We start from the raw sequence: 104,500 nt of genomic DNA on the forward strand, positions 1-104,500 counted from the left end.
TATAATTTGTGGCTCATTTTTATTTTATTTTTTCCTTACAACAACTTAGTATGTAGTTCTAACATAGGTCATTTTCTATCCTACCAGGAAGAGATTTGTTTTGTTTTACACTGCATGGATCCCAGTTTTTATTTTTATTTTTTAAGATTTTATTTATTATATGACAGACAGAGATCACAAGTAGGCAGAGAGGCAGGCAGAGAGAGAGAGATGGGGAAGCAGGCTCCGTGATGAGCAGAAAGCCTGATGCGGGACTCGATCCTAGCACCCTGGGATCATGACCTGAGCTGAAGGCAAAGGCTTTAACCCACTGAGCCACCCAGGCGCCCCGGATCCCAGTTTTTAAATACCTATTCCCCAATTAAGAGACAGCTGGGTTGTTTCCAGGTTTTGGTGATTACAAATACAGATGCTATAAATATCTGCAGAGAAGTGATTTTAGGTTTCATTTCACTTTTCATGAGAAAATCATGTAATAGTCTTTGGGGATATGCAAATTAAAACCATAATGAAATGCCATTACATATCCCATATAATGGCTAAATCTAAACCAAACAAATACAATTACTGGTGCCAATTGCTGGCAAGGAAGAGAAGCTAATGGAGCTCTCTTTGCGTAAATGTCAACAGAGGAGTGGGATTACTAAGTCACATATAAAAGGTATGCTTAATTTTATAAAAAGAACTGTGAAACTGTTTCCAAATGGCTGTGGTATTTGCATTCCCATCAGCAAGATTTGAATCCTGTTGCTTCGCATCCTGGCCAGTCCTTGCTATTTTTTTCTTCTTTCCTTCCTTTTTTCCTTGGAGGATGAGGGGGCATTCTAAGAGGTTGCATAATAGTATCTCATTTCATTTCCTCAATTGCTATTCTATATTTTTTCTCACTTAACACAAAATGGTGACCTTTTTCCATTGTCATTAAATAGCCTCTATTCACTAAACAGCTTTTGGAAATATTCCTTTTTAACAGGCTGAAATATATCTATCACGATGGATGTATAATAATTTATAAAAACCATTCTTCTACAATTGGTTATTTTTTTAATCTCCAATTACTTCCAAGTAAAAAATCATACTGTGATCATAAAGGTTTGACTCCATCTCCATTGCCATAGAAGTTTCCTTACGAAGGGTCAGAGATTATGCAGTTTTGTCTTGATGCATTCTGACAAACTGCTTATTTAAATGTTTATTTTTTTAACTACATGTTAAATATTTTCCATGTTAATCATTTGTGTTTGTTCTTTTGTGATCATGAGCTCATGTCCTTTGCTCATATTCTGTCAGGGTACTGACGCTCTTATTTTTTTTTTTTTTAAGAGATGAATACACTCTCCAAAGGTATAGATACTGCTTTACATGTAAAGCAAGCTAGGCCTCCCCATCCTATTCTTTATCCTATTTGAAATATGAAATATATTTCAAATGAGCAAACATATGTCCAATACCAACTGCATGCAAACTTGTTCATGACTCAGGAAAGAGTCTTGCCTCCATGGAATTATTTTATTTGCCACAGCCAGCGAGAAACAAAGTAATATAAGATATGCTTAAATGAAGAATCTGAGTATATGGCAAGAAGAGGTTGTGATTAAATTAAACCTATCTATACTCCGAAGAGAAGGTAAGCTAGGCATTAATTACGTTCAAAGATAACTGTGGGCAGTGAGAACCATTAGAAAGAGAAAAGGAAAGTACAAAACAGTCCCTAGATCTGCAAATGATGTAAGCCACAATAGAAGCATTTGAGGGTCACAAGCTACACACCCTACTCCTCCAAAATCTAACTGTAGGAACCTAACAGAGTCATCAAAAGTTCACAATAATCTCATAGAAGTGAAATTGTTACTTAATTTTGGGGGATAATATAATTTAAAAAAAATTAAGGTAGAGAATAAGATCCTACTCCTACCACCCCTTGCCAAGATTCTGTGCTTCCTACCTTGATGCGTTTTAGCCTTTAACTTAAGCACAAGCATAAAATGGCAGGAAGTGAAGCAGCCATCTTGGTCCACAACATGAAGCTGCATGATGAGGTGGGAGAGTAACAAATTAGGAGCTTGGGGGGCCTCTGACAACTTTTTGCAGCAAAGCTACGTGATCAGCTCAAATTTTTACTTAGTTTAGACATTTTTTATTTTATTAAACAATTGGCGGGGGGCATGGAGCACCTGGTTGGCACAGTCGGTTAAGAGTCCAACTCTTGGTTTCAGCTTGGGTCATGATCTTGGGGTCTTGAGATCAAGCCCTGCATCTGGCTCCACGCTCTGCATGGATTCTGCTTCGGATTTTTTCTTATTCTCCCTCTGACCCTCCCGCTTGTGTTCTCTCGCTCTAAAAATAAATAAATCTAAAAAAAGATGGGGGGGGCGGCACAATTATTTTTTAGCTTGTCACAGTAGCCAAACCTGTACCTTAACTAGTACAAATTCCAAGTTGAGAAGTAGGGGATTTGTCAATAATACATAAAATATTAAGAAAAGGGGGCCTAAATTAGGCAGCAGCAATGACTGTAGAAAAATGAGAAGCAAAGCCATTTTGGAGGTTGAAGCTACAGATTATACAGTTAGGTCACAGGGAGAGGTAAAAATTTGAAGTTTTAAATCAGAGCCATTCAGAAGATACCTATACCATCAATCACGATAGGAACCTTAAATAGAGTTGCATACAAATTGAGTAGATCTAACTGCCCCAAAGGCTGTGAGAAATGAGTGTTAAGTGCTTAAAAGAGCATAACTTGACATAGAATCAGGACTTATTTGCACAAAAATTATAGTTTAAGTGGCAAGAGCAAATGAGCTATTACAAAGGGAGAAGTCATCATAAGGGGAAAATTGTAGTGTTTCAATTCTGTCATTTAAAAACAGCTACATATATAATACTTCAAACATTTTCTCTTTAAGGGAAATAATCTGAATGTCCCACGTGTTTATCTCACAAGCATTTTCTGTAGATAAGAGACATTCTCATGACTCAGGCAATCAATTTCATCGATTAACGAAACACCACAAACTGCAATGGTAATTTTCACCTCCATGGTTTTAAATCATTTATTTTTAGTTGCATTATTTAATTTATCCCCTAAAATCTTCACTAATAAAATCATTTATATCTTTAAAATATCAAATACAAGAACTGCAAACAGGTTGAGAGCATTTTTTATTGATTTTTTTTATGAAAGTAAGTAATTTTAATCTATATTCAGCCACAAAAATTCATTTCAAAGGTGTTATCAAATGTTTTCTAATTAAACAGCATGCATCAATTGATAATGGGGAAAAAAAATCTAAACTTGTATACATTATGAGACTGCAATGAAAAATAATCCTTACCACACCAATATAAGTTAAATCATTTTTACTTAAAGTCATTTAACACTGTTCATACGAAAGTATTATTTTAAAAAACCTCTAAGGATCCTCAGCTTATATATTATAAAATTCAGAGATTTGTATTCTTCAAAGAAAAATATCATACTTACCTAACTTATTATTTAAAAATTACTTACTTAAAATTACAGAACATATTTATGCAATATAAACTTAAAGTTGGCAGTATTTTGACTTTAAGCAGTGTTAAAAATAAACTAGAAAAACAATACATCTTTTTCTTCAGAAGAGAGCTAAGGAAGGCACTGACAAGTTTGATACTCATTTATAGAAACTTTCAAGAAAAAATGGCAAACAGAGCATTATTACTTTAGGGCTCACCTTCATTATCTAAATTTCAGTGTATTACGATTTCATAAAAAGACCTCACAAAAAAGGATTATGAACTTAGCCATAATAGTATTTGTATGTATAAATTGGAAGCAATAAATTTAGTTCAAGAAAATGAAAGTCAAGTTTTCTAGAAAGCAGGTTATATTCGTTTTCAGTTGGGCAAAAAAGAAACGTATATCCACACTTTCCAATTATCATATTGTTTTATTTATTCATTCAACAATTATACTTCTGAACACATGCCAGGCATTATTACATGAGAATGCTATGCAGAAGTTTCAGCGAACATTTACTGAGCTGCTCTTATAGCCACTGATCCCTTACTTTATGATAGCCACATGCACCTTACCATCCACTAAATTACTAACACTTGAACTCTTGCAACTTAGGCCTTACAAAACTCGTGATTTAAGAAGCAAATTTTTAAAAGAAAATTAAATTTTAATCATTCAATTACTGCTGTTTCTTTGATATTTCTGCCACAAAACACACGGTACTCTTGACGAGGCTGAGCCACCATTGGGTAACCAACTGAAAACTTAAGTATTTTTGTTTTCGTCTAATGCGTGTCAAAACAGCTAACCACAAAATACTAGTTTTTTTTATCAGCTAGGTTTCCATATCCGATCATTTTTCCTTCCAAATGAAAGAATGTGTGCAGTCTACTTCGATTCAAAACAAAAGCCGAAATGGAGGAAAAGGAAGTAATTCCTTTCTTCCTCCTACCTCAGAAAGAGCTCAGAAAATACCTTCCCTTACACACGCCTCCCCGTGCCCCTGACGAAGCAACAGAGCAAGTCAAGGCAGACCTAGAAAATTCCGAAATCTTCCAACAGATCCTAACCAGAGAAACAAAGATTTGCCAAAAGTCTTCCTTCACTTACAGCTTCTAAAAAGACCACCAAGTAGTAGATTTTTTTAAAACCACTGCAGGAATGCTCGCTGCATATTAATAAACCTGCCCAAGCGCAGAACCAGATGCCCACAATTATCAAAGGATGACCTTAGTCAGAGGGTTAACTGTCGAGAAGAGCCAACACTTGAGCAACTCCCTCGCAAACGACACAAAATGAAGACGTCTCTTTCTAACCTGAGGATAGTGGTGAGGCATCGCCCTCTCTCCCCTTCCATTAATGACCAGCCTTGTTCCTTTCTGAATGATGCAGTCCATCAGACAACCTCTTTAGGAGGGGTGATGGTCAATCTTCCGACACAAAGATTATGGGAGTAACTCTCTGGAACCAAAGGAATCAGCGTTAAGGCATCAGAGCCCCCAACAAGCCCTCCACAATGACCAACTAACCAAAGCCTGGGATCCCCACCACCACCATTCATCATCACTCTCTCGAGACAGGGCTGATTCACACCAAGAAGACCGGTCCCTTTCAGGTAAGTGAGAAGGCACCAGGTGTCGGCCCTCAGATCCCCCTTCTCCTCCACTGCTCTCTCAGGACCCCTCCACACCTGGAGCCACTAAGCAAGCTTTCAACCGCCGAGAAGCCCAGTCCTAGCCACACACAAGATGGCAGCGGAACACCTACCAGAGGAAACAGCTGCGCCACCACTCCTGCAATGCCGGCCTCTCGACTGCGAGTATCCCCATTGGCCCCGCCAGAGAGCGCGAGACAAGCCGAGAGCTCTGACAGCCAATCGGAAGGCGGCGCAATTGGGCGCCGCCGCGCTGCCGGGGATACGCGCGCAGAGCCTCTTGAGGCGTGGACCCAGTCGGGTGTCCAACCAATGGGCTCTTGGCCAAGTAGTGGGAGCTCTGGGTGTCCGGCTCCTCCCATTTAGGATTAGCGTTAGGTAGGCCTGGGCGTTGGGGATTGGGCGGCCCTCCTTCCCCGCCTGAGGCGAGGCGGGACAGTTGTTGCTGAGGTGAGGTCTGGTAAATGGTGAAGTACTTCCTGGCCTGGGGGGCATCTGGGACCTTGGGGTCTCGGTGGCGTGGAGTCGGAAAGGAACCCGACCCGCGGGGAAACCCAGCCTTACCAACGGAACGGGCCTGGCGCAGCCCTCAGGTGTGGCGGGCGGCGTGGAAAAAGCAGTGGTTAGTGGAGCGGAGGCACGGCCTTGGGTGGCCCCCTGACAGCTCCTTCGGTCCAGGAGCTGGGGCCGCGGCGGAGCCCTCGGCTGCGTGGACCCCAGCCCTTGCAACCTCCCTTTTCCTTTTAGCCACCTGCAGTCCCAGGCTGTAGCAGGGACCGTGGGCGTTCTGATTTCTCAACCCCCGTTTCATTTTCTGTCTCCGGGTGCATACCTTAATGTGAGGTGATTCCTAAGCAGCTGGGAACCTGAGGCTGTAAAAGGGGCTGCAGGAAATGGACTGCAGTGTAAAATCCAGAAGCAGAATTGGAAGGTTTAACCACTGACCCATTTCACAGGTAAGACTTGACACGAGTCCTAGATAAGTAGAATCATTTGTCCAAGATCACGGAATTGAGATTAGATCCGAAAGGCACCTGACTCTGATTAACCACAACCGCATAAGTAATTAGAATAAGGAACAGTGTGTAATGAACTGAGCATTTCAACATGTGGAAACCTGCAATGAGTTCTGCATGAGGGAAACAGAAAGGGAACTTCGAGAATAACCAAAAAACGGACTCTGAAATCATCCTGCCTGGTTCCTTATTTTTTGTCACTGCCACTTACAGTGTGACACGCCTTAGCTTCCTCTTCAGAAAAAACAGACATGCTAATTTTCTCATGATCGTTATGCAGTTCAGTAAGAGTAAGTGAAGTACTTAGAAGTGTGCCTGACACATGGTTTATACTCAATAAATGTTCATTACTCTCATCGTAGTTAGAACCTGAGAAATAGAGAAGAAATGTTCAGTTTCATAAAAAGCTGTTCTTTAAAACAAAGCAACCAGAAATTGAGGTGAAACAAACCTTCCGCTTTTCTCCAAAATGAAAAAGTGAGAAGGGGGAAAATATGACCAAATTAAAAAACCCCTGTTTATGAGTGATTTAGCCCCTCTTCTTTTTGCTTTACTATATTTTGCAAATTTTCTTTAGTACACGTTTTACTGTTAAGTTATTTTTAAAATTTCAGAAGATATGAACAACATTGGTGAGATTTTTCTTCAAAAAGCTATTAGTAGGGGCGCCTGGGTGGCTCAGTGGGTTAAAGCCTCTGCCTTCGGCTCAGGTCATGATCCCAGAGTCCTGGGATTGAGCCCCTCATTGAGCTCTCTGCTCGGCGGGGAGCCTGCTTCCCCCTCTCTCTCTCTCTGCCTGCCTCTCTGCCTACTTGTGATCTCTCTGTCAAATAAATAAATAAAATAAAATAAAATAAAAGCTATTAGTATGCATGTGTGCTGTAGGTGAAATTGGTAGAACCATTCTAGAAAGGAGTTTGGCAGTCTGCTTCAAAAGCCTTTAAAATGGACAATCCTTTTTTGAAAATTATATACTTAAATTTTAAATTAAGTGCACTATTACATTCTTTTTACAAAATTAGATCCTTACAGGTAGCACAGTTCACAACCCCTGAATTACCCCTTGCTTCCCCAGCCCCCTGTTAAGGAGTTTGGTGCAAAACCTTTAAGTCTTTTTTTATGCTTCTGTATTCTCAAGGGGTTCCTATATGCATTTGTAACTTTAAAACATGTTGATACTATCATACTATATCATGTTCTAACTTTATTCATTTGATAGTGTTTTGAAGTGTATACCTGTTATAGCTTATTTTGTATTTATGGCTCATTTTTTATACCTGCTGGATAGTGTTCCAGTGTATGGCTGAATTGTTAATGTAAAATATTTATTTTTGTCTCTTTTATTGGTTTTTATATTTAAATTCTATCTTGTTTGATAGGTACTATATAGCACATTTTATTTGCCATTCTCTTTTTGATGGACATTCGTTGTTCCCAGTTTTTCAACTTATAGACAATGCTGCAGGTAAATTCTGGTATGTATTTTCTTGTGCACGTGTTTTTCTCAAGGATATATATATATGCCTAAAAATGGGATTGCTTGGTTTTAAGTTACGAACACTATTTTTTTTTTTTTTAAGATTTACTCATTTCTCTTGAGATAGAGAGAGCACTAGTGGGAGAGGGAGAGGGAGAAAGAGACTCTCAAGTGGACACCCTGTTGAGCAGGGAGCCTGACAAGGGGCTTGAACTCACAACCCTAAGATCATGACCTGAGCTGAAATCAAGAGTCAGTTTCCTTAACTAACTGACTGAGCCACCCAGGTGCCCCAAAGTTACGAACATTTGTGATTTTAATTGGTCTTGCCAAATTTGCCTCCAAAATACTACACTAATTTAAACATCCCCAAAATAATTTTGAGACTTCCAGTTTTCCTACACTGTAGACCAACACAAGATATTGGCTGCTTTTTGTCCATCTGATAGATCAAATCATTTGTCATTTTTAAAAAAATTTTTCATTCTCTGATTACTAGTAGGGATGCAGTATCTAGTCATATGTTTATTAATTTATAATTTATGTAAATTTCTATAGTTTCTTTTAAAAATTACCGATTTTTCTGTTGGATCATCTTTTTCTTAATGGTTTAAAGTTTTATGTACACTGGATACTGCATATCCTGTATAATTTTTAAAAATTTTTTCAGTGTCAGGGTGCCTGGGTAGCTCAGTCAGTTAAGCGTATGACTCTTGATTTCAGCTCAGGTCATAATCTCAGGGTCATGAGATTGAGCCCCACTTCTGACTCTGCACCAAGTGATGAACCTGCTGCACCATCCCACTAACCCAATGTTCACAAGCTCTATTTCTCTTAGCTCTTTGCTTGGCTTTTAACTTTATCATGTTTTTGTTTATTCTACAGATGGATACTGCTTTTTTTATTTTTTTTAAGTCTTTAGATGTTTCTTTTATTTTACTGCATTTCTCTTAAGACTTCCAGTATAATACTGAATAAGAGCAGTGGTGGCAAGTGTCCTCATCTCTGTGCCTGACTTTAATGAAAATGCGTCTGATGTGTTATTATATATGAGTTTTAGTAGAGAGTTTATTAGGTTAAAGAGGTGATCTTTTCTTCCTAGTTTGTTAAGGTTCTCTTATCTCCCAGCCTCCAGAATAGTTGCTGACTTTTATTGAATTGTTTTATTTACTGCATCTGAAATTATGGTTTTCCATTTATATGTTAATGTAGGAATTTACATTGATAAACTTTCCAATATTAAATTTTGGGGATATTCCCAGGATAAATTGTGTTTTAGTAATATACTTTTACTCTACAGCATATTTTACTTAGTATTTTTGTACAGAAGTGCTTTTGGCCTTGAGTTTCTTCTCTTACATGTCATGGTTATACTAATCTAAAAAAAATGTTGAGTGGCTCCCATTATTTTTCCTGACCTGGAACAGTTCATGTATGATAGAATTTATCTGTTCCTTGAAAGTTTTGTAGAATTCATCTATAAAACTGTTATAATAGGAGTGAGGTGGGGATATGTGGCATGTAGCTTTCCTAAGATCTTGTTTAAACTTTTTTTTTTTTTATACTTTTGCCTCTAATTGGGATTTCTACTTCTTGAGCCTATTTGATATTAAGTCAGAAATTTCAATTAGATATTCATGTGAATTGTTCTATCATTGTAAAATATTTCTCTGTCTCTTTTATTGGTTTTCATATAAAATTCTATTTGATATGAACATTTCTTATATTTGCTGGTATGTCTTTTTCCACATACTGTTATTTCAACCTTTTGTTGACATTTTGTGTGATTTAAGTAGGTCTCTTATTTTAAAATATAGCTAGGTTTTGCTTGCAATCCATTTTGAGAGTCCTTTAATAAGTTAGATTAACACATCACCTTTTTTGTGATTATTAACAGTTTGGTTTTTTTCTTATCTTATTTACCATGCTTTTCTTTGTATCTTTTATTTATTCATTTATTTTTAGAAAGATTTTATTTATTTATTTATTTGACAGAGAGAATGACCACATGTAGGCAGAGAGGCAGGCAGAGAGAGAGAGAGGGAGGGAAGCAAGCTCCCTGCTGAGCAGAGAGCCTGATTTGGGGCTGGATCCCAGGACCCTGAGATCATGACCTGAGCTGAAAGCAGAGACTTAACCCACTGAGCCACCCAGGTGCCCCTCTTTGTATCTTTTATATCTTATTTTTCCATTCCTTTTTTAAATTGAGGTTGGCCCCAAATTTTCTTTGTTCTACTTGTTTTTTTTTTAAATACATTACCAGTGCATTTTCAACATAATTCTTAAATTTATGTTTCCTAACAAGATGTAAATTTGATTAGTATTGATATCCTCCATATGAAGGACTTGACAGTGCTTCTACTTTACTTTCTTTAATCTTGCAGTAATCCCCTTCTGTACCCATTCTATAAAAGAACATAATTTTCCATGATTCTATCATTTTGTTTCATTTGGTATTAAAACCCATTTTTAATCTGTCTTTAGCATTAATGTGTTTTAGCCATTTGCTCATTATTGCTTCTTATACCTCAGAACTTCCATGTATGTTAGTTTTTTTCATGAAGTTTGGGTACTACTTTATTTCTTTCAGAGAGTCCCTAAATGGCTTTTTTTTTTTAAGATTTTTATTTATTTATTTGATAGAGATCACAAGTAGGCAGAGAGGCAGGCAGAGAGAGAGGGAGAAGCAGGCTCCCCGCTGAGCAGAGAGCCCGATGTGGGGCTCGATTCCAGGACCCTGAGATCATGACCTGAGCTGAAGGCAGAAGCTTAAACCACTGAGCCACCCAGGTGCCCCCCTAAATGGCTTTTTGAATGTGTCTAAAATTCTCTTTTTTTTAACCTTCACTTTTCAAAGATAGCTTGGCTGGAAGGCATTCTGGGGTCTGACTTACTTTGCCTTAACTTACTACATCTGGGATTGGGAGGGAGACAAACCATAAATGACTTTTAATCTCACAAAACAAACTGAGGGTTGCTGGGGGGAGGGGGGTTGAGAGAAGGGCGGTGGGATTATGGACATTGGGGAGGGTATGTGCTTTGGTGAGTGCTGTGAAGTGTGTAAACCTGGCGATTCACAGACCTGTACCCCTGGGGATAAAAATATATGTTTATAAAAAATTAAAAATTTAAAATAAAAAAAAAAAACTTACTACATCTGGCATTTCTTTTTTTTTTTTTTAAGATTTATTTATTTGACAGAGAGAGATCATGAGTAGACAGAGAGGCAGGCAGAGAGAGAGAGAGAGAGAGAGAAGCAGGCTCCCTGCTGAGCAGAGAGCCCGATGCGGGACTCGATCCCAGGACCCCGAGATCATGACCCGAGCCGAAGGCAGCGGCTTAACCCACTGAGCCACCCAGGCGCCCCTACATCTGGCATTTCTGATAAGAAGTCTGATTACCAGTCTGATAAGAGTGTCTTTTAGATAGTCTAGATTTTCTGGAAACTTCTAAGACTTTCTCTTTGTTTTTGATATTCTAAAGTTGTATTTTATCTTGCTTGGTACCCAGTGAATCCTTAGTTGGCTTATGTGTTTTTCAGTTTTGAGAAATTCTTGGTCATTATTGCCTTTTCTTCATTCATTTGAGGTAGTTAGTGTTACTATCCCCATTTTAAAATTTTTATCAAGTATTTATAAGAAATAAGAAAACTTTTAAAATATTTATAAAATGGGGATAGTTTATGTTAATTAACAATATTTTAAATATGGGTGATTCTTAATTTCTCTGTAATTTCCTAATTTTGATATTTTACATATTTTTTCATTTAATAATTATTCTTGTTTCTGTAATAGTTTATACTATTTTAAAAGAGCTATTGTTAGAACAGTCTTTTTTACTTATATGTTTTATTATTTGCATATATATGCCAATCTTTATTATTTTCTTTACAGAATGTCTCATGCATCCATGGACCAAAAGATGGAGTTGGTTTTTATTTTTAAAAATAGATTATCAGTGATATGATATGACTGTAAATACTCGATGAAGTTGCATGGACTCATCATCAGGTTGGACTAGTGGTTACTTCTAAAAGTTTCTTCAACTACAGTTACTATTTGAAAATTCAGGCATGCAAGAACATTAGGTTTGGAGTGGCATAATGATGTATTTTCTCTAAGGACTGCAAATTTCATAGAGACCATAGTTGGATTCCAGTTATATTCTTCAATCAAAGTGATTCAATCCTTTGATAAAGTTAATTTTGAAGAGTTTTATGTTTATGAACGACGCCAAAAGATGGGAGAAAAAAATGGTAGGTTTGGAAACCATTGTTAAATATTATATTTAAAAGTGTATAGACTGCGTAATGAAGCTGCAGTATGATTTTCAAGGTTTTTTACTGCAAATGACTTTTCTACATTTGAAGGAATTTAGGATATATATTTTATGTAGCCAGCAATTTTGACAGTCTGTATAATTGACTGTGTCTGTAAAACTAAGTCATTTCTTTAATATATGTTTTTAAAAATACACTTTATTCTTTAGAAAACTTTTATATTTACTTTTTAAAGAAAAATTGAGAGGATAGTACAAGTTCCCATATCTTATACATCCAGTTTTGCTTATGATTAACATCTTATATTTGGCTTGTACATTTGTTAAAATTAGCCATTATTATTAACTAAAGTCCATAGTTTTTTCATATTTCTGTAGGTCTTACTTGATGTCTTTTTCTGTTCCAGGATCCCACATTATATGTATTTGTCATGTCTCCATAGGGTCCTCTTGGATGGAACAGTTTCTTAGACTTGGGTTTTATTTTGTAGTATGTTGTATCCCAAGTATTTTGTAGGTTGTTCCTCTATTGGAATTATTGATTGATTTTTTTTTTTATGATTCAGTCAGGGTTTTGGGTTTTAGGGAAGAAGACCATGGGGTACAGTGCCATTTTTACCACATTATATCAAAGGTACATGATTTCTCTCTTACTGATATTGAGCTGGATCATCTGGCTGACATAGTATTATGTGGTTTCTACACTGTAAATTACCTTTTTTTCCTCCCTATATGCTCCTCAGATTTTCAACAACCAAACACTGAGAGTTGGACATGCAGATCATGGGGGCCACCTGAGGGGATCAGGGCTTTTAATCATCAAAGTCCGGAGGTGGGCTGACAGAACTGTGAGAAATTCCACAGAGACGCTCCAGTATTAGGGATACCAGAGCCTGAAGGCATCTAAGTAGAACTGAGAGAAATTCTGAGACATTCTGGGTCACCCCAGAGAGTAGGGAGGCCCCTTCGGAAGACTGAAGAACAGACAACAGGATTACAGAGTTCTCTTGAAGGCACAGAAATTAAGGGGAAGCACTGGCAAGGAGAGAGAGGTCCCTGGAGACCCAGAAACTTACCAGCCAGGCTGTGAAGTAGGAGGAGATGTCTCTGAGGGTTCAGCTCAGAAGCACAGGCAGATTGCCAAATCCGGCCAGTGCTTAGCGCCACATCCTGCTGGTAGGACCATGTCTTCCAACTCTCGAAATATCTAAAATCAATGGAGAACTGGATCAAATTCCATGTATAACGGAGCCCAGACCCAGATAACTCATATTCAAGGAGTGGGGATTATGCTCCCCCTCTCTGAGAATGGAATATTTACATTAATTATTCAGAATTCTTTTACAAGGGAGATTAATCTCCTTTCTCCCATTTGTGTATATAGTCAACCATTTGTTTATTTCAATATGAAGTCATGGGTACTTATTTTACCCTATCCAGTACTGTTTTGTTTTGTTAATCAAGCTGTCCCAGGATTGGCTTTTGGGAACTCTTTCAGTTCCGTCTGTGTCCCTTTGACATATCTGTATCTATGTAGGTGAATTTTTGTTTTGTTTTGGTTTTTTAGCACTTCCTTATTTTCTGGTAATGTAAGATGCTGCAGGTTTATCTTGTATATTTCCTGCCCTAGTCCTAGAGTCAGTCATTTCTTGAATGAGCCCTGGTTCCTTTTAATGAAAGATAGTGTCAGAAACCAATATCTGGCCATAGTTGTTAGTGGACTGTCTTTGCTTATAGGCCCTTTCAGCTGACAGAGCAAGGAATATATGTGTATGCTAAGTTTGTATATATGCATATAAATATCTCTATATGTAGCCATCTGTATCTATATTAAGCCAAACATGAATTTATTCTGATGTTCTCAACTCTAATCCATTACCACATCACTCCCAACAGTGAGAAACATGGCTCCCACCATCTGTTATCTATTTTTTTAGTCAGTTCCTGTGTGTGTGTGTGTGTGTGTGTGTGTGTGTGTGTGTAGTGTAGTGTAGCTGTATCAGAAATTTAAACTTATTCCCAGGTAGGAAACTACTGTGCTTGTGCACAGTTCCTTTTGCCTTTAGTCTTGCAGACTCTTACTTCTTTCCAGTTATTTAGGTTAGCACGTTTCTACCTAGCCCTTCAGTGAGGTTGTATATACAACTGTAATACAGTTAGATGTTCTTGTCATGGTCAGCTTTCTTATCTGGAATCCCTGACCTCTTAAATGGTATTTTAAAATTTCACTACCCTTTAACATACTTGTAATATATGAATTGTTAGACAAATCATACTATTGATCAGTGGTCACTGGACTGTTTATGTAGGCCAGTAGTTCTCAAACTTTCTTTTGGTCTCAGGACTCCTTTATACTCTTAGAAGTACTTAAAATCCCTAACAGTTTTAGTTTATGTGGATATTATCTCTTTATATTTGCTGTGTTAGAAATTGAAACTGAGAGGCTTCAAAAAATAATAAACCCACTATGTTAACACATTTACATTTTTGTGAACAATAACTATTCTCTAAAACAAAAAAATTAGAATAATATTGTTTTACATCTTTACAAATCCTTTATAGTTGGTTTAATAGAAGAGGGAGTCTCATATCTGCTTTTGCATTCAATCTGGCATGAAATGTTGCTTTGGTTGAAATGTATAAAGAAAATGAAGCTTCACGCAGACAAAAAGTTGGAAAAAGAATATTTTAATAGCCTTTTGGATAATTGTGGACTTTTTTTGATACAACTGCAAAACTCAACAAATAGTTATTCCTTCAAGGTCAGTTGTACCATGCAATCTGAACATGTATCTGAGTTTTTTTTTTAATGTTCTGTTACATTAAAACCCATTGGTCTGTCTTGCACATTGAATAGATCTTTTATGATTTTATAACATCATGCATTGGCCACTTGGAAGATATTGACTCAATGAATTATGCAGATTCTCCTGATGTTGACACATTTCATCATACAGTATTAAAATCACATTTGTTAATATTGCTACCAATCTCATCAAAAAATGATTAATTATTGAGAAGCTATCAGGCTTACTATGACACATAAAAGGTTTACAGATTTCCAATTTTAACTTTGTAGTGTGAATTTTCTCATTAAACAAATGCTGTCAATATTGAACTTCCAGGGGTAGGCTTACTTTGTTCTTTTTTTTTTTTTTTCCCAAGGAAATGTGTGCCAAACACCCAAGTCTAAGAAACTATAGTTTCTATTAATGGTTGTTTTAAGTAAAAATAGTTTTCTGTGGAAAAAAAGCTAGTTTAACCTACAACTCAATCTTACTAGTGCTTTTGCTTGAGACAGCCATTATGCTGTAGTAATCATTTATATCCTTTATCAAAGACATTTAGTGAAATTGATGGCAAAGAACATGCTGGTAGTGTACTGGAAGACTTTAAACTGGTAGTGTCTTGCCACTCCCTTGATTCATGCTAAGACATCAGTACTTTTATTCACCAGTGCTTTTATCATCAGTCGATGCCATTATAAAAAAATGAAGGGTGCAAATAATGTCTTAGTATTACTATTAAAATAGTTTGACCTAGCATATTGTCTAAAGGGATGTGAGGACCCCAGGGGTTCATAGACCACACTTTGCTGATCATCAACTCAAAGATATAGAGATATTCTAGACTAATACAATGAAGCTCTTTAAGGGATACGTGTGTGTGTCTGAGTGTCTTATTATCAGCGTATTTGGTAAGTACCCTAAAAATAGTTGGCTAAGAACTCCTATAGCTGTGATTCTTGATTATTGCCTATTTACAAAGACAGTGTATATCAAGGGAGATTGGTAGACATACAGTGTAACTATATAATTTGTCTTTCTTTCTTTACAAAGCTGCTATACTTCCCACTTTGTGATTATGTTCCTGCAATAAATAGTCATATCTAGCTAAGTGAAGAGCAGGTTGGGACAAACAGTAGAGTTATAAGATGGTATTCTTTATTTCTAGAGGCAAGTAGCAATGTTAGTATACTGATTTGGTTTCCAATTCGAGGACCTACTATTGTACTTACCAATGTTTTCTAGTGAATATACTGAAATGTTTACAGTTTCAGATTATAACCCTGAACATACATACAGTACAAAAAAAAAGGAGCAAGAAACTGAAATTGTTTACCTTGTAATAACCATCTGGATGGTCTACAGTTGAAAATGACTCAATTGTTTCTCTTTGTGATACTCATTTAGCCTCTTTGTTCAAGAAAGTTATTAACTGGATCTCTTAATCTCATTTTTCAGATAAATTGGTTACCTTTTTTCTTGACATTACTGTGGTTTAAAATTTCCATAACATTGGGCGCCTGGGTGGCTCAGTGGGTTAAGCCTCTGCCTTCGGCTCAGGTCATGATCCCAGGGGCCTGGGATCGAGTCCCGCATTGGGCTCTCTGCTTGGCAGGGAGCCTGCTTCTCCTCATCTCTCTCTCTGTCTGTCTCTCTGCCTATTTGTGATCTTTCTCTCTGTCAAATAAATTTAAAAAATCTTAAAAAAATAAAAAATAAAAAATAAAAAAATAAAAAAATAAAATTTCCATAACAAAAAGTGAAAAATGATCAAGAGGAAGACATGAGGAATAAGAACCGTTTAAATGAAAATTAAACCTAGCGGTATGAAATAATAAGGATGCCATAAAAACAATATTAAAAACCCAGAGCAAATAAATATGAATTGCTTAAATCCATTCATTTATTGTACAAGCAGACAATTTCAGTATTTTCCGATGGGCTTTATTTTCTCAAATTATATTGCCAATGTCCTTTTCATTAATCCATTCCAAAACTAATAATTTAGTTTTGTTCAGTTCTGTTCAGTTATCCAATCAGTTGTTTTAAGTATTTCCTAGCAGAATAATTTGGTATCATGTGTTGACATTTCAAACACAGTTTTCTTATTTTTTTTCTCATTTTTTATTTTTTATTTTTTATTTATTTTTTTTTTAAGATTTTATTTATTTATTTGACAGAGAGAAATCACAAGTAGATGGAGAGGCAGGCAGAGAGAGAGAGAGGGAAGCAGGCTCCCCGCTGAGCAGAGAGCCCGATGCGGGCCTCGATCCCAGGACCCTGAGATCATTTATTTATTTGAGACAGATACAGGGTGAGAGCATTACCAGGGGGAGAGGCAGAGGGAGAGGCAGGCTTTCTGCTGAGCCAGGAGCCCGATGTGGGGCTCGATCCCAGGACACCAGGATCATGACCTGAACTGAAGGCAGACACTTAACCACCTGAGCCACCCAGGAGCCCCTCAAACACAGTTTTAAATGATAACCACTGAGAAATAAAAATTCACTTAAACCCTAATTGTGGTTTTTCAGCATCACTGCTTGTTTTCTCTGATCCCAGGTTATAATGCTGTCAGAAGCTATTTCTAAGTACCTTTCAAAATCCTTCCTGTCTAGATATCCACCTCAAATAAAGATAAATGCCTACAGTCGAGTATTGATTCATATCCATGAAAAGAAACATGATAACTAATTAAGTGCTTTCACAAATAGTTTTGTCTAAAAGCAGTGATTTTTTTTTGGTTATCTGTCAGTGAAAAACTTAATGATTTTAAGGATTTGGGATTTTAAGGATACTTGCCTACTCAGCTTAATAATATCTAAAATTCCAGAGTTATTAATATCTAAAATCCCAGAGATTTATTTTGCTTAAGACTGTATTCCCTATTAAATTTATAGTAATTTCTTTAAAAAGTATTATTTACTATAAACATACTGTATATTTATATAGTGTATATGTGTGTATGTGTGTGTATGTATATTTACTCTTTATATATAGTAATTTCTTGCTAAAGGCCGCATGCTTATCTACACATCAGTTCCATGTGTAGATGCTGTTATTCCCATTTCATCCATATGGTCATACAGCTTAAACTGGCAGTGTGGAATTCAAACAGAAGGGCATCTGAATTCCAAAGCCCAGATTGTTAATCACCACTTCTGTTTTTCCATTGACCCCTGATAATCTATTCTCCTGGATTTTCCTTCTACCTATTTGCTCTTTCCCCGTCTCCATGATTCTCTTTTCTTATCCTTATCCCTTATATACAGAAAACCCTCTTCTCCATGAACACGTTCTCCCTACTCACATCTTTGTGACTTCAGAAAGCATTTGTATGCCATTGACTCCAAAATTCACGTAATTGGACTGGATCTTACTTTGGAGCCTGTGTACCCAATGTACTTGCCCTACTTAAATTTTCTCACTTGTTCCCTATCTTTATTTCTTATCTCAGTGAATACCATTACTATGCATATGGTCGCCCAAGTCAGAAAATTAGAAATCATTCTTTTTTTTTTAATTTTTTTTTTAAGATTTTATTTGTTTACTTGACAGTGAGAGAGAGAGCACAGGCAGAGGGAAAAGAAGGCTCCTACTGGGCAGGGAGCCCAATGCAGGACTTGATCCCAGGACCCTGGGATCAGGACCTGAGCTGAAGGCAGATGCTTAACTACTGTGCCACCCAGGCACCCTTAGAAATCTTTCTTGATTCCTCCCGCTTCCCACTGCCACCTGAGTGACTTTTCTAAGAAACTAATCACATCATAAGAATGCTTAAATTTTTTGAGTGGCTCCCATAGTCTTTCATATAAAAATGGAGTTGCTTAGCATGGCATGAAGGGCTCGCCATGTCATCGTCCCTCCACCTCTAAAGCATCATTTCTCATCATTATTGTCCTCTCACATTGCATTTATTTCAAATCTTGAAACCTTGTCTTAGCTGTGCTATGGGGAGTTAAAAGTAGACTTTGTCTTATGTTGTAGGCATCCATCCAGAGTGTCAACAGGGAAGCAACACCTCTTCTGAGGCTGCAGTGGTGGCAGCATCCCTAATTAGCCAGAGAGTCCCTTTGGGTAAGATGACTTTGCCAGGGAGATTTGGGACTATGAGACCTAAGCCTTTTATGAAGGTTCTCACCCCACTGTCAAACTTAGAGGTTCTGGGTTTAATTTTTATTAAGGAAAATCTATTTTTTGTAAACTTCGTAGGCTTTCTGATTGTTAATCCTCCCAATGGCTTCTCAAATGATCTTTCTAAAGTACAATAATTATTGTGTCTCTCTTTTGTTTAAGGCCCTATTAATTAATTTTGAACATTTTATATATTTTAACATTTTAACATACATAAATTTTAACATTTTGGGTATTTTTATTACTTTTAAACATGGTTCATGTATGCAATTTGCTTTTGCCAGTGTAATTGTCTTTCTCGTATTTCTGTTTTTAGCTGTGAAAGAATTATTTCCTCTAGGAAATTTTTTTTAAGTAAACTCTACCCCCAGTATGTGACTCAAACTCATGACCCCAAGATCAGGAGTTGCTGGGCACCTATCTTTAGGAATTTTTGATTAAGGTGTTCACTTGCTGGACATCTGAAATACTGGCCCATCTATATAGCTATATATAAAAAGTTTAAACATTATTTGCTTCATATAATTATTTTTAAAATATTAAAGACATTTTAAAAAATAATGTTGGACATTTAGTTATTTTAGCAGTTGTTGAGATGTTTCATTCTAAAACCATCCACTTCCATATTCAGTGGAGGTTTTTTCCCTGAAACTTCTAAATGCTTATGTGTCTATACATGTATCTACCACCATCCTAAAATGAAGCCATTCCTTCTGTTTGACTGGGACACCAGAAATAGCATCAATCAAGTTTTCAAGGTATTTTTATGTTAGCAGAAATAAGTGAAATACTTATGTCATATTCTTTGTCTCTGATTCTCTATAAAGAAACAATGACCAAAATCTTTTTCTCAAGGTAAATGATAGACCAATTAAATCTTGATGTTATTTAGAAACCAGGTGGATTCTTTGTAACATGTGCCTTGGGGAGCTGACAGTCTGTTTCTATTGAGCTCTTAAGCTATGCACTTATTTTTATTTTAGGTGATGCAAAAACTTTCTGGATGGAGCTGGAAGATGATGGAAAAGTGGATTTCATATTTGAACAAGTGCAAAATGTGCTGCAATCACTGAAACAAAAGATCAAAGATGGGTCTGCCACAAATAAAGGTATGAAGCACAAAAAACTTTCAGTACATTTAATGCTGAATATTAACCACTGGCAGTGGAGTACAGTTCTATTTCCAGTATTCGTTTTTAAAGTCAAATAGTTTCTTTTGTTTTCTAAGAGCCTACCATGCATCCTGTTTCCTTCATGTTTGTGCTCTGCTTCCATAAAAACTTGCTTTTACCATATCCATAGATACTTTATAAAAGTGGGTGAAGATGATCACTTTGAATAATAGCTCCTGAATTTATCTCTTTTTCTCTCAGGCTACTTTATTCACCCCCAATTTATCTTTTCTTTCTCTTTGTAACCCTCTTGAAGGGTGATTGGTATTGCAAAAGTAGTATCTGCTCATTGTACAACATTTAGTACATATAGAAAAATAGAACAAAAATTATCCATCACCCTATTACTCAGAGACACCTAATGTCTTTTAAAATATGAAAGTACATATAATTATTCTGCCCGCTTTAAAGAGAACTTGACCTACTAGTCTTCTGAAACAATTTGTATTCTACATCGGCAGTCAGTTCTGTCAGCCAAGTTTTAACTTTTTCTATTTCTTTGTTTTCAATCCTGGTTGGTTGTACAACATAAGATTTTTATGTAGAAACCTCCCTCTTTCCTCTAGGACATAAGATTTTCAAGCAGATTTTCTTTTGGACCTTTTTTTTTTTTTTTTTTTTTTTTTTTTTTTAAAGATTCCATTTATTCATTTGACAGAGATCACAAGTAGGCAGAGAGGCAGGCAGAGAGAGAGAAAGGAGGAAGCAGGCTCTACACCGAGCAGAGAGCCCGATGCGGGATTTGATCCCAGGACCCCAATATCATGACCTGAGCTGAAGGCAGAGGCTTAACCCACTGAGCCACCCAGGAGCCCTTTTTGGGGCATTCTTAATACGTTTTCTTGGATGTTCATATGACATTAATCTTTTGTTTGCTTGTCCAAAAAATAATACTCTTTTTCATTTTAATGTTCCTTCTCATTTGTTTGTATGTCTAGTTTTGAATCCAGGTTTACCACCTCCTTGCTGAATGACCTGGAATAAATAGTGGTTTTTGAGTTTTGTGTGTGTGTGTGTGTGTGTGTGTGTGTGTGTTTTGTTTTGAGAGGGAGAGAGGGGCAGGGAGGGATAGAAGGAGAGGAAGGAAGAGAATCTTAACCAGGCTCCATGCCCAATGCAGAGCCCAACACAGGGCTTGATCTTACAGCCCTGAGATCATGACCTGAACTGAAACTGAGTTGGATACTTAACTAACTTAAATACCCAGGCGCTCTTGAAATAGTCTAACTTCTAAACATCAATTTCTGTTTCTAATGCTGGTAATCATTCGAACCTGTCAGAGGAGTTAATGAAGACTAAATTAAATACAGTCTGTAAATTGTTTAGCACAGTAGCTGGCAGCATAAATGAAAGTGATGCCGCTAATGATTGTTTTCATACTTTTTTCCTTTCCTTAACAGAATATGTCCAAGCGATGATTCTCGTGAATGAAGCAACCATAAATAACAGTTCAACATTGATAAAGGGTATGTGCATTTCTAATCCCAATCTTGAATGTTCTGTTATTTTCTTGACTTGAAGCAGGCGTAATTGACTTAAGTCTGTCCGATTACCTAAAGATAATTTAACATGTAAGATCTATATTGGTAAATTACATAAATGAGTTTCCTTATTAAATAAAAAGTTCTACCTATCCAGAGAAAGGAAATGCACATTCTTCTGAATCTCTACAGAAAGAATGAACAAATATATCTCTTCTTTAAAAAATTCTGAGACTCCGGGACGCCTGGGTGGCTCAGTTGGTTGGACGACTGCCTTTGGTTCAGGTCATGATCCTGGAGTCCCGGGATCGAGTCCCGCATTGGGCTCCCAGCTCCATGGGGAGTCTGCTTCTCCCTCTGACCTTCTCCTTGCTCATGCTCTCTCTCACTGTCTCTGTCTCTCAAATAAATAAATAAAATCTTTAAAAAAAAAAAAATTCTGAGACTCCAAACTACTACAAACCCACTTTGTGAAAAACAGTATTAGATATATTGTGGCATAGATAAGTTGTTGTAAAAATTTTATATTTCTGTATTGTTGTTATACCATTAGTCTTGCAAACTGTAAACTAATTCATTTTAGAAGGAATTGATCAAAGATAATGTACCAGAACTAAGAAGAGGAAAATTAAAGTTATTTTATCAGAGTCACTCTCCAATAAATCTTAGTCTGTCTCCAATTTCCTAAAATGTTGAGGAAGTACTTTACTGGATTTTATTTAATACTGCTAAATATTGTTAACAAATTATAATAATTTTAAGTGTCATAATTTGGAGCCTTAAGGTTTTAAGTCTCTGAAAATATAGCCCACCATCATCAGGCTATTTTAAAGAAATCTTTTGTTATTCAAAAGTATCCTCAATTTCAGTAGCTAATTTTACTTCTAGTTTTAAAAGAGTAGATTCTTTAAGAAAATAGGCCATCTCAGTATCTTTCAGGAGCACTTTAATCAAAACACTCAAGAGATTATACTAGTTTTGTGAGAAAGAGACTTTCAAATTCAGGAGGTGGTAAGATGAACTAATTCTAAATTTTTTTTTCTATCTGAAACAATTTCTCAGTAATAGAAAGTAAATTGGGTTTTGGGGTTTTTTTGGTAATAATTTCATCAATAGAAATATTGCCTATTATAATTTGATACTTTTATATAGTTCATTTGAGATATAATGAATTTATCAAAGTAAAAATATGTGTTTGCCAGGGTAGAACAATATTTGTTATTAAATAATTGGGGAGTTCTAGAATTGACATTTTTGGCAAATGTAAAGGATTAAAAGCTTCGTAGTATTAAGTTTCATTTTAGTATTTATTTTATTTTATTTTATTTTATTTATTTATTTTTTTTTTAAAAGATTTTATTTATTTATTTGACAGAGAGATCACAAGTCGGCGGAGAGTCAGGCAGAGAGAGAGAGAGAGAAGCAGGCTCCCGCTGAGCAAAGAGCCCGATGCGGGGCTCGATCCCAGGACCCTGAGATCATGACCTGAGCCGAAGGCAGTGGCTTAATCCACTGAGCCACCCAGGCGCCCCTATTTTAAAAAGAATAGTGAGACTGGGGAAAACAAAAGGACTTGGTGTTGAAATCAAAATAAGCTATCCCAGATCCAAACTGGACTGCCCAGACCACTAATTACTTTCATTTTCCTTGCTTGTGTATAACTGTAAATATGTGCTATATCCTCAAACAAAGGATTGGATACTCTTTTCTTGAGAGGAGTTATTTTAGCTTTCCTCCTTATCTAATGATTAATTTTAAAATCTCCATGTTTTTTCAGTAAGACATTTCTAATTGTGCTTATATACCTTTATTTTATTTATATTTGTTAGTATGGATTTATATGGCTCATACAAAAGAAATTAGCTAGGGGGACGCCTGGGTGGCTCAGTGGGTTAAAGCCTCTGCCTTTGGCTCAGGTCATGATCCCAGGGTCCTGGGATCGAGTCCCGCATCGGGCTCTCTGCTCGGTAGGGAGCCTGCTTCCTCCTCTCTCTCTGCCTGCCTCTCTGCCTACTTGTGATCTCTGTCTGTCAAATAAATAAATACAAATCTTAAAAAAAAAAAAAAAGAAATTAGCTAGGAAAAAATCAGAAATTCTTAATTTGTGAAACTTATTTTTTTTTTAATTTATTTATTTGACAGTAGATGGAGAGGCAGGCAGAGAGAGAGAGAGAGAGAGAGGGAAGCAGGCTCCTTGCTGAGCAGAGAGCCCGATGCGGGACTCGATCCCAGGACCCTGAGATCATGACCTGAGCCGAAGGCAGCGGCTTAAACCACTGAGAGCCACCCAGGCGCCCCTGTGAAACTTAATTTTTAATCTGGAATTATAGCTCTTACCAACTACCAGATTTTAAACCTTTCTTGATAATTGAAGAGGGTAATTATTTTCCAATTAGCGAGGTAGTGACCTTGTATTATAACTTAAACTATTCTTTTATTAAACTTTTTTTTATACACTTTTTTTTTTCTGCACTAGAGGACCAATGCAATTTAATAATCTAAGGCAGGATGAGAATCACTTTTTTTCTTAAAGTCCATCAGTGCATTAAAAAAAACACATTTAAAAAATATCTTTAGGGATGCCTGGGTGGCTCAGTCAGTTAAGTATCTGACACTTGATTTCAGCTCAGGTCATGATCTCAAGGTGGTAAAATTGACCCTCATGTCACACTACACTGGGTGTTGAGCCTGCTTAGAATTCTCTCTCCCTCTCTCCCCTCCCCATCCCTCCCACCTCACACTCATGCTGTGTATAAAAAAAGGGGGAAAAAATGTACGTGTGTGTATGTATATATGTATATCTTTAAACCAAACATATCCATTTTTCTCTTTTTTTTTAAGATTTTATTTATGTATTTGACAGTAAGAGAGAGCATAGGCAGAGGGAGAGGGAGAAGCAGGCTCCTGCTGAGCAGGGAGTCCAATGCAGGACTCAATCCCAGGACCCTGGGATCATGACCTGAGCCACCCAGGCACCCTCACATATCTATTTTTCAAAATAAGATCAGGAAATCCATAATTTTTCTCATTAAATACACAGCTTATTTCTATATTGTTGTCATGATAGAGAGTAAGAATAGATGAAGTAGAAAAGACGAGACAAGACATGGGATGAAATTAAGCACAGAAAGATAGACTAAGTAATATGAAAAGTCAAATGGAAATATAAAAAGAGGTACCCAAATACCCCACCCTCCAAAAATGAAGGTAGCATTTGAACAATGAGAAAGCAAAAGATACATAAACTTTCCATTCTGTGACTTTTAGTAATGATTTTTTTTCTATAAAATACAAGCAGAGGTAAGGATACCCAGAGTTCAGGCCGAACTAGATTTTTCTCCAGGAGGTCTCTTCTATCCTAGGTCCTTTACTTTATCCTATCTTACTTTCTTAATGTTTTTGAAGATATTGACACCTTAATTTTTGGCTTAATTTTGAAATTTTACTGTGTTTGCAGATTTTTTTTTTTTTTTTTTTTTTTTTTAAAGATTTTTATTTATTTATTTGACAGAGAGAAATCACAAGTAGATGGAGAGGCAGGCAGAGAAGAGAGAGAGGGAAGCAGGCTCTCCGCTGAGCAGAGAGCCCGATGCGGGACTCGATCCCAGGACTCTGAGATCATGACCTGAGCCAAAGGCAGCGGCTTAACCCACTGAGCCACCCAGGCGCCCCTGTGTTTGCAGATTTAAGAGCTCCATATATCTCTAGTAAAGATACTATTTAGATATTACAGTAAGTGATTTTTAACTTGGTGTACCTGTTACTCATGTTTTTATTTTCTTCATGTAGATCATACATCTGTGACCCAGAATGAACAGGAAAACAAATCAGGTTCATTGCCCTCTACATCATATGAAGACTCCTTTCCAGAAGCCTGTACATTTCTGTATGTATTCAAGTTAAATTTATTTATGTTGTTAATACTTCTTCTCCCAGAAGATTTGCTCTTTCTGATTATTTGATGTAAGAGTAGATAGAATCTATTAAACAGATTTTTCCCCATCAATAGCTTTTTTTTTTTTTTTTTAAAGATTTTATTTATTTATTCGACAGAGAGAGAGATCACCAGTAGGCAGAGAGAGAGAGGAGGAAGCAGGCTCCCTGCTGAGCAGAGAGCCCGATGTGGGACTCGATCCCAGGACCCTGAGATCATGACCTGAGCTGAAGGCAGCGGCTTAACCCACTGAGCCACCCAGGCGCCCCATCAATAGCTTTAAAAGTTGTAAATTTTAGTATTTTATGTAGGATAAAGGCTCATGCGTCCCTTAAGTTGTTTATTTGCTAATATCTCTAGGTAATAAAGTCTTAACAGTAAAATTTAGTTTAAGATTTCTTTGTGTAGGGGGTGCCTGGGTGGCTTAGTCAGTTAAATGTCCAACTCTTGATTTCACCTCAGATCATGATATCATGCTCAGCAAGGAGTCTGCTTGAGATTCTCTCCCTCCTCTCTCTCTGCCCCTCCCTCCACTTGCATGCTCTCTCTCTCAATAAATAAATAAAAAGATTTCTTTGTGTAAATTATTAATATACTGAAATCTACCAAGTTGGCAATTTTTTAACTAAAAAATTACTTTTCCTGGATTTTTTATTTTTTTAAATTTTATTTTATTATTATTGTTTTTTAAGATTTTATTTATTTATTTATTTGACAGAGATCACAAGTAGGCAGAGAGGCAGGCAGAGAGAGAGGGGGAAGCAGGCTCCCTGCCGAGCAGAGAGCCGATGCAGGGCTTGATCCTAGGACCCTGAGATCATGACCTGAGCCAAAGGCAGAGGCTTAACCCATTGTGCCACCCAGGCACCCCTTACATTTTATTTTTAAGGAATCTCTACACCCCATATAGGGTTTGAACTCACAACCCTGAGATTAAGAGGTGCATGTTCTTCCAACGGAGCCAGCTGGGTATCCCTGGATTATTTCTTTTAAAGAAGTGTTGGAAAAGGGTAAACAGTATTTCTTTCAGTATCAGTTCAGCTTCTCAAATACTTTAACAGCTCTAAATTAGTATCAGAAAGCTTATGAGAATAGGCTAAATTTTTCTGACCCTTTCTTTCACCTTTTACCATTTCAATAAAGATTCCTTAGCATAAAATTGTATAAGAGGAAACCTGACACTCTCTCAAATAGTCTTCATTTTTAGTATGTAATGCCAGTACTAAAACTTTCAAGAACTAGTTTAAGGTAAGTTTCTGAAAGTGTTTTGTGCTAGCCCTAAGGAATAGAATTTCAAAAAACAAAAAGTGTCTTTATAGAGAAAGTTCTTAAGTTAACTGCCTTATTTTGTTTATCCTTTCAGCTACATATTAAATTGACAAAAATATTGTCAATGTAGAACTTTTTTTGTTGTTATTCCTCTAGGGTTTATGAGAATTGTAGATTGACTCTATTTTACATATGATTTGCACTTGCAAATATTAGAGATTTCAGTATAGTTTGAGTCTAAAAGACTCATAAAACTTATTTTACAATACTTTCAGAGAAACCTAGAAATTCTGATCTTTATAGCTTAGTTTCATTACTTTTTTTTTATTCATTACCTTTTAAAAACAAGTTCAATCACTTTAAATCACTGAAGAATGAGATTTTTTTCATACAAATTACCACCAGTCTCCCTTCTTCTATTTATTTTATTTTACTAAAATTTTTATTTTAAACTTAAATGCAGGAGTTGGTTTTTTTCTTAAATGTCTCTTCTTGGTTTTAAGTTCATTTTCCTGGCTTGTCAGAATCCTCTTGAATTTTGAATCTCCTTTTATATTTTCTTTCTCTTTTAGCTTTTCTTCTTCTACAAATATACTAAACGAGTTTTCTAGTCTTTATTATAGTCACTAAAAACAGTATTAGATAGTACAGGACCAAAGATAAAACCTTTCTGGTTCACTGCTCTTTCATTACTCTTTAGAAAGAACTGTTGGACCAACTCTGTATTTACTTACCTCTACCACTCTCCCACCTACATTTGTCTATCTTACTGGCAAGGCTATTAGAGGAAATCAAGATTTACTGCAGTAGCATTCAATATCATGCCAGACATTATCAAACCTTGCAAAAAAGGAAAATGAGTTTAATCTGTACTTTTCTTACCTAGTCCATGTTGGCTTTTCAAATTCTGAGTACTTAAAAAATCACATCCTTGATTCTCTCCTCTAGAAATTGTTTAGAGATCAATATTAAACTAGTCATTCTTTGCTTTCTGGAAAGTTCCCTCTTTACCTGTTTTTAAAAATCAGGCAACGTTTTCTCATTTTTCATTTATATTTGAAGTTTTTTCAAGAACTTGAGATGATTTGCTTGGGCCTAGATTTATAAATATGTTTAAATTAGCTGTGTAGGACTCCTTTTAAATTATCACACTTTAATTTCTTCATTTAATTTTTGTTTGGTCTTTCCAACTTGAGGACAGTACTTACGGATGGAAAAGATGAAGACACAATTGATTTTGAGCTCTTCTTTCTGTTATCAGTCTTATTCTTTCTTTCCCCTAACAAATTGTCTACTTGAGTTTCATTGCTGTCTTATTAGAATTTTGGGGAACCTCAGTTCTTAGTAGGCTTGAACTTTTCTGAGACTTTTCTTACAGGTTCACATCAAGACGTAGTATTCTTAAGTGGTCATTTTTTCTTTTGTACATGTTGTTTAAAAAATCTGAGCTTCCCAAATAGTTTCTCTAACTGCTTTTTCATCTCATTAGGATTATTTGTCACTACATAATCAGAACTTGATTTCCTTAGAACCTGAAGCTCTTCTTGTGCTTGTATTACCCTCAGAGGTTTTGTCTGTGAGATCATACCTAACTTTGAGTTGAACTTGCTGAGATCTCTTCAAATAAAGGGATATTTCTATTTAGGCTCAGTGTTTTCTTCCTTTCCCATTAAGAATTCCAAGGCCATGTGTCATTCTTGATCAAAATTAGATTTAAATAATTCCTTTTAGGAGCACCTGGGTGGCTCAGTTCGTTAACTGTCTGCCTTTGGCTCAGGTCATGATCCGTAGGTCCTGGCATCAAGTCCCACTTTGGACTCCCTGCTAAGTGGGGAGTCTGCTTCTCCCTCTCCCTCTGCTGCTGTCTCGCTCTCTGTCAAATAAAATCTAAATAATTCCTTTTTTATTTCCTCTGTAGAGTATGAGCTTATTACTTACTCTACTTTCAGTAATTAAACATCCAGAAAGCCATTAATGACATACGCAGACTAGCAAACTAAATGGGGAGTAGTTTAAGCCAAGGGTTTTCAATCCCAGCTGAGTTGCTCAAGGTCATACAAAACTTGTCAATGACAAAACCAGAGTGAAAATCTTGGGTTGATAAAAAACTTGCCTTCTGTGTTTTGTTCTATAGTTGATTTAAATGTCTTCTCCTTTTAATTAAGCTATGACATAGGTAAATGTAGAAACAAAAATTTTATTCCAGTAATAATTCAAAGGTGTCTGCTTTTGTGATGTTAAGAAACCTGGCTTAAGGGCGCCTGGGTGGCTCAGTGGGTTAAGCCGCTGCCTTCAGCTCAGGTCATGATCTCAGGGTCCTGGGATCGAGTCCCGCATCGGGCTCTCTGCTCAGCAGGGAGCCTGCTTCCCTCTCTCTCTCTCTGCCTGCCTCTCCGTCTACTTGTGATTTCTCTCTGTCAAATAAATAAATAAAATCTTAAAAAAAAAAAAGAAACCTGGCTTAATTCTTTCTTAGGTACTTTGTCAGGAACACATACTTACTTAAGCCAGTTTAAGTAGTGGGACTTACTAGAGATATACCAGACATGGAGCTTTGGTTAACATACATGGTGGAAATAGGCTTGCCCCACTGTGAAAAGACAGAGATGTGAATTTAAGCCATTTGCTTTTCACATGACATGCATACAAACACCCAAAAGAGATTTTTTAAATGGGTGCATACACACACATGCATCCCTAACCTAAATATAAACACACGTAAATAAAGCAAGGTGTAAGAACTGAAGATGTAATATAACAGGTTATATAGGGACTAGAATTGGAACTGGGGAGTCAGTACCTGAGATCATGGTCAGCATTTTTTAGCTCTGCTTCTCTCCATCTGTTACCTATTGGTTCTTCTTTTCCCACATAGTCTAACATAGCTGTCCCAGCTAAGCACTGTGTGACTTCTAGTGCTAGTGTCACCTCATGGTTTGAGTACACTGAAATTAAAAAGGCTGCCTTTCAGAAGAGGATGAGCAAAGAAAGGATTGAGCAGAAAACAAATGTATCTACGACAGTTAAGATAACTATAGTTTATACAGGCTTAAAAAAAAAATTGGCCCTTCAGTGGACATCAAGGATAGAAAGACTTTTTATCTCAGTCAAAAGCTAGGACCTTTGCCAAAAGCTAGGACCTTTGTTGGTAAGTCTCTGAAGCCTTGCAGTTCAAGGTATCTAATAACCAAACAGTTCTCAGGCCTCATCCAAACTGAGCAGCCCCTATCCACAAACTAGCCAACAGGTGCAGACAATACCATACTTACCTACTTATCCTTTGTTTACCTCGAGCATTTTTATATTTTTGGGGGGTCAGGAACTAGGTTTACAGCACTGCATAGGATTTTTTTTTAAATTTTTTGTTTTTTTCTAGTAATGTATCTTCATCTGTATAAGAAAGTTAGCCTTTCTTACCATAAAATGGGATTGAAACTAGGTTACTTTACTTATAGAGCTTGTAGTAAGTTGGTTTTCTTTGACTTTATGAAATAAGGCACAGATAAGAAAAGAATCATTTCTAAGCATATTAGTGTTTCATTTCCATGTTTTTCTACTTCTTGTTTTCTAACTCTGCTGCAGTATAAGAGGTACTTCTCCCTTTGCTAACTGCCAAATAAGTCAAGCCTTTTTACCTCTTAATTTTAATTAATTCAGTCACTGGAAGAGTACACTTAAACCAGCCTAGCTAACTTTTTTGAATTCCAAATTACCAGTTTTACCATCATATTTACTATTACAAATTTTGGTCCTGAGTAGGTCTAACTGTGTATTGTTCCAGTAATGACTAACTTGGAGCTGTACTTATTGTCACATGAGGAGATTATGTAAAAATACATTGTAAACTATAAACTGCTTTACAAACATTAGTTATTCTTTAAGAACTAAGGATAACCGGGGCGCCTGGGTGACTCAGTCGGTTAAACATCTGTCTTTGGCTCAGGTCATGATCCCAGGTCCTGGGATCGAGCCCCACGTCAGGCTCTCTGCTCAGCAGGGAGCCTGCTTCTCCCTCTACCTAATGCTCCACCTGCTTGTGCTCTCTCTCTGTCAAATAAATAAAATCTTTAAAAAAAAAAAAAAAGAGCGAACGAACAAATGAATAAACAAAGGATAACCCAGATACTTTCTCCCTCACATATACCCTAAGTTAATCTTTTCATATTCAGAGAATAACTTTTTAGGTCAGCAAATTAGTGTTACATATTTCCCTTTCCCACAAAAAGCAAAGCGGGAACAGAAGAGCATAGTTGAAATAGGGAAAATCAAATAAAAAGATTTGGAGAAAAGGGTGCCACAAAAGCCTGTCTGAAACATAACTTATTTGGTTAAGGCAAGTTAGAAAGGAAAATGAAACATTTGGTTTACTGGTTATACAACCCTGTAGGTGTAAAAATCACTTGAGAGTGAGTAACCTATATCAAAACAAAGAACAAAGCTGCGAGAGCCTAAAAGAATTTATTACAGTGAACGTTGAAGGGAGGTTATTTCTCAAGTAGACAAATAAATAGAAGTGCTCAGGATTTGGAGTATACTATGCTTTATAAAAAAAAAAGTGGTAGGAAAGAAGGTAGCTCTTAATAATAAGAGAAAAACAATTCCAGGGACATGCTATAAAAAACAAGGAAATATTGGATACCAAAATAAACAATAAAAATAATACTAATGTGGACTGGGCTAAAGTAGATACAAGTTAAATGGAAGAGTAAAGCAAAAGGTGCATTATAGAATATATTTCTTACTATGGAATATGCCCCCAACATTATCCAAAAATACTAAAACAGATTAAAATTATTTAAGGGGAAGTAAAACCTTTTGTCATTTTTCCCCCGCCATTGGATTTGCCTTAATCTTTTAGCTACATTCTCATCTAGTATTTTTTCAACTGTCTTTTCAAGAAATTTAAAAGATCAGAAGCACAAAAAAAAAATACAGCAAAACCTAAATACAATCGAGAATTAACAGCTATTAACATTTCATTGTACTTGTTTCCAGTTTCTTTAAAAATATGTAGAGAGAGACTGTCTCTTTGATTCATATCTAACTTCTTGCCATGACAAGTTCCATTCGCCTATCTGCCTTCCTAAGAGCATCACTATCATCAGTTATTTCTCTAGTTAATTTTTTAATATTTATATTAATAAATATATATTTATATATAAATATTAATATTTATATAGCCACAAACAATATGGTACTATCATAGTTTTAAAATGTCATGGAAATATTCATACATGTGTCATCTTGTTTTTCTTAGTGTTATCTTGAGATCTAGTCATATTGCTGTGTATCGATCTTTGTAACTCTTGTGTGGTTTTTCATAATGTGAAATACTACATTTTTTTAATCCATTTCTTTAAGGGTGGGTAATTAGATTGGTTTTAAATATTTCCTATTAATAAATAATAGTGCAGTGATCAGTTTTATCCTAGTCTTTCCTCTTTTTTTTTTTATATATTTTATTTACTCATTAGAGAGAGAGAATGCTCAAGTGGGGGTAGTGGCAGTCAGAGGGAGAGGGAGGCCCCCTGCAGAGCATCGGGAGCCTGACGTGGGACTTGATCCCAGGACTCCAGGATCATGACATGAGCCAAAGGCAGTTGCTTAACCAACTGAGCCACCCAGGTGCCCCATCCTGGTTTTTCTTTTAAGAAAAGTGTTTGTTGCGAAAGTCACCTATTAAGGAGATTAAAGATGTAATCTGGAATCTATAAGATTATCCAAAATGTAGAAGAAAAGGACAAATGGATGAGAAAAAAAAGAGAATGATGAATAATTACTGTCCTAAAAAAGAAGCTACTATCAGAAAACCAGTAACTACAGTGAATGCTATAAAAATGCTTTCAGGATCATCCCTATGTTACAGTATTCTTTAGAAAATGTAAGCATTTCAAGCAAAAGTGGTAGGATTAGGGTCAGTATGCTGCTGTTCGTGGTGGAGGAAATCACAACATCTAAACTAGGATTCAAAATTGGCTCTGACAACTCTGAAAATAAAAATACGTATCTTTTCCATTTATAAATTTGGTACTTATAAAAATATGAAATGTAGCTACTTTCAATATATTAAAAATATAATGTAAAACTGCATTATAAAACCATTACTTTTGGAAAAAACTGCCATATTTTATTCTGAACTAAAACAAAAACACTAGAAGCTGGAATAAATGAGACAGAAACAACAAAAAAGATAACTTCTGAGTGTGAGAAAATATCGAGTGTGGAAGTAAAAGCCTTCATCAAGTACCATAGTAATGAAAATTACTATTAGAGAAACACTCATTAAAAAAGAAGTTTTAGGGGCACCTGGGTGGCTCAGTGGGTTAAAGCCTCTGCCTTCGGCTCGGGTCATGATCCCAGGGTCCTGGGATGGAGCCCCACATCTCTGCTGGGCAGAGAGCCTGCTTCCTTTCCTCTCTCTCTGTCTGCCTCTCTGCCTGCTTGTGATCTCTGTCAAATAAATAAATAAAATCTTTAAAAAAAAAAAAAAAGTTTTAGTATCTATTAAAGTATAAGTACGTTAGAAATATTGAGACAAAAGCAAAAAAAAAAAAAAAAAAAATAGATCAGCACCAGACTTAACCCCTGCAGATGATCAGAAAGCATACCATCCACATCCCTTCTGGAAAACACTCTCATACATCCTCTTGCTGACCAAAAGATGAATCAGAATGTCTTCTCATGACATTGTTATCATGACTTTATTCATAACATTATTTACACTTTATTATAGATACTTAGTTGTTTGCCTAAAATGTAAGCTCCTTGAGATCATAGAGCTCTCATCATTGTTTCCATAGCACCCAGTGTATAGCAGGCACTCAAGAAATCTGGTGGAAGAATGAATGAGTGAGTGAACAAATAAACCCCTAATAGGAAATTGGACAAAGCATATGAATAGTTAACCAAAGGGGGGAAAAAAGAGACCCGTAAACATAAAATTATGGTCAAATTCTCTGTTACTTAGAGAAAAACATTGAAGAGGTAATAAAGTACTGTTTTTCATTAATCAAATTGGTTAAAAATTTTAAAATAATTATATCAACATTCATATGGTATTAATTGGTCCAGCCTTTTTGAAAAGCAGTTTGGTAGTCTGTATGGGTTAAAATGTGTGTACCTCCTGGCACCATGATTGTGATCTCTAAATGTTATTTCTCATTAAGCAGGAATGGCTTTGGAGGAATGGCTGATTCTAGACCTGAGACTTCTTAGGACAGAAAGCAAAGAAAGCTATCAAAGACTACCAAGTGTGTTAGAAAGATGTAGGAGCAAACTTGGAGGAGCTCCCACTGGCCAAAAATCACACAATTTGAACGTCTAAAGGAATAATCACTGTGATTGATTTAAACACATTAAAACATGGATTAAAAATCCATTGGTTCCTGATGACATTTTAAAAATCAGTCACTTTAGTAGTTGCTAGGATACAACTCACCATTTCTGAATTCTAGTAAATAAAGATAAAGAATCAAGCATTTATCCTGCTTCTCCTGTGTTCACTGTATTTCAGATAACCCAAGAGTTGATGAGGAAAATCTCTTCTTTATCAAAGAATTCCAGCCAGAAAATGCAGTAGAAATGGTAGAATTAGAAAATTGTTATTTTTTACAACGTCCCCCATCCCCAAAGAAATTAGGCCAGTGCTGTCAAATTAATGGTGATAAGCACAGGTTTTTTGTTTTGTTTGAAACTTCAAATTTTTTGAGAAATACATGCAATGAGATGTTCCAGCAATGTTAAATTGCTGTAAAAGTTTCTAAACTTTTGCATCTTTATATTTTTGTATTTGTGAATTGGTAGCAAACCACTGGGGACTGACACCACCACACCTTGAGTAGCATTGGCCTAGACAATGATCATGAGTGAATAACAAAACTATTAAGTGAAAGAAAAATCTAGAACAACCCCTCCAAGCCTAAGAACTTAAATCTAATCAAGCTTCTAGAACTGACTACTGATTTACCAAATAGAGGAACAGAGGAATGAGTTAAATGACACCACCACAAGGAAAGCATCAACCAAATTCTGGAATGGGGGAAATGCTATAGGACAAGTAACACAATTTATTAAACTTAAACAAATAAATGTCATAAAATGAAGAGGGAGGGGATATTGCCATAAGATTAGAGGCAAAAAGACATCTGAATCAAAGTGTGTGGGACTTTTTGAATTCTATTTCAAACAACCAAAACCAAAATGTAAAGATGAGTCATTGAGATTCTATGTTTTTTAAAAGCCTTGTTAGTTACACATACTAAATTATTTCAGGTAATGTTTAGGATTTGCTTTAAAATACTTCATTCAGCATACTCTAGTGTGGGGCAAGAGGAGGAAGAATAGAAGTAAAACAGGCAACATGTTGATAGTTGAAGTTTGGTAACAAATGTCAAAGATAAACAAAACCAGACATTAAAGTGATGAACTGGTTTCATTCAGTCACTGCTGACAGTAGGGGAAAAGCTGAGCTTCATTCAGATTTGTGCTGGGGTGACTGGAGTTTTAAAGGTGAATGAGGAAGTAGAGATAGAGGAAGAGGGGAGCTCAAGTGAAAAATTACAAAGAGTCAGTGTGAATGCCTCTGAGGCCAGCTGTATGTGCTAGCTGAAAACCATCAAAGTTAATATTTATCCTCCCAGAGAGACTGGCAGACAGAGGCCCTATGCTTCCGGACGATTAACTTTCAAGGGAAGGGCCTTCAGGACCTGGAGAAACGTACTCCTGAGTTGTAGAAATTAAATGCACATCTTTGAGGAATGGAGGAAAGATTCACAATTGTAAGCCCTTTTTAGTAAATGCTCTAAGAAAGGTGGAGGGGCTTATCTTCAGGTGTTGGCTAGAAGAAACCTTAAACTCTCCTGACAGCGTTGAGCTTTCTTAGGCAGCACTTCCCTTCGGAGACTTGGGTCCTCCTAGAGACATGGCCTTATGCTGCTAGAAGCCTTGCTAGAGTTTGGTTGACTTAGCGCACCGGTTTGGATAGAGATATTGTGTGCTGAGAGTTCTACAGTGCTTACAAGTACGTGGGGGTCCAATATAGCAGGGTTTTTTTTTTAAATGAGAAAAATACACAGCTATAAAATGTTTGCATGTTTTATTAATAAGAGGTTATTTTATTTATGTACTTATTTATTTCTTAAAGATTTTATTTATTTGACAGACAGAGATCACAAGTAGGCAGAGAGGCAGGCAGAGAGAGGAGGAAGCAGGCTCCCTGCTGAGCAGGGAGCCTGATGCGGACTCAAGCCTGGGACCCTGGGATCATGACCTGAGCCAAAGGCAGAGGCTTTAACCCACCCACCCAGGTGCCCCAATAAGAGGTTATTTTAAAATATGTATTCTTGTTACCCAGTAATTCATCTTAAAGAATGTATCGTACAGTAATAATCAGGAATTTGGTCAAGGATATGTATGAGGATGTTCATCAAAGTAGTGACCTATAGGAAAATTGGAAACAAATATTTTTATCATTAAAAGATTTATAAATATAGTACATACTTTCATGTATTACATTGTAGGACATTCCAGAGCATCAGGAGCCATTGATTGATGAGGCTCTACAAAAGCAAGCACTCATAAATCGCTATAAGGACTGACCCCATGGGGAACAGTTTGGCAATCTTTTTTTTTTTTTTAACAGATTTTATTTATTTATTTGACAGAGAGAAAGATCACAAGTAGGCAGGGAGAGAGGGAGAAGCAGGCTCCCCGCCGAGCAGAGAGTCTGACATGGGGCTTGATCCCAGGACCCCGAGACCATGACCTGAGCTGAAAGGCAGAGGCCTAACTGGCTGAACCACCCAGGCACTCCCAGTTTGGCAATCTTAACAAAATTACTAATTTATTTACCCTTGACCTAGTACTCCCACTTCTGGAAACATATTCTGAAGTGTTATCTTTACATGTTTGAAATTGTTATGTACAAGGTTATTCATTACTTCATGATTTGTGATAGCAAACGATTGGAAACAATAGAAGACTAGTTAAATAAATTGTGGAATTTATGCAGAGGAGTGCTATATAGCTGGAAAAGGGATGGAGAACCTCATATCGGTGCATTCAGTATAGTAGCCACTAGCTACATGTGACTATTTAAATTTGAATTATTTGAATAAAATTAAATTTGAATTGATCAAAATTAAAAAAGAACCAGTTTTCTGGGGACACCTGGGTGGCTCAGTTGGTTAAGCAGCTGCCTTCGGCTCAGGTCATGATCCCAGCGTTCTGGGATCGAGTCCCGCATCGGGCTCCTTCCTCAGCGGGGAGCCTGCTTCTCTCCCTCTGTCTCTGCCTGCCACTCTGTCTGCCTGTGCTCGCTCTCTCTCCCTCTCTCTCTCTGACAAATAAATAAAAAATCTTTTAAAAAAAAAAAAACCAGTTTGCTGGTTACTTTATCCACATTTAAAGTTCTCAATAGCCACATGTGGCTAGCAGGGCTATGAAATTGAACAGCCCAGGTACGGACCATTTCTATCAATGTAGAAAGTTATTGATGGTGCTGCTTAATATAGTGAGCATAAAAATATCTCTAAAATACCTATATAACTTTTATAATAAATAACAGATACCTAAAAATAGAAAATATTAGGTAAAACAAAACTTAGGTACTTTAGGGGCGCATGGGTGGCTCAGTGGGTTAAAGCCTCTGCCTTTGGCTCAGGTCATGATCCCAGGGTCCTGGGATCAAGCCCCGCATCGGGCTCTCTGCTCCGCAGGGAGTCTGCTTCCTCCTCTCTCTTTGCCTGCTTTCTGCCTACTTGTGATCTCTCTCTGTCAAATAAATAAATCTTAAAAAAAAAAAAAAACTTAGGTACTTTATGAAAGATTAAATCTCAAGTTCTATACACATGGAATCTTCTCACAGATTTTTTTTTTCTTAAAATCGGTAACCTCTCCGTTTTCTTGTGTCAACTGATCATTTTCGTGTATGTCAGTATGAGGCCAGGTGGAATACACATTACAGAAGAAATCCAGTTGGCATAATTATTGCAGGATTCTTGATGAATAAGTTTTGTTTTGTTTTTTAGCTAGCCCTTCCTGGTTTTTACAAGCAAGAATTTCTAACCCAGCATGCCTAAAGAAGTAACATTCCTCAAAGTGCATGCTCTAAATGATAGGTGCTGTAGCACAGAGTTACAGCTATAATCACAACTTTCTGGGGATATTCTGAAATTAGGGGAAATTCTTCCTATAATAGGAAGAATATTTGGTCTTTGTCCTGGTCGCTCATTTAGCTTCTAATACTTTTGGAATTTCCTGAAGAATGAGTGTCTTTGGTATGCTAATGAAATGACTTGGTAATGCGCTCCCAGTTAGCTTCAGGGTGGAGGCTGGTCACGGAAAAATTAAACCTCCACTAGATGCTTGAAACTTGGGCACCTGGGTGGCTCAGTTGCTTACGCGACTGCCTTTGGCTCAGGTGTCTTGGGATCAAGTCCCGCATCAGGCTCCGTGCTCAGCAGGGAGTCTGCTTCTCCCTCTTATCCTCTCCCCTCTCATGCTTTCTCTCTTTCTCTCTCTCTCTCTCTCTCTCAAGTAAATAAATAAAATCTTTTTAAAAAAAGAAAGAAGAAGAAGAATGAAACTTTCAGTCCTACCTACCAGCCTCCAGTGAGGGAAGAAGGGCTGGAGATTCAGATAATCTCCAATAGCAAATGATTTAATCAGTGGTGCTTACATAGTGAAGTCTCCATAAAAACTTCTAAGTGGACAGGGTTCTATAAGCTTCCTAGTTGAAGGTTTTGAGGTGTTGGAAGGGTAGCACACATGGAGAGGGTAGGCCAGCTACATTCCCCTTCCCACTTCCCTTGCTCTATGTACGTCTTAACATGTGGCTATCCCTGAGCTGTATCTTTTATTGTAAACTGGTAATAGTAATTAAAACATAGTAATATTACTGTAATAGTAATTAAAGTGAATCTTTCTAGCAAATTATCAAACCTGAAGAGGGCATGTGGAAACCTCTGAGTAGGTCAGAGGTTTAGGTGGCCTGGAACTTACGTTTGGCATCTGAAGTGGGGACAATCTTGTTGGGACTGAGGCCTTTAACTTCTGGTATCTGAGGCTGGCTCTAGGCACATAGTGTCAGAACTGAACTGAATTATTGCACACTTAGTTGAAGAGGTGGACCTGGAAAAAGATACCATGTATTTGGTGTCCAGAGGGGGGAAAACCCTTGAGGTGTAACTTTTATATGGTTACAGAACATGATAAGTAAAATGTTCATATCAGAGTCTGGCTTGTTTTAGTGATATCTAAAAAAAATAGGAATTAATTTATACCTTAGTGTGAATTGTTTTTTAAAAATGGGGAATTACATATAATTGAGATACTAATGAGTAATTAATTTTAAACAGGTCCACAAAAAATAAGGAAATTCCTCCTTGGGCAAATAAGGTTCCATACATCAGAGAAAAGAAATCATCTTTGAATCTATCTTACCGAAGTCATGATTGCTCTCGAACTTGTCTAATGAAAGTACCACTAACCTTCAAGGGAGAAAACCCTCTGCAGCTACCAATCAAATGCCATTTCCAAAGACGACATGCAAAGACAAACTCTCATTCTTCAGCACTGCATGTGAGTTATAAAACCCCTTGTGGAAGGAGTCTACGAAACGTCGAAGAAGTTTTCCGTTACCTGCTTGAGACAGAGTGTAACTTTTTGTTTACAGATAACTTTTCTTTCAATACCTATGTTCAGTTGACTCGGAATTACCCAAAACAAGAAGAAATTGTTTCTGATATGGATATTAGCAATGGAGTGGAATCGGTACCCATTTCCTTCTGTAATGAGATTGACAATAGAAAGCTTCCACAGTTTAAGTACAGAAGGACTATGTGGCCACGTGCATATTACCTAAACAGCTTTACCAACATGCTTACTGATTCGTGTGACTGTTCTGAGGGCTGCATAGACATGTGAGTAGAAAAACATGGCATTTCAAAAAGTCTTCTGAATGTAGGGGTACTTGTCAGGAAGTCCTATTATGTATCAGTTTGTCTGTTTGTCAGTCTAAACTCTGTTCACTAGGAATCTAAAATGGAAAATATAGTCTATCACTAGCAATAGAAAAGAAAACTCTTTTCCAAATATTATAGTAATTTGAAAGTTATTTCTTCCAAAGATGAGTATTTCCTTTAATCTAGTACCATAATCATAATAGCAACAAGTCTAGCTAATGCCATGTAGCAGGGCCAGATACTTATAGTGTTACACATACACTTGTTACACAGGTGCTTTACATATAGTTTTTTCCGTAATCCTCACAAAACCCTGTGAAGTAGGTAATATTACTTCTGTGTTATAAGTGAGAAAGTTGAGAAGCCAATTTTAAGGTTATAGGGCAAACAAACTCAAGAGTCGGTGTTTGAACCCATGCTCTTTACCATTTTGTTATATGTCTTATTTTAATTTTACAAATAATTTCCTTGTTACTTCTTTATAAAGTCAGAGGTGCTTATAATTCATATTCTCATAAAATAGGCATTCCACTAAAAAAAAATGTTCTAATATAGTAAGAATTTGAAAATTTTATTTTAAGGGTATGTGAGATATATGTAGGTAGGCATATATGGAGTGGAGTTCTATTAAATACATTTAATTTAATGCAAATTTAGCTACCTGTACTAGGCAAAAGGAAAAGAAAGAGAAAAAGAAGTAATTTAAATAATATAGACAATAGTTTCACCATCTCAGTTAATTGAAGTATGAGAGAAGATATATAAATCTGTTACCTCAATTTGGCTCAGTTCCTTTAGGCCTGTCATAGAGCAAGTCTCTCACAGTGCCAGGTTTTATTCTGTTTTAAAATAAGGGTTTGTTTTGTTTTGTTTTAATATTTTGTCTAAATATAATTGACGTGTGGCCAAGCCCAGTCTCTCAGTGCTGGAGGAAAAAGCTGTTGCACAATGTTTACTTAATGGTCAGTTTATAAGATTTTTTTTAAAGAAACTTGACTTTATATGATTTTTTATAAAAATTTATCTGAGAGAAAAATTTTATTTGAGAGGGAGAGAAGAAGAGAGGAAGAGAGAGAATCTCATGCCCTGTGTGGACCCTAATGTGGGATGCCTAATGTGGGGCTCGATCTCATGACCCTAAGATCATAACCTGAGCCGAAATTGAGAGTCAGATGTTTAAACCACCCAGGCACCCCAACTCTATATGGTTTTTGCTTTAACACTGTAGACACTAACCTTGATATAACATGTATCACCATTATACATATTTTCATCTATATGTCAGAAACTAAAACAGAAATCACAAAAGCAAAGGCTGAAACCTGCTGGGATCTAGAAATGACACAAGCACTGTGGCTAGGGATTTTAACTCTTACTGGAGTGGGAATTAAACATGTCCCATGCATGGCAGATAGTGGGCACTGAGTTCTCCAGGGCATAGAAACAGGCAGGGGCCTCTACAGGACTGGAAAGTAAGCTAATTATCTCACATAGCCTAGAATGGGATTAACAACAACTGGTTTTAGAGCAGTGGAACCCATAGTCACAGCCAGAGCAATGAGGAAAGGAGTCAACATAAAGGAGCACCCAGGAGTAAACCGCATAGAAAGGTAGGATTTTAGTAGCACACAAAGATGTATAGGACCATGAAGGCAGCATGAGTCCCAACAAATGGGAGCATTCACACATGAAGAATCCAAAATAAATATGATTAAAAGAGACTTTATTTTTTTTAAAGATTTCATTTATTTGAGAGAGAGAGGAAGAAAGAGCATAGGAGAGCAGAGAGGGAAGGACAAGCAGACTCTAGTGAGTGCAGGCCTAACATGGGCCTGAATCTCACAACCCTGAGATCATGACCCAAGCTGAATTTAAGAGTCAGTTGCTCAACTGACTGAACCACCCAGGTGCCCCAAAAAGAGACTTTAAAATAGATATGTTTAAAATGTTCAGAGAGATTAAAATGTTAACATCCATGAAATAAGTGAAGGCTATTAGGGGGCCAGGGAAAGGTGTATATATATATATAAAAAAAAAATTGGAAATGTGGGAAATAAAACGTGTGGTCACAGAAATAAAAAAAACTAAATAGATGGACTCAATGGTAGAGCTCATATAGCTGGAGAATAATTAGAAAGCACTAGTGAGTTGCAAGACAAAAGAGATCTTTCAGAATGAAAAAAGATGAAGACTTGAGGAAGACAATTTACAGATTAAAAACTGTAAAGGATAAAATGAGAAACCCTAGAATATATCTGAGAAGAAGAAAAGAGCAACATTCAAAGAGCTAATAGCTGAAAATTTAAAAAGTATCTATGGTAAAGAATATATTCAAACACTGTCAGAAAAAAATTGACTAACAACACAGTTCTCATCAGAAATAAAGACAAAAACAGAGGCAGATTAGCTTAAAATGCCAAAGGCAAATAAATGTAAAACTGGAATTCTATACCAAGCCAGACCAGTCATTTGACAGGGTGATGTTCAAACAATTACATAGCCATTGAGGACATGCATACATATTTCCCAGCAATAGTACTTTTAAGTATATCTAGAGCATTGTTTTCCAAGCTACAGATTTAATGGGAGGTAAAATCATTAAAGCAATTGTAACTAGCATTTTTAAAATTTAAATAGTAAAGAAAATACCGAAGGGGGACTTGGCTGGCTTAGTCAGGAGATTGGGCTAATCTTGATTTCAGGGTTACATTTGAGCCCACGTTGGGTGTAGAAATTGCTTAAAAATAAAATCTTGGGGCACCTGAGTGATTCAGTTGTTTAAGCATCTGCCTTCGGCTTAGGTCATGATCCCAGGGCCCTGGGTTGGAGCCCAACATTGGGCTCCCTGCTCAGTGGAGAGCCTCCTTCTCCCTCTCCCTCTGCTGCTCCCCATGCTTGTGCGTGCACTTACTCTCTCTCTTTCTCTCTCTCTCTCTCAGTCTGTCAAATAACTAAACAAAATCTTTAAAAAAAAATCTTTAGGGGGGCCCGGGTGGCTCAGTCAGTTAAGTGTGTCTGACTCTTGGTTTCAGTCTCAGGTCTTGATCTTGGTGTTCTGGGATTGAGCCCTGCTTTGGGCCCCATGCTTGGCACTGGGTCTGCTTCAGATTCCTCTCCTACTCCCTCTCCCACTCATACTCACGTGCTCTCTCTCTCTCTCTCTCAAATAAATAAATCTTTAAAAAATAAATAAGTAAAAACAATAAAATATTTTTTAAAAAGAAACTACCCAAATATATCATACACAAAGGTAAAATTTCATGCCACTGTTTCAGTTTATACATACACATAGAGAAATATATTTGTATGCCTATATAGGATCATGAAGAAAATGTATTTCTTACTGTTGGTCCTTAGTCAGAAATCAGAGAGATCCTACTCTAGATATGCTTACACATATGCATAACAAAAAGCTATTAATTGCAGTATTGTTTGTAATATTTGAAAACTAGAAACAACTTAATTGTATACCAAGCAACTTCATTAAGCAACTTAATCGCTTATCCAAATGCTATCAAAAAGTTAAAAGGAATTGAATAGATTTGTATATAGCACATATGAGCCTCAAAAACATTTTGAATGAAAATGGCAAATTGTAGGATAATAACTATAGTGAATTTTTAAAAACAGTACAATATTTTGTTTGTAGGTACATACGCATGTAAAAGTATAAAGGATGCAGCACCAAACCTCTTGAGAGTTTAGTTTTATCTGTAATGTTTTATTTTTTAGAGATGATATATACAGTGTATATATAGTGTTTTTCTCCACATCTTTACCAACACTTGTTATTTCTTTGGGGTACTAAATATCCTGATAGGTGTGAGGTGATATCTCATTGTAGTCTTGATCTGCATTTCCCTGATGATGAGTGATGTTGAGCATCATTTCATGTGTTTGTTGGCCATCTGGGTGTCTTCTTTGGAAAAATGTCTGTTCATGTCTTCTGCCCGTTGGATTATTTGCTTTTTAGGTGTTGTATAAATTTTTAATATATTTTGGATAGTAACCCTTTACTACATATGTCATTTGCAAATATCTTCTCTCCTTTAGTAGGTTGTCTTTTAGTTTTGTTGATGGTTTCCTTTGCTGTATAGAAGCTTTTTATTATGGTGTAGTCCCAAAAGTTTATTTTTTGCTTTTATTTCCCTTGCCTCAGGAGACATATCTAGAAAAATACCACTTCAGCCAATGTCAGAGAAATTGCTGCCTGTGCTAAAACTCTCTTTTAGGAGTTTTTTGGTTTCAGGTCCCACGTTTAGGTCCTTAATCCATTTTAAGTTTATTTTTTATATATGGTGTGAGAAAGTGGTCCAATTTCATTCTTTTGCATGTAGCTGTCATGTTTTCCTGGCACCATTTGTTGAAGAGACTTTTTTTCCATTGCATATTCTTGCCTCTTTTTTCAAAATGTTGGTTGACCATATAATCATGGGTTTGTTACTGGACTTTTTATCCTATTCTGTTGATCTGTGTGTCTGTTTTTGTGCCAGTACCATTCTGTTTTGATTCCTATAGCTTTGTAGTATAACTTGAAATCCAGAATTGTGATCTTTTTCAAGCTTGTTTGGCTATTTTGTGTGTGTGTGTGTGTGTGATTCCATACAAATTTTAGGATTATTTGCTCTGTGAAGAATGCTGTTGGTGATTTTTAATATGAATTGTATTAAATCTGTAGATTGCTTTGGGTAATATAGACATTTTAACAATATTTGTTCTTCCAAGCCATGAGCATGGAATATCTTTCCATTTATTTGTGTCTTCTTCAATTTAATCAGTAATTTTCAGGGTACAGGTCTTTCATCTTGGTTTAGTTTGTTCTTAGGTATTTTACTATCTTGGTGCAATTGTAAATGAGATTGCTTTCTTATTTTCCCTTCCTATTGCTTCATGTAGAAAAATGCAATGGATTTTGTATCCTGTAACCTTACTAAATTCATTTATTAATTCTAGTAGTTTTTTGGTGGAATCTTTAGGGTTTTCTGTATATAGTATCATGTCATCTGCAAATAACGACAATTCTACTTCTTTCTTACCAATTTGAATGCCTCTTCTTTCTTTTTCTTGTCTGATTGCTGTGGGTAGGACTTCCAGTATTATGTTGCATAAAAGTGGTGAGAATGGACATCCTTGTCTTGTGCCTGATCTTAGAGGAAAAACTCTCAGTTTTACACCATTGAGTATGATGTTAGCTGTGGGTTTGTCAGTTATTCACTCATGGCCTTTATTATATTGAAGCATGACCCCTCTAATCCCACTGTGTTGAGAGTGGGGTTTTTTTTGTTTTTTCAATCACGAATGATGTTGAATTTTGTCAAATGCCTTTTGTGAATCTATTGAGATGATCCAATGATTTTTATCCTTCCTTTTGTTAATATAGAGTATCATGCTGATTAATTGCATATATTGAGCCATCTTTGCATCCAGGAATAAATCCCACTTGACCATGGTGAATGATCTTTGTAGTATATTGTTGAATTTGGTTTGCTAATCTTTTGTTGAGGATTTTTGCATATATGTTCATTAGCTACATTGCTCTTTTGTTTTCTTTTTTCCTAATATCCTTATCTGGTTTTGATACCTAGATAATGCTGGCCTCGTAGAATGTATTTGGATGTTTTCCTTCCTCTTCTATTTTTTGGAATAGTTTGAGAATAGGTGTTAACTCTTCTTTAAATGTTTAATATTAACTCTTCTTTAAATGGAGTTTTTGATTGACAATTCAGTTTTGTTACTAGTAATCATTTTTTCTATTTTTTCTTGATACTTATGGAAAATTATTTTTGTGAATTTATCGATTTCTTCTACATTGTCTAATTTGTTGGCTTGTAATTTTTCATAGTAATCTCATCTCTTATAATCCTTTGTATTTCTATGGTGTCAGTTATTAACCGCTTTCATTTCTTTCATTTTATTTATTTGAATCCTCTCTCCCTTTTTTTGATGAATCTGACTAAAGGTTTATTAATTTTTTTTTTCTTATCAAAAACCGGGCTCTTGGTTTCATTAATATTTTCTATTTTTTTCCTTGTTCTCTATTACATTTATTTCTGCTCTGATCTTTTTTATTTCCTTTCCTCTACTAATTTTGAGTCTTGTTCTTTTTCTACTTCCTTTAGGTGTAAGTTTAGATTGCTTGAGATTTTTCTTTTTTTTTTAAGATTTTATTTATTTATCAGAGAGAGAGAGGGGGAGAGAGCGAGCACAGGCAGACAGAATGGCAGGCAGAGGCAGAGGGAGAAGCAGGCTCCCTGCTGAGCAAGGAGCCCGATGTGGGACTCGATCCCAGGACGCTGGGATCATGACCTGAGCCGAAGGCAGCATTTCCCTCTTAAATCTGCTTTTGCTGCATGCCAAAGATTTTAGACCATTTGTGTTTCATTTGCTTAGAGGTATTTTTTAATTTTCTCTTTGATTTTTTCATTGGCCCATTGGTTGTTGTCTAGTAGCATGTTGTTTAACCTCCACATGTTTATGATTTTTCCACTTTTTTTCTTTTAATTGATTTCTGATTTCATTCCATTTTGTCAGAAAAGATGCTTGATATGATTTCAGTCTTAAGTTTATTGAGACTCATTTGTTGGGATATATGACCTGTCATGTGGAATGTTCCATGTGCTCTTCAAAACAATGTGTATTCTCTTGTTTTTGGCTGGAGTGTTCTGTATGTATATTTCAAGTCCATCCAGTCTGCTGTTCAAAGACACTGTTTCATTACTGATTTTCTGCCTGGATGACCTATCCATTAGTGTAAAGAAAATGTTAAAGTCCTCTACTATTATTGTATTACTGTTAGTTTCTCCCCTGGTGTCTGTTAAAATTTGCTTTATACATTTAGTTGCTCCAGTGTTGGGTGCTTAGATACTGAACAGTGCTATATCCTGTTGTTAGATTCATCCGTTTGTCATTATATAATGCACTTCTTTGTCTCTTAATACAGTCTTTGTTTTGAAGTCTATTCTGTCTGATACAAGTATTGCTACTGCAGGTTTGTTTGTTTGTTTTTCACTTCCATTTGCTTGGAATATCTTTTTCCATCTCTTCACTTTCAGTCTGTATGTATCTTTAGGTCTGTAGTAAGTCTCTTGTAGGCTGCATATAGATGGGTCTTGGTTTTTTTGATTTTTCTCTGTTTTTGTGGTTTTGTTTTGTTTTTGTTTTTGTTTTTTAGAGAGGGAGGGGAGGGGCAGAGGCAGAAGCAGAAGGAGAGAGAGTATCTTAAGCAGGCTCCATACCCAGCAAAGAGCCTTACATTGGGCTCGGTCTTACAATCCTGAGACCATCATGAACTGAGCCAAAATCAAGAATCGATCCTTAACTGACTAGGCCACCTAGGCCCCTGTCTTACCTTTTGATTGAAGCATTTAGTCTATTTGTATTTAACATAATTATTAATAGGCATGTACTTATTGCCATTTTGTTAATTGTTTTTGTAGTTCTTTTCCATTCCTTTTTTCTTCTCTTATTCTCTTTCCTTACGGTTGATTACTTTCTTTAGAGTTAGGCTTGGCTTTCTTTCTCTTTCTCTTTCTTGTCTCTGTTCTAGGTTTTTGGTTTGTGGTTACCACGAGGTTTATATATAACTTCCTTAGGGGTACCTGGGTGGCTTAGTCAGTTAAGCAACTGCCTTCAGCTCAGGTCCTGTTCTCAGGGTCCTGGGAATGAGCCCGCGTCAGTCTCCCTACTCAATGGGGAATCTATTTTTCCCAGTTCCTTTGCCTCTCCCCCCACACTCATTAGCTCATGTGCAAATTGTCTCACTCCCTCTAAAATAAATAAAATCGTGACATATAACATCCTAAGTGTGTAACAGTCTATATTAAGCTCATGGTCTCAAGTTTGAACACACTATAAATGAGCTTCATTTTAACTTCCCTCTCCCTCATTTTATATCTATGTTGTCATATTTTATATCTTTTAATTTTGTGAGTCCCCTTTCATAATTTTCCTCTAATGACCTTTTCTTTTCCACTTCAAGAAGTCACTTTAACATTTCTTGAAAGGTCAGTTTGATAGTGATAAACCCTTTAACTTGTTTGTCTGGAAAAATCTTTCTCTCTCCCTCAGTTCTGAATGATAATCTTGCCAGATAGAGTATTCTTGTTTGTGGATTTTATTCTTTAAACACTTTTTTTATTCTTAAGTTTTTGCTAAAAACCAGCTGATTGTGTTATTAGGTTTCCTTTGTATGTTATTTTTTTTTTTTAATTTATTTATTTGACACAGAGAGATCACAAGTAGGCAGAGAGGCAGGCAGAGAGAGAGAGAGGAGGAAGCAGACTCCCCGCCAAGCAGAGAGCCCGATGTGGGACTCGATCCCAGACCCTGAGATCATGACCTGAGCCGAAGGCAGCGGCTTAACCCACTGAGCCACCCAGGCGCCCACCTTTGTATGTTATTAATTGCTTCTCTCTTGTTGCTTTTTAAAATTCTATCTTTAATCTTTGACATTTTAATTATTATATGTCATGGTGTGTATCTCTACAGATTCATCTTGTTTGGAACTTTCTGTACTTTCTCAACCCGGATGTCTGTTCCTTCTCTAGATTAGGGAAATATTCAGTTGTTACTTCTTCAAATAAGTTTTCTACCTCTTTCTCTCTTCTGATTGCAGGACGTTTATAATTCAGATGTTTGTTCACTTGATACTGTCCAAAAGGCCCCTTAACCTATCCTCCTTTTTAAAAATTCTGTTATCTTGTCATTAATCAGCTTGGGTAGTTTCCATTACCCTGTCCTCCAGATTGCTAATATGTTCTTCTGCATCCCCTAATCTATTGATTCCCTCTAGTGTAGTTTTCAATTCAGTTATATTCTTCAACTCTGACTGATTCTTTTTCATATTTTCTATCTCTTGGATGAAGTTTTCACTGAGTTCACCCAGTCTTCTCTGCAATCTGGTAAACATCTTCATGATCGTTACTTTGAACTCTGTCAGGATATTGCTCATATCCATTTCATTTAGTTTACTTTCTGAGGTTTTGTGTAGTTCTTTGTTTGGAGCATGTTCCTGTTTCCTCATTTTGCTTGACTTTCTGTCTTTATTTCTATGAATTAGGCAGCATGTTTGCTTCTCCTAAACTAGAAGAAATGATCTTTGCATGGTTATGTCTATGGAGACTATGTACCTGGTGACTGGCTGGCTCATAGGAGCTGTGGCTGGCTATTGTGGGCTAGAGGCTGCAGGGGACCCTGTGCTGGGGCTGTTTTAGTGGGATGTCTGAAGCTGAAGTTGGTGCGGGATGAGCTGTCCTCGGGCTCTCAGTGCATGTAGCACATTGGCCAGATAGCTGAAGCTGAAGTGGGTATGGGCTGTAATGGTCCCAGGGCTCTTTACAGAGGGGGCACCCTGTGAGTACAGCTGAAAGTTAAGTGGATATGAGGCCAGGGGTCCCCATAGTTCTTTATTCAGGAGAGCTCTGGTAGGGTGGCAATGGCTGAGGCAGGGCATGAGTCAGGATGTTCTAGGATACTATGCACCAGGGATGCGCAGACATCATCTGGAGTCAAGGTGTTATGAGCCTGGGCTGTTCTAGGATACTTTGCACCTGTGTCATCTTGACACACCTTGAGAGATGGCTGGAGCTGTATTGAGTGTGTGCTTTGTGTGCTGTACTGGGGCTGCTTTGATGGGATGGCTAGGGCTGGTATGGGTTAGGGGCCCAGAGTTCACTGCAGTGATAGACCCACGAGGGTACCTGGACCTTTTCCCTGTCTGCAGTATCAAGGGAGAGGGGGAATATCAACCGTGGTGTTCACCAGCCCCTCTGACTTGGAGTGAGTTTCAGCAGCTCTCCTCCCATTTTGCATAGTTCTAGGGTTGAGTCCTTTGTATTCTAGTAGCTCTTTTAAACAGGCTTTTTTCTGTGCCCTTGCTGAGGTCGCAGGCGGACTAAGACATCCAGACCGTACTCTGATCTGTGCTATCAAGGTGGAGAGGAAACGTAAACTGTGGCGCTTGCCAGCCTCATAACCCAGACAGGATTCCAGCAGCTGCTCCCCTGCCAAATGGCAGGGGTCTAGGGCTAGTTCCTTTATATTTTAGTTGTCATTTTAAGCCACAGCTTTTTTTCTGTGCTCCAGGGCAGACAGATCTGCTCAACAGTCGCTCCTCATTGCAGTTCAAAGTGTCAGAGGTGGTGGGGGTTCCCTTCGTTACTGTGTCTCTGTCTCTCTCTCTCTCTCTGTGGTCTGTCTTTTGTGTGTGTGTGTGCAGAAGCTTTTCAGTCAGCCCTTAGTTCTTCAGGAGGCATTGCTCTATAATTAGGTAGATATAGTATGTTCACGGAGGGGGTGAGTTCAGGGTCTTCCTACATTGCCATCTTTTTTTTTTTTTCTTAAGATTTTATTTATTTGAGAGAGAGAAAGAGAGAGCATGAGAAGGAAGAGGGTCAGAGGGAGAAGCAGACTTGATCCCAGGACCCTGGGATCATGACCTGAGCCGAAGGCAGACACTTACACCAACCAGGCGCCCCAGTTTTTGTCCTTTAAAGAGATCTCTTCTTTAGGGAAGAAGTCCAACTGTCCATGAGCTAAGTGACTATTCTAAATACAATTACATTCTTTACTATATTATTTACATTTTTATCAAGACTCTCTTTACTTAAGTTGGTGCTTTTTTATTCTAACTTCTTGATCCATTGCTTTCCTTTTAGAACAAAATGTGCATGTCTTCAACTGACCGCAAGGAATGCCAGGACTTGCCCCTTGTCAAGTAATAAAATAACCACTGGATATAAATATAAAAGACTACAGAGACAAATACCTACTGGGTAAGATACCTTGAGGATTTATTGCAGGGTGTTTGTATTTTTGAAGGTGGGTACTTTATTGTTGTGGTCTGTAGTCTTACAGATATCATTAAATATTAATTTTTTATACCAAAAATATATATTAAGGAATAAAAAACCAAATTTATATATTGTTCTTGGAAATACAAGTCAGAAAAGAAAAAGAAAGAAAGAAATGGAAGTCAGAGAGCACACACAGCATGCATAGTGTACTTAAACACCCATCTGCTTTGAGTCTAGCTCTTACCCTCTAGGGTTAGACTACTTTGGGCAGCTCTTTCCCCACTGAGAAATAGAATTTGCAAAGCTAATCTAAGAATTGGGAATTTTCAAACTTTCAAAATTGTTGTTATTAAAAAATACAGAGAAATGGAAAAGCTTTCTTTTTAGATATTCCTTTCCCAGACATTACTAGACATTTTAAAAAAGCTAACATTTATTATGTGCCAGGCATTGCCGTAAGCACCTTGTAAATACTGACTCATTTAATCGTGAAACAACCCTACAACATAGGTACTATTATATATCCCGATTTTAGAAAATGGGAAATTGATAACTCATCCAAAGCTATGATGAGAATCCAGGCAGCGTAGCTTGGGGAGGCTTCACACTTAGTCTGCCTCCTGTCCTAAGTATTAGTGAGGTAGCAGTATAAACTGCTTTTGCTTTTAATTTAGGATATCTGATTGATTTTTTTCTTGCATATTTTATTGACAGCATTTATGAATGCAGCCTGTTATGCAAGTGTAATCGGCGAATGTGTCAAAACCGAGTTGTCCAGCATGGACCTCAAGTGAGGCTACAGGTGTTCAAAACTGAGAAGAAGGGATGGGGAGTACGCTGCCTAGATGACATTGACAGAGGGACATTTGTTTGCATTTATTCAGGTAAAGCAAAGGTTAATTATTCAAATTACTATAGTAAGATCTGCATTTCTGAATCTCCATTTTACTAAATCTTATAGCAAGGACAGGAGCAACAATATAGAGGAGGAGCATCAGAGGAGGGCAGGTGACTGGGAAATCGAGCACTCGCAGATGAGGAGACACTGGGTATTCCAGAAAAAACAAAATGCTCAGAGATAAAACTTGGGTTATTATGTGAGGCATTTTTTTTCTCTCCATCGCTATAGATGCTTTGGGATAAGTTAAGACTTTTTGAATAAGAAAGCTAAATGACTGACTTCCTAACGTAAAGATTATCAACCAAAGATGATCTTGTTCAATAATTTGAACTGTTAGAATTTAACAACTTAAGTCTGTAATAAATACCTGCACAAGATGATTCAGGCAGTGACTTTAAGCGGCTCCCTCCATTTCAGGGACTCAAGTTGCCCATCTCTAAGCAAAGCTTCCCAACCAGTGTTTTATGGTTGTGCCATTACTGATTTTTTCTGGTCACAACCCCTCGGCCAGAAACATCAGTTGCAGTAGTCTCAGCCATTTACCCTGGAGTATCAGGCAAAAAAGCCTCACTCCCTGTGTGTACCATGAAATGAGAAAGGTTGAGGATACATGGCTCTGGAACCAGTCTGAAGGAATTATGCTGGACCAAGTCTTGGCAGGAAGGCAGCAGAGACCAGAGCAACCACAACCATCCTCATCTGAAATTCCAGATTCATTTCAGTGAAAGCAAGAATTAGTATAATTCATAACAGCCACATTTGGATCCACATACTACACAATTTGCCTACACATTAATCTCTCATATTTCTAAAAATCACTCTTTGATGAGAGTCAGCTGCCTTATAAGGAGCCACATGGTGTCCAGGAAGTATCATTAGTTTTGTCCTCATTACTAGAAAATGTACTTAAGGTACCTCTCTAATTTAGCTGCTGATTTTGACTTGGTAACTATAGTTTTGAGTCCCTTAAAAGAAAATGCATAAACTTTAAGTTTTAATATTACACTAGAACTTAATATGAGAGCAATAGGCACAATTGCCTTACATTTACATAGGTCACTTTATTAAAAAATACAGGTTTTTTAAAAAGATTTTATTTGAGAGAAAGCAGGAGTGGGGATGGTGGGGGAATGGAAAGCGGCAGAGGAAGAGGGAGAAGCAGACTCCTTACTGAGCAGGGAGCCCAACATGGGGCTTGATGCCAGGACCCCGGAATCAGGACCTGAGCTGAAGGCAGATATTTAATTGACTGAGCCATCCAGGAGCCTTAAAAAAATACAAGTTTTAACTGATAAAGCATTTTAACTAGACTTTTTTTTTTTTTTAAGATTTTATTTATTTATTTGACAGAGATCATAAGTAGGCAGAGAGGCAGGCAGAGAGGAGGAGAGCAGGCTTCCTGCTGAATAAAGAGCCCGATGCAGGGCTCAATCCCAGGACCCTGGGATCATGACCTGAGCCAAAGGCAGAGGCTTTAACCCACTGAGCCACCCAGGCGCCCCTCAACTAGATATTTTAACTAGACACAAAAGCTGCTATGTTAAGAGTGGAGCTCCCTATGGGCTGCCCTTCATTTTATATCAGAACAGACAAATGCCTTTTTTCAATTTCTTATTTATTTATTTATTTTAATATTTTATTTATTTATTTGACAGAGAGACGGAGAGATCACAAGTAGGCAGAGGTAGGCAGAGAGAAAGGTGGAAGCAGGCTCCCTGCCGAGCAGAGAGTCCGATGTGGGGCTCGATCCCAGGACTCTGGGATCTTGACCTGAGCGGAAGGCAGAGGCTTTAACCCACTGAGCCACCCAGGCACCCCAAATGCCTTTTTTTTATATGGCCAGTGTTCTTTTGTATACTGGAAGATAGGAAGTCACTTAGTGGTCTTTTATTTATTGTTTCTTACAAGAGTTTCCTAGGGTGAGTTAATGTATTTATTTTCATTATAGAAATATGGTACATTTCACAGAGATCTTTAGTAATGGAGCAGAATGGAGATGTTCTTTTATTGTTTAGCAATTTTATTATTTTTTTTCTTAATAAACTCTTACTTTTTTTCTTTTAGGAAGATTACTAAGCAGATCTAACACTGAGAAACCTAATGCTATTGGTGAAAATGGAAAAGAAGAGAATATTATGAAAAATATGTTTTCAAAAAAGAGGAAAATAGAAGCTGCAGATTGTGAGGTTGAAGTTATCCCATTAGAACTGGAAACACACAAAAGTGCTGAGACTGAGGAGTATCTGCCTACGTTCAGTAATAATTTAAAAGAGCCTGTTATGTAAGTAAGATACTATGAACCCAGTCAAGATTGATCTGTATTATTGAACAAGAATGGTTCCTTTTGTTTCTGACTTCCCCTGCCCCCACTACTCCTATGTATCTCCTATATATCAACTTGCTTCACAGTTGTTAAGTTTAACTCTGAGAAATCTAGAATGCTTATATTTTAAAAACTAGCCAACATATTTATCTCCTCAGTGTCCTATTTGTGTCTTACTTTTAAAAGACTTATCCCTTTAATCAGAGTCTTTATGGATGTCACAACTTTTGCTGTCCTTTTTATTTTCTGTCATCTTATTCACAATCCTTTTCACAGATTCATTTTTAAAAATACTTCAAAATGATTGGCTCTAAAATATATTTCCTTCTTTAGTGGGAGATAAGCATAGGTGTTACTAGATTAATTTCTAAATGGATACTTATGTAACAGTGATACCTATATTTCAAGGTCCAGTAAAGAGAATTTTTAGTGATATATAGAATAACTTTTTTTCCTTTTCAGAGAAATGAAATGTAACAATATTTCAAGAATTCAATATCATTCAGTCATTAGAAGTCCTAAAGTGAAGACAGTCATTATTCAACGCAATGGGAAAAGGATGGTAAAAACTGCAAAATGTAGATGGGCCCCTTATGAGAACATTAACTGTGATTTCAACTTTGTCTTTTATTTAATTCCAGTTGTTTGTATAATTTAGTAATATGTGGGAATTCTTTTATTACTTTGGAAGGGACATACTGTTGAAGTATTAGGATCATGTTTTATTTACTTAGTGTCCTCCAGGGTCATTGGCCTGTTCCCAACTTAGATACATAAGGAGACTGTTGATCATGATCTGACAATGTGTTCCACTGAGACTGAGAGCTGTCTAGTTCTGAGAATTTATAGAAAAGCTAGAATGTTCCAGAGTTGGTAGTGATACATAATAAGAAAAAGATGGAGTAATTTAGGTTAAGAAGATAAAGTTGAGAGGCATAAGAGAAAGTCTAATGAAAGAATCATCCAGAACACACCATTCTACATAACTTCTGAAATGCCAATAGAGTATTACCCCCACCTTAAAAGACCACCAGAGACGTGAGTCAAAGCCAATCAGCAAGGGTCGTTTATTGCAGGTTCGAACCTGGACCTCTGCGCCGCTTGTTGCCCATAACGCCGGGAGGTCCGGAGCTGGGTCGGTGCAGGATTTTTATAGACAGATACAAACAAGTTTTGGGTGGGGCTGAGCTGATTGATTGATAGTTTGAACAGGCATACTTGGCGTCAGTGGATTGGGTCAGGGGACCCGCGTACGAAAGCAGACAAAGCAATCTTACAGAAGCAGAACTGGCCGGTTAGCCCACGCATGCGAAAAAAGCACTATCAGGATATTGAAGGCCTGGTTACTATCAAGTAAAGACAATTGGGAGTCTCCTGGTGGAATGTTACATTCCTGCTATCAAGCATCCTTGTTAATGAGATTTAGGTTTAGAAGAAATTTAACTTTATTTACTTTTCCTTCTACCTCCACCTCCTTCGGTTTTTTATGGAGGGGAGGGTGACATTAGGGCTTGAGGAACTGAGTCCTGTGTCCCTGGAAATTGGGCTATTGATAAGGTAACTTTTTTGTTTGTAAATCTCAAGGACATTTGCAAACCAAGGGAGACTCCTGTCTTGCAGGATTGTGATCTCAGCAAGTTAACCATTTATCATTTTATGGCAGTCAGGGGTGCCTGAGGAACGCCACACATATGGAGGGGAGTGGGTGAAGTGGGGGTGCAAGGCGCCAGCCTTTGCTTTGTCCTCAGCCAGCCTCCTGCTCCTTCACTTCTGAAGGTATAGTTTTCAGTCTCTACTGAGAAAAATTAGCCAGAGACTATAACTTGGAAGCAGTGAAAGATACAGGAAAAAGAACAAAGGAAGACATAAAGGTAGTTCACAGTAGGGCTTGTTGATAAAAAATAAAAATTCTGCCCTACGTGATGTGCCAATATTTGCCCTCTGCCAGCGATGTACATACAGTAAGTACCTCTTCAAGATCACATAATTATGAAAAGGTTAGTCCATTAGACCACATAGAACTCCAGCTCTGCTGCTTTCTACCTGGGTCACATGTCCATGTCTACATTTCTTTATCTGTAAAATGCGGAGAATATTATCTGTCTCAGAGTTAAGAGGATTAAATGAGAGAAGCTTCAGAAATTTGGTGTAGCATAGTGTTTGACACCCAAGTGCTCAATAAATGTTGACTATTTAAGTAAATTGAATAATAATAATAATAATGGTCAACACTTACTAAACACATAGTTGAGTGCCAAGTGTGGTATTAAACTTATGACCTTTTTAAAAGTTATCATTAACATATAAAGTGATTGCTGTATCTACAACTTGTAAACACTGGCAACTCCTTTGACCTCCTTGAAGTAAAAACTGGCCAAAGTGTGCTTTTATCTTTGTATATCTTATAGTTGAAGCCGAATTTATAATCTGGTATCAGAATTGAGGGATACAGACAGATGTCTTTGAAGTTTATTTTAAATTTTAATGCCTAAAGACTGTCTTCACAGTTTTGATAAATAAAGTCTGTAATTTGTGGCTTACTGGAGTGCCCAGAAGTAGAACACAGCCAAAAGGGCTCCATCACTCCAGAGATTTCTTATATCAGTGTTGAGTCTTCCAAAACTAATATGGTAGCTACAGCTTATGAAGACTGACACTTGACGAAAAGAGGTCTAACTGCTACATTAAATTGTTTATCCTGATCTAAAAGTAAAGACATCATACCTGTTCTCTTTTAAGGGATTTGCTTCCTCAGAGTCTGTCATCTCAGAAGATAATGATGGATTTAAACCAACCCAAGTACCTCTGAACTCCAAAGCCGAGGAAATGAAAAGTAGGCTTTGTTTCACTCTGTGATAGCCTGCCTCTTGTGCCTTTTTGTCTGTCTTGCTCAATACCTGTGGCTTATTTTCTTGAACTTAGAACAAACAAGCTGCATTCGTCATAAAAGTTATTACTTGGGTGGATCAGAGGGTGGCACACTATAATTTGTGGACCAAATCTGGCCTACCATCTGTTTATGTATGGCCTGTGAGCTAAGATAATTTTTACATTTTTAAATAACTTTAAAAAAAATAAGATGAATAATGTTTTGTGACAAGAATTATATGAAATTGTGTTTTCGTGTCCATAAACAAAGTTTTATTGGAGCATAGCCACTTTCATTAATTTACATATTATCTCTGATGACTTTCACATTACATCAGCAGAACTGAATAGTCACAACAGAGACTGGATGGCCCACAAAGCCTAAAATACTATTTGGCCCCTTGCAGAAGTTTGCCAGCCCTTGATCTGTTTTTGCCAACAGTGATTCTGAGGCATGGCAGGAAGAAGTGGAGTAGACAACTCTGAGTCTGCATAGTTCTCGGTGTTATCTGTGGCTTTGGAAGCATTGTACAAAGCAGCCATTTCCTCACTCTTTTAGGGGCTCCTTTAAAATTAAGATACATCATTCTGTAGTACTCCACAGCCAACAGTGCTGTAGGGATGCTCAGTGAAAAGTGAAAATATTGCTATTCTGAGTGCCTGTCTTTCAGTGTTACCAGTCTTGTAGTGGTTTATGTTACAGTTTGACAAACCTGGATTTTCCTACTTTTGCTTTTCATAATATCCCTTTTCATAATATCCCCCACTGGGGAAGATACTGCTGATATAACTGAGCCATTGCCTCTTCTCCTTTAGAGTATTTTTGCCTCTGTATACCCAACTCCTCACCTGGTTTTAAAAGATAAAGATTGGGGCTGGGGAGCAGGGCAGCTATTTGACAGAAAAGGTCTATCAGGGCATTTATGTATTTTAATTATTTTATCACCAAAGGGGAGGAAAATCTCCTCTTCTACCCATTTTAGTTATCCAGCTGGGGCCTTGTAAATTAGACTGACAGACTGACAAGTGAAAAATAAGCAGAAACTTATTAGCATGTGTATCACATATAACACATGGGAGTACTCAGAGATAAGTAACATAAAGAAGTAGCTTAGAGGGGTGCCTGACTAGCTTAATCAGTGGAACATGTGACTTTGGATCCTCAGGGTTGTGAGTTCAAGGCCAATTGGATGTGAAGATTACTCAAAAGTAAAATCTTTAAAAAAAAAAAAAAAGGACTCTGGCTTATCTAGCATCTTTGCCAAAGAACAATAAATTTTTAGAGGAATGACAAGACAAAGGAAAAGGACCTTGAGTGGATAAATGCTCATTAGTGAGGTTCATTATGTAGATTCCTCTCCTTTGGTTTCCAGCCTGATAAAGGTCTAAAGCTGTCTCTGGTTGACTAACTTTTGTCCTTCCTGGTAGGAGGAGGGAGGACATGTTTGTAAATTTAGGTACTAATTTAAACAGGTGGGGGAAGGCAAAGAAATTTTTTTTGCATAGGCTCTTAGCTTAAAATAATTCTTATGTCAAGGAAGCATATTTTGGCATGACATACTCTGATTTCCTTCACCATTTAATGCATATGAGTCATAATGAGTACTCTTGCTTTTGGTTCTTTTGTTGTTTTCATTAATTGCTACAATGTGTATATATATTTATATATAGTAGGCACTACAGAAATCAGTTATGTACTACTATGATTCATGAGTAACCCAAAATTAAAATATGAGAACATGTAGAAACAGCAGGCAGTAAGAATAATGATTAGATCAAGAACATTTAGAGAATTCCAATTTCTTTGTGCCAGTAAGTTAGGTGGCACAAGTGGCTTTTTAAAAATAAATGATTTTACTTACTCCATTTGACAAGGATTCACACTTTTGAATATTTTAAAAAATTATTTCCGTTATTGGATAAGAAAAATGATTAAGGCAGTTCATCTTGTTCTAAAGTATTATTGTTTGTAAAGGTATAAATATTGAATGGTCATCTTGCAAAAACCTTTATTCACTAATGTGTGCAAAACCCATAGCAGTACAGTTATTATTACTCTTGGGACTTGCTGAAGTTGATGCCAAGAGGGTCTTCTCAGGCCTTTCATTGGTGTCCTAAAGGCCTAGAGTACTTCCCTAAACACCTGCTCTGTTTCAGGTGTTTAGAATATACTCAAATGCAGATTCCAGGGTTGAAGAAAGGTAAGTCAGTTAATGAGGAGTAGAGATTAAATATAGTAGTGACAGGAGGCAATAGGTACATTAGTAAAAAGGTAGTAGGAAGAAGGCAGACCTGGAACCAGACATTTCTCAAACATTTGAGACTCTTCTGGGTTTCTTACCCCACTTATATTACAGTTCAGGTGAATCTCTTACCCTCTCAAAGGCTCAAAGTTTTCATTTGTAAAATTGGAGTAATGTCTACCCTCATATTGTAAGAATTAGTAATAATTAAAGCAACTAGCTTTTAATTAGTATGTTAATCACAGGACTATTGATCAGCCAAATATATTTGCTGACACTTCCTTCCAAAATATTTATTAGAGGATTCAAGCTCCTACCAAGTTAAAGACTTTGAAGACAATCTGCTGATTGAATCAGATGTGATAGATATAACTAAATGTAGAGAAGAGACTCCATCAGGGGGCAGATGTAACCAAGCAACCACATTGGATAAACTGAATATTACAAAGGAGCTCAAGGCTCAAATGCAAAAGCCCCAAGAAGAAACTCCAGCATATCAAAATCATCAAGTCTTTTGTGAAAAAGAGTTCCCAAGTGAAACCAAAAATATTTCACCTGATTCTCTAAAGAAGTTCAATAAAGGGAACATGTTTTTATTGGATGCCACAAAAGAAGGGAACGTGGGCCGCTTCCTTAACGTGAGTATATGGGCTGAGATTCACATTTCTAAACATTTTTTCTGTGCTACTTTGAATGGTTTGAAATTTATGTGCAATCATATGTAGTTCACCTGCCATCAGAAGAGAAAAAGATTCTGAAGTTGGAAAATCTTTTTTTCTTTTTCAAATTTTTATTTAAATTCCAGTTAGTTAACATACAGTGCAGTATTATTCTCAACTTAGTCATTTGTCACTTACATACAAAACCTTGTGCTCATCACAGGTGCTCTCCTTAATACCCATCATTCCCCTCCCACCCCCCACCCTGCCCACCTGAGGTCAGAAAATCTTTAAAAACAAAGAGCTTTTCCTTGCTAGGTGGTCTGTTTATTTGGTTTGTTTCTTTTCCCCCTAGTTAGGAGGATACTTGGTTAACAAGAAATAGAATCCTTTACTTTCTTCTTCTGTCCCCCAACTGCTGTTCTTTCTTCCACTTTGACTGCTTTTGTACTATTGCCAAACATGTCTGGAGAGCCATTAAAGAAGAATCCCCAGCAAAAGACTGTCATGGCTTTATTTCCAAAAGTCAGTTATGTTGAAAGTGGCTGCACCATAACTGTGTTTGATTTTATCCCCCCAGTCAGCATACCACCTGAGCTAGTCTCTTGTTTAGAGGAGGAAAAAATAGGACTTTTCTTTCTTTCTCTATTCCTTCCTGCCTTTCCTCCTTCTTACTTTTTTCTTTCTTTCCTTCCTTTTATTTTTTTTACATGGAAAATACATTCATGATTTAAAAATAGAAATAAAATGAATACATGAAACAAAAAGCCATTCAGAATACATACATACAGCTGAACAAAATTCTGTTTCAAGGTAGCTCCAAGCCTGCCTCCATTCATGGTAGGCACCATGAGTAAAGGTTACCACCCAATTGAAAAAAATGCATGGACAGGAAGTTGTCATTGAAATTGAATGGTGGCAGACATGTTCAAGGAGTATTGCAAGGATTTGGTCTCCTATGAATCTGGCATAGATGAATGTGTAGAGGCGGGTGCTAGTGGGCAGTAGGCAACAATATTGGAGTGGTGGTAATTGGATAAAATAATATCATGTCAGGAGCCTTGAGCAAAGGTAACTAATGGTTGTGTTCAGCAGAGACATCAATTCCTTACATATGTCCCCTTTCTGGAGGGTCTGTTTGACAATGACATAAAACTCAGTTACATATATTCTTCGTATTAACCTCTTTTCTTCTGGTTTAAAAAAAAAAAACCCTAAAATTTAACTATGCCTCTTTACACCTTATCCCCACACTATATGTGAATATATATATACACATGTATATATATATATATTCTTATTCCCCCCCTTTTTTACATAAAAGCATGTTATATTCACTGTTCTGTGCCTTGCTTTTTAAATTAACAATATACTCTGGAGATCTTTCCATATCAGTACACAGAGAGAGCCCCTCATTTTGTGTGTGTTTGTTTTTGTTTATAGCTACATAGAATTCCATAGCTTGGATATACCGAAGTTCATTTAACCATTGTTCTTTGGACAGACATTTGGGTTGTTTCTAAATGGCTTAGAATAATAATGTTTTATTATTAAAAACAGTGCTTAATAAATAAACACATAGATATATGTACAGATAATGTACATGTACAGATATATCTGTGGAATATATTCTCAGAGATAGGATTGCTGAATCAAAGGATAGATGCATTCATAATAATGATAAAATTGACACATTATGTTCTATATAAGTTAGTACCATTTTGCATTTCTACCAGTAAGGTAAGAATGTCAGAAGAGGGCTTTTCTGATTGAGTTCCTACTATTAAAAAATCACAGTCTGTGATATTTTACAGTGTAGGTCAGCAAAAGGAAAGAAACAAAAATAAGTAAGATGTGTTAGAATGGTATTTTAATGTTTCAAAAACAAGGTATCAAACTCTTTGCTATATCTAACCTCTGTGTTTATTTATGTATTTATTTCAACAGCATAGTTGTTGCCCAAATCTTTTGGTACAGAATGTTTTTGTAGAAACACGTGACAGAAACTTTCCATTGGTGGCATTCTTCACCAACAGGTTTGAAATTTTTTATGTTAAATCACAAAATTAAATCATTTTGAAATTGTGAAAAATAACAATAGAAAAATATTTTTAGAAATATGCGGGATAGCCCCTAATACCTGCTACCCTAAAATACTCATTTATCCCAAACTTCCTAGCCAATAAAATTTCAGTCCTTATTTCTCAGAGAATTAATGCCCAAAAAGACAAAGATATCAGTTCTGACCCGGTTCAGTTCAGGGAATAAATGATGGAAAATGCTACATCTCCTATAAGTCAGAACTGCCTCCAGCTGTCACACCACAGGCCTCATACCACAGACATCATCACATCACTGGGTTCCACTGTTTGCTAAACACTTCTTTTCCTGTGGATGTTGACAGGTTTCTTACTTAGGATTTTGGTAGATTTGAAATAAAACTCAAATGATTATTCTTAATAAAAGAGCATGCCTAACTTGGGGGGGGGGTGTTAGAAGAAACCAGATTTTTGAAGGTTTGTAATGTTAATAAATTGATATATTCAAGTTTGATTCATTTGATAGTTACTCAGAGTAATTTATGTTTGCTTTTTAATTTCTGCTTTCTAGGTATGTGAAAGCAAGAACAGAACTAACATGGGATTATGGGTATGAAGCTGGGACTATGCCTGAGAAAGAAATCCTCTGCCAATGTGGGGTTAATAAGTGTAGAAAGAAAATATTATAAATCTGTAGCTAATGCCTGTTGATGAGATTAGCTTTTCGTGCTGCAATTAGAGCCATGTAAGAGAACCTTCAGTCATCAGTGGAATTAACTTAGATTGTGATCCATCAAGAGAATTCTTTTCAGTTTACACTTGTCAGGGAATTCATTTGTATGACTTAGAATGCTAGGAACAAAATAAGGACATTTTCATACACGTAGGCTCTCTATCCTTTCTGCTGTTCAACTTTACACGAGTGGGATGGAAGTGTATATTTTATATAAAATACCATTATACAGTTTGTAACTTATTTGTAAATTATGTATTAAGAGAAACAAGTGTTACAATAGAATTCAGTTCTTATTTACTTTTGTGATTATTATCTTTGAGCTTATGCCCTCAAAGGGCCAAATTTCACATCTTCACCTACAAAAATCTATGTTTAATTCTTGGCAAGTAATTTACCATTATGAGCCATAAGGTGGGCAACATAACCTGAGGAATAGGTAAGAACTAACTTTACACATTTTATTTCCAAGTATTTTAACAGTAGTTGGAGAATCTCTGGCTGCATGCAACTCTGTCTCATCAAACCATTTGAGTGCTAAGAGGGAGGGTTTTGGCACTCTTTGAGATGGAACTTCTGTTCTTACTATTCCAGTTTCAACACAGACAAGAAAAGAGGGAATAAAAACCTGGAGGAATTGGAATATTTTTGTTCTAGGTAAAGGAGAGCCATAAGAGAAGAATACTTAGAAACTAGTCAGACTTGGCTTACTTAGGCCCTCTAGAAGGGATTGTGCTGGACAAGAGTTTTCACTTACCAAAACAAAACAAAGCAATTTCACTGAGTTTGTAAAGTCTGGAACAGGTTCTCGGATTCTCCTTGATGTGTACGTTGCTTTTGTAGAGAAAAAAGGAGTTACACTCAGCTATAGGTTACCCAGCCCTGATTATGGAGTGGAAAAGGGACTGGGAATCTCCAAGCATCAAAACTAATTTTATCCATAACAAAGTTGTACATTTGGCTGCCAGGAACTTCCCCCTTGGAACCCGAAGAGGAATACTGGCTCAAAAAGAAATAATTGAAAGTAGTTCTGGCTTTTGAGAGGTTTTAGATTTTTTTTTTTCTATACTCGTTTCTGGGTTTAGTTTGGTTACTGTTCAAATAAAACCCTATTCTAAGTTTGGACTCAATTTAATTGCTTAAAAATATTGAACTAGATGAAAATTTAACTTGAAATTGTTTTAGAGAGTGGGAAACCCAGGAACTAGAAAAAGGAGCAAAAGGTATAACCTAAAAGCTTGTTCAGATGAGAGAAGTTAAGTCCATTTATTCACATTAAAGATGTAGGAATTTTAGGCTGTACACTGAAAGTGAAGATACTTGGTAAGTATGGGAAATATTTTTGTACATAAATCCTGACATCTTGATCTACTTCACAGCTGTCACCGTCCATCAGTGTGCTAGAGATTCCCTTTGTCTCTCTTATCTCAGATCTGTCCAGTTAAATTCCATTATTTCCCTTTTCCTTGGTTTTCTCCCACTTACTGGTAAAGGACATCTTCCAGTTTTTGAAAAGGAAAATTGAGGGGTAACTATTTTAAGACCTTGCATGTTTGAACATTTTATTTTACCCTTACACTTGATAGCTATTTTTTCAGGATATAGAATTCTTGAGTAACCTCCATAATACAATTTTGAAGGCTTCTGCTAGCTTCTGATGCTGCTGCTGTGAAATCTGAAAATGGTCTGATTTATGGCATCCATGGTGACTACTGAAGTCAGATGTCATTCTCTTCTTTATCTTTTAGTTTTTATATCTCTTGAAGCTGACCGAATTGTCTTTGTCCCAGTGTTCTGTTTCTGGTAAGGTCCATCTTCCTCCTTCATCCCGGGTGCTTGGTGGGATCTTTCAATCTGAAATCTTTGTCCTTCAATTCAGGGAAATTATCTTGAACCATTTCTTTAACTGTTCCTCATGTGTTCATTCTTTCTTTCTTTATAGAATTCTTCTTATTCAGCTGTTAGACTTCCAGGATTGGCTCTCTAATCATCTCTCTCTCTCTCTCTCTCTCTCTCTCTTTTTTAAAAGAGTTATGATTTTTTTTTCTAGTTATTTAAGTAATCTCTACACCCAGTATGGGGCTCAAACTTACAACCCTGAGATCAGAAGTTGCATGCTCTCCCAATTAAGCCAGCCATGTGCTCCAAATTTTCTCTTTATTTTCAGCTTTCGTTTTGCTGTGCTTTCTGGGAGATTTTCTCAATTTAAATCTTCCAGTATGGGGGCACCTGGGTGGCTCAGTCGGTTAAGCATCTGCCTTTGGCTCAGGTCATGATCCCAGAGTTCTGGGATCGAACCCCGCTTCGGGGTTCTTGCTTGTTGGGAAGACTGCTTCTCCCTCTCCCCTGCTTGTGTTCCCTCTCTTGCTGTGTCTTTCTCTATCAAATAAATAAAATCTTAAGAAAAGAAAAACTTCCAGTATGTCAGTTATGCTTTATTTTTCTGGTCTCATATTCTTAATTGCTAGAGTTCTCTTTTCTTCTCTGGATTTCTTTAACAGCATCCTATTTTGGGTTTATGGTTTCAGTATCTTATCTCTTTGAAAATACCATGATGTGTATTGTATAGGTTTATGTGTATTTATACACATGCATTCATATCTATATTCTTCCTGCATGTTTTACAACCTCGAAGGTTTATTTCTTGTTTGTTTTCCATGTATGTTTACTTTGGTCTTTGTCTTTGATGTTATAGGCTGAGATTAAAATCTGAGAGTGGGAGATGGGTCTCTTCAAGTGCCACATCATAACTGAGCTGAGCTATCAATCTCTAATTGTCTCTTTTAGTGCTTTGTTTTGGCTGATTTAAGGGCAGAAACTTGGCTGCTGAAGTCTGCTTTTATTTCCCCTTTGGACTCGGTTCTTTAATCCATTTCTATATTTGTCGAGACTAGCCAAGTTATCTTTTTATATATTATTTTTCTTTAATGCTGTCCCCAATTTTCCTTTCGTCCCTTTAAAAAAAAAAAAAAAAAAAAAAGCCTCAGGGTGCCTGGGTGGCTCAGTGGGTAAAGCCTCTGCCTTTGGCTCAGGTCAAGATCCCAGGACCTGGGATTGAGCCCCACATGGGGCTCTCTGCTCAGCAGGGAGCCTGCTTCCTCCCCTCTCTCTCTCTCTCTCTGCCTGCCTCTCTGTCTACTTGTGATCTGTATCTGTCAAATAAATAAAATCTTTTTAAAAAGTAAAAATTTTAAAAAGCCTCAAAATACAAAAATAATAAGATTTCAAAATGCAAGTTTCCTTTAATTCCTCAGCAAACCACCAACTATTATATGCTTCTTTTCCAAAACAGCTTTTTTTATCTGTAATTATATGCACCTGTGTTCTCTACATGTATATTTTGTTACATGCACTGAAAACCTCGTCTTGTATGGTGCTGTGTACCCCATGGGTGCTAAATAAAGATTTGCGACTCACAACTGGAATTCTAGTTAATTCTGCCTACGTTTATGACATACCTATTTAGGCCAAATTTGATGTATACAATTTAGAAGAAACGGGTAATCCTTCAGAAAAGCAATCACTCCTCCAGCTGATCCCAGGGGTTTGGGCTACCTTTCATCCCCATCTGAAGAGGAAAAGTCTGGGCAGGGTGGCGATCGCCTGCATATTAAAAAACAGATCAGATTCAGACTCGAATCTGTAGAAGAGGCGAGCTCCATTTTGAATGAGAACTCAGTCTGCAAACCGTCGGTGTCTTTTGCCCTGAACTTCCCCTGGTTAGGGGAAATGGGTCATCGTAGCTTTTACGAAAACGAAACTCTCAGCCGCCTGCGAACTTCCGGAAGTGCAGGCGCAGCGCGCCTCCGTCGGGCAGCAGCTGAGGTCGCAGCCATGGACCAAGTGTCGTCTTCCTCGGCCAAGTCAGCCCACGGAGCCTTCTTGTCCGAAGCCCACGACACCCGGGACCAGCTCCCGCACCCCACCGGTGAGTTCCGCCCCAGTGCATCTCGTGCGCGTGCGCTGAGGTGGGGGTGCTGTGTCCCCGCAACCACAGGGCGGGTCCCCGGCCTGCTCGCTGGCTGCTCTCCCCCCCACCAATCCGACTCCCGAGCCCCTGCGGCACTGCTGTGAGGGGGGTTAGTCTGCGTTCATCTCCCGCGGTCCTGGGTGCAATTCCGCAGGGGGCTGTGCGCCCAGATTACTGCCCAGGGCTTCACTTGCAAAAGGTGTGTTTTCCGTTACTTCTTCCACTGCTGATGGACCACCCATTGCTCTTGTCCTACTCCACTGGGGACAGAGACATCAAGGGAAATAGCCATAAACTCGGGTGGGGGTTTACTCTGGTCGTGCAGTCCACCCACTCATAAGACCGTTGCCAGAGAAGTGGCATGGGAGAAGTAGGAAAGAAGTAAAGAAGTGGTCTTCACTTGAAAAAAAAAAAAAAAAAAAAGTGGTCAGGTGGGTCTCAGGAAGCAGTTGGGAAAGTTCTTGCAGAGAATGTGACTCCTTGGAATCATCCACTCCTTTCCATTTAGTAGTTCAGATCCTCAGCAGCCCTCTTTGTGCATAAGGCACAAAGAGCCTGCACCATCCCTTCATTCATATAGGTGTAGAGCTCCTACTGTGTGGCAGGGCTCAGAGCTAAGGATAGAGAGAAGAGTTAGGCAGACCCCATCTTCGAGGATCGAAAAGGCAGCTTGCAGATGACCTGGTAAGAACCACAAAGTCTCAGATGAGGGGTTTCTAACTCAGCCTGGTGTTTTGGGAAAGCTTTATGGAGGCACTGATGCCCTTAGTTTTAAAGGAGAAGAGTCTCTAGCCACAGGTAGAGAGGTTGAAAGGGTGTTGAATACAGAGGTGATGACACAAAAAGGCACCAGCCCCAAAATGTCACATGGCAACCACAAGTCAGGCAGTTGCATATTTTCATTCAGCTAGTGTTATCTCAGGATATTATTGGAGATGAGGTTCTATCTTTTTCCCAAACTCCAGACTGGTATAACCAACTTCATCAATGCCTAGAATAATCTCAAACTGTCCCAAAGAAGTGTCCCAAAGAAAATTCTCATTTTCCTGCATGTACCCACATGTTCCAAACCTGTTCATCCACCACCCTTACTCCTTGCATTCATCCTGTTGCTCAGGCCAGTACCTTTAGCACAGCCCTCAGTGCCTTTCTTCCTCACTTCCCATCTAATGTATGAATCAAACCGGTCAGTTCAGTTTTCAGAATGTATCTTGAGCCTGACCACTTCTCACCTGTGCTGCCATCCAAGCCCCAAAGCACCATCTCACATTTCCTGCCTAGAGTATTGATCTGGCTCCTACTCTAATGTCTCATACAGACAAGCCTGCACAGGAGCCAAAATGATCTTTAAAAAACAAAAAGCAAATGTGATTCTCCTACTCAGAGCCCTTCAGTAGTCTCTCATTACCTTCAGAACGATCTCTGTGACCTACAGTGTACCCCATGTCCTGATCTGATCCTTTCCCTGACTGTCTTGATGACTCTGCCACACCTCACTGAGTTATGGGTCCACCAAGCCCCCAAACCTATCCCTTTCTGGGCTCTCTTTGCCTCCCATTTCTCAGTTCCCCACCATAATTCAAGTCTCTCTCAAATGTATCCTCCACAGCTTTGCACGCCATCCTATTTAAAAGAGCACCCTACCACCGTCCTGACACTCTACCTCCTTTCCCTGCTCTAATTTTTTTCATAGCACTTATTGCTCGCAGGAGAAATACTTGTCTGTCTCTATTACTAGAATGTAAGTTCCTTGAGAGTTGAAACTCTCATCTCATTCTCTATTTTATTTGTAGTGCCTAAAATAGTGCATAATAGGTTCTTACTAAGAATTTGTTGAAGGAATGAATGGGCTTGTATGTACCACTAAGGAGTTTGGCTTCTTTTCTCCTGGTGATGGAGAAGGTCTTTCCCAGGAGGGAAACCAGCCCAATCTGAACTAAAATCTTCTATTCTGAATTCTGTATATCTGAGAGTTGGGCAGGTAGGTCCTATGGGACTAGCAGCTGTGCCTAGGGAAATGAAGTCCTATAGTACAAGCATGTCTGCTGAGAATCATCCCTGTTTGTGACTAAGTTAGGTGATTCTAAAGAAGTCCACTGAACACCCTATTCCTCAGCTGTCCACTCCTCTCCTGCAACACACACACACTAATTCCTGTTTATACATTCTAAAGCTGTCCCTAGTAATGTTCTCTGGCTCTCCCAAATAAGTACACACTTCTTCCAAAGATATATACAGTCACATCATCCAGGGACATCTGATGAAGCCATTTATTTTCTAAGTTCATTACCAAGCGTCTAGGTTATGTCTACTCCTCCTGTTTTGGTCTTTATCCATTTCAGGTGTACAGTCAGTGGACTCAGTGATAAAATTGACTTCTCCCACTTATCTGATATCTAATGGATATCTAATGGAAGTACTAAAATAGTAAGCTGCAATAAAAATTGAGTTGATCAAAGAAGAAAAGAGGAAGAAATTTCCAAGCCAGCACCATAAATTGATTGCCAGTCCAGAACATAAATCATACCCTATCAGAAAGGGATTGTAAATGGAATTACAGGATTAGTGACTCTCCTTCCATCATCCACTCATTTAATGGTGAGGTGTGTTCCTTGGCTGTCCTATCTGGCTACTCCAGATTCTGTGCTCTGACTGGATTGCCCTTGTCTGGTGGGCTTTAGGACCATATCTGGGAAGAGGAATATTTGGAAGATATCTCTGATAACTCTGCAGAGGCTGTGGCCTTAGCAATCCCTTCCCGGGTGGAGGTAGACCTGGAGAGACCTCAGATTCATTCACTGTGTGGGTTTGAGTTAGTCATAGTTCATGTGTTCCCAGCCTATCATTTTTCTGCAGCTTCATTCGGTAGAACTTTTCTTGGCTACCAGTTTCATTTTTTTGAGAATTCTTGTTAGATCAGTCTCTGTGTGTCCTTAGGTCTGCTAGACACAGCAGAAGCACCATGGGGAGCCCTGCTGTTCTTCATTATTCTTGGTGTCAGCTGCTGATAGAGACCAATGGACTCTTCCCTAAAATGCCCCAGCCCCCATAAGACAGGTGTATTATTTAGACAGAATTCACTGTCTAAATCTGTATAGTCCCTGAATTCTGAAGGTGAGGAGTATCAGTTATCCAAGTGTATGTGGTCCAGGAGTTTCAGATAACGCATAGCAAGCATTCAGGTAAGTGGGGGATGTCTGTCTGTGTAAAAGGCTTTAATGTGATTCCCCCAACTGTAGCGAGTTCTGTGCATCCTCCCGTCTGGAAGATGAACAAGGTAGAAGAGCTAAGATCTCTTAGGGAGTGATGATGAGAAGATGTTTTACCAAGGAAAGGCCATTAGGGGGAGCCTGTGTGTCCCACTTTGGGTTTCTGTCCATCAGCAGGAGAAAAAATACTCAAGGTCAGAAGGCAGCAGTGTTGCTACTCACACCTTTACTTCCAGGTGCCAAAACCCTAGAAGCCTGTGGACTTGGGAGTGCAACTCAGATGGGCAGCACCCCCAGAGCAAACACAGGGGGCCATGTGTACGTATCTGCAGCCTCCCAGCTAGGCCAGATACTGGTCTGAAAGCCCTGCTTTGCACAAGGAAAGGATAACACTGCAAAATTGTCTAGCTCTTATACAACAGGAAGCATTGCATGCCTATCAAATGTTATCGTATTATTTTATTAGGGATTTTTATTCCATCCTTCTAATTGTCTGATGCTTTTTTTTTCTTTTTAAGCCTGTGCTTTACAAATTTTCATGTCCAGTTTGTGTGTCCTTTAAAATAAGAATATAATATTTTTTCAAAATAGATTTTGGGACTGAAGTGAATAAAATATTGGGATTTTTTCTTATTTTCATCTAGGATGGTGTATTATGTTGTCAAATATTAATATATATGCTAAAACATTGGAAACTGTAAAGTGTGGTATTGGAGGAGGAAGTGACCAATGGAACAAATAGAAATATAGGAACAAACCTAAACATACATAATAATTAAATATATGAAAAGGAGATTAAAATCTGTGGCTAACCACTATGAAAATAAGTTAAATCCTCATCTCATATTTTATAATAAAATAACTTACACATTAACATTTAATATAAGAATAATATTTTAGAAGGAAATAGAGGTTTTTTCTATTATATCTCCTTCACCCAAGAGTAGAAACCATAAAATAAAAGATTGATATAATTTCATCAAATAATACATTTAAACATTCTGTATGTCGTAGAACACTATAACAAAATTAAAAGACCACTATATAACTAACAAATGGTCATCCTGAATACATAACAAGCTCAAAAAATAGTGAATAACCTAGTAGAAAATGGGCTGAGGACATCAATGCCAGAGAAGAAATGCAAATGCCACCTTATGGTATGTTAAATTCATAATTGTAGATTATGTTCTACTTCTCTCTGCACTTTGTTGTCCTGTCTTTTGATGTGGTCATCTACTCTTCTGTTCTAGTTGTATCTTTAATAATATGGTTCTAAGTCGAGTAGGCAGATACCCTTGTATTTTTTTTCAAAGTTTTCTTCATGTTTTTCATGCCCTTTTATTCTTCCAAATAATCTTTTCTTTTTTTCAATTTCTTTAACCTTCTTGGGATTTAAATTGAAATGACATTAAACCTAAAACTTGTTTGGGGAAGAACTGACAGCATTATAATGTGTAGTCTTCCTACTCAGGAACTTAGTATTTCTCTTCATGAATTGAGACTGAGCTTAAAACAACTCTTTTCTTTACCCCACAATTTGATTTATTTAGACCAAGAAAAGCATACACATTGATTGTCTCTGTCTGACAGCTTTGTAATATCCTTTTTTACTCCACGCTGTGTTTTTGTTTTTCCTTTTTTACTGAAGTTTAGTTGTTTAAAACAACTCTTTCATCATGTTACTCCCCTGCTCCAAAATCCTTCCTGGCAGTCTTTCACCATCTGTTTCTCAAATTCTTTTCCAGCTTCCTCTGCACAGACTCTCCTTCTCAGCCTGACTGGTTTTCTGCCTCCAGGTCAAACCTCTTGGCCAGTTCCCACATCACTACTTATGTTTCCAGTTCCTCCCAAACCCTCTCCAGTTATAGCGGCTCAAGGCCCATGTCCTTGACAACACTCTTTCCCACGGGAGAACTTCCTCCCCTGGATCCATAGCATGTATGGCATTTTCCACCCAGCAATTATATTACTTTGTGGCATTTGTTCTGTTATTTTATTTTGTTAGCCCCTTGCAGGCAACAATTCTGTCTCCTATTTCTTTAGATCCTCTGCTGTGCTGTTCCCTACAGTAGCCAGTCCCTACACATGGCTGTGGAGCTCTTAAAAATGTGGTTTATCAACTCTAAGTACAAAGTACACTGGGTTTCACAGACTCCATACTGAAGAATGAATTAATTTTTATACTGATTAAATGTTAAAAGGATCATATTTTGGAGATATTTGGTTGAATAAAACATGTTATTAACATTAATTTCTCCCCCAACCCCAACGAGGCCCCTAGAAATTTTTCAGCTGTGGCTCACATTTTTGGCTCACATTACAGTTTCTGTTGGATAGCACTGGTCTAGAGTGCCCAGCGAAATGACTCTTCTACAAGAGGTGCTCCCAAATTGGTGGAGATTCAGAATGAATGAAAAGAAGCAGCTAGCTAGTTTCATTTCATTTGAGGGTTTTTCTCTCAGTCTCTCCCCTTTTTTATGGTTGGTGGGGAGCAGAGGAACTACAAATTTGTTTTCCTACTAGTTAGGACCCAAATCCAGGAAACAGAAATTAATTAAAGAAGAAACTCATCTGAATGTGAGACAAATGCTGCTCCAAAGTGCAGTCTTGTGATTTCGTGCAATGCACGATCTAATTTCAGAGAGACACCGGAGATCTTATACTTTGGATAACAAAAAGAACTTCTAGGAACACTGTAAGTGATTAGCCTCATCTAAATTTAAAACTCTCACCAATAAATGGTAAAATAAATCTTTGTTTTAAAACAAAAAGTTTATGATTAAAAGCAGAATTGTGTTCTACAGAAAACCAAATCAATAAGAAGATAAGCATTGGAAAGGGCAAACAAGTTGTTAAATGGATGCTTATAAGCCAAATTAATAACAAACTAATAGGTAAGAGAAAGTTACCCTACATTGATATCCCCAGTGGGATTGTGGAAATAAGTGACTTCTTTTTCATCTCTTTCCTTTTCTTCCTAACTCTTCTTCTCTTAGGTTCCTCTCTTTTCTTCTATTCATTTCTTCAAAAAAAAAAAAATTATTTTCTGCCTTTATATATTTTTCTGTCATTATCATGCTAGATTACAGTACATTTAAATTAAAGTACCTTGCTCATTTACTTCTTAAATTCACTCAAAATTTATTTTTGAATATACTATGATACAGGGATCTGAAACTTTTTTTATAGGCACTTAACCAGAGCACTATTTCTTAAGCACATCATTGTTTTCTTATTGATTTGTATTGACAATAATAATAATTATTGAAAGTTTAGTATTGCCAAGGCAGTGTTTTGAGAGCTTTGTATTTAAATTCTTGGTTGTGTTTCTTTCTTTTTTTAAGTTTAAATAATCTCTACACCCAACATGCGGTTTAAACTCAGAACCCCAGATCAAGAGTCACATGCTCTTCTGACTGAGCCAGCCAGGCACCCCCTGGTTGTGTTTCTTGAATAAAATTCTCTTCATGTTTAGACATTTTAAATGAATTCATTGTTGTCCTTCCTTGTATTAAACCATTTAAGAAGTACACAATAAGTTGCTTTTCCACATGGGTACATTTTTTTTTTTTCCTCTTTGGGAGTTGAGAATCTCTCATAAAAACAAGTGCCCTGCCTTCTACTTCAAGATGGTGGAGGAGGGGGTGCCTGGGTGGCTCAGTGGGTTAAAGCCTCTGCCTTTGGCTCGGGTCATGATCCCAGGGTCCTGGGATCGAGCCCCGCATCAGGCTCTCTGCTCAGCGGGGAGCCTGTTTCCTCCTCTCTCTCTCTCTTTCTCTGCCTGCATCTCTGCCTACTTGTGATCTCTGTCTGTCAAATAAATAAATAAAATCTTAAAAAAAAAAAAAGACTGGTGGAGGAGTTACGGAGACCAAGAAATTCCACTTTTCCATTTCTCATCAGGGATGTTACTTATAGGTGTCTTTCAGGTTGCAGAAAAGATGGAAAAAAGGACATGTGCACTTTGCCCCAAAGACATCGAGTACAGTGTCCTATACTTTGCACAATCAGAGAATATAGCTGCTCACGAAAATTGTTTGGTAAGTTACTTGAAAACACATGAGTCATTTTAGGGAAGGACATACTAAAATAGATAAATGTACTTTGGAGACAGAATGACAAGTTGGCCATGAATTGGGCTTTTAAGTGGGGATTTGGAGAGCATCTTTTTCTAACTTTTTATACTGTTTCAGATCTTATCATCTTATGATTACATTTTAGCTTTATTTATAACAGATCAAACACAATTATGAAGAAGTTTCTTCAAAGATATTTTAATGAGATATTTCAAATATAATCAATACCCATAGACATTGATAGACATTGTACCCAGATTTGTCAAATCATACTGTATTTGCCTTACCTTGATTTTTTTTTTAAAGGAAATAAAACACAGACAGTTAAGGGATCTCCAGTTCTGTTCCCCTCCCACCATCCCTCAAGATATAATTGCCATCACAGATTTGGTGCTTCTTATTGTTTTGTATTTTTTATTTTATGTTCCCACCGTGTATATTTAAGTGCTTATAACTAGAAATATTGTTTTACATGTTCTTTGACTTTGTAGAACTTCATCCAAATTCATGGCTATTGAGATTTATCCATGTGATAAATTTGACTTTTAAGTCTTTAATTTTAAATGTTACAGAATTCCATTTTGTCACTGTCGATACTAAACTCTTCTCATGTGAATGAACATTTAGGTTTTTCCACTTTTTTTCATATAATTAACCAGCTGTCATGAACATCTTAGCATAGGTTCCTAATTCCTGGGACAGTTTCTCTGGTATAGGGCACGTAGCTAAAACCAGGGAGTGTTTTGCACCTCACTGTACGCGCCACATTGCTCTCCAGAAGGATTGCACCAAGTTTGACTTCCACATTATTTCAGAATTCCTTCCTCTTCTTCCTTGCGATTCATGATATTATGAAATTTTAATTTTTTCCTCTCCAATAAATATGAAACAGTCTCTTGTTTGCATTCCTAGATTATTAGTGTGATTGTGCCTCATTTGGCTGTGCTTATGCTTCTGTGACTTGTGTTCATAGACTGCATTTTGTCTTTAAGATATTGACTTTGCTTACATATATTTATATATGTATATAAATAGATTCTGATGCTTTATTATATACGTTGGCTTTTAATTTGTGGTTTTCCTGTCAGAGGCTTATAATGTAGTTAAATTCATCATTTTCCTATATAATTTGTAGGATTTTTCCCCTAAGAAATTCTTTCATTTACTAAGGTTCTACCTTTTTTCCTCCAAATTTTAAAATTTGGCTTTTCTCATTTAGATTCTTAATCCAACTGGAATTTATTTGGACTACTCTGTAGAGTAGGCATCTCCCTTTTTGTTTTTCATATGATTAACCACTTTCCCAGCATTATTTATTGACTAATCTGCTCTTTTCTCGTTGATTTGTAGTGGATAATAATGATAGTTATCATTATTACTCAGTATTCACGAGGCATAAGGTAATGTTCTGGGAGCTTAAGACGTATTAAATTATTAATCCTTACAACAACCCTAAAAGGTAGGTATCATTATTATGCCCAAAGTAAAGATGAAAGAACTGAGGCACAGAGGTTAAGTCACTTGCCCAAGGTCACACAGCTGTAAGTACCTGAGCCAGAATTCTTACCCAAGTTGCCTACTTCTAGAACCCTCACTCTTAATCCAGTGTGCTAACAATATAATATTTGTGCACAGATCTGTTTCTGGGTCTATTCAGTTCCAGCAGTCACTTTGTCTCTCCCTAAGCTGGTACAACATTGTCTTAATTACTATGATTTTATGATAAGCCGTGGCTATTTTTCAGTGTTACAAAGTTTCACACAAATTTTAACTGGGATTCCATTGAATTTATAGATGAATTTGAGAAAAAAATGATATGAGTATTTCTATCCATTAATAGGCTGTCTCCAGTGATTCATTCTTCTTTTATGAATTTCAGAAATGTTCAATAATTTTTTTCTGTAGAGGTCTAGAACTTTGGGTTAAGCTTTTCCCTGGGTTTGTTGTTGTTATTGTTTCATTACCTTTTTCTACTACTCTTTAAAAAAAACTGAAGTATAAAAAAATGAAATATGGTTGACACCCAATGTTACATGTTTCAGGCGTAAACGTATTGAGTAATTCTACTGCTCTGCGCATCATGCCGTGCTTACCACAGGCACAGCCGTCTGTCTCCGTACAGCGATGCTACACACTCCCTTTGCTGTGCCTGTCATCCCTGTGACTTACTTATTCCCTCACTGGAAGCCTATACCTCCCACACCCCTTTACCCTTTTTGCCCGTGCCTTCCCACCTTCCTCTCTGGCAACAACCAGTTTATTTTCTGTTTATGGGTCTGTTTCTGGTTTTTTGTTCATTTATTTTTAGTTTCCACATATAAGTGAAATCATATGGTATATGTCATTCTCTGTTTGACATTTCACTTAGCATGTTACCTTCCAGGTCCGTCCATGTTATTGCAAATGGCAAGATATTATTCCTTTTTTATGATTGAGTAATATTCCTGTGTGTGTGTGTGTGTGTGTGTGTGTGTGTGTACACACATACACCACACCTTCTTTATCCATTCTTCTAGCAATGGATGCTTAGGTTGCTTTCATATCTTGGCTCTTATAAATAATACAACAGTAAATATAGGTATGAATCTATCTTTTTAAGTCAGGGTTTTCATTTTCTTTGGGTAAATACCCGGTAGTGGAATTACTGGATCATGTGGTATTCTATTTTTAGTTGTTTGAGGACCCTTCATACTGTTTTCCATGGTGGCTCTATAATTTACTTTTCCACCAGCAGTGCATGAGAGTTCTTTTTCCACATCCTCACTAACACTTGTTATTTCTTGTCTTTTGGACGCTAGCCATTCTCACAGGTGTGAGGTGATATCTCATTGTGGTTTTGATTTCCTTTTCCCTAATGTTGAGTGATGTTGAGGATCTTTCATATGTCTGTTGGCCATCTGTACATCTTTGGAAAAAATTTTTTTGGGTCTTCTGCCCATTTTTAATCAGATTATTTGGTTTTTTATTGTTGAGTCAAAGGAGTTCTTTATCTATTGGGGATATTAACTCCTTATCAGATACGTCAATTGCAAATATCTTTTCCCATTTAGTAGGTTGCCTTTTCATTTTGTTGATGGTTTTCTTTGCCGTGGAAAAACTTTTTATTTTGGTATGGTCTCAATAGTTTATTTTTGCTTGTATTTCCCTCCCCTGAGGAGCCAGATCTAGAAGAATGTTGTTATGGCTGTGTTTATTTTTTTTAATTTACTTATTTGACAGAGAGAGACACAGCAAGAGAGGGAACTTCTTGTGAAGGGGGAGTGGGGAGAGGGAGAAGGGAAGCCCAATGCAGGGCTCGATCCCAGGACCCCGGGATCATGACTTGAGCCAAAGGCAGATGCTTAACAACTGAGCCACCCAGGCGCCACATGGCTATATTTAAGAGATTACTCCCTGTGTTTTCTTCTGGAAGTTTTATGGCTTTAGGTCTCACACTTAGGTCTTTAATCCATTTTGAGTTCATTTTTGTATGTGGTGTAAGAAGGCGGTCCAGTTTTATCCTTTTTTTTTTTTTTTTTAAGATTTTATTTATTAGAGAAATGGAGAGGGAGCACAAGCAGGCAGGGGGAAAGGGAGAGGGAGAAGCAGCCTCTCCACTGAGCAGGGAGCCCAAGGCAGGGCTTGATCCCAGGAGCCCGGAATCGTGACCCGAGCTGAAGGCAGCTGCTTACCCGATGGAGCCACCCAGGCGCCCCAGTTTCATCCTTTTGCATGTGGGTATCCAGTTTTCCCAGCACCATTTATTGAAGAGACTGTCTTTCCCTGGTTGTGTATTCTTGTCTCCTTAGTTAACAAGTAGTTGGCTATAAAATCATGCATTTATTTCTAGGGTTTCTATTCTGTTCCATTGATCTATATATCTATCCTTATGCCATACCGGACTGTTTCAATTATTATAGCATTGTAGTGTATCTTTAAATCTGAGATTGTGGGCGCCTGGGTGGCTCAGTGGGTTAAGCTGCTGCCTTCGGCTCAAGTCATGATCTCAGGGTCCTGGGATCGAGTCCCGCATCGGGTTCTCTGCTCCGCGGGGAGCCTGCTTCCTCCTCTCTCTCTCTCTGCCTGCCTCTCTGCCTACTTGTGATCTCTCTGTGTCAAATGAATAAATAAAATCTTTTAAAAAAATAAATAAATAAATAAATAAATAAATCTGAGATTGTGCTATTTCCAGTTTTGTTCTTTCTCAAAGACTGCTTTGGCTATTTGGGGTCTTTGTGGTTCCATACAAATTTCAGTATTTTTTGCTCTAGTTCTGTGAAGAATGCTATTGGTATTTTGGTAGAAATTGCATTGAATCTGTAGATTGCTTTGTGATTTCATTATGTAATGTTGATCTTCAATTCAGAGATAGGTTGGATTCAGGTAGCCCATGGAAACTTGAGGCAACCTAAACATAAAAGTGGGTTTTTAATCAGACTGCAGGGGCATTTCATGGCTCCTGAAGGCCGGCATGCAGGCAGGTCCAAGAACAGTGACTAGGAAGCCATCAGGAACCCATTCTGTCCTCTCTTGACCTCATTTCTGTATTCCTCTTTGCAGACTGTCTTGCTCTCTACCATGTGGCTCAGAGTCTACTCCACTCTCTCAGGATAGGGAGTCCAGTTGGCCCAGCTTCAGGTCAGGGCTCCAACCACATTCACTTAACCACTGGGGGTCAGGGTTAGGCAGTATAAAACATGCCCAGGGATTGGGGCCACTTCCAGAGAAAAACAGGGTGGCTTGTGATCTGCTTACATATCCCGAAAGGTGGTCACTGTTATACCCCAATCCATCTTCCACTCCTGGTAAGTATTATTTTGTGATATCATTTTCTGACTTGCAGCTTTCAGTGGTACTTTGTGCATATTGTGAATTTTTGTTTTCTCAATTTGTAGCTGTACTCTTCAGCACTTGTGGAATGTGAGGATACTGATCCATGTAATAAAGACAGAAATTTTGATGTGGAATCAGTAAAGAAAGAAATCCATAGAGGAAGGAAGTTGGTAAGTATAAATGATTTTATTAGTCATATGAGATAAACAGATCTTGAAGGGGATATTTCCAAAAGAAAGTCTATTTGATTGATAAACCAGGGATAGAGACACATCTTGGAGAGCTGAAAGACATAGGACCTGTATTGGAAACTTAAATTCAACTGAACAATTAATATTTTAAAATGAGCTACAACATACTTCATCAGCAGAGTTGATATGCATTAGAATGCTTTTGGGCTGTAAGTAGAAGGACCCTCAACTCAAACTGGCTTTAACAAAAAGGATGCTTATTTTCTTACTTAGCCAGAGGGAAAACTGGCTTCAGAGTTGGTCGATTTAGTGGCTTAGTGGTGTCATCAAGAGCCCATCCTCCTTTCTGTCATCCTGTCCACAACAACAGTTGGTCCTGTTGTGGTCATAGGGTGGTCACAGACAACTCCTGAAGTGTCCGTCTTTCTTATTCCTATCTGGTAAAAGAAAATGTTCATCCCAGGCACCTGGGTAGCTCAGTTGGTTAAGTGTCTGCCTTTCGGCTCAGGTCATGATCCCCAGGTCCTGGGATTGAGCTCTGAATTGGGCTCCCTGCCCAGTGGGGAGTCTGCTTCTCCTTCTGCCCCTCACCCCACTCTTGTACTCTCTTGCGCTCTCTCTTTTTCTCTCTCAAATAAATAAATAAAATCTTAAAAAAAAAAAAAGTAAAAGTTCATCCCCAAGCATTGAATAAGAGCCCTTCTGAAAATTAAATGAGGCCACACCTGCTCTAGTTGCTAGAAGTGGCCATAATTAATCAGGATCAACCCCCTTGGACCTGGGTCAGCTCCCCTTGGGAAGACAGAGTGTGGAGTAGTTACCCTGTTGGTTCTGTGATAGTAGGCTTCCTCTACGAAAATCCCTTCATGGCTTAGCAAGTGGTATAGCAGGTGTGAGCACATAATGCCCACCACCACAGTACAGTTTATGATCTGGAACAAACATTTCCTTAGTCTTTACAAGGCATACACCTATATGAAGGCAGTTTCCGCACAACCTGATGTACTTTGAGAAGGGTCAGCACAGTTCACTCAAGCAATCAAGCACCTTAGAGCAGGTGGGGCCCAGGAAGCCTTCCTAGTTGGGAAGGAGTGAGGGTAATGAAGATGGGAAAGGAGGAATTCCAGGGAAAGGAAACAGGATGTGCAAAAGTTGGGAAGGCAAGAAAGACATGGCATGTGCCTAAAACTGTAAGCATATGACTGTGGCACCCTCTTTACTGACTCCATGGGATTCCACGGGATAGACCAGTATGCATGAAACCATTCCCTTGTTGCTGGATAATGAGTCGACTCTGGTTTTTCACTATAATCAACTAATGCTGCAGTAAACATCTTTCTACACATATCCTGTGTACTTGTTTGAACAATGCTGTACACCGTATTCCTAGAAGTGAAATGGCTGAGTCAGAGAGAATTCCCTTTAATAATTTTGAAACATGCAGGGCACCTGGGTGGCTTAGTCGGTTATGCATCTGCCTTCAGCTCAGATCATTATCCCAGTGTCCTGGGATTGAGCCCTGCACAGGCTTCCTACTCAGCAGGGAGCCTGCTTCCCCCTCTCCTGCTCCCCCTGCTTGTGCACGCTCTCACCCTCTCTCTCTCTGTCAAATAAATAAATAAAATCTTTTAAAAACAATAATAATTTTGAAACATACTAATAAACTGTCACCCAGAAAGGTTGTATCATTTTTTACTTATGTGGATGAAAGAACACTTTCCTAGCCCTTAACAAAAATGAGTATCACGAATCTTGTTACTTCTTGCATCTGACAGGAAGTGTTGCCTTGCATTTCCCTCATCACTAGAGAGAGGCTGAATGGTAGTTCTCCTTAGGCATCTGCCTCCCTCCTAGCACCCCCAGACCCAGCAGTTCTTTCATGATCCCTCTACAGTCAGTGACCCCACCTCACAGCCACTGTCCTGCAAACAGCCTGGACTCCCTCTCCCCACCACCCCAACACACATTTCCTTACTCACCTAGCAAACCACCCCCCGCCCCCGCCACCTGCCTTTTGTCTGCATATGCTGAGTAGTACTAGCACTTGAACAGTTGAACAACTGGACAAAAACCCACAAATGTGTTGATTAATCTCAGATTCATAGCCACAAACCTCAAAAGGAACCTTAACATGTCACCCTCCACCCTCTACCTTTACTGTTTCATATCCTCTCATTTCTTTTAAAACCTCTCCCCACCCCAACTGCTCATCCCCAAATTGATGACTATGCCTTATTTTTTTTATAGACTTTATTTTTTTAGAGCAGTTTTATGTACACAGAACACTTGAGGGGAAAGTACAAAGACTTCCCCTATACTTCCCACCCCGACACATACACAGCTTTCTTTTTATCAACATCCCCCTCTAGTGTGGTGCATTGTTACAACTGACGAACCTACATGGACACAACATCACAACACCCAAAGTCCATAGTTTACATTAGGGTTCACCTTGGTGGTATACATATCTTTGTCTGATTTTTATTGAGAAAAGGGAGCCATTAGCCAGGAGCTCCTACTATCCAAACCGCTGCCCATTCACCTTTGTCCCCAGACTCTGGGACCTCCGGCTTGTCAAAGTAACCCGCCACTTACACTTTGGAGTCATCACCTGCCCCTCCTTAAGGATTAGCCTCTTGCATTTCCCTTCATCCCATTCACATTAGTATCCCCCTTTGCACTAGATTATTTCCTTCAGCATGTGTCCATGATCAACTGATAATGTCATCTTAAATCCTCCTCTGTATACAAAAAACCTGTTCAACTACAATGTCACTTCTGTCTTTAGCTGACCTTTTAGCAGGATTCATCACATTGTTGTGATGTGCATCTTGAAGCACTTTCTTCCTCTGACTTCCTGCACACACTCTGCTACTATGCCTCTCACCTTTCTGGCTGCTTCGTCCCAGACACCTTAGCTGTTTTTCCTTCTCTTCTGAACCTCTAAAGTGTGCAGTCCCCATAGCTCTCCTGGGCTCCTGCCTCCATCTCAGTATCTTTCCTGTGTGACCTCTTCCAGTTCCCTTGGCTTCGAGTCCGTACTTACGCCAGGGACTCTATACCTCCAGTCATGATAACCAACCTAAAATATCTACACGAACATCTAATAGGAGCTCATATTAAACTGGCCAGTGAACACAGTCCCAGCCCCTGCACACACACATACACACTCCATCCAAACCTGTTCACTCCTCACCTCAGTGAACTGTCCACCATTCATCCATCATCATCTTCTCATAAACGTCCCAGCCCAGCATCCAGCCTGCAGACTCTCTATCCTCCCCTTCTCTCTGTCACTAACCCCCTGTAGTAAAGTCATGGGTCTCCCTCAAACACTTGCTAAACTTCACTGATCTCTGTTCTACATGCTATCCTGCCCATCCCTACCCTAGCCTATGCTCCACACAGCCACAATAGTATCTTTAAAATACTGATCACGTGGGACCCCCTGGGTGGCTCAGTTCATTGAGCATCTGATTCTTGATTTCAGTTCAGGTCATGATCTCAGGGTCATGAGACCGAGCACTGTGCTGGGCTCTGTGCTCTGCATTCAACACTGAATGTGCTTGGGATTCTTTCCTTCTCCTTCCCCCTCTCCCCCTCCCTCAGCATGTTCTCTCTCTCTCTCAGTAAGGAAAGAAAGAAAGAAAGTCTTTTTTAAAAAATAAAAATAAAATTTTAAAAAACTGATCACTTTTTGTTCCCATTGTATGAAGACAAAACCCCAATACCTTACCCTGGTTTGTAACCCCTTACAGGACCCAGCCCTTACTTACCCTTTCTTTGGATCTTACCTCTGACTCTTCCCTTACCCTCCTCTTCACTCCAGCATCAGCCCACCCGTGTGGGGTGGTAAATGTTGATGAGGGTAGTCTTATTCCTATAAGTACTAGAGCTGTTCTTATTTATTTATGTTAAAATTGAAATTTAAGTCCATTAAAAGATTTCATTAAAGAGTCAAGAAACAAAACACAGATTGGGGAAAGATACTTACAACACCCGTATTGTTATGTTTTTAAGTTTGCTTTATGTGACCTTGGTTTTCTCTCTCCACTAGAATGTCAACTTCGCAAGGACGGGTGCCTTGTCCCCTGCTGTTTCCCTCTACCCCAGAACAGTGCCTGCCACATCACAGTTACTCAGTAGTCTTTAAGTGAATGAAATTTTATTGACCATTTGTGTTTCTTCTGTAATTTGCCTTTTCTCATTTTTCTCTGAGTTTATCGGTCTTAACCCTTTATCAAATATGCAGCAAACATTTCTTTCTTTATTGATACAGTTGACATACAATATTAGTTTCAGGCATACAACACAGTGATCTGACATGTATATACATTATGAAATGATCACCCCAATAAGCCCAATTACCATCTATCACCATATAACAGTATCATTGACTGTATTCTCTGTGCTCTGCATTATATCCCGGTGATTTGTATTTTTAGTAACTGAAAGTTTGTACCTCTTAACCCCTTCATCCCACCAGTTCTTTGTATTAATGAGCCTGTTTCTGTTTTCAAAAATTTTGGCTTTTTGGTAGCTGTCACCATAAAAATGGAAGTTTAAATTTTTTATGTAGTCATATCTATCAGTCTTTTTCTCTGTGGCTTCTGAGTTTCCTTCCTTGCATAGTCTTCCTGACCTTAACCTCATACATTTTTATTAACTTTAAAACTTGTCTCTCAGAGCCTTAATCCATGTGGAATTTATTTGGGAAAATATTATAAGGTAGGGATGTAACTTCATTTTTTTTCTACACATAAAGCCAGATGCCCCCCCAAATTAAATCTTTCTTTGTGCTGTGATTTGAAATTCCACCTTTAATGTAATCTAATTTCTTACCATATTTGAATTTTCTTTATTTGTATGGTTGCTTGTGCTGACCTTAGGATATTGTTTGAGCTATTTCCTGTTTTGCAAGGTGGTTTCATTGTGCTTCCCCTTCATTCAGACAAAGCCTGAATCAAATCAAATCAACCTTGGGCATGGCTTGGGACACCCCCCCGCCCTCGCCAAACCAGTTAGATTGCTGTGGCCACATACTGTCCTAGCCATGTCTACACCACCTTCAATATATAAAATGCCAGATCAACTGACTAATATATAAAAGAGATCAAATAAACTGAACTTAGAAAAAATTTGCTACTCAGGTTTTTTTTTTTTTAATTTTAAGTTTTTGGCCCCACTACTAGACTCCAGAGAGGTTTCACTTATTTATCTCACCTTGTCCTCAGTAGAAACTATGAGATAGGCAGTGTCCTGTCTCATAGGGAAGGATCTGGGTCTAAGAGAGGGAAAGACTGCTGGCTCACACAGCTCTCCAAGGCACCATCAGGAGGCACCCTCGCCATGGGCCCCAGTGTCCCTAACAGGACCCTTTGCCTAGTCAGGACAAATCTTTCTGTAGAAATCTCCTGTAAAAAGAGAAAGTTTTATTTGTTTGTTTTAAAACAAAAGGGTTTTCTGCTTTTAATCAGATCATTACAGGTCAGTGCCAACCAAGTACTTTACTTAGCAGAGGTTTTACTGAAATCTCAAAATGAGCAGCTAGATGTTAATATCTAACATTTGTTGCTAAGGACATTAGGGCTGCTGACTTAAAAATAACATTTAATAACATCTTTAACTTTAAATGTTAACAGAAATTAAACAGGTGCTTACTTAGTAAAATTTATTCTTCTGTAGAAATGTGCATTTTGTAAAAAAGGAGGAGCCACCGTGGGATGTGATTTAAAAGCCTGTAACAAGAGTTACCACTTTTTCTGTGCCAAGAATGACGACGCAGTTCTACAAACTGATAAATCTCGAGGAATTTTTAAGTATGTATAATTAAACAGTTCTAAAGCTACACTTGGGGGAACGGAATAAGGAATGGTTAGATTAAGACAAAGATTTTTTTTTTTTAAAGACTTTACCTAGCTGTTTGACAGAGTGCACAAGCAGGGGGAGTGGCAGGCAGAGGCAGAGGGAGAGGGAGAAGCAGACTCTCCACCCAGCAGGGAGCCCGCTGCGGGACTCAATCCCAGGACCCTGGGATCGTGACCTGAGCCGAAGGCAGACACTTAACGAACTGAACCATCCAGGGGCCCCAAGACAAAGAGATACTTTTTAAAAGATTTTTATTTATTTGAGAGCAAGCAAGCAAAAGAGAGAAAGGGAGGGAGAAGCAGTCTCCCTGCTAAGCAGGTAGCCTTATGGGGGCTCAATCCCACAACCCTAATATAATGACCTGAGCAGATGTTAAACCAGCTGAGCCACCGTGGCACCCCCACAAAGAGATTTTTAAAGATAATTTCATGCAAATGGTTTCCAAGTAAGAACAGGGTTTGGGGGATGCTCAGTTGGGACTCTGACCTCACAATACCTTCCCTCAATATTACAGAAAGAAAATAAGCAGAATTGGTTTTTATTTTAATCTTCCTACATGCCTTCTTTCCCAGTAGAAAGCACTGGTTGCCATACTGGCGTGAGTGACCTAATGGGTGTTCACAGGACCTAGAACCAGTTCACTGTTGCTCTGTTCTGCAAACAGGAGCCTTGTTAGCCATAAGTCCCTGGTTTATCCATCTTGTCAGTTGAATGAATGTTTTTTCCCACCACTCTCACCACTGTCTTACCTATGAAGAGCTTTTAGAAATGATAAACTATGCAGCAAATATAGTAATCAGTCATTAAGTTCTTGAACAAATTAGTCCTGTTTCAGTTGCCTTGGGCTTTTAAATCTTGCTTCCCTTCTTTCAATAATTCTTTAATGTTAATTTTGACCCAGTAAGGCATATTTCAAGTCCAATAGAATTGTATTTGTTCTGTCCAGGAAGGAACTTGATCTTCCTTCTGATGAAAGATTGCAGTTCAGTTAAATAATTAGACAATTTAGATGAATCAATACGCCAGTTGTTAACTGAATTGTTTCAGGTCATGTTCAGTTTTTTGGTACGTGGATGCAGTCTAAAACATGTCATATAGGGGCACCTAGGTGGCTCAGTTGGTTGTGTGTCTGCCTTCGGCTGAGGTCATGATCTCAGGGTCCTGGAATCGAGTCCCACGTTGGGCTGCCTGCTTAGTGGGCAGCCTGCTTTTCCCTCATCCTCTCCCCGACTTGTGCTCTCTCACTCTTGTCAAATAAAAAAAATAAATCTTTAAAAAAAAAAAAAGTCATATGAAAAGATATCTAGAAGAAGTTTTAACCTTTTTTAAAGTTATAAAATGAAATAAAAAATTAAATGATGGTCTGAAGTTGAAAAGCCAGGCAGATGCTTCTCACTTCTTTGGCGCAAGTGCATATACTCTGATGGAGTATTTTAAATTTCAGTGAAATAATTTCATTCACAATATTCTGAATGAGAGCATTATCTTTTTAATAACGATTTTTGTGAGAATCTAAGTATTTTAAAATTGGATTTGGAGGCTAGATTTTTCCCTTTGGGCACACACCCCCCATTTCATCAGTGTTTCAGGTACTAACGTCGCTGTTTTATTTTATCTAATAATCACTCTTTGTGCCAAAAATACTTTGAAATACTTTACAAATGTTAACCCATGTAATCCTCATAACAGTCCAGTGAGGTAGATATTATTATCCCTGCTTTACAGATGCAGACACCGAGGTCCTATGAGACTTAGTCATTTGTCCCCACGTCACAGCTGATGAGTGTCTGAGCTGGCCTTTAGGGCTCTGGAGTTCTTGCTTTTCACCACCATATCCTCTTCAGGCTTAGGGGCCTATAGTGTATTCCTTTTTTATTTTTTTAAGATTTTTATTTATTTATTTGACAGACAGAGATCACAAGTAGGCAGAGAGAGAGAGGAAGGGAAGCAGGCTCCCCGCTGAGCAGAGAGCCTGACACAGGGCTCGATTCCATGACCCTAGGATCATGACCTGAGCCGAAGTAGGGGCCTATATTCTAAAACATGGGCAAGCCTATTATTAAAAGGGATTTGTTAAATAATTTTACATGATTTTGAGCAAATTCCGTAGGTATTTTATTGCTTGAGACTAGAAAGGAAAGTGTAAATCATGTTACTTCTATATCATACTTTTTATATTTGATTTGCTTAGAAACTCAGATTGTATTATTCTTATTTTTTTAAGCATCTCAGAGAGTTCATTTTATTATGATTTCCATAGTGACCTCAAACACCCAGTAGACACACTATTAGGTAAGCTACAAGACTGAGCAAAAAGGAGTCCATTCCCACTATATCTTAAAATTGCAAGCATATTGGTCTTGTAGAACCAATGAATGGAGACTCAATGAAATAATCATTTTTGTCATTATCAAGTATCGGGTGAACTTTGATGCACTTTTTAATTGAATTTAAATATTCAGTTGTTAGAGTGCCTATCATACACAAGATATCTTGCTAAGTGCAGTAAGAATATAAAGAGGAACAGGACATGGGCTAATCTCAGAGAACCTAGTACCTTGTGGAAGGACGAGAGACACCATGTGGCATGATGGGAGCAGGAGGGGATTTGCCTGAAACTGGCTTGGCCTTGAGTTGATGATTGTTGAAACTGAGTGATGGGTAGGGAGCCATGGGGCTCATCATCTCTCCTCCACTTTTACATATATTCGAAATTTTCCATAATAAAAAAAAAAATAAGTGCCTGGCAGACGAAAGTGTTCAGATACTGGAATCCAAAGGGTGAGATTAATTTTGCTTGGGGCAGGGGTGGGTTGCCAGGAAGATTGCAAGAGGTAGAAACTGAAGAATTCGTACGGTTCCCATAGGCAAGAGGGATCCTGTCTTCTGAAGCTCAGCACCAAGGAAAGGAAGGGAGACATAGCTGGGGCTGAGGAGGATAGAGCCTGGGGAAGAAATGGGACCTAAGCAGCTCCTCAAAATTAACTCACTCCATTTCTTCTTCATAGCCTGCTGTGCTGCTTGCTTTCCTTCCCTGCCCTTGATCCATTGTAGATGCATGCAATTTAGCTCTCAAGTCTGGGGGAGATAGCTGCTGAGTTAGAAAACTACTTTCCCCAAAATTCATGCATGCAATTTTGTGCTATTTATTGTTGATGATCAGTAGAACTTTGTGTAGTCAGATGAAAATGTGCCTTAGATGTTGGATCTTTAGATATCTTTTTTTATACAGTAAAATCCCACTGACCACTATATATGAGTTACTTACCATTGTTCAAAATGTTTCACACACACTCCTTCTGAGAACATACCAGTTTGAGGGCTCAGAGCACAAAAGACATCTGAGAGAGGCTCCATCCACATTTGATGAGGGTGACTTACACAGCTTTGGACAGCATTTTTCTTTCACAGATATTTAGGGTAAAGCCATCATGAAAAATAGGTTCATTTTCAAGTCATAAGAAAATAGGCATAATAGTTAAAAATGTAAGTAAAAATACTTAACAGTTCTTTGAAATTGCATGTTTCAGAGTGTTTTGCAAACAACATGCTTCACTGAACAACACTCATAATGGTAAGTCTCTAAAATTTACTACTATGGGTTTAAAGAAAGGTATACATTTAGGTAAGACAAGGAATATCCTGATTTGATTTACTGGCCTCCCTGACTTAAATATAAATTTTTGAGTTAAATTTTTATATATTTACAAAATTGCCACTTTCTTTGTACAGTGTGCAGTATAATGGACTAATTTTTCTTCTTTGCAAACTAGACCGACTCCCAGGAAATTCTCTGGCTGGAATCGTCCCTCCTCTCTACAATCAGAGGGCCAAACGAGGGCGTGGTAAAAACCTTTGACTTTTGTGACTTCTTCTCTTCTAAAAGAATATCAGAATTTCCAGTACATAAAATTGATAAATTGCTGCATATTCCCTAAAATTCCCTAAGAATACATGATTAGCATTTCAGTTATAATTAAGGAAAACTGGGCCCTGGCTAACTGGAGTTACGGGATGTACATTCACTCATGAATGGCCTCTGTGTGCTGCGTGAATAGCAGTGTCTCACCAGCACTAAATCTGTAATGCTTACTGTGGGCCACAGACAGGACCTCTTTGGAAAAGGCTTAGTTCTGTGTCATGCCAACTGCATTTTTTAGTGGTAAACAATACTCTCTAAACACTATTGTTACCCTCATTTTTCAGTCAGTACACTTTTATCAGAAATTATGATAAAAAATATAGCTTCAACCAGTGTTTACTGATAGGGAAAGGTAACAATAACGTAGTTTTACTTAATTTTTTTTTTTTTAAGAGAGTATACATGAGCTGGAAGGGAGGGGCAGAGGGGGACAGAGAATCTCAAGCAGGCGCTACACTCGTTGTGAAGCCGGACACAGGGCTCAGTCTCATGATCCAAGCCAAGAGTCAAGATGCTCAACTGACTGAGCTACGCAGGTGCCCCAGTATTTTAAATTTAAAATTAAAAAGAAAATTTTAATCGTTTTTTTAAAAGCAGATTATAACACAGTTATGAATCCTCTCCCCAGAAGAAACTCAGTTTCATTTGAATACTTATAAAATTTCCTGTAAAAACATACCTACTACTATATTTTGTTTTCACTCAGACATCCTTCCTTATCTGTACAAATGGATCTACCTCATTTTTGAAAGGCGCATAATACCCCATTGTGTTATTCACTTGTGTAGCTGAATTACAACTGAACTAGTCTCTGCATGATGGACACTGAGGTTATTGCTGTTTTTGTTTCTATCACACTGAATAGTGTCGCTAGCATTTTTCTCATCTTTGTGCCTTTATGCAGCTGTGCCATTTGGAAAACTTCGTGTAGATTGCTGGGTATAAACAATGAAACCGTGATAACTGGCTAATTCGCTTCCAAAGAGGTCACCCCACCGTATGCAATTATTCCAATCCTTGCAAACGTTATATATTAAACGCCTTCATCTTTGTCAGTTTGATAGGTAGAAAATTATTATTTTGCATATCTTTATTTATGAGTAAAATTGAGTGTATTCCCCTTTTGATCAATGTATCTGTTTTCCTGTGACACAGTCTGTTTTTCTATTTAATGAACTCTTCCTAGAGGGTTCCCCATTTGCCTATTTTTCTACTCGTCTTTTTTATATTGATTTATAAGATTTTTATATTGAAAATTGGTGCTTTATCATAAGTGTTGCAAACATTTAGTGTAAGTTTATTGTATCTTTTGACTTTGTAATAACTTTTAGCATAGAAGAGTTTTCTATTTTACATAGTCAAGCATCAGTCTTTTCCTCTATGGATTCTGGTTTCTACATGATTTATATTTTCAACTGATTTTTTAGGAGTGAAAAGAAAAAGAGGAAGGAAGAAACGTCTCCCAACAGACATTCATGTACAGGTAATTTGACTTCATTTTACTATAGCTTTCAGTTTCTTCACACAGTTTCTTCCTTATTTTAAACATTCACATATCCGGTAAAATTGTAACAGAACCATAATGAGATGAATATAAAGCTGGATGTGTTGGGTATCCCACCACATGACCTTCAGGAGGCGACAGTCCATGGCTCCGATAACACATGCACCACACATCAGTGAATGTGTCAGAGCCCGCGGTGTGCTTACAGCCTTCAGAGGGGCAGAGCTGCAGTAAAGCATCCTTACCCAACCAAGTATCACTCAGCTGCGTGATGCACACTTTGACCTAATCTGTAATTTTCATAGTTTTCCGTATTACTGTTTTGTGCAAAGTGAATGAGATGTTTTGGGGATTGGAGACCACTTTTTAAACATATACTCATATAAGCTAAATTAAAAGAGCCAGCAACCTTCACCTCTTACTGTTTATACAAGAGGAGTTTGCCATGCCTCTTGATGTTTTGCTACACAAAAATGATTTTATGTTTACATGTAAACTACCAACGAATATGGGGCATGATTTTCACCACAGGCATATCATTGAATTGTCTGTAACAAAAGACTGGTTTTCATGTTACACAGTATTAAATGTCAACAGTAAATCAGTGTAATCTTGATTTTTCTCTCCCTCTAGCCACCCGAAACGTTGACATTAGATCGATTCATAAAACAAATGAAGGAGGAAGACGGCAGACACACAGGTTTGCTATAAATTTTGTATCAAATATGACCTACAGTACTTACAAACATAACTCATTTATTTCAAAGCTGGTATCCCACTTAATTCGTCTAGACTTATAGTAATCATAAGAATAGAAACCTTTTATCCTAACTATCCACTCTTTCATGGCCGCAGCTCAAAGTAACTGAGATGGGGATGGTCCACTGTTCTTTGCTATTAAGAAAGGATATACTTCCTGGTCTAGAAGCCAGGGTTACCTGAGCTCAGAATCCAGGCCCCTGCTACCTCTTGTACTGTGACCCCAGAAAGGGGGTCCAGGAAGCTGAAGCCACTCACTGTCTTTTTCTGTCAGGGAAATAGACATTCTATAATGACACACAGTAACAGTGACAGAAAAAAATGATGGGAGTTACTATCTCAAAAATATGAAGCTAAATTTTAGAAAATCCTCTTGATTCAGATAATTAGGCTAAGCAGAGAAGTTTTTATTTTCACTTTTTGTAACACTGTTTCAGTGAGGAAAACATGAGGTATGACGAAGTCACAGTAGAAGATAAAGGTGCTGAGATGCCTGGTTGGCTGGGTCGGTTAAGCAGCAGCCTTTAGCTCAGGTCATGATGCTGGGGTTCTGGGATGGAGTCTTGCACTGGGCTCCTTGCTCAGCAGGGAGCCTGCTTCTTCCTCTGCTTGTGCTCTCTCTGACAAATAAAAATTTTTTTTTAAAGATTTTATTTATTTATTTGACAGAGAGATCACAAGTAGGCAGAGAGGCAGGCAGAGAGAGAGAGCGGGAAGCAGGCTCCCTGCTGAGCAGAGAGCCCGATGCGGGACTCGATCCCAGGACCCTGAGATCATGACCTGAGCCGAAGGCAGCGGCTTAACCCACTGAGCCACCCAGGCGCCCCGACAAATAAAATTTTTAAAAAGATAAATGTGCTGTATTTATGATCCTACTGACTGTGCTTATCCAGCACCAGGCAAGGTCTGAAGAAATGACCATAAAGGGATTTATGAGAGCTGCCCAAAGATCATTTCCTCCTAAAATGTTTTTCTTATTCTTAGATGCAACTGTGAAGATTGACTTTCTTAAGAAATGTAAGGAAGTGGGGCTTCTTAATGATTTATTTGAAGAAATAGTAGACAAACTTCATTTGATTCAGGAAAGACTCCTGTGTGACACTGCTTCTGATTCAGGTACCGAAATAGCCACATTTCTACGTGCAGAGACTTCTTCAAACCTACTTCTAAAACAGACCAAACCAAAAGTACACATTTTCTTTCTATGCAATTTCTTTTATCTCATTCTTTAATACAGTTCACTGTTCCAGATCTCTAGTCTTCTGTGTACCAACAGGATGTGGGTAATTCACAAACTCATTAATTCAGGAAACAGCAGGGTGGTGCCCGGCAAGCTGTGATGGGTTTTGCAGATGCGCATAGCTGAGAGTAACCACTGACAGCTTGTGGACACTCAGAAACACAGGCAGTCACACATCTGCCCCCTTACCGCTTGTTGCTAACATTTGAGAATAACATCATATTACATTTTTTGATTTGACTCAGATTCTCTTCCTTATGTCTTTTTTGATAATGTCTACTCAAAGCTTATAGAAGAAAAGAATGTTTTGTCTGATATCTCACTTAGTTAACGTGACCTTTCAGAAGGAGCTCTTTGGGAAGCCGAAGTTCCATTTGTATATGCAGGTATATAGCCGCTTAGCTTTCTTAGACCCTACAGTGAAAGCTTAAAAACCATGATAAATGCAGTTATTTTACAAGGAAAAACTTGACAGTCTATACTGTAGGCACCAATGTAAGGTATATAATTATTTGAAAAGGATTATTTTCTATAGGACAAAACTAAAAAGTGAAATTAAAAGCAAACATCCAAAATTTATTCATTACATTCTTTCATTCATTTCCTCTTTACCCGAGACTAAGTACTTCTCAAACATGATCCCCTCAGAGTCCCTGGTGGGCTTGTTAACACCCGTGAGCGGGCCTCTCCCTGCAGCTTCTGAGGGGGTAGCAGAGCCACCTCTGCATGTGCATTTCCACCATGTCCCTGGGGAGGACGTTGCGCAGTGCTGGACTGTTCTGTATACTTCCTTTACCTGGGGTTAGTTTGTAAGGGGTTTCTGCCTACATCAGTTACTAAAATTAAAACTGAAAATGTTTTTCTCCCTATAGACTATGAAGAAATCGGGACTTCACTTTTTGACTGTAAATTGTTTGAAGACACATTTGTCAATTTTCAAGCAGGTAGGTGAATTTTAACCCAGCAGCATAATTTATATATACTGAAGTAATATAATACTATTCAGGTGATAAAAATCATTTTAGAAGAACGTTCATCATTTTACTAAATGAAAAAAGCCCACCACATAGCAATAGGAGCCCACACACCCACAGAAAATATACCCAAATGGGAACAGTAGTTAGGGGTAGGTGGCTGGACAGTGCTGCATTAGATTTTCCACATTCGTATATGCAATACCTTAGTCATCAGAAAAGACTCAATTATTTGTATCTACTCTTTTAAATAATTGCAAAATGGGAGGTCGTTGGGCCCCAGGTTCAGGACTCAGCAGGACCTGGGGAGGTGGCAAGGCCGTGACCACACTGCTGCTTGACTCCTCCTCCCTTGATTTGATGTGTACAAATTTTAGTTCTCCCAACATTAATCTTCAGTCTAACTGGGGGACGGAGGGTTGCAATTCACTGATTCTAAGGACGAGCAAGAAAAAACCAGTTGAGACATTTTTGAAAAAGAAGCAAGCCTGGTGGGGGCAAGGACTTAAGTGGTTGATATTTTATAGAAAGGTTTTGTTGAAATCATATTGTACACCTGAAACTAATAGGACCTTTATGTAATAATATTTCAACCATTCAATGAGTAGGTCCTCCCACCTTTAAGATGCTTTCAAAACCAGCTAAATTTCCACTTACGGATGAATATGATCTGACTTCTCTATTAAGCCTCCACAGCTGGACAGGCTGTGCACTGCACATCCTGGCCGGAGTGGGACACAGAACTGAGTGTGAACAGCTCCCCCGAAAGCTGCACAACCACAGCGTCCTACTCTCCATTCAGATTTTGTATTGCATTTATAATCAGCCTATCCTTTAACAGTCTCTTGAGAACGTCTGCTCACTGCTAATGTAAGTACCCACATATTTTTTAAAAGCAGCCTTTAAGCTCCAAGGTTGGTTCAACATCGACAAATCAGCGTGATACAATACATTAATAAAAGAAATAACAAAAACCATTATGATATTTGCAATAGATGCTGAAAAAGCATTTGACAAAGTACAGCATCCTGTCTTGATCAAAACTCTTTACAGTGTAGGGCTAGAGGGTACATACCTCAATATCATCAAAGCCATCTATGAAAAACCCACAGTGAATATAATTATCAGTGGGGAAAAACTGAGAGCTTCTCCCCTAAGGTCAGGAGCACAGCAGGATTGCCCACCATCACCACTGCTATTCAACATAGTACTAGAGTCCTAGCCTCCAATCAGACAACAAAAAGAAATAAAAGGCACCCAGACTGGCAAAGAAGTCAAACCCTCACTCTTTGCAGATGATATGATATGTTATGTGGAAAACCCAAAAGACTCCACTCCAAATCTGCTAGAACTCATACAGGAGTTCAGATAAGTATCAGGATATAAAATCAATGCACAGAAATCAGTTGCATTTCTATACACCAACAACAAGACAGAAGAAGGAGAAATTAAGGAGTTGATCCCATTTACAATGGCACCCAAAACCATACGACACCTAGGAATAAATCTAACCAAAGAGGCAAGCATATGTACTCAGAAAACTATAAAGAAATTAAGGAAGACACAAAGAACTGGAAAAACATTCCATGCTCGTGGATTGGAAGAACAAATACTGTGAAAATATCTATGCTCCCTAGTGCAATCTGCACATTTAATGTAATCCCTATCAAAATACTATCAACTTTTTTCAAAGGAATGGAACAAATAATCCTAAAATTTATATGGAACCAGAAAAGATCCCAAATAGCCAGAAGAATGTTGAAAAAGAAAAAGCTGGTGGCATAACAATTCCAGACTTCAAGCTCTATTACAAAGCTGTCATCATCAAGACAGCATGATACTGGCACAAAAACAGACACATAGATCAATGAAACAGAATAGAGAGCCCAGAAATGGACCCTCAACTCTATGGTCAACTAATCTTCAACAAAGCAGGAAAGAATGTCCAATGGGAAAAAGTATCTTCAAAAAATGGTATTGGGAAAACTGGACAGCCACATGCAGAAGAATGAAACTGAACCATTTCCTTATACCACACACAAAAATAGACTCAAAATGTATAAAAGACCTCAATGTGAGACAGGAATCCCATCAGAATCCTTGAGGAGAACACAGGCAGCAACCTCTTCAACCCCAGTTGCAGCAACTTCTTCCTAGAAACATCACCAAAGGCAAGGGAAGCAAGGGCAAATATAAATCATTGGGACTTCATCAAAATAACAAGCTTCTGCACAGCAAAGGAAAGTCAACAAAACCAAAAGACAACCAACAGAATAGGAGAAGATATTTGCAAATAACATATCAGATAAAGGGCTAGTGTCCAAAATCTATAAAGCGGGGGTATAGCTCAGGGGTAGAGCATTTGACTGCAAAATCTATAAAGAACTTCTCAAACTCAACACCCAAAGAACAAATAATCCAATCAAGAAATGGGCAGAGGACATGAACAGACATTTTTGCAAAGAAGACATCCAGATGGCTAACAGACACATGAAAAAGTGCTCAGTATCACTTGGCATCAGGAAAATAAAAATCAAACCACAGTGAGATACCACCTCACACCAGTCAGAATGGCTAAAATTAACGACAAATCAGGAAATGACGGATGTTGGAGAGGATGCAGAGAAGGGGGAATCCTCTTACACTGTTGGTGGGAATGCAAGCTGGTACAGCCACTCTGGAAAACAGCATGGAGGTTCCTCAAGAAGTTGAAAATAGAGCTATCCTGTGACCCAGCAATAGCACTACTGCGTATTTACCCTAAAGATACAAATGTAGTGAACTAAAGGGGCATGTGCACTTGAATGTTTATAGCAGCAATGTCCACAATAGCCAAACTATGGAAAGAGCCTAGATGTCCATCAACAGATGAGTGAATAAAGATGTGGCGTATATATAAAATGGAATACTGAGCAGTCATCAAAAAAAAAGAAATCTTCCATTTTCAACAATGTGGATGGAGCTAGAGGGTATTATGCTTAGCGAAATAAGTCAATCAGAGAAAGACAATTACCATATGCTCTCTCTGATAGGAGCAATTTGAGAGGCAGGGTGGGGGATTGTGGGGGGAAGGGAGGGGAAAAAAAATAAGATGGCACCAGGAAGGGAAACAAACTGGAAGAGACACTTAATCTCAGGAAACAAACTGGGTGAGAGGGATAGGGTGGCTAGGTGATGGACATTGGGGAGGTTAAGTGCTATGGTGAGTGCTATGAATTGTGTAAGCCTGATAATTCACAGACCTGTACTCCTGAAACAAATAATACATTATATGTTTAAAAAAAAAAAAAAGAAAAGAAAAAAAGCAACCTTTAAAATCTTTTTCTAAAAAGCCTTATTTTGTAGGGGACTTTCATCTCTGTTACTTTTCTTTCACATATACACGTTTCCACTACATGTATGGGTTAGTTGGGAGGATATACGTTACAGTGTAGTACTTGGGGGGAGTGGGACACCAGGAGGAGACACTATTTGGAATTGCATTAGAACCAACTTTTAAAAGACCTAACTTGACATCCGTACTGATATAGACTCTCTTACTTAGTTTAATGTTGCTCAGTTCTAACATTCCAGACAGTTAACTACAGGTATTCTAAAGAAAGCTTATATGTGTTTTATTCTTCAGCCTTGAAGTTTTCAAAAAATGACACTGTCACTGAGTAATACTCCTATTTACAAAGCCCAATTAAAGTATCTTCTTCCTAAGTTTCCACCATAAAGTCCTTCCTATTTCTAAATAAAACCAAAAGCTTTTATGTAACATTAAAAATTGGATGCATTTTTATGAAAAACTTGCCCTTGATATTCTCATCACGTGCTCTTTGCACTTATTATCTCTCAACAAATGGGTAATGTGCAGCATGAAAGTTATACAGTTTCTGCTTCTGAGTTCTCAAATATATACAAAGGGGACTCAAGCTCTAAAGATGTACTGACTGGCTTTATGTGATAAAAACTAGAATTCTGTCCTGAATTTGAAAAGGAAGCAAAGGTATAAAAGAACCAGTTCCTGCTCACAAGACTCTAGATTCTTTTCATTTGGGGCACAAAGTGTGTATTACACGCTTGCAAGTGAAAGAGGCTAAAAACTGTACATTATTTATAAAACAGTATACTAACCTGAAATTTCTTTTTTTTTTTTTATCATAGCAATACAGAAAAAAATCCATCAATATGAAGAAAGGCAGCAGCAACTGAAGGAAGAGGTTGAGGTGCTTCAGGGCTTAAACCAAACCATGTACCTTCTTCAAGAAGATAGAGACGTGAAGTCAAGTTCTACTTCAGTATCTTCTGTGTCTTCTAAGGATTACTATTCCCTAAACCAGGAATGAGGCTCAGTTGCAAGCAGGCTGAACACTGAAGGCCTGACCTGTGGAAGCCACACATCTTTAGAACTAGGTCTCTCTTGTCTCTCTTCAGTCCTCATCAACTCTTACCTGATCAACTCTTACCATCAACTCTTACCTGATCAACATTTCATTTGATCCTGCCTCTTATCATCTCACTTCTGCTCTCCAGTAAAATGTTTCTGAGATTCTGCTTGAGTAAACTGGATCATACCTCCCATCTTCCTCCCTCTGCACTGAAAATCCTCTGGCAGCTTCCTGCTGGTGTAGTCTCACCCCTCTCACCCCCCTCCCCCGTTCCCCCACTCCAGTGATCAACGTTGATTCTAGTAACACACAAGGTGCTCCTGGATTATAGGCTCCCCAGGGCTTTTGCTCATCTTGCTGTGAAGCCTTAGCTGCTTTTACCTTTCTCTGCCTGCTTCTCCTGCAGATCTCATTATACGATTATACCATTCCATTGGAGTACTTTTCTTTCCCATCACTTCCCAGTGTAACCCACTGTATCTTCTATCACTCCGTTATCATACTCTGAGGGCAAAAACTCACTATTCCTGTGTGTTATTCCCAATAGATTCTCAGCACCTAGCATGGTCAATAAATGTTGAATAAATGCATAAACTGTTCTTATCCTTTGAGACTAGTTCCAGCTTATAATGACAGATATAATAAATTTGAATATTTTTACTCCATTTGTATCAAATTTACTGCTCATCACAAAGTCTGCTTTTTAAATTTATTTTCAGCCACTATTACTACATAGGCATATATCATCTTCAAAATAAACATTTACATTTATAACAATGCTTTGAACATCAGTGGAAATATGCAAGAATGAAAAACCAGGGGTACCAGGGTGGCTCAATTAGTTAAGCAGCCGACTCCTGGTTTTAGCTTGGGTCATGTTGTCAGAGTTGTGAGATGGAGCCCCACATCATGCAGAGTCTACTTGTCCCTCTCCCTGCTCTCTCTCTAAAATAAACAAAATCTTAAAATTTTTTTCTCAACTTAACAATATACAATTGGATTTTTATGTACAACCACCATGTGCGATCTCTGAAAACCTCACATTCACATTTCTGATTTACCACAGTATTCTAAGATTTACAATAATGCTATACTTTGGTGTCTAGACTGTAACAGTACTTTAAAAATACCCACTGAAGGAATATGGTAGAGGTGAAAAAGAACATGCCCATTCCTGTTTTAATGGCAACCTAGCTGAAATCATAATGACCGGAGGGACAAAATCTCAACCTAGTGGCTTCCAAATTCAGCTGCATATCAGAATTACCTGGGCATTTAAGAAACTACAGGATGGCCCGGAAGATGGTGAGTAGAAAAGATCCCAAACTCACCTCCTACCCCTGCAGTGAGGCAACAACTACACATACTGTAACCCACTCTGACAACTACCTGAAGACCGGCAGAACAGGCCTTCCACAGCTAGACCTGGAGAGAAGGCCACATGAGGAGGGGTACAGACACAATCGGGAACTAAACCCCACGTGGGACTCTCCACAAATGGTAGGGACATCGTGGGCACAAAGGAGTGAGGGTATCCGGCCCTACACTGGGTATCCTGGCCCCTGGGGAGGGATCCACATTGTGAAGGCAGGTTCCTAAAACATCTGGCTTTGAAATCATCAGGACTTCATTCTGGGAGTTTTAAAAACCAGTGGGGCTGACTCAGGGAGCTAAAGAGCTATAGGAAATGAGGTCTCCGCCCTTAAATACCCAGCATGCTAAATAATGGCCGAGGGCAGAGCACAGATGCAGGAGTTTGAAAAGTGCTTGGCATACACAGGTAAAGATTTACTGACTGACTGCAGGATGTATGCCAGAGAGGCAGGGATCTGCAGACCTTTGTTCTCTGGAAGGAAAGTGTTGGCCAGTGCTATTTTTCTTGCCTCCCACTCTGGCTCTCTAGGGAGCCATTTCTGACACTCTTCATCTACCTTGCTAGCTCCACATTTTTGCCTGCCCCTGTTTTCCCCTGAAAAGCCAGCCCATCCAACCACCTGCCCACAGGCACCTGCACTGCCACATGCAGTGGGGTGTTCACTTACAAACTAGTAAGGAGGTTCAATTATATATACAAAAATTATCAAGGGATACACAAAATAAAAACATGCAAAATACGACATATAAAACATGGAAGAGGTAATAAAAATTTAGTGTGCTTTTATAATGTGTTTGAATTTAACTGACCATCAACCCAATATAGACTGCTATACACACAGGATGTTACATATGAACCCTATGGCAATCACGCACAAACCAAAAACCCATAATTAATACAAAAAAGTAAAGAAACTGGAATCCAAGCACTAAAGAAAGCCAAGAAACCACAAGGGAAAAGAGCAAGAGAAGAAGAAAGAAACAGAACTACAAAACCTAGAAAACAATTAACAAAATAGCAGTGAGTACATACCTATCAATAACTGCTTTAAATGTAAATGCACTAAATGCTTCAATCACAAGATACTGAGTTAATGGTTTTTTTTTTTTAAAAAGGTCCATTTATTAGCTGCCTATAGAAGACTCATTTCAGGTCTAAAGACATAGAGGGTGAAGGGACAGGAGAATATACACGTCACAAATGAAAGTGGGGCAAAAAAATGAAGGTAGGTATACTCGTATCGAATAAAATAGACTTTCAGGAAATGACAGATGCTGGTGAGGATGCGGAGAAAGGAACCATCCTACACTGTTGGTGGGAATGCAAGCTGGTGCAGCCACTCTGGAAAACAGCATGGAGGTTCCTCAAAAAGTTGAAAATAGAGCTACCCTACAACCCAGTAATTGCACTACTGGGTATTTACCCTAAGGATACAAGTAGTGATCCAAAGGGGCATGTGCACCCAAATGTTTATAGCAGCAATGTCCACAATAGCCAAACTATGTCAAGAACCCAGATGCCCATCACCAGATGAATGGATAAAGAAGATGTGGTATATATACACAATGGAATACTATGCAGCCATCAAAAGAAATGAAATCTTGCCATTTGCAACGACGTGGATGGAACTAGAGGGTATTATGCTGAGTGAAATAAGTCAATCAGAGAAAGACAACTATCATTTGATCTCCCTGATATGAGGAAGTAGAGATTCAACGTGGGGAGCTTGGGGGGTAGGAAAAGAATAAAGGAAACAAGATGGGATTGGGAGGGAGACAAACCATAAGAGACTTAATCTCACAAAACAAACTGAGGGTTGCCGGGGGGAGAGGGGTAGGGAGAGGGGGGTGGGGTTATGGACATTGGGGAGGGTATGTGCTATGGTGAGTGCTGTGAACTGTATAAACCTGGCAATTCACAGACCTGTACCCCTGGGGCTAATAATACATTATATGTTTATTAAAAAATTAAAAAATATAATAGACTTTAAAACAAATATTAACAAGAGACCAAGAAAGGTCATTACGTAAGGATAAATGGATCACTCCTATCAGAGGATGTAACAAGTATTTATATACCTAACACAGAAGTACCTAAACATATAAAGCAAATATTAACAGACATAAAGGGAAAAGTTGATAGTATTACAATAACAGTAGAGGGCTTTAACACCCTACTTATATCAATGGATCACTGATACAGTAAATCAGTAAGGAAACCACGGCTTCAAATGATACATGAAACCAGATGGACTTAAGAGATATAGAACAGTCCATGTAAAACTACAGAATACATGTTCAATATCACATAATAGGCCACAAAACAAGTCTTCATAAATTTAAGAAGACTGAAATTATATCAACTGTCTATCCAACCATATGAAACTAGAAATCAATTAAAAGAGAAGTGGAAGAAACACAACCATGGCTAAATAACATGTTACTAAACATCCAATGTGTCAACATAAAAATCAACTAGAAAAAAATACCTGGAGACAAATGAAAATGGAAACACAACAATTCAAAATCTTTGGGACACAGAAAAAACACTTTTAAGAGGAACATTTATAGCAATACGGGCCTACCTCAAGAAACAAGAAAAATCTCAAACAATTTAACTCTACATCTAACAGGGCCAGAAAAAGAAGGACGAAGTCCAAACTTAGCAAAAGAAAGAAAATAATAAAGATCAGAGCAGAAATAAATGAGATAAAGGAAAAAAAAAAAAAAAGATCGATGAGACTAAGAGCTGGTTCTTTGAAAAGTAAAGAAAACTAATAAAGCTTTAGCTGACTCATCAAGAAAAAAAGACTCAACAAATAAAATAAATAAATAAATAAAATAAAAAAGATTTTATTTATTTATTTGACAGACAGAGATCGCAAGTAGGCAGAGAGGCAGGCAGAGAGAGAGCTGGGGAAACAGGCTCCCTGCTCTCTCCCTGAGCAGAGAGCCCAATGTGGGGCTTGATCCCAGAACCCTGGGATCATGACCTGAGCTGAAGGCACAGGCTTTAACCCACTGAGCCACCCAGGCACCCCATCTACCAAACATTTAAAAAAAGAGGTAATAACACTCTTTAGTCAAAAAACAAAAACAAAAAAACAGAGGAAGGAATGCTTCCAAACTCATTTTATAAGGCCAGCATTACCCTAATACCAAAATCAGACAAGAATGCCACAAGAAAAGTATAGGCCAGTATCTCTGATAAATGTAGTTGCAAATAAAACATTAGCAAACCAAATTTAAAAATACACGAAAAGGATCATTCACCACAAGCAGTGGAATTTATTCCAGGGATGCAAGGATGGTTCAATACACTCAAATTAATCAGCAAGATATATACTACCAAAATCAAGGATAAAATCATTCAAAAGATCTACAAAAAGCATCTGACAAAATTCAACATCCACTCATGATAAACATTCTTAACAAAGTGGGTACAGAGGTAACATAGCTCAGTATTATATAGGTCATATAGGACAAACCCACAGCTAACATCCTACTCAGGGGAAAAACTAAAAGCTTTTCCCCTAAGATCAGGAACAAGACAAGGATGTTCACTCTCATGACCATTTTTCAACACAGCACGATAAATCCTTGCCATAGCAATCAGATTTTTTAAAAATTTAAAAAATGTCTAAGTTGGTGAGGAGGAAGTAAAACTGTCACCATTTGCAGATGACATGACACTATATAGAGAAAACCCTAAAGACCCCACCAAAAAATATTAGAATAAATGAATTCCGTAAAGTTGTGGGAGGTAAAAAACAGTATACAGAAATCTGCTGCATTTCTATATACTTAGTAACAAAAGAGCAGGAAGGGAAATTAAGAAAATAATAACATTTACAAATGCATAATAAAGAATAAGATACTTAGGACTATATTTTAACAAAAGAGGTTGAAGACCTATACTCTAAAAACTCAGTAAGACAACACAAATAAATGGCAAGATATACCATGCTCATGCACTGGAAGAATAAATATTGTTAAAATATCCATACTATCCAAAGCAATCTACAGATTTTTTTTAAGATTTTTTATTTCTTTATTGTCAGAGAGAGAGCACAAGCAGGCAGAGTTGCAGGCAGAGGCAGAGAGAGAAAGCAGGCTCCCTGATGGACAAGGAGACTGATGCGGGACTCGATCCCAGGACCCTGGGATCATGACCTGAGCTGAAGGCAGCGGCTTAACCGACTGAACCACCCAGGCGTCCCAGCAATCTACAGATTTAATGCAATCCCAGTCAAAATACTAATAGTATTTTTCACAGAACTAGAACAAATAACTCTAAAATGTGTATGGAACCACAAAAGACAAAAACAGCCACAAAAGACCCCAAAGAGCCAAAGCAATCTTGAGGAAGAACAACAAAGCTGGAGGGAGCACAAACCAATATTTCAAACTACACTACAGAGTTACCGTATTCAAACAGTACTGGCACAAACACAATGCAATGGAACTGACAGACCAGAATAAACCCATGCCCTTATGGTCTGCCAATCTACAACAAAGGAGGTGAAAATATAATGGGGGAAAAGACAGACTCTTCAAAAATGATGTTGGGAAAACCTTACAAAGAATAAAACTGGGCCACTTTCTCACAACATACATAAAAATAAACTTAAAATGGATTAAAGTCCTAAATGTGAAACCAGGAACCATAAAACTAGAAGAGAACATAGTAATCTCTGGGACATTATTTTTCTGGCTGTGTCTCCTCAGACAAGGGAAACAAAGGCAAAAATAAACTAATGGGACTATATCAGACTAAGAGCTTTTGCACTGCAAAGGAAATCATCAGCAACGTGAAAAAGCAAGCGACTGAATGGAAGAAGATATTTGCAAATGATATCTCTGATAAGGGGTTAATATCCAAATAACACCAAAAAGACAAATAATCTGATGGAAAAATGGGCAGAGGACCTGCATAGACACTTTTCCAAAGAAGACGTACAGATGGCCAACAGACACATGAAGAGATGCTCAACCTGACTCAGCATCCGGGAAATGCAAATCAGAATCACAATGTGGTATCACCTCTCCCCTGCCAGCGGGGCTAGTGTCCAAAAGACTAAGTGCGAGCCAAGTGCTGGCGAGGAGGTGGAGGAAAAGGAATCCTCACAAACTGCTGGCGGGAATGTAAATGGGTGAAGCCACTGTGGAAAACAGGATGGAGGTCCCTCCAACAACTAAAAATAAAAGTACCATACAATCCAGTAATTCCACTGCTGGCAATTTACCCAAGGAAAACTAAAACACTAATTTCAAAAGATGTATGCACCCTATGCTTATTGCAGCATTATTTACAATAGCTGAGCTATGAAGGTAACCTAAGTATCCATCAACAGATAAATGGACAAATCAGATATAATACATACATGTGTGTGAGTGCATATGTGCAAGCACACGCACACACACATGCGCACATGCAAAAGTGCAGGCGCGCACACACACACTCTCTCTCTCTCTCTCTCTCACAGAGGAATATTACTCAGCCATAAAAAAGAATGAAACCTTGTCATTTGGAACAACATGGATGGACCTAGAGGCTATTTAGGTGGAATAAGTCAGAGAAAGAGAAATACCATATCATTTCACTTATATGTGGAAACTAAAAAAACAAAAACAAACAAGAATAACAGAAAAGAGAAAGAGCCTCATGGAGAACAAATTAATGGTTGCCAGAGGGAAGAGGGGGTGGGAGACAAGCAAAACAGGTGTTGAGGATTAAGAGGTATAAATTTCCAGTTATAGAATAAGTTACGGGGATCATGAGTACAGCAGAGGGAATACAGTCAATAGTATTGTAATTACTGCGTGATAATAGATGGAAACTACATTTATCACGGTGAGCATTTCATAATGCACGTAACTGTCAAATTACTTGTTGAAAACCTGATTAACATCAATTATACTTCAGTTTAAAAAAAAACAACACTGAATCATACATTTAAAAATGGTTAAAATGGTAAATTTATGTATGTTTTACCACAAAAAGAGA

The 104,500-nt window shown here is 37.9% G+C and overlaps 1 protein-coding gene across 9 annotated transcripts; it reads left to right on the plus strand.

Moving 5' to 3' along the window:
• The first annotated feature begins 5,997 nt into the window (after positions 1-5,997).
• Positions 5,998-97,190, plus strand: LOC116574487 (histone-lysine N-methyltransferase SETDB2-like). Of its 9 annotated transcripts, XM_032315249.1 has the most exons (23): positions 5,998-6,109; positions 7,549-7,644; positions 11,540-11,656; positions 11,768-11,901; positions 19,825-19,950; positions 21,414-21,479; positions 25,284-25,380; positions 39,054-39,617; positions 50,315-50,431; positions 51,167-51,336; positions 53,418-53,634; positions 54,139-54,238; positions 56,416-56,509; positions 73,319-73,440; positions 78,351-78,458; positions 84,165-84,298; positions 87,878-87,921; positions 88,121-88,192; positions 89,697-89,752; positions 90,407-90,473; positions 91,517-91,648; positions 92,645-92,716; positions 96,896-97,190. In XM_032315249.1, exons 3-23 carry the CDS (start codon positions 11,631-11,633, stop codon positions 97,075-97,077), a joined length of 2,700 nt encoding a protein of 899 aa, XP_032171140.1. In that variant the 5' UTR covers positions 5,998-6,109; positions 7,549-7,644; positions 11,540-11,630; the 3' UTR covers positions 97,078-97,190. The 9 variants fall into 9 exon arrangements, with proteins under 9 accessions (XP_032171140.1, XP_032171136.1, XP_032171135.1 ...); XM_032315245.1 differs by lacking the exons at positions 73,319-73,440; positions 78,351-78,458; positions 84,165-84,298; ... (5 more) ...; positions 92,645-92,716; positions 96,896-97,190 and adding exons at positions 18,695-18,784; positions 59,088-59,425; positions 61,394-61,482; positions 62,057-64,500 and having other exon boundaries at positions 39,054-39,276; positions 39,400-39,617; XM_032315244.1 differs by lacking the exons at positions 73,319-73,440; positions 78,351-78,458; positions 84,165-84,298; ... (5 more) ...; positions 92,645-92,716; positions 96,896-97,190 and adding exons at positions 18,695-18,784; positions 59,088-59,425; positions 61,394-61,482; positions 65,685-65,940.
• Positions 97,191-104,500: the final 7,310 nt, after the last annotated feature.

Source organism: Mustela erminea, chromosome 15 (genome assembly GCF_009829155.1).
Source record: "Mustela erminea isolate mMusErm1 chromosome 15, mMusErm1.Pri, whole genome shotgun sequence".
Lineage (NCBI taxonomy): Eukaryota > Metazoa > Chordata > Mammalia > Carnivora > Mustelidae > Mustela > Mustela erminea.

Bases quoted from the DNA above. Each gene is read 5' to 3' on its own strand.
- LOC116574487 (XM_032315249.1), top strand. From the start codon at position 11,631: ATGAAGTTGCATGGACTCATCATCAG. The intron at 39,618-50,314 runs GTGAGTAGAAAA...CTTTCCTTTTAG, and splicing joins TCTGAGGGCTGCATAGACAT to AACAAAATGTGCATGTCTTC. The intron at 51,337-53,417 runs GTAAAGCAAAGG...TTTTTCTTTTAG, and splicing joins ATTTGTTTGCATTTATTCAG to GAAGATTACTAAGCAGATCT.